Source organism: Solea senegalensis, linkage group LG21 (genome assembly GCF_019176455.1).
Source record: "Solea senegalensis isolate Sse05_10M linkage group LG21, IFAPA_SoseM_1, whole genome shotgun sequence".
In the NCBI taxonomy this organism is placed as follows: domain Eukaryota; kingdom Metazoa; phylum Chordata; class Actinopteri; order Pleuronectiformes; family Soleidae; genus Solea; species Solea senegalensis.
The window spans coordinates 8,668,439-8,812,617 of record NC_058040.1 but is presented as its reverse complement, the minus strand read 5'-3'; the positions used below and the strand labels follow the sequence as shown (position 1 = coordinate 8,812,617).

At 40.8% G+C, this 144,179-nt stretch overlaps 6 protein-coding genes across 16 annotated transcripts in view; 5 read left to right on the top strand and 1 right to left on the bottom strand.

The window, feature by feature from the left end:
- The first annotated feature begins 4,581 nt into the window (after positions 1-4,581).
- Positions 4,582-14,507, top strand: lhx3 (LIM homeobox 3). 3 transcript variants are annotated; one of them, XM_044013066.1, is made up of 6 exons: positions 4,582-5,098; positions 9,070-9,241; positions 9,327-9,529; positions 11,031-11,182; positions 12,161-12,332; positions 13,176-14,507. In XM_044013066.1, the coding sequence occupies exons 1-6, from the start codon at positions 5,029-5,031 to the stop codon at positions 13,607-13,609; spliced, it is 1,203 nt and encodes a 400-aa protein (XP_043869001.1). In that variant the 5' UTR covers positions 4,582-5,028; the 3' UTR covers positions 13,610-14,507. The 3 variants fall into 3 exon arrangements, with proteins under 3 accessions (XP_043869001.1, XP_043869000.1, XP_043868999.1); XM_044013065.1 differs by lacking the exon at positions 4,582-5,098 and adding an exon at positions 6,492-7,431 and having other exon boundaries at positions 9,330-9,529; XM_044013064.1 differs by lacking the exon at positions 4,582-5,098 and adding an exon at positions 6,492-7,431.
- Positions 14,508-46,901: 32,394 nt separating this feature from the next.
- Positions 46,902-48,632, top strand: LOC122787092 (transmembrane protein 250). Of its 2 annotated transcripts, none has more exons than XM_044053667.1 (2): positions 46,902-47,134; positions 47,437-48,632. In XM_044053667.1, exon 2 carries the CDS (start codon positions 47,622-47,624, stop codon positions 48,039-48,041), a length of 420 nt encoding a protein of 139 aa, XP_043909602.1. In that variant the 5' UTR covers positions 46,902-47,134; positions 47,437-47,621; the 3' UTR covers positions 48,042-48,632. The 2 variants fall into 2 exon arrangements, with proteins under 2 accessions (XP_043909602.1, XP_043909601.1); XM_044053666.1 differs by having other exon boundaries at positions 47,418-48,632.
- A 4,190-nt stretch (positions 48,633-52,822) lies between these two features.
- Positions 52,823-81,023, top strand: LOC122758388 (nucleus accumbens-associated protein 2). Of its 2 annotated transcripts, none has more exons than XM_044012543.1 (7): positions 52,823-53,187; positions 71,343-71,523; positions 71,621-72,382; positions 73,750-73,926; positions 74,946-75,051; positions 75,192-75,289; positions 75,379-81,023. In XM_044012543.1, exons 2-7 carry the CDS (start codon positions 71,412-71,414, stop codon positions 75,915-75,917), a joined length of 1,794 nt encoding a protein of 597 aa, XP_043868478.1. In that variant the 5' UTR covers positions 52,823-53,187; positions 71,343-71,411; the 3' UTR covers positions 75,918-81,023. The 2 variants fall into 2 exon arrangements, with proteins under 2 accessions (XP_043868478.1, XP_043868479.1); XM_044012544.1 differs by lacking the exon at positions 52,823-53,187 and adding an exon at positions 69,820-70,247.
- A 619-nt stretch (positions 81,024-81,642) lies between these two features.
- LOC122758293 (inactive phospholipid phosphatase 7-like) lies at positions 81,643-136,888 on the top strand. Of its 6 annotated transcripts, none has more exons than XM_044012352.1 (36): positions 81,643-81,798; positions 82,963-83,158; positions 83,247-83,401; positions 83,996-84,194; positions 84,302-84,372; positions 84,482-84,551; positions 84,857-84,960; positions 85,374-85,480; positions 85,612-85,678; positions 85,931-86,054; positions 88,023-88,181; positions 88,786-89,221; positions 89,318-89,454; positions 89,594-89,682; positions 90,176-90,259; positions 90,653-90,802; positions 91,356-91,514; positions 91,638-91,741; positions 91,834-92,016; positions 92,441-92,529; positions 92,612-92,695; positions 92,875-93,180; positions 93,329-93,496; positions 93,818-93,929; positions 94,547-94,610; positions 95,099-95,168; positions 95,306-95,390; positions 95,590-95,642; positions 95,746-97,323; positions 97,994-98,061; positions 98,142-98,316; positions 99,394-99,546; positions 101,453-101,624; positions 102,602-102,747; positions 104,309-104,342; positions 135,310-135,648. In XM_044012352.1, exons 1-36 carry the CDS (start codon positions 81,757-81,759, stop codon positions 135,320-135,322), a joined length of 6,006 nt encoding a protein of 2,001 aa, XP_043868287.1. In that variant the 5' UTR covers positions 81,643-81,756; the 3' UTR covers positions 135,323-135,648. The 6 variants fall into 6 exon arrangements, with proteins under 6 accessions (XP_043868287.1, XP_043868288.1, XP_043868286.1 ...); XM_044012353.1 differs by lacking the exon at positions 135,310-135,648 and adding an exon at positions 106,245-106,623 and having other exon boundaries at positions 89,318-89,415; XM_044012351.1 differs by lacking the exon at positions 135,310-135,648 and adding an exon at positions 106,245-106,623 and having other exon boundaries at positions 93,821-93,929.
- On the bottom strand, positions 116,576-128,958 carry fam78ab (family with sequence similarity 78 member Ab). 2 transcript variants are annotated; one of them, XM_044012356.1, is made up of 3 exons: positions 128,498-128,958; positions 127,488-127,791; positions 116,576-120,695 (listed from the first exon to the last, which is right to left on the bottom strand). In XM_044012356.1, the coding sequence occupies exons 2-3, from the start codon at positions 127,748-127,750 to the stop codon at positions 120,170-120,172; spliced, it is 789 nt and encodes a 262-aa protein (XP_043868291.1). In that variant the 5' UTR covers positions 127,751-127,791; positions 128,498-128,958; the 3' UTR covers positions 116,576-120,169. The 2 variants fall into 2 exon arrangements, with proteins under 2 accessions (XP_043868291.1, XP_043868290.1); XM_044012355.1 differs by having other exon boundaries at positions 127,488-128,958.
- A 1,748-nt stretch (positions 136,889-138,636) lies between the features above and the next one.
- prrc2b (proline-rich coiled-coil 2B) overlaps positions 138,637-144,179 on the top strand; it is a 19,167-nt gene continuing 13,624 nt past the window's right edge. Inside the window, exons 1-7 of the mRNA XM_044011951.1 lie at positions 138,637-138,800; positions 142,208-142,385; positions 142,465-142,642; positions 142,744-142,846; positions 142,969-143,032; positions 143,172-143,315; positions 144,178-144,179. The exon at positions 144,178-144,179 is cut by the window's right edge and continues 312 nt beyond it. Coding sequence (XP_043867886.1) covers positions 142,271-142,385; positions 142,465-142,642; positions 142,744-142,846; positions 142,969-143,032; positions 143,172-143,315; positions 144,178-144,179 — 606 coding nt within the window. The 5' untranslated portion in view covers positions 138,637-138,800; positions 142,208-142,270. The remainder of the gene's footprint in view (positions 138,801-142,207; positions 142,386-142,464; positions 142,643-142,743; positions 142,847-142,968; positions 143,033-143,171; positions 143,316-144,177) is intronic.

Below are 144,179 nucleotides of genomic sequence, written 5' to 3'. Positions count from 1 at the left end.
CAGCACCCCCACCGTACAAGTAAATGGATGGACAGTTGTTGGCCTTCATTGTGTGAGCATGAAACTGGGGACACATGTTGGGTGGTAAAAGTGTCAAAGCCTGACTGAGGAGCTATTGTGCTCAATTCCAGTGGTAGCACTCAGGCTTTGTCTCCTGTGTTGTTCGTCATTAGCATATCAATATGCAAAAGGGCTGATGCCGGGCAGAGGTGGCAGGCTTTTGAGCCGAGAGTAGACCCTCATGCACAAATAATGAAACCTGCATTCAGCTCTTAAGGGCCAGCTGTTGACTTAAAGCCATAAGTGATAAGAAGTGCGATGAATCTAAAACTAAAAAGCGGCATTGCTTAATATTCTAGTGCGTAACTCTAGTGCGTAAAAAAAACTAATGTTTGGTACATTCAAACCCACGTCACATTATTTCACACAATGCAGATTTGTCAGTACAGCGGTGTGGATCACATTCCAGTGCTGCACACAGGAAGTCATTCACTTTATGTCAAGGCAGACGGAGGCAACAGCAACGTTATACTTGAAAGAAGCCGCATGACAAGATTCAGAAGTGAATTATACTGCTCCAAAAACCCTATTGTTTAACAGTTTAATAGGATAAATATGTCTTTCCCCCGCCCCCCGCACTGCTGCTATGTACATTATATATATATTCATATATTTAAATGTAATCTAATATTATTGCTTGATAACATTGTTTTTCAGAAAGAAAACAAAAGCTTTATTTAATTAAATTAAACACTGCAGCTTTAAGATTGACATTTGCTTTTAGATATCCAAAGATTTTAAATTTCGGACAGAATCAATTTTGACCCATTTGTCTATAGTCTATAGTATTTTGGAGAATGACAAAAGGCCTAAATGGTGCTTGTCCTTTTACTCAAGCCAGCTGACCTCAAGACAGTTAGCCTCAGTGTGTGTGTCTTGTGTGTGCGTGTGTGTGCATGTGTGTGTGTGTGTGTGTGTATTTTAGAGGCACAGCCACCACCAGAGTGTCGGTTACTCCGACGGCCATGCAGAAAAGCGGTTGGGCAGTTTAGCCAGCTGCTGAGGGAGCGGACTGCGGCAGGCCTGGTCAGTGAAACCTTGCCAGATGGAGCCATTTCAAAACAATGAGTGCTGCTCGCCATGGTTTGAAACTAGAGGCTGGTTGCTGGGAGCTGACCTTTACGTGTAGTAAATGGATTGTGGTGGCGATATCTAAGAAGATTCTTTCGACCAGGAACACAGTACAGCAGATTGTTTTTTTTTTAGTTTTCACAAAATACGGTTGTGTGTTGATTCAGACCTGAACAGGATCTAAACTCGCCATCTCATTCTCCTGCACGCTCACATTCAGAGTACTCCTGTCATCTTCAACCCCCTCTCACTAACTACTTCGTCTTTTTAACCCTCTTTCTCTCTTTCACACACATTTACTCTCTTCCTCTTTTCCCCTCAGACAAGCAACAGGCCGAGGTGTCTTGGGGCTACTTCGCTTAGGAGTAACCAAGCCTGGGTAATGAGGCATGTGATTGGTCCCCTCCCTCCTGGACAAGGCCAGTCTTTGGAGGACATGATTGATCATGACAGGAGCACAATGGCCGCCTGGTGTCAGAGGGGTGGCACGGCCGCACATGGACCCCCTGCAGTAAGACTCCGTGGTCCAGCTCAGCTGTGCCTCAGCAGTTGAACGAAAACATAACCAGTGCACATGCACATACATGAACACAGAGCCACTTGTGGATTTTCATTTTCTTTTGTTTCTTTTTTTTTTCATTTAACCTTTATTTAACCAGGCAAAAAAAATATTGATTCAGTTTAAAACAGCACATTTACAGCATAATTTACTTCCAAATAAAATAAAGACGTTGTTTTCAGAGAGACAAGGGGGATATAATTTAAGAGTGAAACTAAATTTAAAAATGCAGTGTGCCAGGACAACTTTAACACATGCTGGAACAGCAGATGAATTATAGCAGAGTAAAAACATAAATCAGTTTAAAAGAATATACAAAATACACATTTTAAATGCATATAAGGATGATGAACAGCCGTTTAATCACATCAGCAGTGATGGAGATGGTCGTGTTTAAAGCCAGTCGCATTCTTGTTATACTGAGAACATTAATACTATAAATATGTAAATATTTGATGATGGGATACATGAGAGTATACATTGAGTTGTGTGCAATAGAAATGGGGTATAGGAACATATAAGTTTATACTTCTGCCTACTCCTTTTCAGACATGTGACGACATGTAAATGTAAATGTGTTGTCATTGTAAATCTATCTATCTATCTATCTATCTATCTATCTATCTATCTATCTATCTGTCTATCTATTTATCTATCTATCTATCTATCTAAGAGGTCAGCAGATCCAGGAGACATGTTACAAACAATAATTTGGACAAAAACAGTAATGTAACAGTGTATAATGTTTATGTTTATTCATGTCAAATCCCACACGTTCTAGTATACAGGCATGTAAAAATGCACATATACAGCCGATACAATAACACGCAATTATGGTTTTGTAGATTTTGTTTAAAAATAATAATACATTTTTCACATTATTGTCTCATTTTTGTCAAACTGTGTAGCAGAAGCAACAAATAAAAAGGATATTTGCTCAAAGGGAAATGATTTTATTTTTTGTATTTTTGCAAAATACAAAGATATAGCAATATCATTTCCTGCTATACATGAACACAGCAGATCTGAGTAAAGATGTGCATTCATAAAACTGCTCTGTTCTCCTCTCAAGTCAAGGGCGCCCACTTGAGCGGAGGTTTCACACGCCAGGCACGCACGTTTGTTCTTCTGAAGCCAAACCCTTATCCACCGAGCACTTGTGACCCTGTTGAACCTGCTCATACTCAAGGTCAAACATCAAGTTGTAATAGGTGAAAACAGGCTGAGCCTTTATGGAGGACCATTACTGGCTGATTGCGGCTGCCTTTTCAAGTACAGGACCCAGGTGTATTAACACTTTAGCAATTTGCTGTGATGGTGCTCGACATTTCAAAGGTGACGCACACAAAAAACAAACAAACAAACAAACAGGATAAAAGCGCTGGCTGTGTTTTGAGGGTTTGGCTCATATGAAAGCCAAGGGAAAGGAGTTATTTCGAAAAGTGCTGGTGACATATTTCATACAGAGATGATATAAGATTTCATTTTATGATTGTAGAAAAAAAAAATCAACTGTTCATGTAATGCTACACTAGATTTAGGAACCCAGTTTCTGTCTACAGCTGCTTCCACATTTACAAACAGCCCTCCCTTAATCTTATTAATTCAAACAATCCTTTTGTTTTGGTTGCTTCCTTTATTATGAATGTGTGCTAGAATTGCTGGATGGATTTGAAAGACAGGGATCAGCAGGAGAAGTGTGTCGAGAAAAGGAAACTATTCATGTTTCTGGAGCAGCTAATTTGTCCTGAGCTCACTAATGAACAGCATAGGTATAATTGGCTTACTTGAGGGCTGGCGTGCTGGGCAAGTAAAATTGAATCAAAGCTGTAGGACAGACATGTCAGAATAGTTTTGTTTTGTGTGTGTGTGTGTGTGTGTGCTGGTAATTGGCGCTGTGTCAGAGGGATCGAGGGATGGGTACATGGCAACCAGCCAAAAATAACGATCCAGCTCTTTGCAAGGAAATGTTAATTGAGTGAAACAATTTTTTAAAGAAAATAAATGTATCTCTGTATTTTAAAAGCAAAAAATGTTGTTTTTTTTAATACAATCTTGTTATAACCTAATATTTCTCAATATGCTGAGAAAATTAGGAGACATTGAATACATTTTACTGAACATGTACATCATTTAAAAACATAATATCTCTCTATTTCCTCATGGCCTACTTACACGGCCTCTAACACTGACACTGACAGAACGGCGCGCATGCTCATATATATACGTTCACTCGTTTCATGAGTGCGATGCGGTTCTATTTTAATGCAAACAAAAGACAGACGCTGCGATGGAAACGCAGCGGGACAACAATGATGTCCCGAGCGATGCATGCGCAATTTGTCCCATTGTGGGCCTTGAAAGACAGACACGTGCACCACAACACAGATAAGAGGAGGAGGGAGGGATGCGTGTGTGTGTGTGTGTGTGTGTGTGTGTGTGTCTTTATTGGGCTAACTTTAGCTGAAATCCATTGTTGTGAGGACATTTCCCCTCGTTAGCTGGTCCTCGCACCTTTAAACGGCTCTTTGAGGACTTAGGGGTACAATTAAGGATTTTTGATATTGTGCTACAGGGAATGCATATATGAATATCCTCAACTCAATAACTATAGAGAGACAAAAGTGTTATTTGTTACCTCATCAGGGCATTTTCTCGCACAAAATGCTGACCTTGTAGAGACCAAAACCTGGTCTAGCGGCAGAACCTCATTTCCGAGAAACTGTTTACGTTTTTTAGATTTTAATTGTGGTTAATGTAAGGAAATTACTTCTTATAGTTAAGTTTTGTTGGTTTTTTTTTTAAATCTGTCCAAATAAATGTATGTCAGTGTCCTTAAAATGATGATACTGCCTCAGTGTGTGTGTGTGTGTTGTGTTGTGTTTAAGGATACAAGGATATACAGGGGATACTATGAGAGCAGCATACACGCCTCCCTGCCTCCCTCCCTCCTCCCTCCCTCTCTTCCTCTCTTCAGCACCCTGGACAGCGGCAGTATTGGCCGCCTGTTACTTGTAGATGTGAAGAAGTGAAGTCGCAGCAGCCGGACTCTCAGTCTGAGTCACACACTCCTTCCTCCACTGACACATATACCCTTTGTCTCCCACACCTCATCTCGAGCTGATCGCAACGGAATCGAAGAGCGACTTGATACAAAGTTTCTGTCCTCGGCGGTCGACGAAGGCGTTTTCCAAGCTGCCACAGATAGGACAGAGCTTTTACTCACTCTTGAAGGGATAACGCGCCTGGAAAAGTGTCTGCGTCTGCTTTGAATTCATCATCACAAGCTTAGGCTCAGTGGCGTCTTTTGGGGCGCTGGTACCGGACCATCTCCAAACATGTTGCTCGAACACCCGGGGTCAAGTTGTCAAAACACGGGGAATTTCCCTCGATACAGTTCCAGTCAAGGTAAGAGAGCCCTTTGTCTATTTTCAATAATTTTACTGTGCATTTTAATTTGCGTCAATCAAACAGAAAAGGCGCTGACCTTTAATTGAAGGCCTATTGTCCGTGAATGGGTTACAATTAGGTGTGAAATCAACGCAGCGTGCGTGACAGGAGCTTCTTATTGTTTTGCTCTGTGACGCGTGAGAACTGCCGCTGTGATGTGTTTGTATTTTATGATAGTTGCTGTTTGCGCAAATTCACATGGGATATATTAATCACTTGAAGTTGAGGACTGGACCTCATGTTGTTGACAGCAGCTTATATAGAGGCGCTTCTTTTTGGGCTGCGTGTTAGACGTTATGAATCCGTAATGAGGCTTTATTGTCGGAGAGTCACTCGAACAGATGTTACGCTCGTGCTGTCACGGGAGCTCGTGCGTGCAGTGCGGACGTGGAGAGAGAAAGAGAGGGAGAGCACTGGAGCCTCTGCGGCTGGTCGACAGACTGACAGCGGGTCGCGGAGCTGGTTCCCATCCGCAACAGGTGTCACATTCCTGCCGTGACAGGTGGGACACCTGAGGTAAATGTGCTGGTGCCATTACAAGCCTTTTATCAGCACGCGAATTATTGATTTGTATAAATATTTAGTGCCATACAAAGAAAAGAGAATTTAATTTTTAATCTCAATGTTCGACCTGCAACTGGAGTATGCTTCATTACATTACATTTTAAATAACGAAAAAAACGAGAAGAAAAAAAAAAAAAAAACGAATTCGAAAGTTACACAAACGAAAAATCATGAATTTCTTAAATCATCTCCGCAGCGACTGTATCGAACTGACTGACCATTACTCTGATGGTCATTTTATCGCTTTGTTGTCGCATTACTGTCGGCCTCTCCCCCTCAAAAGTAAGCGATCGATGGCGACATAAAAATTATTACAAAGCTGAAAAGTAAGAGGGGCACCCGCGTGGACCTCGCAGCTTTCTCCAAAACGCCTTTCATATACTCTTGAAATACAGGCAAATAGGACATTGATTTTAGATTCATCAGCGGCGCGCGCGCGTGTGCCTGTGGCTCTACCGGTGATTTCCCCAGGCGCTCTTTTGTGCCAAAGATCAGTGTCAATAAAATTCATTGGGGTGTTGGCCCGATCAACATGTTATTGAACAGCCAATCTCTCCCCTAAATAAACACTTGTCTTTGAGCACTCAACACACACACATACACACACGTGAGCGTGCGTGTGTGTGATGTTTAGAATCACAATCTGCTCAGTATCAGATGCAAAGTTTACAGAAACTACAATATTCTTCTAAATTGATAGAAATGTAATGTATACAATATGATATATATAAAATAACAATAATAATAATAATAATAGTGAATGTATACACTTAAAATACATATTTTTACTAAATAAATGAGATTATAAAAGAACAAAAAGCCTTAGATAAAGGTCTAATTGCAGAGTTTACGCACGACGCTCCTTATCTGAATTGAAAATAGATTGTAAACAAATAAACCAACAACATCAGAGTGTTTTGTTTCATCTAAATATCTACAGTTTTTTTTCCATCATATGTCATTTTTTTATATCTACAAGTTAATGTTGTCCCTATAGGCGCGTGAGCAATTTAAGTCAGATGCGTAATTCTGTACCCTCTACCCCATTTTTAAAAGCAATATCCCATAAGAAAAAGCAGGAAAATTCTATCTTCTTTCATTTTATGATGATGATGACACCGTGACAATATAATATTACGTGATTTCGCAGCTGGATAAACTACAACATTGCTATTATTTACAATATTTCGAAATGAAAAGTAGAGGTAAGCACAATGAAGCCTTTTTTATGTGTTTGTTTGTTTGTTTGTTTTTGATGTTCTTAAATAATGTAATGCGTCTCAGAGAAACACTGACGCTCTTGGCCTTCCCCTCCTATCCTCTCTCTCTCGCTCTCTCGCTCTCTCTTTTTTTATTCTCCTTCCGGGTAAGACAGACTCTGGGTGATGTTAATCTATCTCCCTGTCGCCCAGGAAACGGCGTAGCGTATAATCCAGCACAGGCTGCAACACAGTGAAGCTTCAGTCCAAACTCTACAGCGCTTCGACCTCGCTCTTTTTTGGGGGGTGGGTGGGTATAATCAAATCTGACGAAGTGTGAGTGTGTGGGTTACTGTGTGTAAGTGTGTGTGTATGTGCGTGGAGAACAGGACAGGAGACATTTGCATTAATGTGAGCGTAAATCATGAGCTATGGATGGACGTGGTGAGTGCAACTCTCCAAAAGAGGCACAGAATAACGCGGAGATGCTCCTCGCTCTGCTGTCACACAGTGAGGAGCTACGGAAAGGTAAACCACGAGGCTACATGTGATCCATTTATTTGTTTTTGCACTGTATATATTACATTATTATTTTATATAACACGGGACCTATAGGCCTTCTGAGTGTCGTATTGTTGGCTGATTATGTTTCCACTGTGCGCATCATAACTGGTGTTTGGATTATGGATGTCACACATGTGTATGCGTGATTTAAATGGAGGTGAATTGTTATGTCAGAGGACACGTGTTATTTCCGTTGTTCCAAATGACGGCAATTGCATTTTGTTTATTTAATATATGATTGTATTGATTCGGAAGAATAAACCGATTGACCGATAAACTCGCCATTTTACGCACGTATTTTATTATATTGTGTTCGTAAATGCAGGGCACTGACGGCATCAAAATACGTGAAATTGCAGTGCAATCGTGCCTCCACCTTTATTTTAACAACACAGAATATCGGAGGGTTAGGGTTAGGGTTCGCCAGGTAATTGTGGGCACCCAGAGTGGGTCCTGCAGGGTGAGCAGGTTGCCTGCGTGGACAGTGGACACCTCACAGGGGTCTGAGCCTTGGAGGCTGGAGGCCGTAGCTTTCTAGTTTTACACAGCGCGTTGAATAAATGATGAGCTGGATACACCTGTTCTTGACGTGGCTCCCGCCGCACTTGTGCAGGGTTTGGCCGGTGATTCCAGAAGAAAAGCCTCGTTCATATTTTATGAACTGTCCACAGCAGGACAATGGGGACGCGAGTGCTCGCACGGATGGAATATGAAGAGGCTTGGTCACGTCTTTTGTCGTCATTTCAGATGTCCTATTTATTTATTTTTTTTTTTGGGTGTTCCGTTTTTATTATGACATTCATCACTGCATTCTTAGACTGTCTCACGCTGCTCATAATTCGAATTAGAGATTTATGCAGAAAAAAATTACATTCATATATATATAATTCTAATATTGTCTGAATAATAAAATGTTTTTATTTATACTGCGATGTTAATAGTTATTTCTAAATAATTCTCTAACACGTTTTTAATCGCGTTAATGCTCTAATAAGACTTATATTTGACACAAGTGTATATAAACCAGTATAGCTGCAAGTTAAATACAGTCGTCAAATGTATGTATGTATTTATTTATTTATTTATTTATTTATTTTTAAAGCACCCTGAAAAACAAAATGTAGCTAACTTAAATAGTCAGTTACTTCAATGTTCTTTAGGATTAGGTAAGACACCCTTGACTCTTTTTTTTCCCTGTAGTGGCCAAATGCAGGATGCATTTGTTTGTTTGTTTTTTAAGAAAGCAATTTAAGTTTTTCATTTTCAAAAAATCATTCAAAATCATTAATGTGATACATTTTAACAGTTAAATGTAGGTTGTATATGGAAAACGAAAAGAGGAGAATATTGTCTTTAAGTCAATATTTAAGTAATTAAAAATCAAAATACAAAACGCTGTCAAAAAACTAAAACAGTTAAAAGGGCAGTTTTGGAGAATACACACAAAGCTTACTGAGAGTCGTGCATAATTTAACATGTACCATCAACAGATAGCATTTCACGTGTTTTAAGTGCACACATTAAGCACTATAGATGAGCAGGTTCAGGTGGCATCCCCCGCCACTGATCACATCTCACATGATTCCATGGTGTCTCCCGCAGAAATCCCAGTGTGCGCAGGCTGCAGTCAGCACATCGTGGACCGCTTTATCCTCAAAGTGCTGGATCGCCAGTGGCACAGCAAGTGCCTGAAATGCAGCGACTGCCAGGTCCAACTGGCGGAGAAGTGTTTCAGCAGAGGCGACAGTGTCTACTGCAAAGAGGATTTCTTCAAGTGAGTGTATAGATCTTTCTAATTGTGCAAGTTCTTTTTAAGAGTTTCTCCCTTTTTTGATGGTCATTGAATACTTTTCCCAAAGGAGATTCGGGACCAAATGCGCAGCCTGTCAGCAGGGGATACCGCCCACACAGGTGGTGAGGAGAGCGCAGGACTTCGTCTACCACCTGCACTGTTTTGCCTGCATCGTGTGCAAAAGGCAACTGGCCACAGGTGACGAGTATTATCTGATGGAGGACAGCAGGCTGGTGTGTAAGGCCGACTACGAGACCGCCAAACAGAGAGGTGAGCTGCGTTTCCACGCTCTGGTCGTGTGCGTAAAAATGCGTAAAACTGTTCCTGTTCCTGCCTCAAGTTATAGTTATATACATATATAAATGCATAACCTGTCCATAGGTTGTGACCCACCGGTTCTAATTGCATTGCCCGTAACCCAATCGACTGCGCAAAGCGGAGGCCCAGCGGCGCAGTCTCAATAACGCTTACTGTGGTTTTAGGGACACAAGGTGGAAAGTCTCTGCAGTGTCGGTGCTGATTATTAATAAAATGAGAGTAATTAAATAAACGGTGCATTAAATATTCGGCCATAATCATCTAAATGCGTAAAATAAAAAGTAAATGGAATTCAATGACAGGGCTATTACCTTGAAATGCGTGTAATAGCAGTCATTAAGTCTGGACATGTCAGTCAGGTGTGCAATAAAATGTAATCTCCAAGACACCGTGTTTACAGTAATACTCCTCTAGACTGTTAATTAATTGTTGTTCTTAATGAATACATCTTATTTATTTTATTTCAAATCAAATTAAAAACGACACAAATTATAAATTAAGGGTTATTTCTTATAAAGAACTGATTTTAAATATATTGCAGTTTGTAATATTTCATCAGAAATAATTCTGAAAAGGTTTTTATTCAGAAGATATTTTCACAATTAGACTATATGATTGCTATTGACACACACACATACACACACACACTGAATAATGCATGGGTAATGCGTTTGATGTGCAGTATAGTGACTTAAATCTGTGCTGACATGAAATAGTTAAAATATTTTGTTGGCACACACGTTTATAGACATAAAAAAAAAAACATTTTCATTAAACACCTCATTTAACACCAGGAGCTGCTCCTCATTAACTTAGCAGAAAATCCCAGCAGACTCGGCTCCTCACATGCAGGGACAGACTGGCCATGGTCAAGTTTTATCTCCCCATCTGTTTGTTTGAATTTACTGCTCACACAGAGTGTTGATTTACGCAGTGAGTTAACGTAAGTTTTCACCAAAAACACACACGTTTATTTTGCTAATGAGAGGGCACAATTACTTGGGCAGCATCCATTTGGATGATGGTTTTTTTTTTCTTTCTGTTTTTTGCTGTGCTGGCCAACAGATGTTCACACATGATGCAATTAAGCAGCACAGGATGCCAGATTTTAGTTTATAGGCAGAGGTGGATTTATCCATTTATGTTGAATTAGAATGTTGTATATTATAGAAGCTGCTGATATGGAGAAACCATTTTGTATTGGTATTGGTTTAATATACACCACACATAGAAGACTTAAGTATCAATTTATTAATTTATATTTGGTTTACCACAAATGACTTGTGTGTTAGACACAATAATGGGTTTAAACACAATGCATTGAAGTAAAATCAGATTTTACCATTACTTTTTACATTCATTAATGCAAAAAAAGTTTTAAAAAAAAATTGAGATCCAGAGACATAATCACAGCACTAACTCCTATTGTGTTTATTTATTTATATTTTTACAGAAGCAGACTCAACTGCAAAAAGGCCACGAACAACCATCACGGCCAAACAGCTGGAAACTCTGAAGAATGCTTACAATAACTCTCCCAAACCTGCACGCCATGTTCGAGAGCAGCTCTCCTCAGAGACAGGCCTGGACATGAGAGTTGTGCAGGTATGAGGAATATATATATATATTTTTTATCTATTATTAAAAGGCCTTTCCATTAGTGTCTGGACTTCATTATCAAAGCACAATTGTGGCCGAACTGGCACACGCTCACTGTATGATATAAAGTGTGTTGTGTGTGTGTGTGGGGGGGGGGATTTATGGCAAGATAGAGTAAAATGAAGTCCAAGTGAAAGTCAGCATGGTTTAAGTGCAAGCTCATTAACAATGCTAAGAGGGCCCCTCGCATATTGTCCACTGCTGAGGAGCCTCACGCTGGTTGCTAGGTGGCGGTCATATATATTGTTTTATTTGCAAGGACAAAAGTAGAGACGGAAGCCACTAAAATGCTCCTCATTATTCAGTAAAAGGGAAAGGGGTGGGGGGGGTGGCAGTGTAGTTCACTTAGGGCAGAATATCATTAAGAAGAATGTAAAACTGCTCTTTGTGCTAAAACTGATTAATTTGATGTGTAAAACGGATTTAAAAGAGAAATGGCACATACTATTACGCTTTATAACGTGAAAAATGCATGGGAAGGAAAGAGAAAATGGACTAATTTAAGTCTGTGGCACACTAACCTGTCCGCTCCCTGAGGTGATTACAACTTGTAGCTGTTGTGAAGTTAATTAAATGTGTGATAAATAGGGGACACGGTGCCAGGATTAGTGCTCAGTGTCACTGTTGTAGTCCCTCACAGGCTTGGACTCATCAGAGTGTGAAGTTGTGTCCAGATAGTCCTTGAAAATGAATTTGGTTTTAATGCCTTAAAGAATAAAATTGGGTAAAAAAAAAAAAAAGGAGATAGGATGTAAGAGAGTTTACTTTATGTCTCTGAGGGTGAGGCTAAGAAACATTTCTACTCTCAGAGTAGACAGGCTATACCTTTTAAACATAACAGTATTTATTTCCATAGAGAATATTTTACTCATTGTTCTAAATAGTTTGTTTTTAATGAGTTACTCTCTGGTTCCTCTCCTCCAGGTGTGGTTTCAGAACAGACGAGCTAAAGAGAAAAGGCTGAAGAAAGATGCAGGTCGGCAGAGGTGGGGCCAGTACTTCCGCAACATGAAGCGGTCACGGGGAAGCTCCAAGTCCGACAAGGACAGCATCCAGGAGGAGGGCATGGACAGTGATGCAGAGGTGTCCTTCACAGGTAGGGTTAAAGTCACGTTAGCGAATCACAGGTCACAATATTATTCAAGTGTTCCAGTAAAGGCAAACAGTAAAGCCACGGTGTGCAGAAAGCAGACGTAGAATTATCACGCGAACAATAACTGACTGTATTAACATGAATTACTCTCTGACAATGTTTATGAGAGACGGAACATTTACTGAGATTGGCTGAAGCTTCTATTTTGCTTTCCAGTCCCAGAGAAAACATATGTCTCTGCCATTTATGTTCTAACACATTTCTTCTCTGGTTGAGTCATTTTTGAGAGGGGTAGTGAGGGTTTTTATTTTTTAGGTTTGACATTCGTTTTGGCAGTCGTGTGAAAGTATCTAAAAGGAATACTTCAGTAAAAGTGTACCAGAAAATGACTGAAGTTAAAGTCACTTTTTGGCATAATTACTTGACATGAAGTAAAAGTATAAAAAAAAAGTGTGGAGTCAGGATTGAGCCATGGTAGCTCAGTGGTAGGGTGAGTTGTCTTTCAACTGGAAGGTTGTGGGTTCAATCCCGGCTCTGCTAGTCTATATGTGTCCTTGAGCCAGACACTTAACCCCATGTTGAAGTGTGTGAATGGCAAAACTGTAGTGTAAAGCAGCTCATCAAGACTAAGCTCTATATAAATCCAGTCCATTACCAACTCTTCTCATTGTATTTGCTAGTAACGAGTAACAAAGATAGTTAGAGGAAATGTAGTGGCGTAAAAGTAAGAGTTGCTAGAAATATAGATAACAAAGTAAAATGCAGATACATGTATTTTGTACTGAAGTACATTGCAACACTGGTTCTTGGTAAACACCAGTTTGTCTTCTTGACCTTGTTGCACAGATGAACCACCGATGTCAGACATTGGCCACAGTAACGGCATCTACAGCAGCCTCAGCGAGTCCTCTCCAGGCCTGGGGGGCCGCCAAGGGGGCAACAACCACAGCTCCTTCCCCCTGGAGCACGGTGTCCTGCCCTCCCAAGACCAGTTCCACGACATTCGCTCCAACAGCCCGTACGGCCTTCCTCAGTCTCCAGGGTCGCTGCAGGCACTACCCAGACACCAGCCTCTCATCTCCAGCCTGGTCTACCCCGACTCTGGCCTCTCCATCATGACACAGGGCAGCGGTGCCGGGATCAACCCTGCCGTGAGAGTCTCCATGGGGGGCGCCAACGGACCAAGCTCAGACCTCTCCACGGGCAGCAGTGGAGGATACCCAGACTTTCCCGCCAGTCCTGCCTCCTGGTTAGATGAAGTAGATCAAGGGCAGTTTTGATTGGTCATCAACAACAATTGGACGTTTTGGTTTCCTGTGTCTTCTGTTGGATTTATGGAACTGGACAGTGATCGTGTAAAAGGACTAAATTATCCTTGGCTCGGATCTCGCCCATGTCTAATGAGCAGATACTAACATTCGATATCCCTGATCTGGATGGAAGGAGGGGAATATGTGCCCTTCTTCAAAAGCACTTGGTCTAATAGTCTTTCATTAGTAGAACTATATGTAAAGCAAGGACTCTGTCAGTTCTCAGATACCACTGTAAGCTCATCAGAACAATGTACAGACTATCGACGGTCTCGGAAAGTTTAGACATCAATCAGGCTCCCAGTCGATTTTTCATCCTCCTCCTCCACTGCTATCTGTTTTCTACTGTCTGTTCAGAAGCAGAATTCATTTCAAAGATCAGAGTCTTTAAATGTCTGGTTGTTGCCAAATGTCTACATATATATATATAGATAGATATATATATATAATGGTTTATCATTGTGGAGACTTTATTTTTATACAACCCCTTCTTGGAGGACACAAGTAAGAACCCAGATGTGAGGACTTCTCTTTGTACACTGTTAAACAGGGATATAGGCAAAAAAATGTAGATGTCGTCTTAAACGGTACGTGGGGTCCAATTGACTTCTATGCATTTGTGTGTTTCTCAGATGTGTCCTGTCGGTTTTGTTCTACACTGAAAACTGAAAACACCCCCACCTCCCAAGAAAGAACTGCTAAAGCAACCCGGGTTCTGATGTATATGTTTGTTTATGTGGAAAATGTTTTATGTATTATTTATTCCTTTCTGGTGGTGATGATGATGATGATGATGATTATGATAATGATGATGATGATGACTCCTGATTAAATGACAGGACTTTAATAAATTTGTCACCTTAAGCAAGACGGAGTATACTGTATGCTTTTTGGCTGGACTACACAATTGTCCAATCATGGAAGACGATGTACGTAATGACTTTAAATGTCTTTGAAATATAATACACAACTCCTTACATGGACATCCTGGGAGTGTGTGTTTATAAGTCACATATTCAAGCTTTACAAAATCAGTTTCTTTCGTCGTGGTGGAGTCAAACGTATGATTCATTTTTTAGTAGTGGTTATATCAAGTAGCAATAATGGTGCAGAAGTCACAAAATAGAGTTGTTCATAAAAACGAGCCGAGCGAACTTTGAGCTGTGCCGTATTTCCAGATTTCACAAATTCAATTCAAATTTAAACATTTCGAGTACTTTATGCTCAGGTGTGTTTGTATAGTTGGTAACAATAAGAACACTCTATATTGCACATACTCTACGTTTTAACATAGTAATGGAAAAAGGGTTAAAGCAGGAAGATCATATGCAATTTTTTTCAGTTTGTAATTTTGGAAACGTGTCACAGACCTAGAATCATCCTTCATACATCGTATATACTTTATATATATATATATATATATATATAAATATAAAAGCATCTATCCCATGTATTTATCTGGTATAATGACAGCGCTGACAGTGAAACCAGAGTGCGCCTCCGTTCTAACTGCGTCTGCAAATTGAGTCTCTGGCTAACTACCAACACTGTATCACGGGTTCAACAGCTCTTTAGTGGAGAAATTTGATGCAGACAGAGTCAACTCATCAATTCAGAGATTACTGGGTCTTGTTTGCCCAAATGCCGCTATGGGAAAGGAATCTCCAATCCATTAGCCGAGGAAGGATCAAGTGCCCCTTGTGAATTTCCTCATTTGTTTAGTTAATTCAAAGTCGGGTTCAATTAAATAGATTAAACTGTAAATGGGTGTGAGTGTGTGTGCTTGTGTGTGTGTGTGTGTGTAAAACTGTTTATGTGGTGCACAGATGGCTTGTATAATCTCTTTTTCAGGGAACTCTTCACCATCTATCACAGTTTAGGCCTTCCGCAGTCATTAGCAACATGTATTCATTCATATATGCATTCATTCGTTCAATCATATTGTTGATGTGCTGTCTCAAAACGTCGCTCTGTTGTCACACTGCGTATTTAAATTTCAGCCGTTTCAAATCAATCAATCAAGTACTTTCATTAAGCGCACTTTTGATGTACTTGTATATGTTAATATTTAATATTACACATTTGATTGTAATTTTGAATTAGTGGCACATCAGTGTATAAACTATTATATTCTAATACTGTGATATTTTGCATAATAATCTCACAGATTTTATGGACGCATACATGCCAAAAATCTAAGGGCAAATTTAAGGGTTTTTTTTTTTTCACTTCATAAAGATAAAACCAGACAATACAGGAAATAATGACACTAAAATAACAAATAAAAGTGATACACAGCTTTTAAGTATAATGTGGTGGCAGTACTTTTAACACTAGTATTTGTTATATAATTTAAATAGAAATAATAACTATAGTCATTGTGATTGACGCTGTACTTCTTGAATACATTTGGGCACTAATGGATGCTTTTTGAACAACATTCTGTCTTAAACGAATCACTTAAAGCAAATATTGTTGCATGTTTGTTGTGTTTTCGTACACCGCATGACTGATTGTGCTTCTCTGTGAGGGCGTGTACGTGTGTGTATGTGTGTTTCTTCCAACAATAATGGATGCCCACTGTGCTCCTCGGTTTCCCTGAACAAGAAAAGAGACACCAGACAGGATATTCAGCTGAATCCTTGCAGCCGAGTGACAGGTATCACTGTCCCCCCCCCCACAAAAGCGACAGGTGTGTAACCTGAGCCAAAGTGTGTTTGGCAAAGACAGGAAGGGGGTGAGAGTGAAGTGTTGAAGGCTGTGTTAATCTTCTACACTATCCGCCTTGGTCAGTTTCCTTGTCTGTGTTGTATTTGGGGTCAGACGGGTTTCACGCAGACTCAGAGCAAACAGGAAATACTTAAAGGTCTAAGCTGTTAATTGTGGTTCTGGAAAAAAAAAAAACTTACACACACCTGGAGGTAAAAAGTCTCTAATTGTGTTGACTGTGTTGCATTTTTGGTCCAGTGAATGATCACTTATTCCCCCCCTCACATTCACTTTCTAATTGTGTCTCTTGCGGCAGGTGTGAGAACTCGGTGACCACGGGATGAACTCATCATTGCAAACACCTGGGATTATCCCACGCCACTCTTCCAGATTGAGTTTGAAAGCCACATGGTTTCAGTGAAAAGATGTTTGGTATTCAATTTGGGAAATGGCACTGGGGAAAAAGGTGAGTGTTCAGTGAGGTGTTAACTTTAACAATGCAAACGCAGGAAGCTTCACCGTAAGAGAATCAGGGAATGGTGGGAGAATGATGTGAGAAAAAGGGAAGTGGAGTGAGATGGGTTTGTGTGGTGACTGTTCTTTTTGGGCAAACAGGCTGTGTTAATGCTCTTAATTAAGGATGAGATGCTGATGATATGATAATGATTTTGCAGCCATAAGCCATTTAGCTTTTTTCTGCTGTCACATATTATGGCTCATAAAATGCTTTATATATGAGTGTACACTGACAATGTTTTAATGGCAAATGCATCAAAAAAAAACAAAAAAAACTTGTAGGTAGGTGTAAGAAAACAAATAACTCAAAAACATTATTTTTAGGCTTTCTGTTGCTGTGATGATCTTTTGTTAACTCTTGTTGTCAAATGTTATCATCATGTGCCATTTAATTTCAGACATGGACCTTTTTATATTTTAAATATTTGACCTAAATTATAAATATAGTTGTCTACATTTTACAAATGCATTTAAAACAAATTAATTACGTCCATAAAATGACTCATTAATTTACCTAAAAATAACATGTATGTTGGTTGAAAGAAATGATATCATTCTTTATTTTATTCAAGATTTCAAACTTAACATTTCATATTTTGTCGTTGTTTGCTTCTCAAAGTCATCAGTCCTCACAATGTAGCAATAATTGTTCTCGATAAGTTGTTACATTTTTGATATACAGTTTTGTATCCGAAAGACTGTTGACTATCACTTTAAAGTGACTGTTAAACTGTTGCTTTTAATTGTCCTTTCTGTAAAGGACTCTAAGCCTGGCAGCATGCCTGTTGTCTCTCTCTCTCCCTCTCTATCTCTTTCTCTCTGTGTCTCTCTTTCATAGTCACACACACACACACACACGCTCCCCAGTCCTGTGTCAGATGGTGCTGAGTAAATCAGCTCTGACAATAACACCTCCCTTGGGTCCTACACATCACAACTACAATTCAGACCTAATGGAGCAGCAACAGAGGGGAGGCCGCTTGGTGCGTGTGTGTGTGTGTGTGAGTGTGTGTGGGTGCCGGTTCAAATGTATGCAAGGATGCATGGTATGGTGGCGGCAGTGTGCGCATTTTCATTTTGGGACCTCTGGGGTAGAGGAAGGATGGGGGTGCATGGTGTTGGGAGCACAGAGGATGATCCATGTCACACGTATCAATCAATTAAGGCAACATGTTTATGAATAAGATCCTCCACTAGCTGAGGCTTTGAGGCAAAGATGGGATACAATTTAATGTTGCATGCTTCACTATGCACACAGTGTACAAATGTAAATAGAACTCAGCCAAGTCACCTTTGGACTGTTTATTTATATATATCTGTTGCACATGATGTCTTTGAAATGACTCGGCACAAATGTGGTCTAAAATGTCTATATTGGCCTAATATCGGTATTGGTAGATACTTGGAGTTTTTGATATCGGTAACAGTATCGGACACAAAAAAGATTTTTCCCACACAAACTGTAAAACTGTTTCATTCCAGTGCTTTACATTTCATATACTGCAGACAGGATGATGTATATTATTTCAAAAATGCAATATTTAGCACAAGAAGCTTTTAAACGTAATATGTAATGGTAGCATTAAAAAAAAGAAACACAGAGAAAATACAAAATGGAAGAATCTAGTGTAAGGTGTCTCTGTGATGCAGCAGACTGCAAACACGGCACTGGCCAACAACATACTTTTGTTTATGCTCTAGATTAATGGCGGCAGCATTAAAGCAATCTGACTAATCAACACGGTCATTAGCGTGTGTTTTCCCTGACAACTTTAATCACATCTATCACAGCTCCACCTCTCCATTACCCCGCAGCTGCATAATTATCTCTTCATTTCATTCTCTCTCAGATAGGACTGCGATATCCGCTGGAATGGAGTTTGGCTGCGATGCGTTCAGGAACGTCAGCAAATGTGTAGTGTTCACGCTTCAAATGTCTGGTCATGTTTTTAACTCTTTCATCAGGCATGAATACTTTGTTCCAGTGTCATTAGTGACTGGATGTTTCATGCAGTATCTCTTTCTTTTTCAAATGTGCTGCTGTCTTTTTATAATTAATGTACAATGGAGGAGATAGAAACAAAACAAAAAAAGAAAATTAAAATAGTAACTTCTGACAAACTTTTTTTTTTAAAGCATAGATTTTTCTTAAGATATAAACAAGGCGAAAAGCAGCTCTTTTTCACTTTGATAAATGACTAAAATGCCTGATTACTGAATCAGGCTTTAATTAATTTCCAGTGGATCAAGTGAGTAATTGAGTAATCATTCCAGCATTAATTGTTTTTTCACGCATTATAAATCTTCCGTCCTCCATTTTGTTTCAACTATTCTGCTTCCTTTTAAAAAAAAAAAAAACTACATGCGTTAAACCACTGGCCGACATTTTGATTGTTTTTAAATATTTACGCTTCGCCACGTTTCCCCTGTATTTTTGGCCCTTTTTATTACTGTTGTCAGGATTCATAACGGCACGTGCTTATAGTCCCCTCACAGTGGGATAATCATCCGTTTTCTCATTAGGAGCCGCGGCGCTGCAAAGGGCCATCGCGAGGCCTTTTGGCATCTATGAGGTGTTAACAGCTCCCCACGGGAGGCTGTCTGGCTCTCACATAACCCTCGACCTCCCCACCCACGAACACAACACTCACCAAACCACTCAGACTCACAGATGGCTGCTGCACCAGCAGCCAGCCATCATGCTTTTCAATTATGGGGAAGGCCATTGCTCAGCTGTCACCGCTAAAGGGACACAGGGGGGATATGAGAGGAGCCAGAGAGGGATGGGAGTCACTCGGAATTCCTACATCCAAAACTTGGGGAAAAACCTCCCGAACAGACTCCATGTTCGCCGCCTTCAACAGAAATCACCCGTAGCACACGCCACAACAGCAAAGCGGCTGTAATACATCTGCTTCCACCATTAAAGTGGCTGTTTTTGCTCTGATCTTTGGCTGAATACTCGATAAATCACTTAGTATAATTATTGTTTTTGAAGCCAGCAGTCCAAGTGGTAAAGGAAGGAGAGGAGAGCTGAAGAATCGAGGCTCATTTGTTACCCACCGTGAGGTAGGAGAGACAGGAAGGACAAGCCCTGCTATGGTTTGTTTGTTAGTGGTTTAATTTAAATATTGCCTCAAAGAAAGACAGATGGGATATTGGATGGTGTTGTGTGGCAATGTAGATGCTGTACAAAGGTCTCATAATACATTAGGGTGAATATAAAAAAGATTTATGGCTTTGTTACAGTAAAACACAATGATCTTACTTCCTGAACAAGTGCCTGTATGACACAAATTGGGGCCAGCTTCTCCTTACGCAAGTAAATAAATAAAAAGATATAATCTTCTGGGTCTCGCACTTTTGCCTTTACGGCAAGAAGACCCAGGTTTGCTCCGGTTTTCTTCAAAACATGTCCAAAAACATGCAGATTTGGGGATTAGGCAAATTGGACACTATAAATTGACTGTAGGTCTGTCCAGGGTGTGGGATCGGCACCAGTGCCCCCCTTGACCCTCATGTGGAGGATAAAGTGGTAGATGGGTGGATGGATCTTCTGGATCCCCTCTGGAGCCAACCAGGAAATGAGAATATAGTGAATACCCACTAGGGGGCAGCTCTGCTGGTTGTAAAAATAACTCAGTTTGCATGTAAGTTTGAGGGAAATTAGCTTTCCTCCTATAAGGTGAGTAACATGGTTCCTTGAAACAGAGGAAGCAGTGATACTGTAACTCGGCTCTCATTCATTTGAATATATTTACCTGTGGTTTTCCTACTGTGACTTGGCTGTGGGTGTCACACATTTTTATTTACTGCCTACGCCCATATTTATGTGCATAAAGACTTGAGCACAAGCTCTTTTTCCCATTTTCAAGGCGTGTGCCAAGCTAATTTGACTCCTGCTGCAATAATACATTAAATAAACAAACACAACAAGCAAATTACTCAAAATGGCAGACAAAAATTATATACGGAAATGGCATTAAATAACTCTATTATCACTTTAGGCGTAGCTCTCTTAATCCCCTCCTTATCCCTGTTGAATGCTGCCTCTGAGTGACGACAGATAATTAATGAGGCCAGAAGCTCGTGTCATGACCCACTTCTGCTCTCCTTATAAGCCTAACAAAAAGAGTTGGGGTGTTTTTAGTTTTTTTATTGTTCTTTTTTGGGGTAATTTTGAGTGTTTTTTGTGATCATACACTAAAACTACGTTCACTTCTTTCAATGATGACTTTTATTTAAAATAAGGCACATTCCGTGTATTCATCCTGAGCAAAACACCCATTTTCTATGTGACCGTTTCCAAGCAAAAGCATGCTATTTGTCTTTTCCCAGAGAGAAGTAATCCCGCTTCAGTCCGAGGGCACCCCAAGGTCACCGCCATCAGTTGCCAACACCTAATCCAGGTTGGAACATTTGTTTCCATCTCTCTCTCTCTCTTTCCCTCTCTCTCTTGTTGTCTCTTCACCCATGGTTATTGTTTTCTCTCCTTTTTTTCATATTTCATGTCAAACGATCTCTGGAGAGCTGAGTGAGGGTGGGTGTTGTGTTGTGTGTGTGGGGGGGGCGGGGTTCTGCTGGGGTAGAGGACAAGGGGGTGGAGAGGGCATACACTTAATCCCTGGGTCAAGATGTATTTATTGAAGATTAATAACCGAGCGGCAATCTCATCATGCTCTCGATGATTTTATAATTTGGTTTCTGGGGTAGGGGAGGGCGGGGAAGGAACCGGGGACAAAAACAAGAGGGAGCTGCTGAACTGTTAACACAGGAGCAGGAGCACACTTCACTTATGTCCATGATGTGTTTTCAAGCTTAGGGATTGTGTGCGCTTAATAGTTTGTGCTCCAACATGCAGAAACACAGACAAACACACTTGTCATTATACGACAAATGAATGTCGACGTAAAGAAACGTGACATGTGATGGTTCTCTTTTGTGTTTCTTTCATATTTATAATGACAGATACAGCGACATAGAGAACTACAAAGCAACGTTATGAGAACGCCACCCCCTGTTTGCTCTTGTCACTGTGATTTATCATGATACTTGCATATAAATTTCATAAAATCTGTATGATAATGCATCACAGCTGATCACAACCAGCCATAAATGTCTTCATCAGGCAGGTTGTTGGACATAAAGGTTCTGACTTTTAAATTGTAGTATTTCCACGTTGTTCAGATTCACCTGTAAATTAAATCTAATTCACAATCTTGAATCACAAGTGGTGCAACAAGTTTTTTTCACTTTTGAGTAAAGAAATAAATAAAAAATCATACAGTGTCTCAACACTGCATATGTAGATGTCTCAATCATCTCATTCACTTCATGGATTTGTTGCATATTCTTGGATCAAAGACTATAAAAGAAAGAGACTCATTTTGTCACCGACCATCAGGGAAAAACGGTAAAAAGATAAATTTCAGCACAGGGTAAAGGTTCAAAGTTCAAGGTGCAGTCCTCCACCCAAATTTATTTATACCCCTAATAATCATGAGTGGATTGAATAGATTGTCCGTCCCTGACCTTGGTGATCAGGCAAACCTGACGCCACTATATCAAAGCAGACAGGTAGACATGTCTGCACGGATGTGACGGCTGCCACAGTTGGTGCAGAGACGGAAGAAAAGGATGAAGGAAAAGGCAGTAAGGAGTGTGTGTGTGAGGGAGGGAGGGAGGGAGGGAAGGAGGGAGGTATGTAGAGCAGGAGCGCAGGGAGGTGAAGGGGTGACACGTTTGCATTTTCAATGGAATGAGGAGCATGCTCAAGGATGTGTGAAGGACACTGAGGGCAAATGTACACCGGCGCACAGTGTGTGTGTGTGTGTGTGTGTGTGTGTGTTCCTGGTATTACTCATGTTGTTGGGACCTAAATCTGTTTACTGTCTTCCTTATGAGACAAAGAGCAAGTCCCCATAACGTAACTATAGTTTTTTATTGGTATTATTGTTATTAGAATATTAATTATTATTGGTGAAGACATTGAGGTTAGGGTTAGACCAGGAGTAGTGTATGGTTAAGATAAGACTAAGTCTGAAAATTCATCTTAGTCAATGTGATGTCCTCTGAAGTCATGGAAACCAGACTCTCTGTGCATGTGTGTTCTTTTATTTGTGGCTTCGTTGGGACCAAAAAACATAATCATAATGTGAAAATACTGTATTTGTCAGTTTCAGATACCTGTGACTAAATGTGTTGTGACTATGCAGGTCCACCGTGATCTGAGAGTTGTAATGCACATGTGTGGTAAATGGTAAACTGTTACATAATATTGTTGAAATTGCACTTATCTCATTTTGGCTGCTCCTCACATCTTCAAATGGCTTTTTTGGGGGTTAAAACCTAGTTTTAGGGTTAGGGTTAGAACTGGATTTAGGTTTGGGTTAGTGTTAGACACTTGGTTGTGATGGTTAAGGTTAAGTAAGGGGCTCGAGAATGCATTATGTCGACGAGGGTCCTCTCTATGAATGAAGTTCAAATGTGTGTGTATACCTGGTGTCCCTTATGTTGTGGGGACCTAGTTACACAGTCACATTATGGGGAATTGTCTTCCTTACATGGATAAAAATCAAGTCCCCATTACGTAATTTACTACATTTTAAGATGAAGACGTGATTTAAAGTTAGGCTGAACAATGTCCTAAGAAAATATTAAACAGCCACCAGGGTTATGTGTAGGAAAATGACCTTATACCGCTCACTTGATTCAATAATTCAGTAAACATTTTCTTAAAGAGTTAATGCGTTCAATCTCTAGTTTAGGGTTTTCTATAGCAGATCAGTTTTGTGAATTATGTTCCCATTTAAAGGAAAATAGATCATTAAAAAAAGTAGTGTGACTGACCGCTGGTGTCGTCCAATAGGAGCCTGGTTGCAAGTCTGTGAACTTTCCGTTCGCAGAATGTCAACATGGTGTATATCTTGAGGCTTCAAAAGGAGAATTCAGATTCTTACGTGTGTGCCGTCACTACCAGTTGCCACTTGCACCTTCAGTCAGTCAAGTGCATCACCGTTAATTTAACAAATGGTGAATGTAAAAGAGCACAGAGTCTGGTTTTAGTCATTAAAAAGCTACATCATCCCCACTGATTACAACATCAAAACCCCGTTTGAACTTTCTCCACTCACCGCACAGCCCTCCCGAGACGAGACCGTCCCCTGAATCTGTGAGCATTAGCCATCAAACGACCATCCCCGGCTACATTAAATGTATTTAGATCTTACAAAGTGCTCCCCCTTGACTCTGTCACTTCTTTAAATGACTTAAGAAGCAAAAGGAAGAAAAAAAAAGGGGGGGGTGAGGAGGAGGAGGAGGAGGGAAAAGGGAGCTCTGGGATTTACGGTGACTAAATGCCGAGGTCAGGCAGGGTGCATGGCGGTGGTATTGATCAGTGAGGCATGCAGCGCACACGTGGCCCGAACCCTGACCCTTAAACAGGGAATGAATCTCAATCCAATAGACTGGAGTGTCTGGTACTGCCTGCACACACACACACACACACACACTACACAAATACATATGTACAAAAACACTCATGATCTTTCTGCCATTGCTACTAAACAGCACACTGCCCCGTCTATCCTCGATCAATATCTGCAGAGCATGATTTCCACATTATAGATCAGCAGTTCCTTAATAAAAGAAAAAGTGTGCAGTCTCTGAGTCGGGAGGAGTGATGTTTATGTGCGTGCAGTGTATACTTCTTTATTCTAAGCTATAGACAAGCGTGAAAAGGAAGGAAAGTGATATGATTATATTCTCTGCTGCATTTTCTCCCTGTCCACAAAACAGGCAAACACTGATTGGGTCTGTATTTTTCAATCTGCAGAAGCAATGACTCAATCCTAAAGCAGACCGGCACAATGGCCACTTCAAGTGCTGGGAGCTGCTTCACACACACGCACACACACACACACACACACACACACACATGCATGGAAAGGATTTAGGTTGAAGTGAAAAGGAAAAAGGTTAATGGGTAAAAAATAATGTAGGAAATGATAAAACACCCAGTCCCACTCCACCTCTAATTACACTAATTGAAATCCACACAAGGACACACATATGTGAGAATTATGGGCGTGAGCAGAGTTGTATAAAGAGACAAGGACGGACTCTGTTAAACACACACTTTTGGCGTGAACATTTGTTGTTGCACAAACAACAGAATTATTCATTTTAGCAATTTAAAAAAACGTATGGTGTGTATCACAATTTATAATACAGACATTTTGGTCTCAGGTCATTTTTCAAAAGTAACACATTTAATTGATTCATTATATTGAAAACCAATCATTTAACATTTTAATATTTAATATGTTTTACACTAGAAATTGTCACAGTGTCTATAAAATCATAAAGAAACATTTACACTATGTTCTCATGCAAAACATAAACAGTGCTTTTTATCCCACAATGTAATTACCATAACAAACTAAAGCATGTTTTTAATCTACTGGAGGTCTACTGGAGTTGAGATCAGCTTCTATTTCACGTTACTTTGAATATTTCAAATTATTTTCAACAGGGCCTTCATCAATTCAGCCCCATGTGCAGATTGCCTACCTAACATAAGTGCACACAGTAAAAAGTCTCACAAACAAAAAACCCTTGCCTGAATTATTCTAATGTCAATGAAAGGCTCTCCTCTTTATTTAATACCTTCTGTCCACTTTGCATTTCTGAGATCTTGACGCTGACACACATTCACCCCCCCCTCGACCCTGCACAGTCCCCACAGGCATGACACAAACATAAGGCTTTACTAATAATCACTTCTCCTATCTTCTTAACTCCCCACCCACCCCAACCAAACACTTGTGCTCACACACACACACACACACACACACACACACACACACACACACACCTCACTCTCCAACAAACACAAAACCCTTTTACATAATGAAATTACACAGAGTCATATGTTACGCCGTCCACGAGAGTTATGGGTACGTTTTACATAAAATTCACATCGGGGACAATGTCCGAGATGCATGTGTGCATACGGATTTACATTTTAGAGGGTATTAAAGAAATGAGCGGGGTGCAGTAAAATAGGCAGGAGGAGGGAAAAAAGAAAAAGAGGGGAAATAAAAGCGCCCCAATTTCCTGCTCTATCATCTCAAATCCTGGCAGTCATAAATAACCCAGACACACACCCACTTTCTCCCTCAATCACACTTATAGTCCTGCACATGGAGGGTACAAAAAAATCTGTATATGTGGTCATTTTATTATTCTCTTTTTTTTATTAATGGAATAAATATTATTTGTAAATAATAATATTTCTAAATGATGCCAGACTCTACTTAATATCATTTTCGTGAGTGAAGAGCTTCCCCAACTCATTTATTCAGAGTTATGATCGCCACCAAGCAGCAGAAACACAGGCCACCGCCTCTGGGCCAGGCTTCAGCCATTCTTAATCCAACATGGCCTCACCGAATCCCAGCAAGCAAATCTCATATTTCTAAACACTGGATTATGCTTTTCTTTTATTACTGCTGGAGCTGGAGGAGAGTTGTCGGCAGTGGCTAAGGCCTAACTGATAGGATTACCAGAGAAGCCTGTGGACTTAAACATGAAGGCATGAATAATAATAATAAGTTGAAAGAAAAAAAATAATACATGCAGTACACTGTAAGTATATGTCCATTAACCCTTAGAACACAGAGCGTTTAGGCAGCTTTTTTTACATTATATACAGAGGGTATAAGAATGTGCAATATAGAGTGTTTTGTATCCTGTTTTTCAGCCCAACCTTGACAGCTTATAAACACACCTGAGCAAAAAAATACTTTAAAATGTTTAAAATCCTATTGAATTTGTGAAATTTGGAAATACGTCACATTTTATGATCAAAAACGAAAGAAAAAAAACGTTACATTTTGTGACTTCTGCACAATTATAACTACTTAACATCACTACTAAGAATTGTATATGAAATACTCCTAACTTTGATTCTACAACACAGAGAAAAAAAAAATTTAAAGCCTGAATGACCTATAAGCACACACACCCAGGAGTTGTATATTATTCCCACATCAGTTAACCAAGGGTGCACCTGCGGCACAGATTTGTGCCCACTAAGGGTTAAGATGAATGAAAAATCTAAAGAGATGGAAGATTATGATTCAAGGTTGAAGTGTGCAGGATGATAATCCCAACATTTATACATATATCTCACTTAAAATCTCTATCAAAGAGATATGAAAACCGGTCTAGTTAAAGTAGAAAATACCCAGAAAAACACAAACATACAAACCATTTCCTTTTGTGGGACAGACACAATGAGACTAAAGATAACCTTGTCACGGTGATGACCTCGGCTCCTCCTACACGTGTGTACTTTCCAACATGTTCACACCTTTTATGAGTACAATAATAACACGAGCGGGTGTCACGTCATGCTAAGAACAGCGACGAGGCGAAGGCTGTGAGAGGAGAGACGGCGCGTGGCACAGACTGCGAGACGCAGGGGGAGGAAGCGGGGGTAAAAAATGACCTTGCTGGAAATAACAACAGCAACCCTTAATGTGTTGCATTACAAGATATGTGATAAAACACTTTTATGGGGAGGGCTGTAAATGCTGCCGTCTCATCCCCACACTGTGCCCACTCAGCGGCCCATTTTGTGTGTGTATGTGTGTGACTGTGAAGGCGAGTGGGGGCGGGGTTGTTGTGGTGTCCGGTGTCCAGAGCTCTCATGTGGGGTCAGCAGCAGCAGCAGCAGCAGCACTAACTGTCTTTGTTCACCTTGGTTTCCTTTGCTTTTACGAATGTGTCTTATTATGAAGACACGGACCGAAGTGAGGGCCTCGTGTTTTTGCTGACGTGACGATGAACACATGGATGGGTGTCTTCAGCTGGTGTCATTAATGTAATTCTTGGCTGTGTCTGTTAGAGGAGCGCCTATAGATTGAGGACTCAGCATTGCCCCCCAATGGCCACTTCTCATAATCACAGCAGCCTGTTAAATACACGGTGTTGTATAACAGGAACGGGGTAATGTACTGAATTATGACAAATCAGTGACCTGGAGGTGGTTTGTTAAAGTGGTGTTGTTAAAGTAACAACCAAAACCCCAAAGATGTTTAGTTGACTGCATTTGAGGGGAAAAAATAAAGCTTGAATTATGATTTCACCTCCATAAATTTCCTTGTCATTTCACTGATGAATGAAGCCCATTGAGTGTTTCAGCTCTAAAACACTGCTTTATTACTTTTAAGAACAGGGATTTGTGGAGGAAAGAAACACAGCAGTCGGCTCTTTGTTGACGAAAAACAAAATCCAGTTTAACAGATTACAGTTTCAATATTTATTGTCAAGACAATTGGAGTTATACAAATACTGTTTGTTTTAAATGCTGCTTAATTCATCTTAACTCTGTCGTCTTTTTATACACGTAATTCCTCCTGGTTCACTATGTACCTGTTCCTGAACGTTTCATACTGCTCTCACTGCACATCCGCTCCTCTCGTTCCTCTGTCTTTTTTTTTTTCCCGCCGTTCACCTTCTTACCCGTTTGTGGACCCTGACAGTCCTTCCAGCCCTCATACCCAGGCAGTATAGATGTTAGGCCAGGACTTATCGATCAGTCTATAAATTACCTATGCATCACCTCTCCTCCCCACACTGCGTGTCTCATAAGCAGTCGGTGGCCTTATAGAGAGGAGAGCAAGAGAATGGTGGGACGGGGGAGTGGAGCAGCGGGGAATGAGAGACAGTCACTGGCAAATTGTTAATTAAATACGAATCAATCCTCTGCCATTTATCAGGCCATGCATCCAGCTCACCTTTAAGAGGGTTGGGGGTGGGGAGGACGGGGAAAATCAATAAGGCAGACAGAGGGGAGGGATAAGTGTTTAATCCACCAATCAAACTATATCATGGCCATTATAGAGTGACAAGTGAACATTACGGGGTGAACAGGGTGGGTTCACGTTTTAGCATCTTTTAGCCGACTACAGTACACAGAAGTTACTAATGCTCGGGGCACAGCGGCGAGTACAAAACAAACACAAATAGGGCGGAAAGCACCATTCAGCATTTAAGAAACAGCCTTAATTGTTAGAGAAGTAAAGTGAAATATACAGTAATGGAATCCTCATTCAGTAAACGAGTCCTATAGAATCACAATAATGAGTCATTGTGATTGTAGAGTGGTCTCTAACAGCAAACCAGACTGAGTTTTACATATTCTTCTGCTGCAGAGCACAGACAAACCCACCCCTTCAGCACAGTACATGTGACACAGTGCTTATAGAATGCATAATGCAGTATTGCTGAAAACAAAGAATCCTGCACACTGTCTTCTGCTTGCATTGATACATTTATAGTGGTTCCAGGGCAGGACTTTGAAACCTGTTGCCTCCTGTTACTCACACCTGTGTTGCTGTGATTAAAATGTGCATGATGCTGCTATTGTTTTAGTTACACTTGCAAAACTCCACATGACACAGATACTCGTTACTGAGATTTATTATGATTATGGTTCTACCTTGTGTTTGTTGCCTCAGTCACTGGTCAGTGTTGGGCAAAAGTCTGTCACGTCTCTTTTTAAATGAAAACAATAGAGGTCATATTTTTTGTTCTTTAGTCATCTTGCAATTTGTTTTTCCTAAAGTTCAAACTGCATTGGAAAAGAATGCACCTAATATTTGGAATAATTTAAAGTCTCATCTTCAACATGACAACATGACGTGCATCAAATCTAAAAGTTACACAATATTAGCAACAGCTTAGTTTCTCTGAATTAAGAGATTTATCACATGTGACCCATGCATGGTCATGTGCTACTGTAGGAATATTTGAGGGACAGTGAAAAGTGGTTGTCTAGTTTTTCTAGTTTAGCACCACTTGTTGGGCCACTAAGTGGTTGCTTTTGGGCCACATGTAGCCCACGGGCCACCACTTGAATAGGCTGGATTTACAGTATGTGTTTCTGACTGTGCTGCTGCTGCTGCTTTCTTGGCCCGGTCTCCCCTTTAAAAGTCTCACTGGTACTAACCTGGTTGAATAAAGGCTAAATAATGTTTTGAGGGTTTTTTTTAAAACACATTAAAAGAGCATTAAAAAAGACTAAATTGATCAGATAATGAACATAAACTACATCCGGCAAACCAAATCATGCCCTTTCATGTTTGTGTTTGTGTTCAAATGTTTATGATATACGTTCCGTATACTGCACATGTGAATTTATCGTGAACATAAACTCAAATACGCGTTTGTGATTTGTGATAATTGTCAGTGTGTGTGTGTGTGTGTATCTGTTCTCAGTGATGTGTTAATTATTTCACTACCAGCTGACCAGAGAGAGAGAGAGAGAGAGAGAGACTCACCCAAAGTCTATAAATCTGCACAGTCTGAGAATAACAAGAGCTCTGACCTCCAGCTGTAAATCTGAGGAGCGTGCGAAAGTTAGCAGAGGCAGAAAAGCGATCCTGATAGGAGTTTTAGCACATTTACATTGACTGAAATGTCTTACACTGTAGGTCACTGTGGTTCGTAAACAGCCTGCTAATGTCAAGTGGGACGTGGTGATGAGGATGCAGCAGCGAAGGTCTCGACTACATGCTGAAATCATTTAATTCAAGATAAAAGAACGTAATATAGTAACATTTATCACGTTTGCTCGGTTCATACTAACATTTTCTCGTTAGAAATAGACACTCTGGGTTGGGGATGTGGTTATTTCTGCAGGGGTTTTTTGTTGTCGTGATGATGCTGAGTGTAATGTGGGAGTAGTGGCTAGTACTGTTGCCTCACAGCAAGAAGGTCACCGGATAGAATCCCAGTTCTGTGTGTGTGTGTGTGTGTGTGTGTGTGTTTCTTCCCACAGTACAAACACTTGCAGAGGTTAAGTGGACACTCTGATTTGACCGTAGATGGGAGCGGTTCTTTGTCTCAATTGGTCGAGTATGGTCTCTCACATGATCCTTTAGATCCTTTACTTTAGAGTAAAATTAAAGACTTTGCTCCAGAAGTTACAGGAGAGGGAAGTTCAGTGAATGACGTTATCAAATAGCGGCCAAAATGAAACTGTTTCTTTGATTTCAGATAAGAAGTCATGTGAGCACACTAATCAACAAAAATCGATAACATTAGTGTCATTATTATTTAATATTTTAATACAGAGATATGATATGTATATTATATTACACCTTTAAGTTGAGTGAGAGAATGTTAAATGTCACAAAATCCTATATAATCTTAAACTACTTTTTTTCCATCTTTAACTGCTTGAGAAACAGAGATCTCTTTCTTTTCTTTTTTTATACATAGCCACAGCTAAACCAGGGGCATCTCTCATGTCTCCTTCCTTAAGAACACCGGGAGCTTAACAATCCTCCAACATCTGTCTGAAGCCCAGAGAAAGGCAGAGGCCCAGATGTCGGAGAGATTGGTCTTATGGGAGTAAAGGATTCTTGGCCGCTTCACTGGGCAGCCCAGTTAGTGAATTAGGATTAAAGTATAACAACTGATCCTGGAGCCAAATCCTGACTGATTTAAACCCCATTTATTTCTGAAGTAACACAACACACTGATGCAGGTGGACTTTATATATTCTTCTTCCATCTCTGTGTTTTTGTGTCTTTTCATGTGTTTTCCTGGGTTTGGTGTTTGTATGGTTGTGGGTGGCAGAGCTCATTCCAGGCAGCTGGATTGTTCACTATTAGTATTGCTTCTGTTTCACAGCTGTAATCCTCTCCACTGGAGCCTGGCCTCACTCCTAATCTGAGGCACAATCTCTCCTGCAGATGGTTCTCTCCTTAAGCAGAGCAAAAAAAAAAAAGAGAATTGAGCCCATCCCTATCGCTCCTGTTATCCCACTGTTGTCTCTCAACTCTTTTCTGCCTTTCTCCCAACATTACTCTCTCATTTCTCATCCTGAGATTTGCCACAGAACCATAAGACATAGAAACATTTGCCATCAGTGTTGGTGCTTTCCTTTCATTTCTGGGGAGGACTGTCAATAACAGAGGACACACACATGAAACCTACATTAATGAGATAAGAAGAATTCTGGTTTGATTGCATTTTCGGTCTTATTTTTGTATCTTTTGCCGTTATTTCTTTCATGTACCACCAAAGCAGTTGCTGACATGTGAGAAAACACCCATAAGAAGAAGAAGATGAAGGAAATGCTAGAGTGAAATGAAGCCTACTGCTGATTTGAATTTGTAAATCACTCTCTTTAATTGTCTGCAAATGGGTTTTATACTGGAGAGCAAAGATTTGATGACCGTAAAGTTAGAGAGCAGCTCTAAAATTGTTTAAAAATGTACTTAATTGACTTTTTTTTCCTGTCCAGTGAACTAAAGTCCTTCTAAACTGTGTGGCTCTATTACTACTCAATTAGAGAACCAACCGAGCGCCGACTCCTCCCTGGAGGACTTTTACTTTTTCCACTTCACTCGCCAGTGGCTACAGTAATAGCCCACAATTGACAGTCCACACTGATAGGTAGTTTTCTCTAAATGCTGTTGCACGAGGGGCAAGGCAAAGACAGAGATGAAGGACGAGGGGGTAATGAACAATAAGCCAGGGCAGGGTCTCTATGGCAACAGGGAAATGAGAGCCAGGTATACATTGTGAGCAGGAGGCCCTAGTGCTGTGATCTGGTGTTATCGGAATAGTGGCGAGCGAGAAGTAAAAGCTTTTGGTGTTGGGAATGGATTGCAGAGTGTGATTCACTGCAGAGGAGAGAGGCCTGAAGGGGTTACAAGGAGGAGGAGGAGGAGGGAGGAGGAGGAGGTGGGCAGAGGAGATGAGAGTTGCGGCACCATTTTTCACAGCAGACAAAAACATTTGCTGGGATATCAATTTGGAGCTACGAAGCAGTCTTCCCCTCCTGCCCCATCATCCATCATCTTTTCGTACTAACCACCACTTGGGCACTCCACACCACCCCCACCCCAAACCCCCACCCAGCAGCCACCCACCCACACACATGCACACCCTCACAAAATCTGTCCTGCAACCTCGTGCAATCACAAACATTGCATGCGCTTCCATGCAATGCAACGCCGGCCACAGACAGGACATGAGAGAGTGACCCACGCTGAGCTGAGCTGTGTGTGGGAAGGAAATGCAAAGCAAAGCAGAGCTGATATGCAGCACCTCGCATGGCTCGGCCTGAAAAGGCGGGGCAGAGCGGGTTGCCACAGTCACCGGCTCCCCTAGTCTTCTCTCATTAGCGCCAGTCGGGGAGACCCCACCCTCTGGCTGCCCCCTTATTGGCACCTTTGCCTGCACCCCATCACTCATCTCCCAGCCATCATCCATCACCCATCGCGATCAATAGGAGGCCACGCATTCATCAGCCCCTGGGTGCTGATGGGAAAGAGGAGGGTCGGGGGAGGTATGGAGAGAAGAATCACATGGTATAGAGAGGGAGTAGAAAAAGTGAGAAAAACTGTGTAAAAAAAAGGAGGAATAAAGGAGGAGGAGTCATGCAGGGGGAATATTTGAGAATAAGAGCGTGATGAGACAAAGGTGTGCTGTTAAAACAGCACGACAGCAGGATTCTTTTACTTGTTTATTAGTCACCGTGTCACCGAGATGGAAATGATGCCAGCTGGGAAAATGTATAGGGGCACATTAAAACAAAACTATAGCAGTCTCGGAAATGAATGGATGCCATTAATGTGGCAATGAGCGACGGCGGCTCGTCTAATTTACCACAGTCACATTCCCCCCGATGATGACAGCGATGAAGCCATCATCGTGATAAGTGGTGATTCTGTGCATCTCAATGTTAACGTGGAGAGTGGCGTGGAAAAACAGGAAGATCCTTCAGGGCAAAGAGAGAAATAGAACTGGAGGGAGGTTTAATGTGCAGGATTATATACAACACACACACACACACTGAGGTAGAGAGACCATAATGGTGCAATGTCACTGTCAGTCATTCAGTGGTTGTCAGCTTCCGGCAAGGCTCTGCACTTTGTGCTGACAGCCCATAAGTTGTGCCCCCACACACACACACACACACGCTGGCTCAGGCCTTCCTTCCCCCCCTGACTGAAGGTGGACCGGAATAGATCGCACTTTAAGATGATGGATGCTCCCTCTGCCCAGAAAGGTTAGGGTTGGGGCAATAAGTTACTGAGCACCACATTCAAGGCGAGGTGTGGAGGTTGCCAACGATTGTGACTGCTTGACAGACATGAACCTGTGCACCAGCCGAACCACGACATGATGTACTTTTTCTGGGGGGGGGGTGGCGTTTAAAAAGGGTTGCATTTCTCAAACGTGCATTAAGATTTATCGCGTGTTTTTAGTTCATTTAATTTCCGAGGGGAAGTGTCATGAAGTCTTGCTGTCTTCAGTTTTCTGTCGTCACAGGATTAAAGCTGCATGTGGAACTTTTTGGTCATTACTGTTTGCGTCTGCGTAGAATCATGGTGCATTATTTGTGTGCTTTGCCGTCAGTTGAAAATGGGTTAAGCAGTACTGAGAGACCTGGCAGAGGGAGTGTTTGTGTGTATACAGCAGCAGCACAGGGTGGGCAGAAGCATTTACATCACCAAAGTGTGGAATGACTGGGGGTTTTTGAGCAGTAAAATTCATGTCTTTAACTTTGCATGGATACTTCTTAGACCTTGTTTGAATTTTGTAAGCATATCTGATCAGAATCTGATCTTCCTCACCAACTGTTCACATTATATATTGCAAGTGACCAGATCCGATCTGCGTGTGTCCATACTGACATAGTCTAGTCTAGTCTTCCATGTGGATTTCTATAGTTACAATGGACAACAGAAATCAGTTTTGTCCTAAATGATGACGCAGAGCCGTGGCACAAACATTCTTCCGGTTTTTAAACTCTTGTCTTCCACCGTGTTTTTGTATTGGTGTTTGACTTAATGTCCCGCTTCTGCTGAACTGAAGCATCGCGCAAAGTAGAACACTCGCATACTTTCTGCGGGAGCAACAGACTGACGGAACGATGACGGAGGCGGGTCGCAATCCAAAAGGAGTCGGTGGAAACTAAAGTGGATGCATATCATTTCGATTCTGTGGAATCCTGGGGAAAAACTCTTTGAAATGAGATTTAAACAGATCTGTAAAAATCCCATCAGTATTCAAAAGCACTTCTGTATGTGGTCGGAATCAGCTTTGGAAAAAATCGGAACTCATGTCCGGACTGCCAAATAAATCAAGCTAGATATAATCTGGGTATGCTTAAAATCTGATGTGTCTTTAGTCTTACTCGAACCTGTTTGCAGACTCTATCATAACATAACTTAACATAAAAGCAAGTCATTTCACACAAGATTTAAACACAGTGGGAGTCAAGCTTAATCAGCATTGAGTGGACTATTGTGTTGACATTTGCTTATATTATATAAAAGCTACACACTATACAGAGAAGAGAAAAACATGAACCATGACGTGATATCTAAATCACACTCTGCGGTGGAAACCAGACCTTTCAAGGCCAGGTGAGGGAGTGTTTATACCAACCACTCTGCCCCATTTAGCCATCACCAAGGGAGCAGAGCAAAAAGAGCAGCAGGTTAGGTGACATGTCCACAAGGTACACCACCAACAACTACCTGAAGTCATCCAGTCCTCAGGTCCCCTCTGTGTCAGATGTCGCTCTCAGGTTTCGAGGCGCAGGTCTCCATCTGCCGGATGCTCTCATTGGATTATTCAGGAGAGGCTAAATGCTCTTTGTAGTGAGCTGACTGGGACAAAACCCCACCTGGGCAGGATAAGCCACCACAAGCTCTCCAGCAAGTCTGCTCTTAGAGCATGTAAATGTTGTTACATGCTACCAAAAGTGGAGAAAGTAAGAAGGGTTTTATGTTTGGAAATGTGTTGATTACATTTTTAAATAAATTGATGTTTTTTATGTTAGTCTGAGGAAACAGGTGGCGCTGGTTTTCACAAGTTTGAGATTAAGAAGTTAAAATTGCGTTGTGCACGTCCTGATATACAGGTCGCGGGATATCAATTCTTCTCAGAGCTGGTTTTGTAAGTAAGTACATTTCATTTACAAAGCACCTGTCACAAAGTGCTTCACAATAAAAAATATAATAAAAGTACCAAACATAAAACACCACATAAAACATAAACACAGACAATCATTTGAAACCCTCGTTCAACTAAAAGTGGTAAAGCATTCAGATCAGCAATGTATGAAGGAGCCTGACCCTTTAAAGCTCTCAAAGTAGTCACAAGGACTTTAAAATGAATTCTAAAATGAACTGGTCGCCAGTGAAGGGACGCTGAAATAGGAGAGATATGTGCTCGTTAAAAGTCGATAGCTGCCGAATCCTGGACAGTCTGCTCCTTCTTATTACAACAAGGCAAAAGACTATGTTGTTATATGTTTGCGGATATCAGGTCAGTGCAGCTCTTTCTGCAGTGTTTTGAATTTGGAACAACACAGTTACTTCACTTTATAAATTGATTTGTCGTTTTCTTGTAAAAACCCCATCACAGCAGTCAAGAAACATAGCGAAATCAAGACTTTTAGGCATCACTTTAAATGTTTTTAACACCATAATGACACATGTAATTGTCTATTTCAGCTTGAACATGATGGAGGAAATATTAAGTGGCATGATGTGCTACCAGCAAACAGATACGTGCAGAGTTTGAGCTCTCATTTTCCTCCTGATGTAACCTTTCACGCCTTCCACTCTATGCGCGGCCCTGTTGCTGTTGTTGTTTTTTTGTAAATATTTCATCGTGAGGCCTATCCATTGTCCTCGGTTCACACACATGCCCATGGCTCAAGCAAACAAAACATGTGTGCAAATGCTTGTCTGTCTGTGTGTGTGTGTGTGCCTGTAAAGGGAGACCAGCCGCAGTTTACGTCTGTGTTTAATATTGGAGGAGTTTTAGGTAACCGCAGACCTGCAAACCTGGGGTCACCGTGTGTGAAGATGGACACCTGATCTCCAGCACTGCTGGACATGGCTATTGTTTAAAAAAAAGGCCCACGGGCACATCCTGATTTTTGTCCTGGCCTGTCTACTTACGAGTGTCGATGTTTTCCCCCGAACAGTTTAATTCTAGATTGTCTCTGTATATGTGGCTGTCATGCAGCTAATGAAGAAATATAAGGTACAAGAGAAAACACAATTCAGAGAAGGGGCGAAACAGAGGGGAAAGCAGGGAACGAAATTCTGCTGCCAGCTGGAGAGAGAGGGAAGTGAGGAGAATCAGGTGATTACTTAATAACGTGTGAGCAGCTGTAAATGAAACTGTGTTAAAAGTGAATGACAAGTAAGCGTCTATTAGGCTATAATGCATGAACAAATAAGGCACAGGGAGCTAAAGTCTTCATGTAACCAAACGCAGAGCATGTTTGTTATCCACATTCTGAGATTATACCTTCACCATTTCATTTTAAAGGCTGACACCTTTTGTTCTAACTTCAGGCATCTTTGCTAAGTGATTCCGTTTAATGGCAACACGAGATTTTACCTCTCCTTATTCACATTTTGTCTCAAGCAACAACAACAACAACAACAAACAACTCTGATAAACTCCACTTAACATTAACTGTGATTTAGTGATAAGCTACTGTATCACAGAACACAGCAGTGTGTGTGTGTGTCCTCTCCAGCAGCTCATGCAGGAGCCAGATTTCCCCCAGGAGTTAGGAGGCCAAACTAGAGCAGAGCTCTACGGGTCTGTGTGTGTGTGTGTGTGGGGGGCCTGAACATTAATCAGACTGACACAAACAGGACTATGTCCACTGGATGTGTAGATGAGCGACTGTTTTTTAACATGCTGCTCCCATTCATTTTCGATGGTGATACTATATATTTCAGTATTGTGTTTGCGTCGCCGTTTTCTCCTGATATCTCTGCACTAGTGTGAGAACGAACTCATGGGATCAGCGCCTATGTTTTGGATATAAACGATAAATATTTTACAGAAGGTAAAAGGGGATATGAAAATTTGAAAATAGAGCTGACCTTTCCTTTGATTTTCTTCTGCACTGAAAGTAGTAAGGAGTAGCAAAGGAGTAGGAATTCAGTGAAAGTTTTTATTATTAATATTTTACAGTAGAATATTTAGTAATCACTGATGTGGAGGCGAGCCATACAGTCCCAGTTTGACATATGCCTCTCTGTGCAGGCAGAAAATAAATAAACCTTTTCTATAGCCTGCTGTGTTGTTAGCAGTGATGCAATGAGGTTAGGTCACTTTTTCTTTTCCTGACCCTTAAACTTTTGACCCCTGACATCATGTCGCTTCAAGGGAAGTAGCATGCGGTGGTATTTCTTACGGCGGCTCGGGGCTGATCTCTTAGCTTGGCAGGTTAAAGGAAGAGTGGTATCCGAGGAGGGGAACTTTTGTACTTGCTGTATCTTTAATGGTGCTCCGATAAAGATACACAGATCTCAGCTGGCACTTTGCTGCACATTAGGAGGCGGGCCTTGAAAACCGATGCGTTTATCTTGTGTTTTCTATCTAGGCCACGTTTTGGTTCAACACACATGTAGGTCTTACTTGTTTTTTTTCCTTTTTAATTTATGTCCGTAACTGATACAATACCGTTGTGTGTGTGTGGGTGTGTGTGTGGGTGTGTGAGTGAGAGAGAGACTGTGTGTGTGTGTGTGTACGTGCAGTCTGACGGGTTTGAGAAATCCAACACAAACAAAGCGCCCAGACGTCAGATCTCATGCACTCGTAAATTTCACCTCTGTGAAGTAATTTGCGGCATAAATCTTCTTGCATTAAAAATGTTCTGTTGAGCTGGTCAAGAAGGTTGACGGGGCAGCGCGGTTCAAGCGTAAATCAGCATAAGTGATCGGATGGATTTTTCTGTGTTAATGTAACGTAGCCTTGGCATGCACAATAAGTCAAAGGCGGGGAGGGAGGGCGAGCGCGTCCAACGTCCAGCCTTGTATTTGCCAAACCGATGTGGTCGGGTCATCAAATCGACAATGTGATTGACCCATCAATTGACCCCTGCTGACCTCTCAGGCCAATCAGGCTAATGGTGGCTAGTCGCTCAAGCTTTAGCTCGCTTGCATCCTTGCTTTTGTACCATTTACTAGTACACACACACACACACACACTCTATACACAAATGAACGCGCAGTCCTATCTCACACCCTGGGTTACTAACTCATTTCTATTTTAACGGCCTGTATTGGCACGCCTTTCACTGAGGGCCTCCTGTTAGCATTGACCTTTCCCTCCATGCACGCCTGTTAAAATCAACAGCTTCACTTTATGACGCAACACGCACACAACAACAAAAAATAACACGGAAACGACTGATCTGCCAAAACCCCTTTTAGAATTATGGCTTACACTGTGACAACAGGACAGACTGTCACAATTTCATTTTATGCGTGGGTTTTCTCCAGGTTCTCTGGTTTTCCCCCTCAGTCAAAAAACATGCAGATCTGGGAATTGGGTAAATTGGACATTCTAAACTGACCGTGACAGTGGATAGTTGGATAGTTGGGGGAAACAATAACAGTCAGAACATGAAATCAAAGTTCCAAACGTGAATCATGACGCCACCCAATTCTCAGTCTTGTATGAAATAGTACATTTCATGTGAGGCCACTTGTTCATATTAATCATAAAAAATGCAGAATCACCATATTCACGCAATCAATATGTTTCTGCAGACTGAACCCTCATAGATCAATGCTGTGGTGCGTATGTGCATGTGTGTGTGTGTGTGTGTCCGCACACTGTGGGTGATATTATTCTATACCATTACATAGTCTAGTGTTTGGATAGTGTATGTCTTGTTTTTGTCTGAGCCTATTATTTTAAACTTCCCATGTGAGCCAAAGAAACAGTCACAGTGTTATGTGTTATTTGACTATATAGTCAAACACGGTGAGCAAATGAACCCAGCTTTACATTACCCTTACATTACCTTTACATTACCCTTACAATACCTTTACATTACCCTTACATTACCTTTACATTACCACAGCTTCTACAGAATTGCACTTCATAGCTTCAGCTTGTAAGTGACGAATACAAAGTGCTCTGTGCTTTTACTGCACTCTTTTGCAGTAATTCAGAAAATCTTCCATTTTCACCTGTTTTTCATTACAGTGAGTTGTGTTTATTGCTGCCTTTCCTTGCAACAATCATTCTCTTTCACTCTCTCTCTCTCTCTCTCTCTCTCTCTCCGTCTTTCTGTCCGTCTTCCTCGACAATGTCAAGTGAAATAAATTGCACATCTTTTCCAAACAATTTCTCTGCCATCTGTTCTCCAATGTAAATCAGGGCCTGTTGATGTAAACCTCCTCCTTCTTCAACCCCCCCCCCAGTGAGGACTGAAAGAGGCCTAATCCCCTAGTCTCTCCTGCCCTCTAAATCATCCCTGCATATTAATGGCTGTATATGCATCATGGCCAGATAGAAATATGCAAAATATGCAAAAAAAACAAACGCCTTGGTCTCATTGGGATCTTGTGATGAAAAAAAAGAGAATAGATATTTTTGAACACTTTTTGTGCCACAATAGTTATATTATCATCGTCTTTCACCGTCTGACTCTGCACACTTATCTTTCAGAGTTCATCCAAAACACCTCCTCTTTTATCAGAAGGTCCAAGATTCAGTCGTCCTGCTCGTACAGATGTTTCCACAGCAGTCAATAATCCAGCCTAGCCCCCTTTAGCCAAGGATTAACACTAGTAGCCAGGCCCAATCCAGACGCACGTAGACTGGAAAGACAGACCAAAAGAGGTCCGCATCAGTGACGCTCTCATTCCATTCTTTTGACCTTCTACAGGAGCAAAATAAAGGAAAATTTACCGAAGCGACTCCTGACGCGTGTGTTTGTGATGTGCCTTTCAACATATTTGGCCAAACTATTCAGCATCACAGAGGTCAACCTGTCAAACCTAAAGATACACAAGTTCAAAGTGACATGTGACCAGATTAATACTCAGGGAACAGAAGCAGGTTTTAATGACAACAGATGGTTCGACAGGATTATGACACACACTCACACACACTTGGCAAGAGATGATGCAAAGGACTTAAAGTGTTTAAACAGGCTTCCAGTTGTTTCCTGCATAATTCAACTTATATATCAAAGAAACTTGGAAGCCACCGTCTGACCCGGCTGCTTGCATCATGTTTTATTTTAATTAGTTTAATTGGGTACTTAATTTGCTCTCTGCAGCTTGGCACCCTCTGCACACCTAACTGCCTTGGAAGTGAATCAGTGTTAGGCCCTTTTTCACCATCTTTTAATTTTATTTATCTAACTTTTTTTTCCTTTTTTTCCCCCTGTTTTTTAATGAATTATTTGAGTCCTCAACAGAAAACACACTCAGACTGAGGGACAAGTTGGCAACGACATGCTCTACATTCCTCAGCAATAAATAAATAAATAAATAAAAGTATATGAAATTAATACATGAGCACATACACGCCGGGGCACACACAGATTATTTCCATATATGTGGCTCTGTGTATAGCCGAACACAGCTTTGATTAAAGTTCCACTAATTAAAGTCTTCCGCATGTTATTAGCCCGAATAATTGATTTCATTTGTCTCAGCTCAACTATTGGCTGTGACCTCCACTTAGTTAATGAATTAATTGATTTAGCCCAAGTGTGTTTGGACGAGTCGGAGGGGATTTTGACATGTTGCCCCTTTAATCTAGCTTACCCTGGACATTCTTTTGGGTCATGTATTGGCAACAGTTTTTGAGGGGGTGGGAAATAAGGCTCGAGCCGTGCACTGAAATTGCCTCTGCACCGGTGCAGAGCAGATTTGTCCTTCTGCAGTTTGTCAGTGAATGGGAAATAGCCTTGGCAATGACATTTTAAAAGTGCCATTCTTCAGACTCTTTCAAACTTGGAAAGAAACTTGAAACCTACAACAAATATACTTACTAATACTTTCCCTGGCCGAGCTCCACCTTTGGCGAGATGAGGCAATACTCTTAAGGTCTTCATGTTTTGGAGGAGAGAAATATGAGTCAATAATATTGCCATAATGCATGATTAGAACCAGTATACATCCTTTACAAGGGCACTTGGATGCCTAAATCACTGGCCCCCCACTTTACTGGCATCGTTTTTCTTGGTAATGGTACAAGACAGAGGAGCTTCCTCAGCGTGGATGTAGTTATTAACCAGATGTAGGGGAATGGCAACATCTAAAACTTGGCCCCATTTAGTGCCATTTACAGCCGTAATGGTGCTGTGTATGTCAATTTATCAAAGAGCGCAATAATGCAGGAGGTGGATTTTTAAAGGAGCCTGTGTAAGTAAAAAAAAGAAAAAGAAAGAGAGATAACATGGTGCCATGCCCTTGAGTGTATTGCTGTTCACTGGATTTCAAAGCACTGATGAAATGAAAGCTGGACAAACAGCGCCCTCCAGTGGTGGGAAATCTAAATGTTGTCTCTTGTTTGCTTTTCGAGACCAAGGATTCAAGGAGGAGGAGGAGGTTGCTCTGTTTTGATATTAAAAATCAACAGAATGGAATAAAGAATTAAGGAATAACACATTTTCTGTTTCTAATATAAATTATAAAGAATATAGGACATTTTTAGAATAAAAAAAAAACAAGTCCTGTAAATTGAAATTCCAAAGCTATTTAAATAAAAAAAAATTGTTTTTTTTTGGGATCTCATTCAGCAGATTCTAATGAAAATGCAACTAAATATTTCAGGAAATACAAACTAAAAGGTTTTTAGGTCCCGACTGTTTATTTGATTAATCCAAATGTAGGCCTGGGTTCCCTAGCTGATTACACCATTATGACACTGCATTCAAACAGTGCTTTGTTTAGAATTATCAGTGAAATTGGCCATGTCTAGTGATTAAAATGCAGATCATGTGTTGAGTAACAGCATATTACACACTCGTAATGTGCTGCACTCTAATTTTACTCAAGTAAATTCTAAGTAAATAGCAACTTATGTTTTATAATTTCTTCTGACCTTGGAATATTTGCATTTTTATTTGTAAAAATAAACATTTGGGTTAGTTTTATTGTATATTGATATGTATTTTATTATATGATTAAATAAATACAAAAAACAAGGTATAAGTGTCAACTCTCGTGGCTCATGTTGACACCATGACCTTTCTGCTGAGTCTCCAAGTGTCCTTTCGTTCTCGGCCAACATTATTTATATCTGAGAAAGTTTGGTTCTTCACTTCCTGACAGGCAAGGACAACCTTCGGGCTGTTTTTTTTCTCTTTGTAAATAACCACCATTAATCTTCAAACCGGAAAATAGTGCAACCCATTATAAGTACACACCTCAAGGGAGTTACAGAGGATGACAGATAGTAAAAGTTTCTTGCTAAACTGAATCAACTCAGCTGGGATGGGAAGCACCTGTGCTGCAGCCTCTAGTTCCAAAGTTATCCAAAGAAATTTACAGTGCAGGGAACCATCGGTTCACCAGTATCCTCAAATAATAACAGCAACCACTTTGTTTCATATTCCAAATATCACATTTAGGAGGAGAAATGTGGTTCCGTGAGCAAGTGACGATGAACAAAAGCAGCAGAGGAAAGTCTTTTAGTGAATTCATCAGTTGACTTGACCTTGTGCCTTGAACAACTCTTTATCAGCAGCAAGAGTTAAAAAATATCTCATAAAAACAAAACTATTTGGAGAAAAGGATAAACAATACCGTCTATGCACACTGAATAAAGATAAATGATTTAATGATTGCATCCGACCAATACATGATGTTTTAAATGACGTCCATATCAGATGTGTATTTCGTCAGTTTTAGAACCAAAATCTATACTAACAGGATTCATTAGAGGTCATTACTGCAGCTGATTCCTATGATATTGGGGCAAATGTTATGAGTGAGAACGGAGAGATGTTCAAACCGTGGCCTGCACCATTACAGTCCGACCAGACAGTCGGCAACAGCGAGTGCACTCATGTGGACTCGTTCTTATATTCATATTCAGCCACTTTAATTTGTATAACTTGAGCTGACCTCAGATTTTGGCTGCCACTCAAATTATTATGCTATGGATTTCATTACTAAACTTAATCATAAAGCGAGAGCGGAGTACACGCATGAATTATACACTCGGCCCCGGCGACAGCTTTATGTGTGTTTGATTAAATATCGTAAGGTTTGTTTTTCTAATTTCGCATAATACACCTTTAAATTTCCCAGCAACGTGATCGAGCACACTATAAACAGCCGTAATAAACCCTTTAAAAATAAATAAATAAATAAAAGCTGTATTTATTATGATTTACGGCCACCTGCTGCCATCTGGCTGGCTGACAGATAGCCGAGAGGTAATCATTCAGCCAAGCCATTAATCTGCCCAATCAGGACAACATGATATACAGTTTATGTGGTCTCTACTCTTGAGGACATGCCTGTGCAACTTTGTGATGTAGGTGTATGAACACTAATGCACCCATGACCTTTGCAGTGTCTGTCCCTTCTTTTTGTTCCACCAAACGACTGCGAAGACCGTACAGACAGGTCACGTGTTTGTGATTTTTTTGAAGGGGGAACGTTACCCAGCCTTCTACAAACATGTCCCTTAAACCTTGAGTTAAGGCCCTTAAATGCTACTTTGCCAATCACACCATGTACTGCCAGTGTTTGAACAATTTTGTGAACTGAGTGTGTCTCAATGAGTTCAGTGGGTGGGACTCTACGAGGAAACGTTGACATCATTTGTTGGTTCCATTCACTAATTCAAATTAAGTTGGTCAGTTGATCAGTTTTTTCCTCTTTTCAAACCTTTACTTCTTACACATGTAGTAATGTAACAGCAAAAATTGATTTACAGGGCTTTATAACTTAATTTAATAATGTCATGGTATTTAACAAAAACCTTTCTGGCTGGATATTTTGATCACTTTTTTTGATATCCAATTTTCTCAGCTTGTAATGCAATACTGTGTACTATTTGTAAATAAACATCTTTATGCTACATTTCCCCAAACAAGTCTATCAAACACACACACACACGGCAAAAGACAAGATGACAGCATACTGGCTGATTCTTAAAAAGATAATCATTGGAGCTAAGCTGTGGAAATTTAAAGCAGGCCTAATTTGCACACCACATTTGACCGTGGAGTCATATGAACATGAAGTCACAAACTGTGTTTGTTCACCAATACTGCGTAATACTGTGGCTCTTTATTTTGCTCATCCAAAAGTTTCAAATATGGGGCAAGAATCGACATAAACAACTAGTTCTTTGGGGTGTGCCCGTGCATCACAGTGACGCAGTGTCTCCTTTGGCAACGTTCTACATTTTAGGCAGTAAATGTAGCATCTGACTGTGCATTAAGAATTACGAAGAAAGGATCAGCCCGTTTTATTGCTGACGGTTGCAACTTAAAACAACATTTAGTAACTATACCTCATCCTGTCAGTAAGTTGACACAGCAGTTAATATAACATGAGTATGCATTCTGTCTCATGCGTGTTATTAAGACATGACACTGTGTTACACTAGTAGGATAGAGTAAAAGACAAGAAATTGTCACATGGTCCACTATATTGGTGACACACAATTTTTGATGTTTAAAATGACACGTACAAGTACAATATACCCACTTGTTAAATAAGCTGCTATACACAACTATATAAAGTAGAAATACTGTATGATACAGTTACCACATCACGCTCAGTAACCCCCAGTTGTATTTTCTACTAGCTCCATTAAGAGCTACATTAAGAGATGTCCCATCCATGTTCAATACATAGACTTTATGCACTTTGTTCTCTATGTTGTGAATAAATAGAAAAATCCTGCACTTTTAACTTTTCACTTTTCTTGTTTTCTTCAGTTTGATGGATATGTCTCTCTATATTATTGTCTTGCAGTGTATTGATTATCACAGAAACGTTGCATCGTGATATTATTGGTATCGTGGACCATGTATCGCCTATCGTATCATACCGTGAGATACCCTAGTGATTCCTTGTAGAAAACGATTGAGAACAACACAATATTGGATGGGACATGCGAAAATATAGGCCTGCACTGTTGCATTAAAATGGAGTGCAGGAGAGAGCCAAAATCACACTTGAAAACAGCTGTTTCTATATGCCTTCCTCTGCTGATTTTGATTGAAAGTAATTCAAGAATATAAAACAATATTCAATACTGACCATAACATGCCATCGGAGATTGAGTTAAAATGAAATGCTGGTTTCACAATTAAACAACAGAACGGTGCAGCCAATTTATTCACAAAATACATTTTTATTTGCACCCAATAACACAGCTAACAACAGCACTTCCACACACAGAAATGCTGAGCGATATTGATCTAAAAAAGCCTCAGTATCCCTCTCAGAAATGTCTCAAACTGAGGAGAAGAAAAACAATGATGAAACATATTTAGAGGAGTAGAAAATAGACATGCCAGTGTGAATACTTTTCTCCCGGACAAAGAAGTGAAATGTTTACTTCTTAATGTTTTCTCTTCCCTTCTCTCTTAAATAGGTTAATGTTTATGTAAATAAAACAGAGGGTAAAGTATGATGCCAGGTAAACGTGCAGCTTGTTGTCAAATCTGGCAACCACACTCATACAATGTTTTCAATTGGGATTGCAGTAACCATTTTAAATGTTAGAGGTCACTGTTGTACATACTTTACATTATATCACGTTTAACTTTGAGCAAAAGGGAGCAAAAATGTGACTTAGCCTTAAGTCTTAAGTAAATACCTTAATTTTTTGAAAAAGTCTTCCCCTCACAAATGTTTTACATGGACCCTGTTTTTTTCCTTACTTTAATCAAAGCTTCAGAATGGAGGTTCTGCCCCTTTAGGACCAGGCTTTGGTTCCCATGAGGACTATTGGTCCTTAAAAAGCCACTGTTTAAACAAGTAAAGGTCCTAAAAGGTAACAAAACATGTCCATACACACATTTGCTTACTGTGTGTTTAATGAAGGAACTGTTTCTCGTTACTCCATAGACATTACGCACTTGACCTTTTTTTTACAGTCTGAAATGTAAAGCTGGCATCCTTCTCCTCAGTCGCACTTCCCCTTTAACTCGGCGTGTGACGTCACGGCAGCGTGACTCGTCGGGTCTTGCGACAGTACGTACAGGCACGCGGCCCGGACGTCGCTGCCTCATCTCCGCTGGCGAGAAAAATCTTATCGCTGGGGAGGAGGGTGATAGCAAGAAAAACAAAGCCACTGCGTTAATGTTTGTGCCACGGCTAAGTGTGAATAATGTGATACAATGCACCAGTTGTCCCGAGAACCAAACACCCGTCGTGTTTTCTTCCTGACGACGAGGAGGAGGTCGTCGTAGTTTTGCATGTAAGATTACCGATTGCTACTGCACGATGATTTCTGCACTTGAATGTGGATGAAATATGCTTTTTGTGGGTAGAAGACTATGATTTATTAACGATGAGAGCCATCAGACATCTTCATAATGTACCTTTACACCCACACATGGGCTTTGAATGTCAGTGAAAGTGTATTAAAGTGGAGTGAAGTAAGCACAGGCCTGCATCTCCTGTGTTGGATATGCAGCATTGTGTGTATGTGCATGTATATGTTATAAAGAATGTACAGTAACACTGCAGTGTCTTAACAGCACCCTGTTGCACTTCCAGGAGAAACCATTGCTCCATGGACAGCACTTTACCAGCAGCCACATCCTCCTTCTGGGCTCCTGTAAGAGCCACTCTCAGCTCTACCACCAAATGAAGCGACCTGCCTCCACAGAATCTGCTCTCCACCTGGAATCTGCCTGTAACTGGGACTCCTGTGCACCGTCCTGGGCTCCAGTAGCCCACCCATGCCTGTGATCCCCATCCCACGGCGGGTGCGCAGCTTCCATGGCCCCCACACTACCTGCATGCACTCGGCCTGCGGGTCGACACACACTTCCAAGCTAGTGCGCACCAAGTACAATAACTTTGACCTCTACTTGCGCTCCCGCTGCATGTACAGCTTCCTCCGTTTTCTCCTATACTTTGGCTGCAGTCTGCTGACCTCCTTGCTCTGGGTGGCGCTCTCTGCGCTCTTCTTCCTGCAGTACATCAGTGTCCGCGTGCTTCTGCGGCTGCAGTACAAGCTGTCCATCATCCTGCTCTTGTTGGGCCACCGGCGCCTGGACTTTGGGGTGGTTAATGATCTGATCATCTACAGCATGCAGATCACCATGTTTCTAGTGGGGGGGCTTGGCTGGTGCTTTATGGTGTTTGTAGACATGTAGCTGTGATGTATGGGATGCGTGATATGTAGCGTGTGATGTGGGTGCTTCAGACGTTGCGTGGCTTTATGGAAACACACGCAGCTCTGGTATGTGCTATGGGACTGCTCTCTAAAGAAACCCTGTTGGTTCACAAAGGCTAGAGTTTGATGAGTACTGACATAATATCCAATGTAGTATCTTTAAGTCTGTGGCTTAAAGATTATTTATATTATATTTGTATTGTATTTTCATGCCATTTTTAACCTGTTTTCACTCATTTTGAAGTGCATCTTGACCAGAAACTGTTTTGTTTACAGAAATGGAAAATGTGAATGTTGTCGAAGTCAATGTTGCAAGAGAAAGTGACCTAATATGACTGATGTGCATCATGACTGTGTGATGCAAGGCAGGCATGAGTGCCAGAATATCAAGTCATCCCCAAGAGTTAAAGCTTAACATGTTTGTTTTGGGTGGGGTTGATATTATGGGATATATTGTGTGTAAACACAAAATCATGACGATACACATGTAGCCTACAGGGATGAAGCCGAAATGTGTGTCTTTAAACAACATTATGTTTCTTTTGTGGAAAGAATGGAGAAATTGTTCAAATATTGTTTGTTTGTTTTTTTATGTAAAGTCATAAAATAAATTTTCTGTTGATGAAGTCGTTCGGCTGGATGAAAATGTCTGCTGTGCTGTCGTAAACACCCATGACGGCAAGCCCCGAGCTGTGTCATAAGAGTGTGTGACAGTTCAAATCGAAAAGGGCTTTGGGTCAAGTGTTCCATCAGTTGCTCTTCACATGGTTTTAAAGCTGATCTGACAGACTTCTCTGTTTAGCTTCCCCCAGCACACAGAAACCAACCACCACACGACCCTGCTGTCACTGCCAAGTGCAGCTATGGAAATGGCTGTGACCCAGTCACCTTATTTGGCCTCATTGTCACATAGTGTGAAAATATGCTCAGGTCAGAAACTACCAGGAGGCAATCTTAAGTCACACAGTTTCGACATTGGCTGGTGGACTGACTGAGATGTGCTTTGAGAAGTGCTATGGCCTCGAGCTGCATAATGGATAATCAGGCGGCAACAATAAGCTTTTGCTCCGAGGATCAACACATCATATGCCCCGTACTGAGAGCTGGGCCAGTGTAACAGGCCCAGTTTCAGAGGAGAACATGAGTTGTCTCGTGGTGTCTGCTCTGTGTAGTGCTGTACTGTAAGTGAGCTCGATGATGAAGTCTTTGCCCTCTCATTTTCATTTCTTCTATTTGTTGCTTTGTCTTCTCGATTACTTACAAGGTTGTTTTTTTTACTATTATTATTCATCCCACGGTTACAGAACGATAAATGTGATTACACTTTACTGAAGCTGACAAAAGAAGCTGTCATTTAATTAGGATCGTGTTACAGCTATTAGTGATTCAGAAGAATGATGAGCCATAAACCCGGTCCGAACGAAGGGTCTGTCTGCATGGAGTTTGCATGTTCTCCCCCCGGTGTGTGCGTGGGTTTCCTCTCACAGTCCAAAAACGCGTGACGAAACGGTGTGAATGTGAGAGTGAATGGCTGTCTGTCTCAGTATGTTGGTCCTGCATTGGACTGGTGACGCCCTGTGTCAGCTGGGATTGGCTCCACCAACCTGCCATATTGATAATAATATTAATTATATTATAAAATATAATTATATTATAAAATAAAAAAAGTAAATTCTCTTGCAAACATGACTAGTATTACTACTAAAACTATATGCCTACGTACAATATTGTGATGTAAATTCCCTGTCTAATACAGACACAGGATAGTCCCCATAGTGCAAGAGGTACAATAAACACTGCAAACACACAGTCAGCTCATATAGAGTCATGTGCCATCGTAGTATTGATCCTGGAGCGAAAGTGTACGCTCACACACTGAGAAGACAGAGGCAACATGAGAAGTCACAAATGAAAGCTGTTTGTTGCAGGAGAGAAGAGATAAACCACAAGTGTAGGATGTGATAGTAATGAAGAGTGACGCAAACTGGGATGTGACTAACCTCAGTTTACGCAGGTGGTAAATCCCAGTAAAATTCTGGGTAATGGTCCTTTAATTCAACAAACACTCTTTCCATTCACAGTTGCTCCGGTTTATTCGATAGAGATGCACGTCATTGTTTAGAGAACACAGTTTAGGAGTTACAGATGTTTCAGGTTTTTTGGGGGTAAGAAAAAAGTGTGGAAACTAGTAAGCAATACAATTGTGTGCAGAAGTTTAAAGAAAAGAAATGACATCCAAAGATCAAAACCTACATCACGTCATATACTGTATATATACCCTAAATATGTTTTCCATTGTGGATACTGTATTCTGATAGTCATTTTTGACTAGTGCTTGGATTTTACTTAGTGCTTGGGGCCCTATTGTCAAGCTTTGTAGAGTTTATCAGGGTGTCCCATTTGACTTGTGACTAGTAATATACATATGTCCATATATTATACCATCTATCTGGGGCGGAAGGCAGAGCCACATAGAGATAAACCATTCACTCTCACACCTGCGGTCATTCAAAGAGTGTCCAGTTTGCCTAATCCCCATATTTGCATGTTTTTGGACTGTGGGAGGAAACCAGACAACCCAGAGAAAACCCACGCGCACATATGGGGAGAACATGCAAACTCCATGCAAGAAGGATTGAGAACCAGGGTCTTCTTGCTGCAAAGGCACAGTACAGTACAGCAACAGTGTGGTCCTAGGCTCAACATCTTCTCATCTTCTAGAGCTTTATTCTCCACACAAGCTGGTGCCAACCTCAGCTGACTTTGGGGCAAAAGGTGGAGTACACCCTGTCCTGGACAAACAACCATCCACTCTCACCCTCACAGTCAATTTAAAGTGTTCAATTTGCACGGAGAGATAGTAAAAAAAAGAGAGAACGTGCAATCTCCATGCAGAAAGGCTCTTCTCGCTACAATGGAAGAGTTCAAGGTTAGGCCGGATGGTTGATGTAAGATTTCACACTGTTACAATGTCATTTATTAACAGTTGCAGTAGTTAAAACTGTTGGCTTTAAGCCTTTGATTAAATTCAATATTCTCGCAAGGAAAGGACCGTGGCTTTGTGGCCTTTCTGATGTTATTTTGGACACTTTATTATGGACACTTTGACCTCTTTGACGGCTATGATAGATAAAAGGAATTGTGCTGATATGTACTGAAAAATATCTAACAGTTGGATTGATGTGTGCGTTAACAAGGTTTATGTTTTGGTTTAACAAGGTGACATTAGGTTGTGTTGTCTTACTGTTGGAATCTCTAGATCGTCATTCACAAACTGAACATCAAGGGAATATTTCTGTGTTGTTGATTCTTGAGAAGCTTGAATACATGTGGATAGAAATGTAACTTGGATGTACGGCAAGTGAAAAATAAATGTGTAAACCCTTCACACAACTCTCTCTCGCCTTCGTGATAGTTGAATTACAACAGTACCGAAGTGTACTTTCGCCACTACAACGAGTCAAAAAACCTCACATCATTTCGGATCTGGGAGCGGACACGATCCCCCAAAGGAGGACTATATTGCCACGGGGGACAACGACCCTGCGAGCAGAAAAGGCTTGAAGGGGCCAGCTGCTTAAGTCTGCATAACTTGGAACCAACCCACCAAGTTTAACTCCTCGGTAAGCATTACCTTGCTGTTACCGAAACTTTGAAGCCAACAATGACATATTCGCGAAGCAGTGTTGAGGGAGGCTCATCAGACCTGGGGCCACGTGCACTAACAGGAAAGGGCCCCAAAGAACGCTTGAAGCAATATATCACTGCAAGAAGATCAAAGCTAAGACAGCAAGACCAGATAGAACGTCTTATGGGAGATGACAACAATGTCATTCGTGTTAAGCAAGATGAGATGAAGAGTTACAGAAAACGCCATGAAGAATTCATTGAGCTAAATCAGGCTGTAAACCACTTCATGGGCGCAGATGAGTTTGAGGTAGACCAGACATCCTGGTTCGAGCCTAAAGCATCCTGCTGCCGAGAATTCATGGCAAGTGTGGAGGCCTGGGCTGATGGAGTAGAACTCCGTGAAGACTTGATAAAAGACGCAACTCCTATGGACAGTGTGTCAAATCCAGCAGGGTTTTCCAGTCGCAGCAGCCGAGCGAGTTCTCACATATCCTCCGCTGCTTCAATACAGAGGAAAGAGGAGGCCGATAGAGCAGCTCTCATTGCAAAGGCAGCCGCTACATGGGGGTCTTTAGTGTTGAGAGGCACAACTGTAAATACACTGTGCCTCTATGAGCTCAGCAAACTCCTGCCTTGATTTAATGCTGCTCCTTCTGCTGAGTAGTGATATTTCACGCCTGCAGCACAGAAAACTTGGGTAGGTCCCGCCACCAGTTTTTTTTTTTTGTTCATATGATTTAGCAAAGCCGTGCGCCTGCGCAGTTGCGCGCCATGTAGCCTGAGCTGTCATTGCATTGGGGACACGTGAGGTAACCACACATGTAGGTTGCGTCCGTGAACGCAACACTGTAACAGCGTAGCCTCAAATACCCTCCAGTGTACACACACTAGTAACACACTGACTGCACACTGGGCTCTGCCGCAGGCTTTGACGGTGGCTGCACCTCCTCACACATGTAAAGTAATGCCGTGTACGACTTTAATGCAGCAGAGTGCACCGGGTTCACGTGTCCCTAAAGCTGCACGTATGACTACACGCGCAGTCGCGCGCGCGCACACGCAGGGTGGCGCGCAGACTTGAGTGGGACAGTGAACACACACACACACACACCTACAGTAACCTGGCAGGCGCAGGTCCCACCAAAAAAAAAAAAAAATGTCTGTGTCTTTAAAAAGAAGTCTATAGCGAGTGGTGCATGATGTCAGGCTGTTCGCAGTCCGTATACTGTTCATGTGAGCGGCGTTCACTTCCTGTAAAGGGACAGAGGGAGAAAGAGAGAGTGGGATAGAGAGAGATGAGGAACGAGTGGACAAGACTGGAGAGACAGAGAGAGTGAGGGAGAGAGAGAGAGAGAGCGGACGAGAGAAAACCGGGGCCTGCTTTTTTTTTCCTTTAAAAAAAAAACACCCCGCAAACTTTGTAGGTTATCCGAGGAGAAAGCCTGTCTCATCTGCGCCAGCTGACAGCCGCGGTCCATGGAATCACCTCATATCTGGTAAATATATATCCACCGCTGTCTTTGCCTTTACTGTGCCTGATGTATGTGACGCATAGTCGTCTATTGGCATGCATTAATATTGTGTATTGTTGTTATTATTGTAATCATTTCTATCCCCTCGCTCCCGTTCCCTCCTCGGCTGCATGCGGCGATAATCCGCTGATATTGAGAGTTTATTCTGCAACTCAACTAAGTTAAACTTCAACGAAACGTGAGGGTTTTTTGTGTTTTTTGGGGTTTTTTTTTCGCGCGGGATGGCAGAAGTGTAGCCTACCTATATATCTACCACATGCCAGTGCATTAATCCAATGTGGCATGATGTCCTATAGCCCCTCTTTTAACCCCCACCCATTTGAAAAAAAAAGTGTAGTCTCACAATTTAGCTTTTTGGACTGCACACAAAAAAAAAACCACGCAGCCTGAGGAAATATTGCCATTAGTTTCAGCTGTGTGTGAGTGGAGAAAGAGGCACGATATTATCGTCCTTGCGTCACGGTGAAGTCAAAACAGCCAAATCTCCACCCATAATGCATCCATTGTGCTGCTATATGCTGCATGACTGCTGCAAGGAATACTTCACAGAGATCAGCCGAGGTCGCTGATGTGTCTGCTGTGCCTGCTGTGCTGGGGCTTTGTTATTCCAACAGCACTGCACTGTTCCCCATATATGATACAATTATCTGTCAGCATGCTTGCATCTTTGTGTTTAAAGAAAACAGACACTTAAAGACATGGTGATGGAATCAAAGTTGAAAAACAAGTTTCCTTTCTTCTCTTTGGTCTTGCCTGAAGTGACAGATCTGACAGTTGTGGCTCTGTTTACCTTAACTGAACCGTGCAGGATCTGACTATACATACACCACCTCCCTGTTCTCCTGTGTGTACATGGGTGCAATATGTGGCTCACCCACATGTAGCTTGTGGCACTTTTTCTTCATTTCCTGTCACTTTCCTGCCCTCTTGCACACATTCTTTGTCTCCTGTCACCCTGCTCTTATAGTTATTGTCTATAGATTGAGTCATAAGTTTGTTGTGAAGGAAAGAAAACATTCTGGTTAGTTGTGGGCTATATATTGTTGTTATGTGAGCGTGTTACTTATCGCATGGCAATAATCCTGGTCTTCTTGACAGATGTCACACAGGTTGGGTTACTGCACTTCAATCCTGCCTTTAACAAAAAAAAAAAAATCACATGAATCATTTAACTAGTGTAGTGTGAAGTTCACAGCTTGTATGAAAACACGTCCTTCACAATTTTGAATTCCACTTCGGAGTGTTGGGGTTTTTTTTTGGTGTTGTAGTGCCCATCTGTTTCTGCTCCTCTTATGTAAAAATATCATGGGCGATAATGAGATGTGATGTACCTCAGGACAACTTTTCATCAAGGTAGTTGATATGATATCTCCCCTCTCAATATGGAGAAAGCAGTTCAGGCGAACGTGGCTCGGTGCTGCCAAGTTTCTATCTTCAGTGTTGAACACAACATACATGGAAAGTGTGAGACTTTTTTTTCTCTTTCTCACTAAACAGAGGCTTGGACATCTGCCAAAGGGTTGTGATGGCTCTCAACAGCTGTATTTGTCTATGTGTGTGTTTGCGTGCCAGTAACTGTGTTAGCATATGTATGTGTGTGTGTGTGTGTGCTCTTGCTGTGTCCTGGGATGCCCTTCCTACATAGGCCTCACACCATACAGCATTCCACAAGGGGGCCCTGGGTTGTCTGCAAGTGGGGAGTGTCAAGGAGAGAGAACGGTAACACGGTTTCAAATATAACTGATGTGGGCATGGAGAGGAAAAGGTGAAGAGTGAGACTTAATGTGTCTTGCCTCAATGTGGTTCTTGTCCCGTCTCAGTTTTTATTAGATTAAAAAAAAAATTCTTTTAAAAACCTCTCTGAAATTTCTCCAGACCTTTTTCAATCACTATATGTATATACACTATACATATATATATATGTGTGTAGATGCCGAGAAAACCACCTATAGGTGATTTCTAGTGGTGTGTTTTTCGACTGCAAATGTATTGTACAAAAAAGATTAAAGTGGAATGCTGCTGATATTAAAAAACAAAATCCTAACCATGGATTTATTTTTTACCCCTGCTATTTTAAAATGCCGTATTGATTCGAACCACAACATTTGAAACCTGGAGACTGTGTTTGTCTCTGGTGCTGCTTCATTTGCTGTGTACGTGCGTGCCCCCTATGCTTGGTGCACTTCTCTCTGTATAGTGCCTGTGTGGGGAGTAGGTTTATGTGTGTGTGTGTGTGTGTGTGTGTATGATTTTCCTTCGTGATGAGTCACTGCTGATGGTATACGATACAGGGCACCAGTCATACATCATGGTCTTGTACTTTCTACATCTACACAGAGCCAGATTTTAAAGACATGCAGTTGCTGCTGCTGCTGCTGCTGCTGGTGTGTGTTGAGGCTTGTTGATCGCTGTTGAAATTCAAAGTTACAAAATGTTAAGCCAGAGAGAGATTAGCAAATATGTCCGCAAAGAAAGCACTTATTGATACAGGTGTTAGAAATGAAAGCCATATACTATTGAAGATGATATAAGCTAACTTTACCCACACTTTCTTGACAAATCAGTTGCACTGCACTGTAGCACACAGCACTGTAGTTTCCAATTGACTGTGAAGGCGTTAAACAGTTTTTTCCCATGAAGTGGCAACAACTGAAGTCTGCTTGCCAAATACAATTTAACTATTTCCAGGTCGGTATTGGATTAGTTGACTTTGGCCAATGTGCAAATGGACTGTTGAATCTAACGGAGGGACTTAAGGGGAAAGAGTTTGGTTCCATTTTGTGGTGGAAAAATCCAAACTTTATAAGTGAATCTGACAGTCGCAAGTGGCAACTCACTGTGTCCACTGTGTGTGTGTGTGTGTGTGTGTGTGTGTCATCCACTGCTTTGTGAACTACAAATCTTCAAGTCTTGAGTTTAGAATTTTGGCCAGCAGCATGTTGGTTTTGTGAAACTAGAATAAACTAGAGTATTCACTGCATGTCCATCTTCAAATGCAGCCATGCACCTGTTGGACGGTACTACCTATCAATCACTCACTGTCTATTTTACTGTAAGCAGGACCATTCTTTTACAAAATGGCAATCACGTTTTATTGAAGAAGACCAATGATTCTTCAGGAAAAGGTTAAATGACATTATAAATCAAGTGTGAACTCATTTTCTCATAGATTTGCATACAATTTGACTTTTTTTTGCAACCTCTGGAGTCACCACTCTCATGGCCATTCAAGAGATTGCAGGTTTTAGGCACTTCTGCATTGGCTTAACCTTGACCCTTTGGCAGTTGTTTTTAAGTATGGTCTATGGTGAGTAGTAGCTTATAATATGTTTGGTATTTTACTAAATCTGTAAAAACAGATTTAACTTCACAAAAACCTCAAGTCCACTCAAGGTTTATAGGAATAGTTTATAAGAAAGTATCACATCAAGTCAGATAGACTGCCAAATCTCTGCCAAATTTGATTCATTGAAATAAATGACCAAATGACCAATTCTCCACTACTGGATAGTTTCATACTTCCCACCTGAATACAGTTATACCGATGTGGAGAATGTATTAGCCCTGCTGCAAGAGGAGTTCTTCACTTATATTTTGCAGTCAAGCTACATGCATCCTGTGTGTGTCTGAGGTGTAAATGTTGTTTTATAAAAGCCACAAAACAGCGCTGTGCAGTTCCTCGAATACGATTCTCATTCAATATGCAACGTGGCTTTTTTTATTCTTGAAATTGAGTGTGTGTGTGTATGTTTTTTTTATTCCCTCTGTAGTTTGAATTACATGCAAAAAATAATGGAGGAAAAAAAAAAGCATGGTATCTGAGTCTTGTACATAAATACAGTACATACACAGTCCTTCCATGTATACACTAAATAGAAAAGTGGAAAATCATTAGGGTGTGAATGAGGGAAAGGATCAGCAAAGGCCATTAGGAGTCTGCCCTGGCCCGCTACGTGCTTTTCAGGAAGCATTCCAAGAGCCGAGACAATGAACAGTAAACATGGCATGTTCCTCAGAACAATTCCACATAAGATCTCAAACATCACGTGTCTCCGTTTTTTCTTCTCCTTCTTCTCAGAATCAGCTGCCCCCACACCATTGCAGATAACTGTAGCAGTTACATTTCATGTTCCCAGTGTATGCACTGTACTCACACTTCACAAACTGACAAATGTGCAAAATCTCTCCCCTCTCCCCCTCTCTCTTTCTCTCTCTGTCTCACTCTCTCTCTCTCTCTCTCTCTCTCTCTCTCTTTCTCTGTTTCAGAGATTTCTGGTAAGTGACATGTCTGGCTGTTGGCGTAATGCCTAGGAAGATCACATGGCATGAATGTTGTGTCGGTTTTGTGAGTGTGTGCGTGCCTGTGTGTTTGATTGTACATGTCTGTGTGTTTTTGCTTGTGTAGGAAAGAAAAGAAAAGAAAGGAATGAAAGGGACCATGTGCACATTTGATTGTTTCAATCAGTTTTCAGCACAAGTAGGAGTAGGTAGCCATAGCAAGAATTACAGATTGCGGAGAATTATTAGGTATACATGTTTCTGATGAAGTCATGTGATCTGATGTGATGGTAAATTAAATTTTGCACTTCACAGACAAGTCCATTATGCTTAATTTGATAGTATTTATATCATTTGGGACATGAAGAGCACTTCTGAAAGCTGAAAACGTTTTTCAAGTGGTTTCTACATAAGTTGTGTAATAATTCTGACTATTGCCTGACCCTTGACGTCCAGTTCTGACAAAAGCCTTGGATAAACTCGCTCTCTGTTTAATCTGTATGTCAGGACTTATAATCATAAGGTCACCAGCATTCACCTGCATTTGTCTGTGCAAAGGCTTCATTGTAAGGGCAACAGACCTTTAGAACACATTTTCCAGATCCTTAGATTTCCAGTGTGTGTTTGCCCCAAACATGTCATTTGGGGCAAGATTGACACCTGTAGACATTCACAAACATGTATAGATTCAGTCAGACACACAAACACAAACCCCGCAGTATCATGCAAATGCATACTCACAATTAAGTAGTCAGAGACAGAGGGAGGGAGGGAGAGAGACCACCATGCATGGTATTTATCCTTGCAGCCCACCTCAATTTTCCATGCTCTTTGTGCCGTGTGCTGTACATAATTCATTGCTGCAAACCTCAAGTCTCTCTTAAGACTCCTGGCACTAAACAACTCTGCTAATTAGTACTTAAAGTAATAAGTGAGGAAAGCTAATGGTCTGACCCCTTCTCTGTGTGGATGACCTGGCCTGCATGTTGCTTCTCATGTCCTAACAGCCTGGCAGAATGCTGGTGAGAGCCAGTGGAAAAAAGAAAAGAGTGGAATCTGAGGAGGCTACTTTTCACCACATAAATGCCCCCCAACTCCAGTAGCTTTAGCCATCTTGTGCTTTATTTTAAAAGAAAATGTGTTTCTGAAAGAATGTTAAAGCCGCTGTGACGGAAAATGTTTGTCCTGATGGACATCTTCCATCCTTTTCCATCGTTTTCTTCCTGAAAATGACATTTGTGCTAGATAGTAACAATAGTTTCAACTTTTCAAAAAAAAAAGTTGCTTATTATACAGGGAGTCCATTCAATGTGAAGTAAAGGCCAGCGTAGCATAGCTAAGCATACACACAGGAAACTACTAGCCTTTCACTGTTCAAATGTAACAAAACACAATTAACACATGTCATAGTCACTCCATTTGTCAATATTTATTTATTTATTATAGAAATTATATTTTAATGAGTGAGCATTCTGATATTATTTTCTCTACCCTAAAACAGAGCTAAGCTAGCCGTCTCCAGCCTTTGCTAGACTAAGCTAACTAAATGCTGGCATTTACTTTACTTTACCCAATGTTCTCATGCAAATATCAGCAAGAACCTAAAAAAAGTATACAAAATGTTTTGTTTTATTGATGAGAAGACTCTTAGTGTCTAAAGTAATAATGAAGCAACTTTCTAAACCCGTTTTGCACTTCAAAATAAGTTGATCAGTATTAGGGGTAGGTCAAAATAACGATTTAGTCGTCCGTACTCGCGCAATACGATAATCAATAGGTGTATGAAATATCAATACTTTAATGAATAAATTAAGATGCTCTAATGTGAACAGTTCCTGCCAGTTTTACTCGCAGGCCGTCGCTATACTTCATGTTTCCTCATGTTGGCGCTGCTAAAAAGAAGAAATTTGGGCGGGAGTTACCTGGCTGAAGGAGAGTGAGTTTACGGCGGGATAATGGCGGAAAAGGCTACGTTAAGAGATGCCCTATCCACGTTAAAAACATAGACTTTATGCACTTTGTTCTCTATGTTGTGAATAAATAGAGAAATCCTGCACCATTTAACTTTTCACGGATGTTTCGTTTTCTTCAGTTAGACAGATATCGTGATGTATTGCTATATGATTCTCTTGCAATATTGATTATCGCAAAATCATTGTATCGTGATGTTAGTGGGGCTGTATCAGAAGAACCCCTCATCAGTAGTATTTGTAATTGTACTTATATTACTTTCTAAACACTAGTAAGAAAAAACAAAAATGACATACTTTTCCTCTTTATCATCACCAATATTGATGCATAGCTAATATAAATTCAAAAAACGTACTCTGAAATTGAAAAGAAACGCTTATTTCATACATCACAATTTAATTTAATCACAGACGAGTATTCTTCTTCCCTCTCCCGCATATTTAGCATTACTTTGTACACTGAAGAACATACACATGACTACAAAAATTAGTGGATTTTTTTCCCGTTCTGCTGTGTGTGGGCTGCTGTCTCTGTCCATGTTGTTTAATGAATTCTGACACGAGAGAGACACCGAAACAAGCTCTGTTGTAGGTCAGCGAGAGCCCTTTTCAGTACGTTACCAGTGTGATGAGGTTATCCAAGGTGACATGTTATTTGAGCACATGTGTGCTAGCTTAGTGTGGTGCTGACTGCAAGATTCTTAGGTCAGTGAAGTGTGTGTGTGTGTGTGTGTGTGTGTGTGTGCATGCGGGTGGGAGTTGCTAGAGGGGGGGGTGGGCGGCGTATGCACTCAAAATAAAAGTGTATGTAATGCCGTGCACTTGAACAAACTGTCTTTTATGATACAGTTTAAGAGTAGACACCACTGTGATTTCTAATCGTGGGGAATCTTTGTTCGCTGGTGATGAGACGTTCTTTTTATTCACGTACCCAGTACATGATACCAGCATTTATTTCCCCTGTGGGTTTTTTTTTTGTGCATGCACGAAAGCGAATCAAAGCATTCTGTCTGCTCTAATTGAAAAACTTACACAGGGCACTCAGTCAGTGTCAGCACAGCTCTCTGTATGTGCTTGTCTGTGTGGGTGTATGTGTTTGTGTATGCCTGTCTGTAGACAGTGGGGCACTGATGCTGAAAGATGTGTCCTCATTTTTGCATTGCATTGGGCTCCTCTGGTAGCCATGTTGGGCTGCTCTGATATTACGCATGTGTCACTGTAGAGCATTCAGCCCAGGAACGACAGAGCGCAGGGTGATTAAAATGGCATGTTTATTCTCTCCATATCTGCACCCCCTTCACTCTCTCACTACTTGTGTGTCACTCTCTGCCGGTGTTATGTTCACTGGGAACCCTTACATCCAAGTCTTTCTTCCTTTTCATACAAACAAAAAAGCTTTCACACTTACAACCTCATTTATTTTTGTTTAATCGTTTTCAATCCCTCTCAACTTACAAGACCCCTGCAAATGTTATCCAACATTTCGGAATGTAAATCTGTCACATGCCTCCAACATTTGAATACAGCACAGACCTTTTGAGTTTGTTCTGCAACACGTCACGTGTTTCCAACAGGTAAAAACACGGCAAAAGGAACTAAACCTTTGACACATTTAGACATGTTCGTATTTGAAGTGCTCCGTGGAGTGGGCCATGTGTGACAGATGGTATTGAAACTGTGTTGAAACTCAAGTCTGCACTGTTGTTTTTCAGCATATATAAGAGAAAGCCAAGCTTGCAAAGGCAAAGATATAAAAATTGAAGCAGCCCTTTGGTTCAAAACAGAGAATGAGACGTTAGATGTCCCTAAAAGTGGACATTTAACATTGTTAACGCAGTTGACTTTATTTGTCATAATTTTCCCTGAACTCACAGTAGCTGTGAGTTCAAACAAATGCATTAGCAAAACCCTTAGCAAAAACAAAACTGTCTGAGGTTGAAACGTGAGGGAACTCCCCACCAGTCAGTGCAACCGACGAGGTGCCACAACAGCAAATGCAGCTTTGACCTCTAAATAGACCTGACTTGGCGTGTCTGACTAACTGAAAGTGTTGAGTTGAAGGATGTGAGGTATGGCAAACACCTAAATCACCTGAAGACGGTTTCATAGTCATATCACCTCTGAAGTGGCGCTGTCGTTTGTGACCACTAGTAGTGCTATGAAGCAGCTTTTTTTCCTTTTTTTTTTTTTCCACAAGTGAGGCCTTGATCTGTTGGCAGTTCGTACACCAGCATGAAGATGTGCTCAGATTCACAAGAATTCATGCCAACGAAGGCCTTGAGTGGAAGACTGCAATCTGGTAAATATGGTAAAGTAAATCATTTTATTTTTCAGAACTGTTAGTGGGTTTATTAGTCCTCGAGTGGTTTTGGTGCACTGAACGTGGAATGACTGATGCTATCGATAAATGAAGACATATCATTTTTATTATTGTCTGCCTGCAGATCAACAGTAAATGGTGGCAGTATACAAATTAGAAAAGAAACGTGTCCTTCCTGTGTATTCTCACACCAGTGCCATCAATTTGGTGCGCGTCTCTTCTACAGCACGCGTGTGTATGTGTGTGTGTGATCATCCCTCATAAGCTTTAATTTCATGCTGATTCATTCTGATTTCCTCCATGCTCTGCTGTCTCAAGCACTGTGAAAATCAAATCGTGTTTGGTACAAATGCATAGGGTGTGTCGCCACTCTTACACATACGCTCGCATACCTAGGGACCTCCAGTGGAATATAACGCAATTATAGTCCCTGTGTGACACTCAGCAGATCATCTCGTGGCTGTTCCCCGATAAAGGTCAAGTTAAAGAGGAAATCGCTGTCGTTTTTTTGGGGCCATGTGCTCGTGAATCAAAGTGCGAGCGACTGCACAAACACACTGCGCTTTTGCAGACTTGAGTATCAGATGACTTGTGGCCAGGAGTGCTGGTGCTGCAGCAGCACACCTGCTTTGTAATTGTACTTGCTAGAATAAATTATCAAGGTGCTCTTAAGGATAGGCAAAATCTACAGCTAATTAGCTCCTTCTTAAATCAGTACACTCCCTGCTAAGACACGATCACAGTTCGAAAATGAGGGAGTGCGTTCAAGCCGCTACAAATGCTTCTCTCGAGACTAAGCCGGTGTCCCTGTCAAAGCAGAGTCACAAGGCAGGGGAACAACACATCTACTGTGATGCCAAAGGCAAATAATGTTTGTTTCAAGTTGTTTTTTTTTGTTTGTTTTTTTTTATGGAGTCGTCACAAACAACCATGGTACAAAATTACACACTTGTGCAGTGTCGACTTTTGCTTTGTTTGGATAAGGCGTTTTGTCTGTTTGTCTATTGATCGCATATCTGTCAATGTGTGCAGCGCCGATGTTGTTATTGTTATACTAGCACCACAATGAACGCATAGTAATTTTACTTGCTGCTTTAAGGTGTGCATTCGATAATTAAGAGAGAGGGGAACCACATAACCTTTCTCTGGAAAATATTTCTCTGTCACTTTACACAAAGAACGCTAAAAATCTTCAACATTATCCAGATTTTTACACCACACATTACATCTACTTAGATGTTAGTGATCTTTGTTTGTTTTTCCATAATGATTGCAGCATTCTAAGAGAATTTCTGTATCCACAAGTATGTGATCTTCCCTGTGTCCCATCCTAACTCTCTGCGAAACTTCGAGGAAACTGGTTCTGTCGGGCTTTCTTTTTAGTAATCCTGCAAACACACAAGCATGCAGCAATGAAAACCTAACCTTCTTCGATAATTGTCAGATATGCTCTCTGTCCTCGCGGTCGCTCCAATCACAAAACGGGCAAATGGTGACTTTTCTGGCTGATGAGTGCGTGCTAACATGTAATCGTTGCCCCGAGGTTCATGGAAAGTGCATAGTTATGTGCTTTATATTTTTTGAAACCCGCCAGTCACATGGCAGCTGCAGCCAACGTTAAGGATTTACTGGTTAGAAACTGTCCCAAAAGAGGAAATATCACATGGCAGTCATGGCGCCGTAAAAGTGTGTCCTTGCTTACACACGCAAATGTTGCCGCTGTCAATTACTTTTTTACACAAGTCAGTCCCCTGATGCCTCCTGAATCATTGTGTGTGTTACTGCTCTCTGCGTGCTGCTTACGTTGCTTCCTTATACACTGAAATCAGGGAGTTTTTGGTCTTGTGTCAGTGCGTGTTCAAAATAGTTCAGTCTTGTGTGAGCGCCGGGGCTGAGTTTCCTCGCTGCCGCTTTAACGTCACACTTATGTGTTGCTATAAACTGGAACGACCTGCAGGCTCCCTTGGTTCTGCAATATGAGCTTAGTATTACCCAAAAAAATCCAACTGTCTTTTGCCTTTTAATGCTCTCCACTGACGTCCTCGTGTCACGTTGCATTATTTTATCCTTTTTTTCCCCTCTGTCTCATGGCAGGGTTTTTATTTCAAAGAAATGGCCGTCTTGGAGGCCTGCTCTGTGATGCTGACAGGCTGGAGTCATTAATGTGGAGGTGGAATCTCTTATGATTAGAACAAAGTGTTCGTTTGTTGCTATCATCTTGGCTTTGTCGCCCAAAAAAATAAAGGAACAGTTTGAAATGAAATCACACTAGTTGTCGAGGCCATACTGGTTAGATTTTGGCGGGGGAGCATGATCAGGAAGACCAATACATGGCACTTTTTTATTTGTCCTTTTGACTCTTAAACTTCTCTCTCTCAGAACTCCTCTTAAGCTCAACCTTTCCCTATCACTCTGCCTCATTTCCCTACGCCTCCCTTACTCTTTTCTCCCTGTGACTGCACTTTGTCAAGTTCTCCCTTGTTCTTTTCTATTTGCATCTTTCACGCACACACACACACCCTCCCTCTTTTCGCTCTCTCTTTTTGTTTGTCTATCTCCTCTCCTCCGCTCCTTCTTTTCACTTCTCTCGAGCTAATCTCCTGCCGTGTACCTTTCGATTGGTCTGCCTCTAATGTGTGTGTGTGTGTGTGTGTCACTGGAGTTTGGCGTGATGTAGTAGCCGCTGCTGTTTGTTTGTTTACCTCCTTCAGCCACTTGGAGTCCATTAGCGATGCCTTTGCCTCAGGAGGATCACTCTCTCTTTCTCACACACACACACACACACACACATGCTCTTCCTCTGTATTTCCCTCTGTCTGGTTTTCTCTAAAGCACTTCACTGCTACTGCAAGCCAAACTGACTGGTACCAAGAACTGTTACAGGAGTTTTCTGCATTTGATTAAAACTCCAACCACTGTGTGATGTCAGAGCTTTTGGTGCAACAAGAGTCGGTCGTCGCTTTCGTGCTTCAGCGCTTCAGCTACTGCACATTATTACGTGCATTCATGTTGCTCACTGTCCCCCGAGTAGGCTTGAGCATTTAAACTTGCAATATGACACAAACAAAACTGGCAAATTGCAGAGGCTTAATTTTTATCATTCTATTTTTGATTGCTCCATGTTTGGTGCCAATTAAAAGAAATAGTACTTGGGACTTGGCAGCAAATGAACATCATTGCATTACAGCACAAGTTAATGTCATGTGTTAATAACTGCAATTAGATATTTTCTAAATCGTTTAGCCCTTTGCAGGCATTTAAAAATAAATAAATAAATAAATGGATGGATGAATGTTATTGTTCATTTTGCACAAATGACAATTAGGCTTCAGTTTTGATTTTAGAGGTCGACCCTGACCTCTAATTACAGTAGCAGCGGGGAATGTAGTTTTTTTGATGGGGCTGGGCAATAAACCAAATTACCGAAATTACGAGTCTCTCACCCATCCAAGTCTCAAATTGAAATTTCTAAAATATGTAATTTCCTAAATTACATCTTATTTTATAGGCAACAGCTGCAACAGCTGATAGAACTGCCACTATCCCAGATATACAGTATATCAAGTGAACAATGGGAAAACTATCACAAAATAAATTTGCACACAAACCACACACCCCACTCTAAACTTACCTTGTCCAAATGACATTGTCCACGTCATGCGTGACACGGCCTCTGCTTCGGTGACACAGAGGAACTGTTATTTTTTTTGTTTTTCTTGTTAATTGGAACGGGGGGAATTGTTAACACAACGATGACATAAGATTTTTTTATTGGGTATTGTGCACTTGTCAGTATGCAGCGTGCTCATTTGCACCTCTGACAGATTTGGAATAACATTAGAATTGTTTCAGTCGCCACCTGGCGCAATAATTAGTTTTGGTAGATTCGGTCTCCACATAAGCCCTTGGAAGAAAATTCCATCGCACGTTTTTCGGCTCTTCCACTTGATGCTAAGCAGGTAGGTCACAATAGATTCATCTGATATCATTCACTGAAAGCAGCTGTCTGTTCAAAACAACATCGAGTGAATGGCAAGAGTGAATAAAAACAAACAATTAGCGAAAAGATGGTATAAAAGGCACCGTAGAGCAGACTGGAAGTGCACAGATTATTGGTTTGATGCTATAAATGACTCACAACAGACATTTGATCCATTGTTGTTCTGAAAATATTGATCATAGCCGCATTAAATGCTAAGGTCACTTCAGATTAAAGTTCAAAATTACAATTTACACACTCCATTATGAGGACAAACAAATCAGAAGTAAGGCAGCTTAAGACATTAATCAGGTACTAATTAATAAAATAAACGATTGTTCATTTTACTGCTGTCGAACCGATTCTGATAATTGATGATGATGCAGTTTTTAATTGAGCAGCTGTATGTGATTCTCCATACGGCTCCATTTCCACATTGGCATTATTCTATTGCTGCAGACAGCATTGTGCCACTGGATAAATCTAAAATTCTTTTTTTCTGTCGTAGTTGGAGAACGACTGGAGTGATTAGAGTGCGTATCGAGTGAATACAAGTGGAAAGATACCAGACAATATTTCAGCCCACAACAAATCATTTCAGAGTTGTCTCTTTGTTACATAACTGTGTGAATTTTTTTTTTCTTTCTTTTTTTTTTTTTTTTTTTTTTTTTTTCTTCTCAGGAAAGACGATTTTGATCCTGAGTCTGACTATGTGCAGACCACGTCACCCAATGGGGTCTGTATACAGGGAGTGATGTAGCATTGTAAGCAGTGATAAGCAGTCTCTCTCTCTCTCTCTCTCTCTCTCTCTCTCTCACATCCCATAATGATACTCAGACAGACTCAGGCAGACACTGTCTCTGTCCCGATTGGTAGAACTGTTGCCAGGGAGCGTTGCCGTCTCAACGTGGATAGAATCTGTTGTCTGGTACACTTTAGACATGAGAACAACTGCAGGATCTGAATATTTATAACGAGGGGACTGTTCATATTGAGACTGTATAGAGGCAACATAAGCGAGAGGGAAGGATCTGCTCCTGCTCCTCAGCTAACTTTCAAATGTTCCTTCACTCTGCCTTTGTCGTGCTGTTGCTGATACTCTCAGTGACGTGTTTGTCAATGCCAGTACTTTTCTGGACATTTGTCTTCTTAACATACCGCGTGTTTATCGTTGCGCTGACATTGTGTGACACCGACTTTACTCCAAGACTGAACTTGTTTGAACCGCCCTATAAACAGTGAACGGCAGAGACATGAATCCTAATTGTGTATGTCTTTTATGGCATTGTGTTTGAACGCGACCCCGTTGTTGTTCTGTAGGTAGCTACAGTGTAACAAGCAATTAAAATCACTGTGTGTGTGTGTGTGTGTGTGTGTGTGTGCGCGCGCACCATCTGGCGAATCGTCTCATTTCCTCATATTATTCAAATATGCCTGGACCTGCTGCTACAGTTAATAACACTGTGCGTAGGTATGAATTCTTGATTAAAATGGAAGTAACACATTCCAACAAAGCAGACAACGGCAATCAGAGCAGCATTCAAAACTCATATCTCGTAACACGCACGCGCGCACACACACACACACACTTGACATACTGTGCCAAAAGTCACAGCCTACTATATAACGATGATTATAAAAACACACCTTGGTATGTGAGTAACTTTGACATGGAAATGCAAACAGAAAAACACACGGGAGGGAAATGAGGACACACACGGCGGAGAGGCACGCATATATACAGCCATCACTCATCAGACAAAGAAGTTGAGGGAGTTCATGTCTTATATTTTTTTATCACGGATGTGCAAAGTCTATATTTAATGCAGGCAGGAGCAGAATGCAATTTGCGTGCACACGCGTCTATGCGTACACGCATGCTATTATGCGTGTGCGAATGTGTGGTGTGTGTGTGTGTGTGTGTGTCTACTCTCATAATACACACGAGCGTGCATCTCCGTCTCATGGCCATTCATGCATACATGTGCATGTGTGTGTGTGTGTGTGTGTGTGTGTGTATATATGTGCGGTGTGGCACACTGCCATTCCGTCTGCCTGACTCAACATATTCTCCTTTCACTCGTCTTTGCTCCTTCTCTCTCCCTCTCTCTCACTCCCTTTTTTCCCTCTCCTCAACCCCCTCCCTCTTGCGCTGCCCGGCTGGCACGTACATGCATGTCTGTAGACTCTGTACTGTGCTTGCTGCTGTGGCACGCGCCAACCTCACTGCAATGCAGCCCTGTGTGCATTAATTGGCAGAGAGACAGTGGGTACGTGGTATGCAGGGCGGAAAGGATTAGAGAACAGGGAGAGAGGAGATGCAGGAGGCGATGTAAGGACACAATAGGAACAATGACTGATGGACGGACCTGTGGACAAACAGTGTGGCAGGTTCACAGAGGGACAGACAAACAGAATGTGTGTGTTGCTAAGTGTGCATAGGGAGAATACTGCCTGTGGTATGTGTGGAACAGTGCAGGGAATGTCTGTTTGCGTTAGTGTTGCGTTGCTTGAGTTCGACCGTGCCTTTTTGTGGGTGCTCACTCATGTGTACCTATATGTGCCGTGCAGATATCACGCTGCTGGGGCAAAGCTCTCTAAACCAAACTCTGACTCACTCGGGATTGAAAACTTTGTGATACCCTGCCTTTCGTATTTGCCACCATGAGTGAAGAGTAAAAGTTTGCTCGGTTTAGCACAACTTCCTCAACTTGAGGTTTTTCTGGCAAAAAAAAAAAGTGCTGTGTCTGGGTGCTGACTGAGAACAAACTTGTGACTGATAATAATAATAATAATAATAATAACAATAATAATAATAATAATTCCATGCATTGAATTTTTCATAGGTGAAAATCGTTCACCTAAATATTTACCGTCTTCATGTCACATGATCCACTGAACACACTGTATATGGGCTCATACTTACTTAGTTTTGTAATCGTATCCTCCCACACGCATCTTTCTGGAAATGATCCTCTCTGGTTGCTGTTTTCTTTTGTCTTCACTTCCCTGTCACAGGTTGTGACATCTGGCTGCCGTCGTCCTCCCTTAATCTACACCGAGCGAACGTTTTCAGGAGGCCTTCCATGCATTGGTCCTCACAAACACAGAGCAGCAGCATAAAAAAAAACACACACACACACACACACACAGGCGATAGCTCCCAAATAAGCCGAGCCACCAAAGCAGAGGCGTAAATTAATCATTCAATTTATCAATTCATGTAGAAGTACGAAAAACGGTCTTCCGTGAAGACTGTACTTCTCTCTGCTTGTGTGTAGGTGTTTGGCAGTGAGGTCCTTGCATGATTCAGAGAAAACACACAACACTTGCTCAAGAGTAAAACCTCTTCAAAAAAGGGAGAAAAAAAGGAAAAAGTATTGTCTGTAATGCAACAAAATGGGAAATACTTTAAAACGACAGATTGTGTTTTTGATTAACCGCATGAATTCTCAATTCAGAGGGATTAGAGGATCACTGCATTGTATATATTAAGACTTCCAAGTTAGTAAAACTTTGCTTTGCAAAGAGGACCGGGTGACGCATTCTCTCCAGGCTTGCGTCAAACAGGGATTTCAGAAGTTTCACTATTCAGCGTCTAATTAATTAATGGCGACTATGACCTCTGTAAGTTGCTCTCATTTCTCTATTGTCTTAGTCATGCTGCTCTTTGTGTGCGACCGTATAGGCAACTGTGTCCAGGGGCAAGTGGCAGAAGTTGCTTCAACCTAATTGTCTTTCTCAGCTCGTACTGTCCTCAAATGACTTTCTCTCTGTCTCAACTCTCCCCTCCCTCCCTTGCTCTGTAGCTCTGCCCAGTCTCTGTCTCCGTCTGTAACTGTAGCCTGTGTTTTTCTCTCCCTCCCACTCCCTGCGACGTATAGATACTGCATTGATCAGACACACGCACGCAGACACATGCACACACACGCACACACTGAGCCTCCCACTCCTTTTATCATTGATTCGCTCTGCTCTCTCTTTCTCTCCCCTCATTCTCTTTATCCCTCTCTCGCTCTCTCTCTCTCTCTCTCTCTCTGTGTGTGTCTCTCACTCGCACTCTTCCTTGCTCTCTCTTTCCCTCTTTCTCTACAGTGGCACTTGTTGAATTCAACCCTTGGAGAATAGAGAGAGGGGAGAGAAACAGAGGGAGAGATAATGACAGGGAGGTAGAGGGAGGCTTTTGAGAACAGAGACAGTGAGCAGAGAGAATGGGGATTTGGAGGGTAGACCGATAGAGGAAAGGCTGGGTGAGGAGAGACACAGAAAAGTCAGTCAGACAGCGGAGAGAATCATCTCTGAAGCAGCGGGGATGACATTTTAAGTGAAAGAGAGAGTCAGCCAGACGGAGCACATCAGAGTGCTCCCCCCTCCATCTCTAACTGCACTTCGGCTGTCCTGCTCCTGACTGCTGCTGGTGTGTTTGTGCGTTTCAAGGCTCCATGGTGCTTCTTAACCCGAGGACTGCCTTACACAGGTCAGAACTGTCTGGCAAAGCAGTGAGCACTTTTTTTTTGGTACATTTGAGCATGTGTATGTGTGTGTGTGTGTGTGTGTGTGTGTGTGTGTGTCAGAGCAGGGGTGGGAGACGTGTGCTGGTTTCTCCAGGTGAGTGCTTGCATGCCAGAGTACACAGTCATTTCCCTCTGCAGCCTGTGCTGTATGAGTCCATGCATGCATGCGTATTCATAAGTGAGCCACTAATCTGTCTGTCCATGAAGTGGGAGTGAGAGTGTGTGTGCGTGTGTGTGTGTGTGTGTGTGAGAAGAGAGAGAGAGTGCGCCGGTGACTTTTTTTCAGTTTGTATTCCTGGAAACTGTTCTGCAGCATTTCTCAATAGTGAAACTCGTGTGTATATGTATATGTGTGTCGAGGCGGGTGGGGGTGGGGGGAATGAGACAATGACACAAGGTTCAGGGCAGGACAGAAGGTGGAAATATGTTACTGAGAAATAGAGAGTAAAGGGCGCTACTGCAGTAAATATCAGATTGCCTGTTGTGTTCTCGCACAAATGTTGACAAAGGTATCGAGTTCATGAAAAAAGCCAAGCGGAATAACTGTGACAGTGAGAGGCCGATTGCGGTGTGGTTTCCTCGCTGCGAGAAAGGGAGAAAGTTGTTGCGATGGCTGACTTAAAGGTCATCTAAGTCTGCAGGAGAGAGCTGTTGTTGATGCATGTACAGCCCCTGGAATGACTCCTGGAAAGGTTCCTGGAATTTAAACCATGTAAAACAACACAGCATTTAGATATTTCACAACACCCTCATGCACATACAGTAGAAACGGCATTGTATTAAGTCCCCTTCATTGACTTGACTCCTCCTTTCTCTCTCCTGCCTCTAATCTCTCACCCACCATCTCCGCATACATAGCCATCTCTCTTCCCCCACACCTCTCACTTCTCCCTCAGCTATATTCATTTTCTCACTTCACATCAACTCCTTTTTGCTCTTTGCTCCCTTTAAGGATCTCACTTTCTCCTTCTCACCTCCCCACTTCTTGACATCTTTTGCACACTCCTTTATCACTGTGTTTCTCTCCTACAATATGCTTTCCATGCCTTTTTTAACAGATGCCTCTCTCAGCGGCAGAGTCTGCATTGAATATCTGAAGCCTCATCTTCCTCTTTCTCTCGGCCAACATGTCCCAGCTGCTCCATGTGGAGATACCGAACTTTGGAGCCACAGTTCTGGGCTCCCTTAATGAGCAGCGCCTGCTGGGACATTACTGCGATGTATCCATTCTGGTCAAAGGTGGGTGAGGAGGAAATGTTGAATTTCTTTCCCTTTTTTGGAAGTAGAATATCTCATTGTTCAACTTCTTCTCGTCTCTGTTATTTCTAACAACCAGGTCAGGCATTCAAAGCCCACCGGGCCGTCTTGGCTGCCAGCAGCCTTTACTTTCGTGACCTCTTCAGCAGCTCCACCAAGACAGAGTTTGAGTTGCCCTCCTCAGTCACACCTGCTTGCTTTGAGCAGATCCTCAGTTTCTGCTATACAGGGAAGCTAACAATGGCAGCTAGCGAACAGCTGGTGGTCATGTACACAGCTGGCTACCTCCAAATTCAGCATATAGTTGAAAGAGGCATGGACCTAATGTTCAAAGCCAACTCACCTCACTGTGACTCACAAACAGCAGGGTCTTTAGAGGAAACAGGATCCGAACCGCAGAGTCCCTCCAATAACGGTAATGGCCTCGCAGTGGCCGCCCTTCTGGGAACCCAAGGCTGGTCTCCATCTCTACTCCTGCCCCAACGCAAGATTAAACTTGAAGGGGGTGAACCAACACCCTTGACGATACCCTCGACACAAAGCAAGTTTTCATCTTCGGAATTGGGTAGTCGGCTGGCCAGGGCCAGTTCACTGTTCTACACGACGGCTGGAGGGACCCCAGTTCCTGGTCTGCCTCCTTACCACCTTCAAGGGCCTGTCGGAGGTGGAGCAGGAGGAGCAGGAGTGGAAAGGTCCAGTCCTGGAGCATCCAGCCTGCCCACCACTGACAGCCCGACATCCTACCAGAATGAGGATGAGGAGTTTGAGGAAGAGCCATATGATGGGATCACAGAGGATGCCTATAGTCATCTCTATGGGCGTGCAGCTAACCCCTATGGGAGTGAGTATTACGTCATATTGATGCATGTCTCGAGTGACTTTCAAAGGAGTTTTTCCCTCATTTGAACATTTGTCAAAAACTAATTTTCAATATTTTTCCTACCTCATCACAAACTCAAGGATATTTCATTCAACTGCACCTTTTATCTCTGAAGTCTGGCAAAATAAAGTTGTTCTGAATAAAACTGGCGAAATGAACATATTCTAGCGAGACTTCCCTGCGCCGTGTTTATCCTTGTAGTTCTGTTAGATCTGGTTAAGTGTGTTATTTTCTAAATTGCCCTTGGCACAGACAGACAAAATTCATTTCAGACTAATCTAAAAGTAAAACTTGGCATGACACTGCACAAATATACAAGCATAAATGTGGGGGTCTTTTTTTTTTTTTGTCCAGACTTCTTATATATTGCAAAAAAGAAAAGAGACCCAATGCACACTAATTTCATCCCAGTTACATTATTTAATCTTTCATAAATCATGTATTCTGCACATCTTGAATAAGCAGGATGTTGTGCCTCCAGTGTGTGTGTGGGCTCTCTCAGCATAAAGATAGCTTTATGGAGTTATGATTGGAGTGCATCGTGACCAACAACACACTCTTTATCACAGTTACAACAGCTGGTCTGTACTGTTGTTGTTTTTTTGTTTTTTTTTTTATGTAATTGTTTTTATGTGCTTAAACACATGCAGGCAGAGATGTTCCATGCACATTTCTTTGCTTTAAGCGTTACTTGCATTGCACATACAAACCCACGCACTCACACACACACACATGTTCCTTTATTCTTAGCACCCTGCAGCTCTAAGGCATCATGCAGTTTTGTCAAATTCTAGAGTTTCAGACATTTATGAAATCCACTCTATCTGCAATCATTCAGAACACCCCAGGGTGACATTGTGGGATATTTGAGAACCATTCACGTCGGCATGTACAGTGTGTGTGTGTGTGTGTGTGTGCATACACTCTCAAATACTCTCAGAGGTTAGGGGAAGCAATTTTGTGAACATGAACCCAGCCTTGGATCTGTCTCCCCCTCCAAAACTCAAGTTGCTGATGCAGCATCATGGCTTATCTGGGATGCATCTGCAATGCTCTTAAACATTTATGAAAAACAACAATCTTGTATGAGATTGCTCCGACCTGCTTTGCTAATTTAATGTCGCAGCCTCTCTCTTCATAGGAGATGTGGATGATTGATAGTATAGCCTTTGCGTTTGTAGTTCACACTCTGAGAAATTGATGCATGCACGCACATTCATCTGTTCCTGTTTTGCTGTGTACCCCATAACCCCTTTGTTTGTTTGTTTGTTTGTTTGTTTTTTTCAAGCCATTTCTGAACCTCTTATATTCTTCCTTGCTTTCCTCAGTCCAGGACAAAACCGATATGGCAGCGTTGCCCTTGGCCTTGGAGAACCGCAACTGTGTGCTGATCCGCCGGGACCTGGTGGCACTGCCTGCAAGCCTCATCAGCCAGATAGGCTACCGCTGCCACCCTAAGCTCTACACAGAGGGAGACCCCGGAGAGAAGCTGGAACTCGTAGCCGGTAGGCACGCACATACCTCACATTAAGATCATTTAAAACCCATTGGCTCGTCAAATCAAATTGAAGTGATTATATTAATTTCAACCAATGGGTTTAGGAAGTGAAATAATTCAATCAACATGGAAAAAGAAACATTTTAGACTGGCTGTCCACCCAAAATCAGTAACCGAACAAAGAGACCATTGATTGTAGAGGTGACCCACATTCCAGTGTCATGTTGAATATCCCTTTATGTCCGGCAAACATGTGCTTTACCCGTAAAAGGCTTATATGTGACAAGTGAATCCATGTCATTGTGTCATTGTGGGTGGGATTACACAAAAATAAATGCACAGATATTGTAAAAGAAGGGCCTTTATGACAAAGTGACTCGAAAGAAGTCACTTTGGAGACAAAAGCATATGACAGCCAGGAGTTTGCCAATTGGCCCTCAGAGAGAGACCATGAAGAAAAAGATTGTTTGGTATGAATCGCGAAAACTGAGTCTTTGGTCCAACTGCCAGATATTGCTCTTGGCTGTCAGACCACAGCTTTTCAAGGCACTGCTCAACATGAAGTAATATAATTCTTTCAGTGGAGCATGGCAAAAAAATTTGAATCAATTTAATGTCAAATCTTTTCAGGCAAAATAATGGAGTGGGGTTTTTTTTGTTTTTTTTTTTACAGGCATAATATGTGGCACATGTACGCTTCAATCAGATCAAAATGTAATTGATTTAGAAGCGGAATTGAATAGAATGGAAATGTGTTTTTCAGATGTGTAGGCCGCAGTGGAGTGATTTAGCAGTGTTCTGCGTACAGTACATGGCCTTCAGTGTCTGATTCTGCTCTGGATAACTAAAGATTTGTTAGCTCGATCAATGGTCTCTTCGAACCTGAGCTGCGGATGAAGCGTGAGACTAAAAGTGGAGAGTGGGGCAAAGAGGGAAAACACAAAGCTCTTGAGGCTACAAAGAAGAAGACATGGGTTGAAGTTTTCTCAGCAAATGCTTCTTCTTTTTTTTTTTCTAACAACACAGGTACACAGGTATTCATGACTCGAGGCCAGTTGATGAACTGCCATCTATGTGCCGGTATCAAACACAAAGTGTTGCTCCGCCGTCTGCTAGCTACATTCTTTGATAGGTGAGTGCACAAACTACAGTTTTTGTCTGCTTTAAGAACCCACTGTGAGGATCAGAGTTCTGTATATGACTCCCAACGCCAACACAGTTGTCACAAACCAGCTTACATTGCCTCCTGGTGTTCACTCTGTATCCTTGCAGAAACACTTTAGCCAATAGCTGTGGGACAGGTATCCGGTCCTCTACTAGTGACCCCAGTCGGAAACCCCTGGACAGCAGGGTCCTCAACGCTGTAAAACGTAGGTTTGTTGTCCTCATCATTTCATAAATGTGACACATAAGAACCCTACTGGAATTTGCTGTCTCCTCTCTCTCGTTTTTTTTACAGTCTACTGTCAAAATTTCAACCCTAACTTCAAGGAGAGTGAAATGAATGTGATTGCCGCCGACATGTGCACAAATGCAAGGCGTGTCCGCAAGCGATGGTTACCCAAGATCAAATCCATGCTGCCTGACGGCATGGAGGTGTACCGCGCAGGAATGGGCATGGGTGCTGCTGTGGGTCTGGGTCTGGCACTGGGAGCCCCTCAAGCAGGGGTACCCCTCCCCTTCGAGCCAGACTTCAAGACCCTGGAGCAAAGGTTGTATCCAGATCGCAAAGATCCTCTCAGGACTCGAGCACCGCTGACAGAGGGCAGTCCCGGCTCTGGGGCGCCTGGAGCAGAGGCTGAAGGCGAAGGTGAAGGAGTCATACAGGAAGAGCAGGAGGAAGATGAGGATGAAGCTGGGCTAGAAGGTGTAGAAGGATCACTGGGGGCACCAGCTCTGATTCCAGGTGCTGAGGCGGGCAACTGTGGTGACACGCACATGCCACACGAGCAACAAGTGGAGAGTTTTGATCAAGGTCTGAGGGTGACTGGACAGTGAATGCCTCTCACACAGTAAAAATCTAACACCACATTTTCTTTGGCATGCATCTCCTCCAGCACCCTTTCTTCTCGTCTGTGCTTCCTCATCAGGAAATATCGGCACAAAACGCTGCGCTCAAAGATTTCACTAACAAGAGATTCGTCACACATGCATGTGCATTTGTGTGCTTGTGTACACACATACTTACTGATAGGGGAAGTGGACACAGGCATGGCGTTGGCACACGGAGACATTTACTGATTTCCACCATTTTCTTTCGTAAACGCAAATGTGTGCACTCTGTATTTTAGCTCTCGCGGCAACATAAGCAAGGCCTGGTTTCAGTGTAACAGAGAAGCATCAGACGTGTGCTGCCGGTGCATAGAATGTAATATAATGGCATGTAAAACAATTCACTTTTCCTTTGAAGTTGCATTTGCAAAAGTTGGGGGGGGGGATACAAATTGGACAAAACACAGCTTTCATTAAAAGTGAAGGTCAACTACTGTATTCACACACAAATAAAATGAGCATTTTTGCTTCCTGATGAATCAGGACAGCCGTTCATGATGAAGACGAGAAAAGATTTTCTGGGAAGCCTAAAGACCTCACCAAAATCTAACAAATAGTCTGTCACATGGACTTGTTTTTTCATGCATACTTTCCCATGACACATTGGATTAGATTGTCAATGTGATGCCTGTGTCTGCTCCAGAAGGCCCCTCCCAGTCACACACACACACACACACACAAACACAAACACACATGTCCTCACATTTCTTACCTTATGATACCAGTCTCTCAGAAAAAAGAAAAGAAAGTGACGCTTGTGTTTACGCGAACGACTCCTTTTCGATGACCCGTTCCCGTCTTACCGTCACAGTGAGAGACACGGACAAGAACAAGCACTAACATCCAAGCTTGCATGCATAAAAACAAACAGTGGATACAGAAAACAGCGACAAAAGCAACAAGCCTGCATCCTGATAAATAAGAATACAGCTAGTGTTGCCTCAAGATCTACCATTAATGCGCAAAAAGAACTGTCTTTTCATCCCTCACATGGACATTGTTCACAGACCTCAGTCTGACACATGTTAGAACTGACATGGGTGTTTCCCAGAATTGACTGTGTTTGTCACCGTATTGATTGGATTTTTTTCTTTTTTCATGCAACTACAGAGTGTCCTGTCACAGCAGGAAGAGGAGACTATATTATATGGGATAGTAAGAGAAGTTCACTATAACAATGTAGTAGAAGAAAAGATGCCAGAGAGAAGCGCTGTTTCACATTGATGTGGTGGTGTGATTGGCACCAATACTACATAGTCCTGCTTCCATCCTGTTTGTTTTTTTTCTTTTGGGAGGGCGGGGTTTGTTGGGGGGTAAATTATTGAATAAAATGTATACGAGCAATTTTTGCTGGCTAACTGCATTTGCACAAAAAAAAAGTTTAAAGGTGGGTGACAAAGGAGTTTGGCAAAATATGATCGTACTAAAGGACGAAATTTTCCTCCACATCTCCCCAATTATTTATTTTATTTGGATATTTTGGGTTTGGTAAGAAAGAAATGTTTTTTTTTTCTGACAACGACTGTTTCTAAAAAAAGATTCGGATGGGAATGCCATGAAGCAACGTCGAACTGCAACTTAAGCCTGAATTATTTTCACAGCTATTTTCTTTTTTCATACATATATACATATATTCACACACATATATTTTTATGCTTTCTGCCACGTGCAAGGACACAGTCCAAACATCAGTTTTTCTTTCCCCCTTTGTTTTGTGAAAGTGATTTTAAGTGCTATACTGTTGTGTATCTTTTTTTCGGTTTACTGGATTTTCTGCTCGGCGGAACAAGATCATTTATCAAATCTAGACAACACCACCCCCCTAAATTTATTTTAAATCATCGCCAATGTTTTAGAAAGTACAACAGATTATGAAGTGGTTGAAAAATTGTATTACTCAGCTCTTTTCCCCCCACAGAATCTCATTATACTATGTGAACAACTGAGCAGAAAGTACAGTATATGCCCTTAATATACAGTATTTGATCTAGATCTCACTTCGAAGGTTGGGCCAGGTTATTCTCTGTCTGTGCTCTTCATATCTTTGGGGGAAAGCTTTACGATGACCCTGCACAAGAAACACAGGGTTAAAAAAATGCACTAGGTAATAATGATGACGTTTACAGGTTTCCTGTTTTTTTTCTTTTTCTTTTTTCTTTTTGGAAGAAATGTGATCTGCCATCGATGAAACAGAGCTGTGACCGAGTGGCTGATGATGATGGATGAATGTAAACTGTAGCACTGCGTTAGTGAGGGCTCCAAGCCTTGACTGAATATGGTTAAATACTGAATCTTCTTTTTTTTATATCCCTTACTTCTTTCCTTAATTGTACTCTTGAAATTGGCCATAGTATAAAATATTTCTGACTGGCATGAAGATGATGGAGTTTGTGATTTTTATTTAAAAAAACAAAACAAAAAACAACAAAAAAAACTAACAAAACCCCCCCAAAAACAAGGTCTTCCAAAGTGACTTGACAGAGACACCAAGGAGCATTTCTCTAATACGTAGACAGCTGAGTGAGTTCAAGCACAGGCTTTTATTACTCCACTGTTTATACTATCATCATCCCAACAGTTGTACACTATGTCCCTAATGTTGAACTGAAAGTTTTCTGTATTCATCTCACCATTCAGTAAATGAATTCTTACGTCATTTTTAATTTATTAAGATACAGTTACAAAGTTGCTCTTGTAAAACGATATAATAATAAATGCATTCAGTTGTTTGTTGGAGCCACTGCCTTAATGCGCTTGTGATTTTGTCCCTCAAGGTAACAATCTTTCCAAACTATTTTACATATACTCCAATTCTTGGATTACTGCCATAGCCCCGAAAGTAAACCCCCTTAACTTCATTGGTAAATGTGTATTTTTAATCATATTGTCATACACATTTGATTAATCTATTCTTTAGGCTTTATGAAGATCTCCTTTTTTAAAAACAGGTTATTTTTTTTCTTTCAGGAGTTTGAAATGACGTACCCCGCAGAGTAGAAATAAAGAGGTGAGGAGCAGTGCCTTAGATTGTGAGTGTGTGTGTGTGCGTGGATGTTACGATGTGAAACTTTATGACAAGAGAGTAATAGGTGACAAGACAGGATTAGTAGTCTTTCCAGAACTGCAATATTATGCATGCAATAATAATAATAATGATCTTTTAATAGGGTCACTTTACGGGAGCAAGTGTGCAAGTTCACCAGCCAGATTAACCGTTAATCCACAGCAAAGTAGATCTCAGAGACTTGCGCCAAAAACAGCCAAATCTTATGTCACGTATGATATGAACGAGTCAGACTTGCTTTTGCACGCACATGTCATTTTTAAATAGTCTTTACGTACAAAACAATAACGCATACGTACATATTTTTCATTGTGTATTGATATTGCAGATGTTTTGCATTCACTTCGTCCACTGTTTTTCAGCTTAACTGCAAAAATATGTCTGACTCAGTCCCAGCCAACAAAAAAATACCTACCTTTTTTAGACTATTTTCTTGCTTCTCTTCTGCTTGGGTTGCTTCTTGTGCAGGGTAAATTTGAACGGGAATAAGGTTGCACTAAAAAAAAAACTGAGAGATTCTCAGAGAATGTCATGGCTGACCCTTTGGGACGATGAGCTCTATTTAATGTGGCTGAGTGATAAAGTCCTGTAAAATGTACAGTATATAATGTATGTTTTTTTGTTTTTGTTTTTTTCTTTTTGATTGAAAGCAGAGTTTCTTTCATGGCAAACGGAGAGGAGTTTTTAACCACACCATCACAACACCTGCATGGCCACACCATATAAAAGGATTGGAAATGGGTCGCATTGGATACTGTAAAACCAATGGGCATAGTTGTTTTTTTGTCACTCTTAATGGTTGATTTTGAAAACAATACATTTATATGCAAAGAGACACTTGTATCATAAAATGCATGCCATCCAGAAACTCGCTCTAACCCGATGAAACCTCTGATCTTTATGCACCATGTATTTTATGCTGAGAACCTGTTGTCACTGTTAGCAAACTAAGACTGTGGACTCTTGCAATGAGTAGGGTTGTATTTTTACCACACAACCTGGCCTTTTATTGAATGTTCACCTCTTGTGATGATAACAGAAATGTAGTGTCAAAGAGTGGGATACACGCAGACTAACTACCCAGTTGAGTGTGCATTTGAACCTTCAACAGACTCAGAGAACGTGCACTAAAAGTTTATACAGTATGTATATGTTTGTGTCCTTGATAAAGCCAGCACTTTAGAACTACTAAATGAAACTAAACTAAATGAAAGAAAAGAAAAAAATCGTAGAGTGACCAAGGGTTAGGTAAATATGGGGGGAAATGCAACTTATAAAGCCATGTGTTCAGAGCGCTGACAATCAGAATAGGGATGAGACAAAGTGCACTAAGGGAGATCTGACATGACTTGCTGTGCTCCTGCTATTTGCTTCGTCTTTCTCCAGCTTGCTTTGGTCTCTGCTAGCTTACTCTCCAGAGCGGAGGCTTATTATGATGTTAACGCCAGCCTTCTATAGTCATAAGCATTTGTCTCTGCAACAAGGACTGACATATATGTGACTGATACCTTGGTGCTTTTGGGAACAGAGCTGTTCCATGTTGACATGGGCCATATCTGCAATGCTCTGGTAAGCATGGGCTGAACTTGGTCCTAAGTCTGGGCTCATTGGTGAACTCTTGACGGATAAGAGTTCAAGTAGACGACTAAAGAGGACCTTATCATGCAACTCTACACTTTGATCATGGCAAGGTTCTTCGCTATCAACAACAAGGCCTGCACCAGGCACACTGGGGTTGGACAATTACAGTGTCGATGCTGCTTTATGTTGAAAATGAAAAAAAAAAAATGTTTATGCTCCTTCTGAATCAAGCATCAATAATATATAAAAACAAAAATGCAAGTTGCCACTTTTGATGTTGCAAAAGTTTCATTCCCATCATGGTATTTGCCACCACCAGTTTCAGTTGTGTAGTCTAAGAGTAACTGGTTTCTTTAAATGCAATACAGAAAAATCTGCTTTCTAATAAAAGTCCTTACTTCACCATACACTGTCCTCTCATTTCCTTTGTCTGTATGTTATTTCTTTAATATGTGTTCTCAGGTGGTACTTGATATAGAACGTTTTGGAACCACTGGCTTAAGGAGTATTTCAATTTAATGTCTGATCCTGCTATTTTTAAAAATGTATATGAAGGTTGTTTTTTTCATAATCCAGAGATTTCTGACCACATCAAATCAAAGTCAGTGCAGTACAACAATACAACAGTATGTGCATTTTTAGGATTGTAATACCTCGCTATTATCATCTACTTTAATTCAAATTGTCACATTAAAACATTTGAATTCACATAAAACATGGTTGTACATAGCCAAGATGGGCAATCATTCTTTATGTTTAAATATATGCTTTTTAACATATGCTTTTTAGTGTTTTGTTTCATAATGAAATTCCTAAACTCACTGAGTGTACACCGGTCTGTGTTGGCTGGTGTGGTTGCAAACACTGGTTGTTAAGAAATGCATATATGGCTTTTTGTATTTTTACCCCATTGTAATGAATGGAGACAGCTGCCAGTCTTAGATGTATGAGCGCTCTGCGATCTGGACGATCGCTCTGTTATCTACTTATCCTCCTACGTAGAGAGGACGTTATTTACTTCTCCAAACTCGCGCCGGCGTGTACACTTCGGTGCCTACCGACAAAAGTGGCTCACCACAAATAAAGACATAAACTAAAACAACTGGCCGTCTGGAAAAGTAACAGCTGTTGTGCTCCACAATGAGCGACGACACAGACTCCCCTCCTGAGAGGGAAATGAAGGTAGGCTCCGTTATCCACACAGTATGTTGACAGGCTAGCATGTGTGAGCTAATGTTTGCTAACACCCTGCCAGTTCGTTTGCTATGGTCCGGGTTAGCTTAGCCTTAGCTGGTGAGCTATCTGGCTTTATTTTTTACTTTGTAAACCAATCAACAAATATTCACAGAGCTGCGTTTATAAACAGAAGCTAAAGAGAATTGAGTAACGGTTAAAACTATCAAAAGACATTTTAACTTTCACTTTCGAATGCTAGTTTGTTAGCTTGTAGTGTTAGTGACGTGCTCTTTGACATTTGAGCACGAACTTATTCTAGGAGGATTTTACACCAGCCTGTAAAATAATATGCGAAATGCTTGTGGATTTTCGGTATCGCAGCACTCACACATGACGCATTCCCTGCGTAGCTCTTCCACTTATTTCTGGGCGTAATGCTTTGAGCACCTGTAATGTCAGAACACTTTTATCGACCTGAAAGTATTCATATACTCGTGTAGACGAGCCATCATTAAAATGACAGCACTTATCCTATGTTCATGTCAGTAAAGCAATAATAAAAAAAATATATATATATCACATTGCATGAAACTATTTAGAGTCCCACATACTATACTATGTATAAAATCTCTCCAAATACGTTTTAATGTTTTTTTCCCCATTGGTTCTTTTGCATTTGTCATGATGTGCATTATAACCCTCACTTTTTTCTTCTTATTTGTGACTCAATTGATTGAAAATCTCCAGGATTTGCAATATGCTGACATGAATACAGTTGCTGCTGAATGTTTGACAGTAACTTTATGCTATTATCTCTGCACTGGATTTTTACTTTTGTTTTGTCATAAAGTTTTTTAGTGAAATGTGTTTTGTAACTTCTAAACAGAGGGATTACAACACATTTTAATCAAAGTAATATTTGTCAAATGTGAGTCAAAACATTCATAGCTATTATGGGTTATGTCTCAAAGTGGGGTTGCATAAAACACAAAAAGGATATTGATTATTAAACCTTTGTTATATGATATTCAAGACATTTGTATTGAATTATTGCTTAGGCCAGGCCTGCGTTTCCTAATTATCAATTTAGGTTTGTAGATATTGAACTGAAGCTTTGTTTACCAGCTGGTCGCTCAGAAGTAACAAACTTTGTTTGTCTTTGTGTTTTAGGATTTTCAGTTTCGACATATGAAGAAAGCCAGAGTTTTTGATGCCCCGGAGGACTTGCCAAAAGAAAGATCTAGTCTGCTTACCATCTCGAACAAATTTGGTTTAACTTTTGTTGGGCTCAACAATACATTCAAAGTTTACCAAACTCGAGATATACTTGCTGCTGATAGAGCTGATGGAAACCCAAATGAAATAGGTATGAACTTGACTTTACAGGTTTAAATTTTTACATGTTCCTGTTCTGCTCGACTCACAATTCACTCCAATGTTCTTCTTTGTTCTAGTCAATGGGATAACAGCCTTGGCAGAGGTGACTGTGGAACTGGCTTTGCACAACTTGGCTCTCAGTTGTGATGATCTTACCTTGTCAGTATGTGGAATGTCTGAGGGGGCGGGCTTATCCCTCACTTTCTATGATGTCCGAACCTTTATGAACAAGGTGACTTTACTTGTGTTTACGTCACGCTTATTTCATGTTCTCGTTTTTTTGTTTTGCTTTTAGTATGCCCAAAAGTATTTCTCTAGACTGAATCATGACAGTCCTCTAGTAAATAGCTGCCCACTGTTGATGACTGGTGGAAATTAACTGACCATTGGGAAATCACTGGGCTGTTCTCAGAAAAATGTTCACACTGTACACATAGGAATACAGTCTTATTCCAGACAGGAAGTGTCTGATGGAAAATAGGTGTAAAAATTAGTTGCAGGCTCATCTGTGGTACAAGTGATACTGCAATTAATGTTTTGCGAAGCTTACTTTATTTTTCCATGTGACAGAGTTAGCATTTGCAGATTCTGCTAATACCTGGGAATGCATTTATGCATGCATGGTCATTTTTAATAGTTTTTATTCACCATAAAGTATCCAAATTCATCTTACTTTTTTGTATTTTTATTTTTGTATGTACATAATACTTTCGAAATCTCATAATTTTCTTTGACCAGGTACTTGACCACATTTTCTAGTACTGCCTGTGTGTAGTTTCTTTTGGATTTTGGTTTTGATTGCTGTTTTCTTTCTTTTTTTTCCCAGGAGAGACTACATAAGTTACCCTTTGCATCACTGCAGGCAGCTGTACCCTCTGGCACTGTGGTGCAGGACCTGAAGTGGAATCCCGCACAGGCAACTACTTTGGCCGTCTGTCTGTCTGATGGCAGTATGATGATTTTGGATGTTACAGACAATGTCAGAGTGCAAGCACAGCTACCTGCTTCAAGTGCCATCACCTGTAGTGAGTGAGACTAAGCATAATAGTTAGTTTTACCTCAGCCTATCTCTTGTGGAGAGACTGTGGTTCAAATGTGCCTCAAATCAATTAATGGACTTTCTTTCACACAGTTTGCTGGAGTCCAAAAGGAAAACAAGTTGCTGCTGGAAAAATGAATGCCACCGTCAGTCAGTATACTCCAGTGAGTGAATCAAATTTGTTATAATCAGAAGTAAAACACGTTTTGCTCAGTGAGAGCTGCAGCTCCAGCACCTAGTGAGATGAATAACTTTTTTTCCCTCTTTCCAAAGACATTAGAAGAGAAGAAAGTTATCCCTTGTCCACACTTCTATGCCTCTACATCTGATGAACCTGTCAAAGGTAAGATGGATGCTCCCCATCTGTAAAAATAAATAATACTACATACAATGATCTGCATTCATAATTACATGTAAAGACAGAGCTTGTCTAAGGGGCACAATCGTCTTCATGTGGATGAAGACATTTCTTGAAATGATTTTTGCTGAAAGGTTTTCAAACAAAAACATTGTATTGGGCAATTTCTTTTTTTATGTGGATATGGCCTAATACTAGAATATGCATATGCAATACTTGCATTTCACTGTCATTGCTGTGCGTCAGGCAGATCTTTGACTCATGTTTTACTTTCCTGTTACCTCTCACAGCTCTGGATGTGCTGTGGCTGAAAACCTATGTGTTTGCTGTGGTATATGCTGCTGCAGATGGATCCCTCGAGACCCCTCCTGAGCTCGTGTTGATCTCCCTCCCTGTAAGTGCAGCCTACATAAATCACCTCATCATGTTTGGCTTTTTGTCAGGTTGCACTCCTGCAGTCTTCATCGCTCACCTAATTATTGCCACGGCGGGTCGTATTTGTTTTTAAAATTCCCATCAAGTTTACCTGAAAGCTAAAAGCTCACCAATGCTTTTGTTCATATCAAGTGTGTCACAGATTATGAGACTGTAATTGGATTTCAGTGGGCCTCATGGGAATAGATGTCTATTATTCTCAGTATTTGTAGATACATGCTTTTTAATGATAATAAAAATATAAAACAACTCAGATATGTGCTTCCACTGTATAGAAACATAAACATTTGTTCCATCATGTCAGTATTCCTTCATTAAATGTATTATAAAAAAGTTAATTCAGTTTAATTTTGTTTCACTTTGTTTTTACAGAAAAAGGATGAGAAGGTGGAGACAAAGTATCTGAATTTCAGTGACACGGTTTACGGCAGCTGCACTGAGCGACTACACCACTACTTCCTTAGCCACATCGAGGACTGGTAGGAAGGTTTCACACTTTGCATACAGGCATTTACATTACAGGGCCTGATCACTTTGTGATGTGTTTTAATTCCTACAGACATTGGTGTTAAGGCATGTCTTGTTTTGTTTAATTGTGAATTTCTTTCAGGGACCTTGTGTTTGCAGCATCAGCGGCTTCCATTGAGGTCAGCGTCATAGCCCGACAAGACGATAAGGTACATTAAAATTTGGAGCCAAAGATTTTAAAGAAATTCCTCTTGTGATTGCTCCTTCTGCTAATCCCAATTTCATTTCAGAGATTGAGTTATCTTCTTTTTTTTTTTCCTTTTTTTTTTAAATTAGATTTGTGTTAACAACACTGATTGCCATTTCTGTGTTTTATGTATTGTATTTTCGTTTCTTCATGAAGTTTGGAAAACACACCAAGTATCTGAAAACCTATGACCACAAATTATTGTCCTTTTTAGATTTGGGAACTTTGGATCCTGGAAGATGCAAGTAGAGCTGAGCTGCCAGTGACAGAGACAAATGACGACACTCTTCCCCTTGGCTTTGCCTTAGACTTCACCAGCCAGCAGGAGATCCACATCAGTAAGGACATATAATTGTATTTTCCTTTTTCACCTGTTTGATGTACTCTTTTACTTGTTGGAAGGTTGTATCTCTTGAGTAAACGCCTGCTTGCAGCAATAATGAAACTGAAATCACAGTAGAAGATTAGGCAGATATTGAAACAGAGCTCTCCTTCTTACATTTGCCATCTATGTGTTTGAGTAGTCTCCCTAATTATTAGCAGTGTCTGTCGTGTGACTGTATTCACTGTTTTTCACAAAGTACTTATTTGATCCGTTCTGATATGCTTGTTTTAATGAACACATGCCAAGTCATGTTTTGCAGGTTTTAGAGCACAGTGGCCTTCTGAGTTTGCCATTTCTAATTTCTATAAATTAAATAGTTGCTGTGGTTTAAAGTTGTTGTTTTTTTTTCATTCTTAGAAGCGTTTAAGATCTCCACGATTGGAGGGGGAGTCGAGGGATTGAATTTAACTTTCAGTTTCAGGTTTCTCAGTGCATACAGCATCCACTGCAGTGTTCTGTTGCAGCATGTGTAAAGAATAGTGATAAGCTCCCGTCTCAGTACGCTGCTTAATCTTAAATGGCCCAGTCTGTTAGACATTCACGTAGATCTGCCGTTGCTGTCTAGTCACATCTCTCTGCGCACATTCCAAGAACTCCTTTACCATTGAGAACCCCCCCCCGCAATTTGAGCAACATTGTGACATGATTGTGGTAGATCAAACCTTTATCCAGAGTGAGACATTGGATGGGGAAAGCGAAGGGAGGTTAACAAGAGTGTTATCTGTAGAGGAAAAAAAATGCTCTCATTAAAATGGCTCAGACAAGCTAGAGGACCACAACAAACAACAAAGCACAGACACTCCTGTTACAGAATGCTGATGAGGTTTACTGTGTGCCTCTCCCTTCTGTTTGCAATCTCTTTCACCCACCATCTATGTTTTTTACACCATCTTTCAAACTACAGTTTCATAACCTAGCTGAAACTATTCATTAGATGCATTTTTTTGTTTATTTTTATTTTAGAAAGAATATTTTTTTACATTTTGTTTTGGGATTTGTCTGTATGTTAAATATGCAAGTGTGTGTATATAGTATGTATGAAGACAATAAAACTTATATAGTGTCATAAGGAGAGGCATATGCAAATGCATGATTAAATATACAATTGTTTTGTCCACAAACAGTGGAATGATACAGTTTTTTTTTTTCTTTTAGCAAAGAACTTGTTTTAATTATTTAAAAAATTCTAAGAAATTAATATATCATAAATTCAGTTGACAATTCAGTAATTAACTAATAGTCGATTAATCATTTCAGACCTAGATAATAGTCAGAGAGAGTTGAGTCATTGGTAATTAATGAAACCCTGATATGTTATGAAATGCTGCTGTAAGGCACATACGTTGCTGATGTATCTGAAATAACTTTTATTTGATATATGAATGTTAAATGTTGGCTTACACTGGATTTTCCGTATTTGTTTGAAGTCACCACACACTGCATGATTGTTTTGGAAAGTGCAAGAAAGCGGGTGTGAAGAGCAAGGAGGAATTTGGGGGTCTGGCATCCAGTGATGAAATCATCATAAACAGAGAATCCATAGTGAGCAGTCCAGCACTTAACAATTTCCCCTGTGCTCTGGTGTAAAGTGAAAGCTGTGAAGAGATCACATTTTCTTGCCAAAAGTCTGTTTCTGTTCAAAGTCAGTTGTTCTCAGATATGGCTCTCAGTTTTTAATCAAATATGCTTGTTTCCCACCAGTGAATGTTAGAGATTTCCCCTGATTCTTTGCTCTGTGGAAAACGTGTCAGAGATGTGTGTTGGGGTGTTAACGCCAGAGAGAATTGTCTTAAGAGTTATGATTGATATGTTTTGTGACATTATGGTAAACATGTCATTTTGCTATACACCATGGTGACAAGGTTCTCTCTAAATGTCTTTTAACTCTGTTTTTATATCCCATCTTCCCACCCTCTCAAAGCTGATGAGAAGACCTTACCCCCAGCACCCACCCTGCTAATGCTGTCCACAGAAGGATTACTCTGTCCATTTGCTCTGCTCAACCTCAATCCTGGGGTTAAGCAACTGGTCTCAGCTCCTGGCCTGCTCCCTCTGCAAGGCGAGAGACTGCCCAAGCCAGGTAAGAAAGCCAGTGAATCAGACATGAATTTGGTATACATGTTTCACTATTATTTATAACTGTAACACCTCACAATATGTTTCCTCAACTAATAATTATGTAAAATAGTGTTTGCCAGATTTTCCATTTCCTGGTCTTGTGCCATCATAGGCTCTTAGTGAATTTGGAAATGCCATACAGTTGTTTCTAAAAGGACTGTTTTTGTTTGAACTTCAGTATCACCCTCATGTCCTGTGAAGTTCCATGGCTCAGTTTAACAGCCAGAGACTAGTTAACGATAACACATCTAGATATATCTTATATCCTAGATATATGATTTAAAGGATGATTATTTTTCTTCCAACTATAGGTTTAGCTTTTTAACTACATATAAACATTTGACTTGTGAGGTCTTATGTTATCAGACGATAAATTAGTTCTCATTTTATTTTCATTAATTGCCTCGAATGAGACGTTTGTGCATATTTCATATTCTTCGATGATGTAAGAAGAGACTCCTTCAGAAATGTGGCTGCGGTTATCCGAGCTACTTCAGTTGCTTCTAAAATTAGACAAAACTGGCCGAACGTGATGAGATCAAATGACATTTATTTTCTGTTTACAGGTTCATTATCAACTCAACCACCAAAAATTACTGCCTCCATCCCTTCTCTGCCTTCCACATTCCCAAACCTTGGTCTTATGCCAGCAGCTGCTTCCACTCCTCCAGCCCCTGCAGCCGCTTCCCCTGCTGCTCCATTCAGTTTTGCTTCTACAGCTCCTTATCCAGTGTCATCATCTTCATCAAGTTTCACTTTCTCAGTCCCAACTACCTGCTCCACTTCAGTGCTTCCAGCTTTCTCCCTGGGGGGAACCACACCCTTTGGCTCAGGATCCTCTGGCTTTTCCTTTACCTCCAAACCTCCGTCAGACACTCCCTCAGCACCTTCAGCATTTTCCATCAGCACCCCTTCCATCAAACCATCAGCAATGGCAGCCCCAACACCGCAAAATATTGCCACTGCTTCCCCACAAACCGTAAAACTGAATCTAAATGAGAGGTAATGACCTATTATTTACTTTTGAGTTTGAATGAATCATTCAGGATTGTATACATATGTGCAAATATATACAAATAATGTGTGCTCTTTCCTAAGGTTTACAGCAGTGGATACATCAGCACAAGCCCCACAGTCTTTTGCCTTCAATCCTCCACTACCCAAACCAGTTGTCTCCAGTTCCAGTAGTTTGACAGGTCCTGCACTCTCATCCAATAAGCAACCAGCTGTATTAAGTATGAAAATTCTGCTACACTTACTTTAATATTGGACTGTGCATGCATTCATGTTATTACTATTTTTTTCAAAGAGTAATGTAGCTCCTAAATTATTATGATTGTGAATCTAATTCCCATATTGCTGGTTGTGCCTCAGCTCCAGTGTGTCCAGTTCAAACAAGCACGCCAGTCACAGTCGTCCAGAAACCGACTCCTGCCGCCCAGGGGCGTGTACAAGCTCCACAGGTTCTTTCTGTTAAATATAAAGTATTCTTATTCATGTTCACATATTAAATAGAGTTTATAATTGTTTTATTATGCTTACCAAAGTAGTCACAGCAAACACTGAACTGTTAACCTTAAGGATTTTGATGGAAGTAACTTAATTAATCAATTAGGTTTTTGGTCTGTAATATGTCAAAACTTATTACTCAGCACATATGAACTTAGGTGATGATCAGTGTTTCTCAAAATTCAAAATGATGGAAGCCAGAAAATGTTTTGTTTCAGCCATAAGCCTAGATAAATCACTCAAATTGATTAATCAATCAATAAAATAGTTGTTGAATTGTTGCAGCACTAAACTGATAAAAAAAACCCACTTGTGATAAATGTACCAATTGGATAAAACATGGAACATTTTGTAATAAATGTTTTTGAAATAGAAGTTTTAAGTGTGTGTACATGTGTGTCAACTGTTAGCGGTATGTTTTGATGTACTTTTACTTCTACTTTGCAGGCAACTGTTAGTGCAAAGGTGGTGGAGAAGCAGCCACAGCAAAAGAAAGAATCGGATCATATTATGGCTGGTATACTGGAAGAGGTGAGAGTTAACTCTGGGGTAATGAGTGCTATTTTCAGTTGACGAAAAAGTATGAGCCTCATTGCCCAAACCATTAAATACTTTTAGTTCTCTCTACACCAGGAGTATGTAAGATTAAAGGTGACACATTGGTGGTTATTTAGTGGACGTTTACAGTGCTCATCCATTCTCTAGTGTTTATCCTCCAAATAGCAGACAAAGAGCAGACAAAGAGCCAATCCCAGCTTACATAGTATACATAATCATCTTTATTATCTAATACATTTCATAGAAAGGACTTTGCTTTAAATTAAAGACTGATAAGTCGCTCACCCAACTTAGTTCTGGTCATTATGAAGAGTCTGGAGTTTTTCCTCATATGGTTCTGTGACGATGTCTTTGACCTGTCACTAGATTGCACACTTCCAAAAGGAGTTGGATGACCTTAAGGCAAGAAGTGCAAAAGCGGACTTCAAGGTCGGCAGCAATGACGAGATGAAGGAGTTGAGGAAGGAGTCGGAGGATCTCCATATTTTCACCCTGGAGATTAAAGAAACTACAGAGGTGAGACAAAAACATGTTCAGATATTGTTTATACAGAGTTTCCCCTATATGATTTAGCATTTATTTTGTATGAACTCATCCTATTTGTAGGTGAAATTGTGAAATTATCATTCTGTGAACATATTACACAATTGGTCTTATTCATTGTTTGTGCACACAAAACAAACATCTGCTACTTCATTAATTTTCACAGTTGATTATCTAACATATTATGCTCATAAATTTGGACTCAGTGAAGCAAAAATGTTTTGCAAATAAGTCACAGCTTCAAAGTTTGTTTTGTTTTTTACATTTATTTTCTCAGAAATTGTGCTTGCACCATTTTTGTTTGGAAAAACAAGCACAAACTGATGAAAAATACTTTAAACAAAATCTGTTTTAATCAGTTGTTTGTATCTAGATTTGTTTGTCTCTCAGTACAATTGTAAAGCAAGATTTGTCCAAAACTGCACTGTCATCCAGTGCATGTTTATTTATTTTACGGAGTTGATTTAATAGTTTTCATCCCCTATTAAATCAAGCTTTGAACATTTTTTTTTTGTCTGGCTCTCAGTCTCTCCATGGGGATGTTGGTACTCTGAAGACCACCTTACTGGAAGGCTTTGCTGGGGCAGAAGAAGCCGTTGCCCAGAGTGAGCTGAGCAAAGACAAAAATTACAGACAGCTGTTGTACAAAAAACCTCTCGACCCACGCAGTGAAGAGCAGCTCAAGGTGACGCACAGAAAGACAAATGTCTCGAATGTCTCTGCTAATGGATACTCAAAGAGTATGTTGAATGTTTACTTGTATGACGTTCATTTTGTCTGTTTAATTATATATTTTTTGTGAAATCAGGAGATCCGCAAATTGTACCAGTATGTGACGTTTGCTGTGGAAGATGTTAATGATGTATTGAATGTGGAATGGGAAAAACATTTGGAGAAGAAGAAAAAGCCAAAGTGAGTTCAAAAGACCTATTATTGGAGTATTTAATACTGAGAAGATTTTGGGTTTAGTGTAATTTGTTATGAAATAACTCTCCTCTTTACAGACACATGGTTGTTCCAGGTCGTGAGAGCCTGTTCAATACACTGGCCAATAACTTGTACATCATCAACCAGCAAAAGAACAGACTGGACCAGTTGGTTAAGGAGCTCACTTCAATGCTGCTCTACAACAATACCACTACTCCAGCTACAATAAATGATTCTGCTGCTGCAGCAGCAACTGCTGGGTAGGTACAAGCAAAGAACAAGGACTAGGAGTGAAGGAGTATAAAAGAAACAACAACTCATTGATAAATGAGCATTAAACTTTACATTTTGAGATGTGAGGAGAACCTATAGAACCAGTTTCTTCATACATCAAGTTAACTGTGACGTAAATGAGCTACAAATTGAACCAAGAGCAGTTTTTGAATAATTGAAACTGGAAAGTTGAAATAAGCAGGTTTTCATAACTGGCAGGCAGCACAATTACCATCAATATAATCACTATAGTTCATGAATAACTTAGAAGGTTGCACTCATTTCTTTCGGTACAGGATGTGTGCATTCATTCTAAGTATATGCATCGGGACATTTTGAATAGCTCTGAGAAAGGAGTTTTATTGTTTGGAATCAAAACATTGTGGTTTTTTTTGTGTTTAATGGTGGTAGTTTGGAAAGCGAGCTTGAGAGTTTAAGGGATGCTCTTCTGAAAGCCAGACTGGATACGACCCCTCAGAAGGCCAAATCCAAATCTACAGGTAATTAGCTTAATAATTGTTTATGTACAAAAAAACAACAGTAAGACAAACAAATATTAACATGGACGTTTTTCTCTATCAGTCAAGATTTCACCAGTCAAACAGTCCCAGTTGCGCAACTTCCTCTCAAAGGGGCAGATGCCTCCTGTCCGCTCAACTGCACCAGGTACACATCTCTTACTCAAACTCATTTAACAATGATTACACTAATGTCCAAAAGTTGGGGAGTTGGAAGTTGTATGAATGTACATTTATATTTAACTTGAAGGGACTTCTTATGTCATCAAAATTTGGTTCACAAAATTGTTTTGTTCATTTAAATCTTCTTTACGTATTCTCTTTTAGCCAACCTGTCTCGATCAGCCTTCCTTTCACCTAAATACTATGAGGACTTGGATGATGTGAGCTCTACGTCTTCACTGTCCCAGTCCCTGGACCCCGATCCATCTCATTTGGAGCCAGAGGAGGAACTGCAGCCAGAACCTCTCCCCATGACTGTCTTAGCCCCAGTACTGTCAACCTCTCGCCACCCAACTGTTGTGAGGACCCCGTCTATTCAGCCAGGCTTTGGCGCAATCCAGTCTACTCCTTTAAATAAAATTCACTCACTGCAGGCTATGGGCTTTGGGCTCAGCCCGATTGCCAGCCCCGGTAAGCAATTCAAACAACCTCCTGTTCTGTCATTCAGTCATTTGACATTCAAAGCCATGAGATATATGTTTAAAATGTCACACGTCCCATGGATATGGCAGTTTGCATGTTTTGTTTCATAAAGGTTCTTACTGTATCAATGTTTCAGTTCCAACCAATAAAATCAACCTCAGTGGAGCCGAGAGCACTGCTCTTGCCACAAAGACGGTGAAACACGGAGCCCCGCCAACCGAGAAGGCCGTGCCTGTCACCGTCTCTGCCCAGCAGGCTGCAGCTACTGCTGCTTTACGCAGGCAGATGGCCAATCAGAAAATAGGTGAGAAAAACATGCAGCAGTCAGCAATGAGTTGTCCATCTTTAAATGTTTAAAAAAAAAAACATGAGGCAATTCTGAGGCCTTTTAATATCACATTGCTATGCCCACATTATTTCACCAGGGGGAGACACAGACAAAACAAAATATGTGAACCTGACAGGTTTATTTATACCTACATATATATATGTATTTGTGTATGTATATATATATATATATATATATCTGTATGTATATATATATATATTTTTTATAATAGAAACATTTATTACGTATTTATTACGTCTATTTTTTGACTCGCCTATGCTTTTATGTGTGTTCCAGCAGTTGGTGGGACTTCACTGACAGAGTCCACATTGAAGACTGTTCCTCAGGTGGTCAATGTTCAAGAACTCAAGGAGAAAGTGCCAGTTGTGTCGATCTCTAAAATAATCGGGTAAAACTGTTGTTTTTTTTAACCTCATGAAAGGTGTTCTGCCATAAATGTTGATAAAGTTAACATTGTGTGCTATGGACGCATTTCATATATCACTCATATCGGGTTGGATTTTGAAAAACCCACAGGCAGTTTTTTATTATTTATTTTCTTATTTCAATTTCAAATAAGAATTATTCTCTCTGGGTACTTTTAGTCTTATGCATGCAATGCTATTAAGAATGTTCCCTTTTATGGTCTTAAATCACGTTTGTATCCACTTCTATTTTACATACAGAGAGTAGACCGTCTTTCACTTTAAGTCATCAAGGCTCCAGTGTTTGTTTTTGGTGTCTGTTGGTTATAGATTTATTTGATCAATGACTCCACCTATTCTTAGTATGCACATGACTAGCAGAGGCTGGTAGTCTTTTGAGGATGTCGTACGTATTGATCATACAGTATTACATTTATTCCAAATTCACGTTTTATGTTATTGTTTGATAGATACCTTCATAGTCAATATACAGAACCAACAATGCCACCATTTATTTTCTACCCCAAACTTTGTACCTCTCACCAGCTTTTCCATTTTCCAATTATTTTTTTGATCAACTGAACTCTGCTTTCTTTCCTAGCTCGTCAGTTCCAGATTCAGCAGCCCAGGTCTTTGCTACAGTTTCTTCCTCTCAGGCTAAACGAGTAAGTATTACATTTCACTCACATCTGTCATTCCTCTTTTCCACATGCTCATGTCCCACCGTTGTCGTGTCACTGTATATGCTCAAAATCGTGCAGATTTTGTGTTGTATCCCTCTCCACTCAACTTTCACCTTGCATATATTCACAGATTACTGACAGTTGTGCATGTGTAGACGGACTATTAACTGCATGGGTGTGAAATGGTTCACTGCCCTCCCATGCAGATGTTACAAATTGCAGTTTGATGATAGGGGAATTCCTCACACAAATGTTTGCGCTTGTAAATGTTCATGTTTAGTCTAATAAGGGCAAACTAAAACATGCTGATCTCCAGCCACGGGAGTGTGTTTTTCACTTGTGGGGGGGAGTTGCATGACAGTTCCATAATAGTTGTGTATTGGCTTGATTGATTTATTGAATGATGTATTTTTATGATCTATCATAATTAGCATACAATAATCTGTGCCTTTTCACAACTGTGCCATCAGACTCCTATCCAAGGTACCCAGACAATTTCCACCGAAAGGGCAGCCACCCCACAAACGAACTTTGTGTTTGGTAAGCACTGTTTTTATATGTATGCTTAATAATGTATGACTTTTAGTTTTTCGTTTGGATTAACATAAAATAAGGTGGTATTTGTCATTCCAATTTGTCATTGAATTATTTGACTTCATCTACTTTCTCTATATCAGGTCCACCGTCCAAAGCGGATGTTTCTGTGGCTCCTGCTTCAACAGTGGATCAAAGCTCTAGCAAAAGTTTCTCCTTCACGTCAGGGTGAGTTGTAATGAAAACTTAGAGAAGCATAAAGAAGCATATTAAAATAAACTCATATAATAGCTGTTGTCTGAATTAATATTCAATAGTTTTTTTTTGTCAAATAGAATTGTATCATATTCATTTCATTTGATCATTTAGTAAACTGTGGCCATCAGAGCAATATCATTGGTCAGAAATGTAGCTTTTTCTATTGCAGGTCCTCAGGCTTCAGTTTTGCTTCAGTTGCACAAGGAGGTGGAATATCACAAGGTAATAAATAAAGAGAGCACATTGGTATCAAGTAGTTATAGATGTTGTAAGACGAAGGTGCCCTCATTATTTTTGTCGGTTGTTTTTCCTTATATCTCTTCAGTAAAGGATGCAAGTAAATTTTCCTTGACTGGAAATGGCAAGATGGCTTTTGGACAGACTGGTGAGGAGGCATTCTCCTTCATCTCTAAATCCACATCCCCTGCACTACGTATTGCATCCCCCACTATTCCTCCAACCCCAGCAGGAGAGGTAAACAAACCTGCCACTACCACTGCCCTCAGGATAGAGCCACAGCCCCCAAAGACAATTGGAGGTGAGACATTGGGCAGTTTCTCCGGACTACGTGTAGGCCAAGGAGAGGAAGCTAAAGACACCACAAAAACTACACCTGCCTCATTTTCCTTTGGGGAAAGTGGATTTGGAATGGGCAAGGGAGCAGCACAATTTAGCTTTGGTACAGTTGTCCAGAAGTCTGCAGAAGATTGTACAGGGGCTGATTTGTCCAAGGGGGCATCACGTAGTTTATTTAGACCACCTGAACCAAATACAAAGCCTGCCTTCTCTGTTCCCCAGTCCAGCTCGACTGCTTCAGCTTTACCTACATCTTTCAGTAGTCTTCTTGCAGCACCTTCAGACTCCTCAGAGGAACCAAAAGGTCTTTCACAGCCTTCAGAACTCACACCATCCTCTGTAAAAGAATCTGCTTCTGAATCTCGCGCTGTAGAGAGTGCCAGTGCCCCAGTTGTACCTGACCCCGCAACAGTCACAGAAACAACAGTCACCAAACCAGCACCCATAGCAGCAGAACCATCACCTGCTCTGCCTTTGGCAACACCTGCTCCTATCCCAGAACCTTCCTCCTCCATTACTGCACCTGCCGAAGTATCCGCTCCAGCATCAGTCAGTGCTGCACCCTCAATACAAGTCACCATAGACACCACCACCACCACCACTACTTTTTCCTCCACTGCTCCTGTGCCCACTTCAGCCGCTGCCACCTTTGGTGTGGCACCTGTCTCCCAGGTAGCACCAGCTGCATTCCAGGTTCCTAATTCTGACAACCCAGGTGCCATTTTTACCCAGCCTACTCTTGTGAAAACAGACAGCAGCTCCATTGGAGTCACATCAGTTATCAGTACAGTTGCCAGTGCAACCACCACTCCCACCATCACTGCAACAGCTACTACTGCAAGCACTGTATTTGGGCAATCTGATGCACCCCCAGCTTCCTCTGCCCTCTCTGCCCCCTCAGCCCCTACAGCCCCCACAGCCCCCACAGCTCCTGCAATCACAGGATTTGGTTCATCTGGGTTTGGTTCTTCAACTGGAACTACTTTTGGCAAAACAGTATTTGGCCAGGTGAGTGGCTTTGGACAGCCTGCTCATAACACTGGAACAGCAAGTGGCTTTTCTTTTGGACAGCCAGCCTTTGGAGCAAACACTAGTGGTGCAACTACTGGAGGAGGAAATCTTTTTGGGGCACCTACTGCCAGCAATGCAAGTTCTTTCTCTTTTGGCACAAGCAATGCCAACACAGCCAGCAGCACTGGCTCTGGGCTTTTTGGAGCAAGCTCCACCCCTGCATTTGGCCAAAGCTCTGGATTTGGCCAAGGGTCTGTGTTTGGGAGCAACACCACCACGTCATCATCTACAGGATTCAGCTTTGGACAGCCTTTGGGTGAGTGTTTGTCTCTCTCTCTCTACCTGATCTCTCATGACTCATGAGAGATCAGGTAGAGTGTTACATAGTGTTATACTTTAAAGAGGCATAATGATAACATCAAAAATAAAAAATCAATGTTGTTAATGATAAATGCATTAAGTTTTATCTGGAGGTACAGATAACAGTTCTGTTTCTCAGCCATTTGTTTTTTTAATCTTGAGAATGTGCAACATCAAGGTTAGCAGTGAGAGGGAGGCTGTGTGAAGATATCAATTTAGCTGATCTGTACATACTGTGGCAATAGAAGTCAAATGTGACATTTGACACCTTATTTTGTCTGTAGTGTCCTGGCAGCCCATGTGGGACAGGGTTGTGAAATTTGGGAAGGTGGCATGATGGGAGTTGTCCCATTCCCAAAAAATTTCTAAATTCCCAGTACAGTGTGGGAATGCCTGTCTATTCATTGACACCAGTTGTGGACAGCTGATGTCAATGGATCAGCTCAGCAAATTGAAAACTGCTCCTGTCTAAAGAATCCGTGGAGGAGTCCTAAGTTCCCAGTCAGCTCATTCGGTTGAGAAAAAAAAAAAAAAGGTTAATGGCATCACCAGCTCCTGTGCACAGCATTTAGATTCAACAAAGAATATGTCAACCTAGACTAAATTTGTTTTCCTTTTTATTTCAGCTTTCGGTTGCTCTTCTGCCACCCCTGTGTTTGGCCAACAACAGAGCAGTGGTAGTGTGTTTGGACAGGTATTATCCATCACTCTCATCTTTTAGCATCATCTTAACATTCAGGACATGCTGTATGACTCTTATTTCCTTCCCTGCAGCAGCCATCATCTGGTGGGAGTGTGTTTGGTTCAGGTTCAGCCAATACAGCAGGCTCATCGGCAGGTGGAGGATTCTTCAGTGGCCTGGGAGGCAAACCGACTGAGGAGGCTGCCAACAAGAATCCGTTTGGCACCACTGCCTCCACTGGAGGGTTTGGGCAGCCTGCTCAGACAGGTATAGACAGTACAAAACAGTTTTTATTTCCTCAGTGTTGGCAACTATGGCATCTCTACACTTTCCATGCTCTGTGTTTGCTACAAATTTCCAGTTTGCAGGTATAGGTACAGGTGGATCTCCTTAAATAACACCTCTTAGTTGTTCTCGCCAGCTTTAACTAAAACAATAGCGCAGCGCCAAATGTACTGGGCATTGTTGTTTGCCCATGCGCAACTGCAGATGCATACTTTGCGCTTAAGGTCTGCATGGTCATTTTGGAATTCTTAAATCATGACTAAATTACACTGACCAAAACTGAATTCTGCTTGACTTGAGTTCCCAAAAAATATAAATCCACCCTCATCAGTACCACACTGGAAACCACTGAGCCTGAAAAGGCCGAAAAGTGTAAGGGTACGTACAAGGTACGTGTGCCATCTGCACTAACGCGCACTAACAAGTGAGAGCTAGTCAGAATTATGAATTATTACAAATTATGACAGAAAATCCTCGAGTGACAGCGTTACCGAAGAAGACATCTGAAGCGTGCCATCCCCCCACAATACAAGACCTTACAATCTGAGACTCATGTCCTTGCCGGTGATTCTCCCTTTAAAGCTAATGTTATGTCTGTACCACAACAGCAGACTATAGTGTCTTCTCCGTCTAGCGGCCTGCCATACAAGAATACACCATCGCCTACTTTACTACTTAATTACTTTCAAAAAGAACACAATTTAAGTGACTAATAAAAAATAATTGACCCTCAAACAACTCCCTGGCTGTAAATATTTCTCTCAGACAGTTCTTCCCCTACTAAATACAGACTAGCTGTGAAGATTGGATTGGTCAAGTCGTGTGGGTTTTTTTTGGTGTTTTTTTTTTGCCAACAATTTAACCTGTTTTAAGCTTTACAAAGAAAGACACAGCATGAAGGTAGTTCCTGATATTTAACTTTATGTTGTTCTCCTGTAAAACCTGAAGCTTATAAGCGTATATAAATAACTATATCGTGGTAAGATATTTTTTTCCACACCACCCATACGTTATTGTTCTCCTCTTAAAGTAAATCGTAAATCATCATTTCTTCTCTAGGTGCCAACAGTCTGTTTGGGAATAGTGGTGCCAAGGCCTTTGGCTTTGGACAGTCCTCGTTTGGTGAGCAGAAATCTAGTGGGACCTTCACCACTGGTGCAGGGAGTGTCGCATCCCAGGGCTTTGGCTCCTTCTCTTCTCCGGCAAAACCAGGTACAACTTTCCCCCAACTTTGTTTTTTGTATTCATAGGATACTGTTTTTGTTTTTTTGAGGTTGAGCCAACTTCTACTTTCAACGCTTATCAGATAGTTAAAACAACACAGCAGCCAACTTTTGACATTTATTTCTTCTTTATCGTCTGAGTTACTGCAAGTGTCTTATCTCCTCACCTGAGTGGGAAGATCATTACCTGCCAGTATTGCTGATGCAATGTTCAACTCTCAGAGCTCTTAAGTACAGTGGCATGAGTCAGAGTACGTTGCAGGATTTGATGAATATTTTTGCATATGAATTTAAAAAATATTTAAACTCTTAATTTAAATAATGTCATCTTGAAAATCATCATTCGTTATAGCCACAGGGTCATGGACATGGAAAGTAGATTTAAATATGTAAACACAATATACAAGACCTTGAACACTAATTCCACTACTGTAGTTTATATTTTCTAATAAAGGGAGAAAATTAGATAAAGACCGTACAGTATATTTATTCCTGAATCACCTAATTGGACACCTAATTGGAACACATTCAAAAATGTGGGAAACATTTATGTCATTTTATTGGTAAAACCTGTTTGTCCTACTATTCCATGTCAAAAAATATCTGCTATTTTGCCAGGTTTATTCAAGACATTCTCACATGTTGTTAAACTCATTGACAGCTTCTAAATATTTCTTATATCATCATTCCAATTCAAATGCCAATGATCACAGAATTTGACAGACATAAAAACAACAAAACTAGTGGTGCCCTGAGGCTTTTGCACAGTCTTGTTTGGGCTGTGGGCTCTCTCTGCATTGCCGTTTCCTCTGTCATGTTATGTCTCAGCTATTTGTTTACAGTTTGTATTTATGTCAGTTTGACCGTTTCTCTCACTAGTTATCGTCAAACTGTTCAAACTCTCAAAATAAGACATTATGTATCTTGTCATAGGCATTGTTAGGTGCTGGTAAAGGAAGATGGAGAAATTCCAATTCCAAAATGTTTGCTCCCATATACCCAAGCGCATTGTATGCCACATTAAATATGAAATGTTGTGTCTAAAAAAAAAATTTAGTTAATTTAGTTTCTTCCTGTCACATTGTTTTTTTGGAAATAATAAACAGCTGCAGCAGCCATTCAAGCTAGCCCTACAGTCCACTGGGATATTGGTACCACTCAGCACACTAATGCCCTATCACTGGCCCACGTACAGGGAATGTAATCTTATTACATTAGCTCAATCAATTATTTACTGGAGCATGCTGGCCGTCAGGCTGTAATTTCAGTCTGCCCTTTTTCCCACCCACTGCTGCCTCCGAGGCTTTGAGCTAGTGTGAAGTATTCATCATCTCATTATTCTTCCTCAGCGTATTGTTCCAAAATGGCAATATACTGTACACAACAATACTCATTAGAAATGATGACAGAAAAATCCATTTAGTTTTATTGTTAACCATTAACATGTTATTATGCTGTAAATAGTGTCGGCTCTGTTTCATAGCACATGTGAAATGTATGTGTACTAATATTTACCCTGGAGCGTGTGCATATCTCTTCACGCGTTTGTCTTTCTCTCTGTCTGTAGCTCAGAAGGCTTCCCTTAACATTGATGAAAAATCTAATGTTAAAGAGCTAAATCTATTTGTAGAAGCAGCAATGAGGACCACATACCTCACTCTATACATGCCACTGCCTTCTGTTCCACAGCTTTTTATCTCTGCTAAAGATGTTGTGTTTTTGCTTATATTTGTTTGTTTGTGAGCAACATAGTTTTCTGGGGATACTGTACTGGTTCTGGCCCAATGAAGAGATTATTTTTTTGTTGGTGACACAAGACACAGAAAGCTGCATTGGGTGGAAGTTTGTCTCCTCCAATTACTTTCTCTAAAATATGTCTATTTTCCTCTCTGCAGGTGGATTTGGCAGCCCCCCAGTGTTTGGGAGCCCTCCCTCTTTCGGTGCTCCCCCAGCGTTTGGAGGTGCAGCAGCATTTGGGGCCAGCCCTTCCTTCTCTAACACCATGGGTTCCCCGGCTAATAAAGTGTTTGGTGAAGGAACAGCAGCTTCTAGCATGGGTGGATTTGGGTAAGACATTTTTGTTTATATATGTTCTTTTGTTTTTTCCAGGAATATGTTCACATAAGGAGCTTATAGGTTTAACTACTTCTCTTTTTCTGTCTCAATGACACTTTCACTGCACAATCACACATAATGTTACTGAACGGCAACATTCACCACATTTTTAAATCCACTTGTAACATTAGTGCTTACATGAAACCGGTTGAAAGCTTTGGCAGTGTAGAATAGTGACCACAAAATGTTCCTCATAGTAATTAGGTTCCAAATCATTGTTCATAATATTTAACCAGTTAGCCACACAATTAGGAATGGGTATCATTACAGTTTTTATATGACTTATCAATAATTTAAGATTGATTGCAGAACCTGGAATGGTTACGTTTGCGAGACACCAAAATTATGATGTCACTTCTTGATGTTTTAAGCGTTGTGCTGCTGTATGAAGTTCTTTAAACCCCACTGTATATAAAATAGATCACCCAGAATCCTTTATCAACCCTTCTGTGTGCATGTATTTCTATTCCAGTGAACATGGTTGTGAACCCAAAACTGCAGAGATTATTCCCCTTAGATAATCTCACTCTGAGGTCATGCTGCCTGCAGATTAAACTGGCCCACTCATTCTCTCTCTCTCTGTTTCTGTGCGTCTGTGTCTTGCTCTTCCTTTATTTTGCCAGTTGTCTCTTTTCAATGAGTGTGGGTCCTGTAGAAGGGATTTACTGCTTAAACCTCATTCTTTCATGTCACATTTGCATGTTTATTTGGATGGAACGAAAAAAATAAATTGATTGTGAATACAATTTATTTCTCTCATCTCTCCTCTCTCTTTGTTGGTGCAAAAATATGGCTGTTAAACAGTGTCCTGGGGCATCATTTAATAATTTATTTTGTGTCAACAGACCCAGTCAATGTCTCTGTTAAATGTTTTGTGCCTTTTGATTATACCATATGACTATGTCCTCTGTGTCTGTTTTTTTTTCCAGGTTTTCCTCACCTGCACCCGCTCCGTCTTTTGGTGCTCTAGCCAATCAGGGCGCTCCTTCATTTGGGAGCATGGCCCAGCAGAGCCCTGGGTTTGGAAATCAGCCCAGTGGTTTCTCAGGCTTTGGACAACAGCCACAGGCAGGAGGTGGGACTACTATTTTAGTAAACTAATGTTTGAATGCCTCTCTGCAAGTGGTTGGTCATTACATTTTCTTATCCAACACTTGCTTATCTTTCTTTCTCCCCATCTTTTTTGTTTGATCATGATGTCTCTGAAACACCAAAGGAAACATGTGACACAAACGTTCACTTGGACCCAAGAATGAAATGAATAGATTTTAGTAGGGATGCACGATATATCGGCATTAATATTGGTATCGGCCGATGTTCGTCATTTTTAACATATCGGCATCGGTTCAATGAGTAAAACTGCGCCGATTTTAACAACCGATGTTTATACCCGTCTAATTGCTGTTTGTGTATGTGTGTCGGGAAGGGGAGGCCATGCGGCATTTGTTTGGGCATATGACAGTGCATGGACAAGCGCAGCACAAGATGTGTGTGTGTGTGTGTGTGTGTTGAGGAGAGAGAATGTCAGCGGTGTGGCGATTTTTCAGGGTGTCAAGATACGAAGATACGCGAAAAGCATTATGCAACACTTGCAAAGTCGAGGTAATGAGAGGAGGGTTCCGGGTCAAGTCATTCAATACCACAAATTTGATTATGTCATTTGAAAAAACGCCACCCAGAAGTACACAAACAACGGCAGGAAGCTAACGCTAGTAACGTTAGGCAGCACACAAAATAAGAAAGCAGCGCAGCTGGGACTCGACCAAAGGAAGACATTGGCCAGGGCAATAACGATCAAGGTAATGGAAATGATTGCTCTTGACGACCAGCCGAGGGCTCCGATGGTTGATAGAGCATATTGAACCCCGCAACAACCTGCCAAGTTGGCGCTACTTTTCCGATGTTTTGCAATTTAATAAATATCTGGTTGCCATGAAGTATTTTAACATGTTTTTTTTTAATTATAGCAGCTCTTAGTAGAGCTTGTCAGGTATTGTTTCTCATATCTGTTGGGTAGTTTTATTGTTAAGGGAAGTGGCACGGTTGTTGTTGCCGGGAGGAAGGGTTGTTGACTTTATTTACGTACCCAGTATAGACGCCCTTATCTCGGTTACAGTAACTTTGGCAGGGTATTATTTTTATTTATGTTCATGTTTGTAATTTATGATCCAAACTTTCTCACAGGAGTTTAGTGAGTTGAGGGAGTTAAACTGTACTTTAATTTAGTTACACACTTGCTACAAGTGGTAAAGGTTTCTAAAAACCTTTACTTCTAGTTGGTTGCTTGTGTCTTATATGACCTTATTATTTGGAGGTAAACATGTTTTGAAAATAAAGGAAGACATTCAAAAATTCAGCTTGCATGATTTTCATTCTGTACAAACTTTTATCATCTCAGAAACTTTTTTTTTAAAACATGTATCGATATCGGTAGATATCGGTTATCGGCCATAGCAGCAATATTAATATCGGATATCGGTATCGGTGGAAATAGTCATATCGGTGCATCCCTAGATTTTAGACATCAGAAATATTAAAGGCAAAAAAAATACTTCTTTCATAAGATGTAGTTTTTCTGTTGCTTTACCTGTGAAATGTCAAACTAAACTAATTAATTATTTTGTTTTATTCTGTAGGATTCTCTGGAAACACCTTTGGGTCTTCAAACCAGTAAGTGTATTCCATACATTCAGTTTCAGTTCAAGTCATCTGTCTTTTCATGGTGTATGAACTGATGAGTAGGCAGAGACCCAGATTTCGCTGTTCCTCCCCTGCAGCACTGTGCTGTGCCTGTGGTGCTTGAACCCTGCTGTAGCTAACATCTTTTCTTCCACAACACTGCTCCTTATAGAACCTTTCCAGTTCAGTATCACCTCATATGCAACTCATTTACTTCCCATCCTTCATCTTGTCCTCTGCTCTTTATTCATTTGGATTCTGGTTCTGCTGTATTATGTTATTTTACTCATTAAAAATACATGAGAAAAGCGCTTGAAATTAATAAATCTGGTTAATATTGAAATAAATACAACACATCGTGTTAGCAGGTATTATTCATTATTCTGATCCTTGTGGGACGTTGCTGTCAATGGGATGAGTGGTGCTGAGTTGATGCTGTAGTATCACTCTCTGACTAATTGCCCCCTTGTGATAAGTTTTTCATATTCATCCTACCGTCTCTTCTTTTCATTCTTCAATCCCAGTTCTTACCTTTGCCTCTCCTGTGCTGCTTCTCCCCCCATTTGCTGTCGTTTGTCATTTGGCAGCCAGTGTTCCCAGGGTGTGTTCCAGTCAAATACACATTTTAATGTATACAGGAGAGTGTGGAGACACGACTTGCCATATGAGACACATTCTCTCAGTGCTAAAATGATTTATTCATTCACTCTTTCCTCCTTATTTTGTATTTCCGGTACTGAACTTGCTAACCTATACATATTCTATGGGTTTTCAAAAAAAACAAAAGTATCATATTGTGTCACAGTCACAAAAAAATCTTGCAAATCATTGTTTCCAGAAAGTGAAGCTTTATTAAAACCTTTGCAAAAATATTCCAATTAAAATAGCTGAACCAATTTCTGCATATTCCTACATGAAATAAATGTACACGCTGAAAAAAAGTCGGGCTAATAAGCAAAAAAATAATACTTGAATGGCAAAAAACATGCTCAGCCATGCATTTAAATTACTGCAGTGTAATTACAGGACTGGTCATCATATACACATGCCTGACTGCCCTCAAAAAATAGTCAAACCCAGAATACACACCAGTCAAATTTCAGTGTCCCGTGTAAAGCCACAGCAAGCGTATTTGTATGTATTTGTGTGTGTGTGTGTCTCTGTGTGTGCACGACACCATGAGAAGAGAGCCTGGCAGCTGTTTGAAGCCATGACACGGAGAACGTAGCGATTAGAAAGTTAAACAGATGGCTAATGAATCAAAAAGCAAATATTCATGTAGGCTCAGGGCGTGTAGCTACACACGCTCATCTTTTTTTTTTGTCAGCCAAGTCCTTCTCCTTCACATGAAAACCCAGTGGAAAGTGACTGCAGAGCATATGGGGCCTGCAGTGGCCTAAACAGTAACTCTATAGACAATATTTCTTCTTTATGTTGTGTTATGTGTGTACCTGCTCTGTTGAGAGGTTATGTGTCTGCCAAGTAGAGCTTCTGTGTGCCCGTCATCAGGGTTGCACATGAGTGACACATGCGTATCCTGGGACTGAGCTCACTGTAGTAATAACGGGCTCATGCAAACATAGCATGCCGCACGGTCAAAATGTAATCAACCCCCATGCACCAACGATCCAAACCAAATATCTGTTGTTTTTTTAAAAAATAACATTGTCAATATCAGTTGCAACTGTGGTGGTTCAAAACTTACGCATCATTAGTTATACAGGTGTATATATACACATCCTTTCAACATAATTTCAACATGAAATGTTTGGTATCGTGATATTTTTAATAGCTATAAGAGGTACTTTTAGTCTAACTTGTAGCACAGATTCACACATTGAAACTCTTTCATTAAATCTCCCTTTCTGCTTTGTTTGTTGTCTCTTCTTCCAGATCAAGTTCACAAACATTTGCCGGGTGGAGAAGCTAGTTTTATTAAACCTCCATGAGCCTACACTATTTTCTGCAATCAAGTCCTTTGTGCCACACAGTGAGAGGAAGGCAAGGGGAAGACTGTGTTACATTTTGGTTTAAGGGGGGTGGTAAATGAAAATAAATTACAAAATAGATTTACATGGATTTGCTTCTCATAAAACTCTTCTTTTTTTTAATGTTTTAGCTAAAAGGGACAAGTCTTCAGGTAGCTTGCAGAGTGCAGTTTCCATGGTTTTAATGTTCAAAGGACACAGGAAAACAATTGTACACCATACAAACAGAAGACTGGTCTATCTGTAGTACTGGGAAAAATAAAAATGATAAAATACCACCCATATATATTATGTTATGACTTATGTCAGAAAATGCAATGAAGTTAATGAACCTCAGTACCACGTAATTAGTCATAGTCCATAAAGATGTTGCCTTTTAAAATGTCCGCTTCTGTACTTAAAACATGACAGTGTGTAAAATGCCTACAGCTTTACTTTTTCATTGGATAATGGGAGACTGGTGTTGTCAGCATCAATCCATGTCTATCTTACTGTCTATATAGTAGTAAACGGAACATTGTTGATAATCGACACCTATGTGGAATGTACTAACAAATCTGACAAACGCAACATTGAACCTTGTAATATGGTCATTTTGATTTCAAATTAAAATGTTTTATTTTTCAAAAAAAAATGCAGCAAAAATCTATTTAATGTATTAATTTTTTTTAAACTGAAAACTGTAAATAAGCTAGAAAATACTCTAAATGCTAATTCTCAGCTTATTACTTTGAGTTGATGTTGCCTTTTCACAAAATTTCCAGCATTTGTTCTTCACAGAGCAAAAATCACAGAGCAATTCCAAAACCTTCATCCTCATTCTTGTGTCATTATCCACATCTCAACATGGCTTGTAGCGGGTGGTTGATGCAGGTTAAAAACACTGGAATGTCTTTGCTTCATACTAAAGGAGTATTTGCTTAAACAGTGTGCTTTTAGATAGCATGAAGAATAGCATAGCAACTCGCCCTGGGCTGTGTTTAGATGGTTGATTAATTAATGCTAAAATCCCTCTTGATATGCAGCTCACTTCTTCACTTAGGAATTCAACTGAACACACATGCGGAGCTAAACTGGGCTGTGGGAGAATGCTGATGGGGATCTATGGCTTGTATCAGCAATGTTGTGGCATGTGCCCGCCATCAACAGAGTTACATTTCCTGACTTCTGACTGTGTGGAGCATGTCGCTGTCACTCTGTTGGCCCTTATCTCGAGTCTCTCTCACCAAAGGGGAACGGTGGAGGTCCCGCTCGCTCTGAAGTGGCACGAGAATGTCAGGGTCATGGTGTGACCCGCTGTAGACACCTGCTGAAATGGTCCACTCCACATTCCCCCGCAGACTTTTATAGATATGAACAGTGGGACGGAGTCACTGGGTGACTTTTAAAATAAAGTAGTAGGGCAACAATTCAGTAGTAATATAAATATATCACCATACATATTCTATTTTATAAACAAAATATACTCTTAATTATTCTTTTTATTTTTACTTGTATAATATTTGATTAATATTGTCTGATGCTTTCAGATGAAAAGGATACAGTTATGAGGGTTCCAGTACTCTATAATTAAGTTTTTATTTTACTGCAAAAATGACAGTTTTGACAGGAGCACTTATTTTTCTCGCGTCACTCTTCCTGTGGATGGAAACTGCACGGAAGTCACGCTACTCTGGAGGACAACAGTTGTCTTCATGGAATCCGGATAAAAATAGCTCAGTCCAAATCACCCCCCCACCCCCCCACACTCCACACTCCTGTATTCTCTGCCCACTCCTCCCACAGTGAGTGATGATTAGCAGCTCTTGAGCACCCTTGCCTCTACTGACATCTCTTTGTGTGCCACACTGAACATCCCAGTGTGTGCGTCTTATTTCTGTGAACACTGTGCTGCTTCTGTGTGTGTTGTATGTGACGTCAGCCTCACATACAGAGCTACTGTGGACGCCGGCTCCTCCCAGAGAGCATGGTACAATTTTGCCTAATGGGGTAATTTTGTCCGCAAAGATAATCCAAATCCAATAATCCACTAACAGGCAGGGGAGACCTCGCTCCCTGTTTCCCTTCTCACTGCACTCTGCTGACTTGGTGGTGCACTGCAGATGGATCACTTCTCCCACCCCCCCCCGGCCTCCTCCCTTTTGGAGAATGCCATCCTATGGAGCTCACTGCTGTAAAACCCATCAAACAAGATTAATTTAAATTCTCACAAACGGTCACTACTCTTACTGTGCCAAGCAAAAACCTGCATTTATAAAATTATGATCAATCAATAACCAATCAATATGAATCATTATCCGTGAGACAAGGTGGTGCAGCACTCGGCCCCCACAGTGAAGTATATGATAAGTGACACATGGCATGCTCCAGCTTTAACTGCTGCTGCTGCACAGTCGTTTAGCAGCAGAATGATGTAGAAAGTATGATATTATTCATCCTAAAATGCCAAGCACATGCTTTGAGCATTGTAGTGGCACTGACCTAAGCATAATGCAAGATAAATGACATCAGAGCGACAATGAAGTCCACCCCGACCTTTAATTACCAACCTGCCTCCTCCTTTCGCTTTTGTTCCCTTGTCTTTAACTCACTCCCCGGGGATTATGGAGTTCATCAACTTTTGATTTCCACTAAGCTGCGTTTAGTCTTGTGAATTATACTCAAAATCAGTCTCCAGTTTACATGATGTCACAACATAAACAGGTGCAGTTTCAATAATTACTTTGTGTGTGAATGGATTACTGAGAATGGGCTTAAAGTCTTATCTAATAGACTTGATCATGGATGTCAGGAATTATGCCAGGAAGACGTTTTGAAGAAAGCAGCACTGGGAGGCCTCTAATAAAATCACAACACATCTGCAAAGACAACAACTACTTCTCTCTGGTCTTACCGTAAAAGTTTTTGAATGCGTTTTCTCAGTTACTCTAAACTTAAACATCAGGCAAGATCTAAAAAGAAACATCCAGAAAGAAGGCGAGCTGTTACCTTAGATCCAGATTGTCAGAGAAACCAGAAAATAATTTGCTTTTAAATGTTTTTATGGACAGAAAACGTGAAAAACAGAAACATTTCACACATCTAAGGTAAAACATTTGCACGTGTTATATCTGTATACCTATACCTCTGTTTATATAATGCATATACATATCCACATATCACTTTTGTTGCTATAAGTTATATTGCGATATTTGCCGTTATCAAATTATTGCCCAGCCCCACTTCAAGCATATTCATTTAGGTAACACCAGTTATGAAAATGAGGAGTAGACAGAATGTTTTATACTAATAATAAAATTATTATACATAAACACACATACACACAGGAGACGACTATTTTTCTCTCTGAATTTTGATTATTAATCCGTCTGCTCTTCACTGTTATAGTGAGAGCCCCTTAGGGCTGGCAGTATTTTTCTTTTTCAAGCTGCTTTCACCACTAAAGTGAGAGACTCTCATTTGTTTACACTGAAGTGCACTTGAGTTTAACCCCTTGCCCTCTTCCTTTTTTTTTTTTGAGCGTTAACGCTGAGCCACAGCTGATTTCCCAGTGTGCCCTCTGAATTTCCCACTCAGGTGAGCGTTTGGTGAGCGTTTTCTGACCCCAGTTTGAGCTCACGTTCCCCCCGTCATCACTCAGGCATCCTGTTTTGTCAGTAATGATCCAAAAAGTAACACCATTATGTTGTTAGCCAATCCATAATCTATTTGTCTATGCTTATCGATTAGTTAGGTCTGTTATTTTAACAGTATCCCGTTAAAAGGTATTGCTTTTTGCTGTTAAATGTCAATGATCACTAACTACAGCTAATTCTATTCTAGGCTGAATCCTATAACTTTGCACTTCCACAAAGCGAGCATGTTGAGTTTGAATGCATGTTAAACAGCGCTGGTGTCAGCAGATGTGTCGCACATGAATAATCTGACTCGTATGGTATCCCTAATTATTCCTTTCTTGTTTGTTTATTGACTTGTATATCTGTTGTGAGATGAGTGATTCAACGCAGACTGAACTTTTACTGTAGACATTGTCATGCTTGTCATGCAGGGCGCTAGTTTGTCATAGCTACGGTGTCAACAGCCTGTGTCATTGTTGCATGATTCACACACACACACCCACACCCATCTGCATGCTTTTATTTTGATAGACGTGAAGCCATATTGCCAGAAACTATTGGCACTTGTACACATGGATAAGCAGACGGCATCACTGCCATGTGCTCGCTATGCTTTTTACACCAGTTATTTCTGTTTTGTTGTATGTGCAGTCGGATTTGGTATGACAAAATTAATTGTTTACCATTTCATGAAGATGATATTTGTTCCTTAAATTGTTGAATAGAAGAAAGTGTAACAGATTAGTGGATAGAGGGAGTCCAGTTTATTTATGGTATGATTGTGGACCTGATGGATATTTGTCATTTTTATTATAATCTGCATTAGCCAATTATTAATACACTAGTCAGACGGCTATTACACATCAGTCACTCTTACGCAGAAACTTGAACTTAAATGCGGCTTTGTGACTAAATCTATATTTTTATTTAAGTCAAACTTCAGTTGAGTCAAGCAGTATCAGTTATTATTTTTACACCTATATTGTTTTATCAGATGGAGGGGAGAAAATCGAATTTGACACCCAAAAAAAATATTTTGACATCAACTGATTTGTAGAAATTTGGAGAAACAAAACCAAATGCTCATTAATAACCAGACGTGTTCGCTGACATCTGTAATATTCGCTTTTGAAAGTTCATTACATTCAGAAAATGTACAGTGATCAGCACAGCCGCTAAATTCTCCTTATCTATCGACTGTTTTCTTAGAGCTTAAAGATGTAGAACCAACGGCATATTTATTTATTTATGGAAATTAATTTGGGGCAGACGAGCACAGGTCACACGAGGTCTTCATTTTAACTTCTCATCCTCAAGTGCAACTTATAATTGTGTGAAGGCCTGTTATGCTTTCCCCTCAGGAGTTACCTGTGATCTCTGGCTTCATTACAAAGCCTTTGTCGGTGTGTGGGTGGTGTTGGGAGCCAACTACATCACACGATGCAATTACATTTATAGCAATTAATGGTTACCTATACTGAAGAACCTCTGCCCCAGCTTGTGGATTGTTCATTGTTTAATAGCTGTTATTAATTTAAATGGAAAATTGCACCATTCTTTGTAGTGAGCCGTTGTTGTCCTTAATTAAGTTTTAGTTGAACTGTCGGGATGGAATACTGATAAACATTTTTGTTTATCAATCTCTTATATCATTTTAGGGTCGCTGTGGTGTTAAAATGTAGTGTAATGACGGTTTATCTGCATTTCTGCTGTCGTATATTAAAATAAGTTGCATAACACACTGTCTGCAGATTTAAGTCTTAATGCTTTGTGTTCAATTCCCCTCAAAACATCAGCAGAATGTGTTAAAAAAGAAACGTCTTAATTGTTTTCTCTTACCTGCTGTCCTGACAGTTTTAAAATGTGATTACAGGCTGAGATATGACAGTCTCTTTACTTCACTTGATGTCATTTAAACATGTTAGTCCAATTACATTCGAGCTAGTCTTAGTCGGACTAACATACCTGGATAATGTGATTCATACTCCAATTACTCCTGCATGTATACGCTTAGTCGCACTGGAGTCGGACCTGGCGTTATGTGCATGCTTCAAAATTTCCTCCCCAGTCTTTGCTCCAAAAGTAGAAGGAGACGAGGTAAAAACTGCAGTACCGTTGCTGGAAATCATACGGAGAGATACAGCACCACCTACGGCATTTGTACTCGGACTCGCCACGTTGTCCGTTTGCCTGTCTTAGTCCTACTATGGCCTTAGCTCTCTGTGTCATTCATCAGATAATTGCATTGAGTGAAAGGTAATTTAAGTTAAAACTTTCTGGCATACTTTTGTACATTGGCTTTTGTTTTAAACTGCGTCCTATCTGCTATATAAAGATGCTTAAATTTGACTTGATACGTCCACAGGTTAGGCCTGGCAGAAAACCTGAGCCTGACTCTTACACAAGGGAATCAAATCTTCTGGCTGTAGGGAAATCTGTTGTTGTTTTTGTTCCTCCTTTAATTTATTTTGTATCCGTCGAGTAAGAATCCAACAGGTTCAACAGGATATTACATTCATGAAAGTGCACAGGGACTTGGTGTCAGCCACATCACACTTTCTCATTTCATGAACAGCATAGTGCCTCTACACAGTATACATCCCTGGACTCCACACTGCATTAAAAAATAATCATTGCAAAGGCGCAGCAACTTTCTTTCCATCTGGTTCGTTTAGACTGACCAACTTGGATGTAGGGCTGCAACTGACAATTATTTTCTCGATAAATCGAGTAATCTTTTGGTCCATAAAATGTCAGAAAATGTTGATCAGTGTTTGCCAAACCTGGAAAGGATGATGTTCACCAATGTCTTGTTTGGTCCAAAAAGCCCAAATTATTTAGTTGTAATGTTTTCTTTGTTGTATGGAGCAAAGAAACCAGAAGATATTCACATTTAAAGAAGCTGAAAAAATCTGCTTCTTTAAATTGCTTAAAAACACTCAAACCGATTAATCGATAATCAAAATAGTTGACGATTAAATGAATAATTGTTCCAGCCCTGCTTGAACGCATCCTCACAAATATCCATCTGTATTCAACACAGATCTAAAGGTTTTGTTTGAGATATTTATTAGCTCAAATCACACTGAGGTGATGGCATCTTTTACCTTGGACTTGGAGGGTTTGGTAATCTCCAAAATGCTTGGAATACATAAACAGAGTCTGAAAAACACACGAATTAGCCCAAACAATAACCATGTTTTCAAGGTTTTGAGCTGTGGAGTGGAAATACCTTGCAAGTTCATTCCCCTCCACCCTAACCTTCAGAATAAAACACTAAGCAGAGAGCATGACTGCACCTCCCTTCACGTTAGAGATACTCTGAATATCTGTTTTGCTAAACTCTGCCTCCAAATGAGGGGAAATTTAAAGGTTGCTCCCAAAGAATTGCATGTGTCTGCAAATTCTCAATGAAAATCGAGGAGGTGACATTGTGACAGAAAGTGTAAGCCAAGTCCTGCTCCAGTTTAAAAGGTCACGCAGAGATCAGTCTTATTGAGCCAGAAGAGGGGAGCTGGTAGATTTCTGTGGTTTAGTGGATAATAATAGCCCCTGGTATTGAGTGGTGTATATACCTGCTTCTTAATGAGTCGGGGTAAGAAACCAAGCGGAGAATCTGAACTCCCTTTTAGAAGCCTTCCGATAGAGATTCCCGATTTGACCGGTGCCATATATGAAGTGGAAGTTCACATACGTCGGTCACCTGCAGCCAAGCTCCTATTGGACGATACTTATCTGATCGTTATTTATTGTCTATTTTTGTCTAAAAGGGAACATAATATACAATATTGACATCATGTATTGACGAAGACCAAAGAATTAAAGGTTGACAAACAATTAATTCTTAGGAAAATGTTTAAAATCAAGTGAGAAGTAGGCTCATTTTCATATAGACTTCCATTCAGTCGCCCCCTAGTGGCTATATAATATATTCTTACTTCCTGTTTAGCTTCACCTGACAAACTAGAAGAATTCGATTAACCTTAAGGTTGGACGTAGTATTGCAAAGAATGTGACTGAGAGCTTTTGCGATTCTGAACAGCGGCACCGGTGGAATTTTAATGACGTCGGCGGCCAAAGATGCAGTCTTGCGGTGATTAGTCGGAATTACTAAAAGGGACAGGTGTGAGTGTGAGTGCAGCGAGACGCTGAGGACATACCCCTCGACTCTGAGCCATGTAAATATAGCTGTGAATCTGCAGAGCAGGAATGCGACCAGGATAGCATAGATTGACACTAGAGGTCTGGAACCGAATCCAGCCAGTAGACAAAGTGTATACACGGGCTTCTGGACTCAGCCATGCAATATGGGGGAAAATTGCAAGCCATTAAATCCAAGTATACTACCATATTTTTTCATCAGTCCCCATATCCCCTCCACCTCACTGTCAAACCGAGTTTACACACTTCTCATTAGAGAACACTCGGGGCTAAATCCCAAGCTTGTCTTAAAATGTATGCGTCAGTGTCCTCTGTCATTATATTCACTGAGTTGATACTGGGAGTGTGGGAATAGTAGCTCTCCTTCTTATCTTGTAGTGTGGAGATTAATTTTAAGCCCTTATTTACAAGCGTAATGTGACCATATTATATACAAAGTGATGAAGAGAAAATGAAGGAACCCAGTGGAGCACTTTGCGACGCTTGGAGAACTCCTCAGGGAGTTTTCAGAGGTGCAATGCAGGAGAGATGGAAAGAGACTCCTCTGCTATCGCTGCTGCTCAGCATACCTTCCCCACACCTCTTGCATTTCAATTCCTTCATTCAGATGCATGAACTTTGATTCTTCTGACCCAGTGAAAGTGCAACAAAAATAATTCCCTGAGCCACAGAGAGTCAGTCATTGTGCCAAATCTTAATATAAACCACTTAATTTTTCGGCGGTCTCTTTTATCCTCTTCCGTTGGATTATACAAATTTGACAGATCAGGGTGTAGCTCATTAACTGTCAATGTCGTCTTTAGAATGTATGAAGTGAAAATTTACAGCTGAGGGTATTTTTCCTTCCCATAAATAGACAAAAACCCACCAAAGATCCTGTCAGTGTGGATACACTTGCCAATCATATGTGTTATACAGCCTCACTGAACTATTGAAGCTGTATCAGAGCACTGGGCGGAGATGAGTCTTCATTACAAGCACTATGTGTACTCTATTTATTTTTCATCAATCCCCCCCAATAATTTCTCTCTAGCACAGTATATTAATATGCAGCTGAAATAAATTAGATTTTCCTGTTTTAAAGTAAAATATAGAAATATATATATGTGTATATATGTATGTATATACACATATATGTATATATATATCTATAGATATATATTTATATATTTATCCTGTTAAAACTAGAAAAAATGAGAATAAAAAAGTAGTATTGATGTAAAATACTAATCTAAACTAATTTGATTTAACTGATAATGTATGGGAAAGCCCTCTCTTTTCATAAAATAACCCTTTGCATAACACAGAATGTGTTTTCACTCATTCATGTATTGTGTCCAAACCTCTCCACTCAACAAAAGGACAAATGTATCGAAAAGTAGCATCCTTTCTGATGCCACAGCAATCCCATCACAGACTTCAGGCGCACAGAACATCGTGTGCCTCAGCCATTTATGTGCAGCCTCTGGTGTCTCTGTATAAGAGCGGGCTTTCACGACTTTTCAATTCAGCGCTTCTGCAGTGGCTCTTTATTCTGGGTCAGAGGGTATCTGGTTCCAGTAGGTTTGTGCAGATTGAATGAACATATGTCTGGTGAGGGGAAAAAAAACACCTTGAAGAAATGACACGTACAATTGATACTGGTGGACATGTACATTAAGAACGGAAATGTGGTGTGTATATAAGTACCGAACAATAAAGGAAAATCAGTGTTGGTTTCAGTTTGGATGAATAACGTTGTGAGATTTTCCCCCACTCTGGCATCTGTTTTTAAAAAAATATACAGTTTCAGGTCTCACAAAACGCCATTTTCATGTGGACAAAACACTAATACGATAAAAAAAACTGGTGTATTTACCTAGATCATGAACAGGCTAGTGATAAAAACATTACATTCATAAAAGGAAAAAAAGTATATTGCTATTATAGTGCTGAATACATCCGTTTTTTTAACTCATATGAAATTAAACTGAATAGAAAGACTTTTTATTTATTTATTTATTTATTTATTCATGAAAAAGACATTGTTTTGTATATTATTCTGGGGTTCTTGCCCCAATGTGCATCACAGTCTTAAATATTTGCCAGAACGTACCCATTTTTCAAGTATTGGAGTAAAAGGCAAAGCTGAACATAACACACACACACAAACACACACACACACACACACACACACACACACACACACACACACACACACACACACACACACACACACACTCTGCTTGAATTATTTCAGTGCTGTAATTCCACAAAGCAAACCAAACAAAATGAGGAACACACAAATCCGCTCAGAGTACATGTGCGTGTAATACACCGTGTTGTGTATTTTTCAAATGCTGATGTGTTGTTTAATTCCTGAAATAAGGTGTGATGTGAAGATAAACTGATGTGTGGGCCATTGAGGTTTTTCATTGGATGGAACTAAAAAAATAAAAGGCCAGGAAATTCACGCAGGTGAACCTGTGATCTTGGGAGGTTTTATTGGTTTAAATAAAGGGGTGTCACAGTGGTTTAAGAAAAAAAAAAAAATGCATAAAGAGCCGAAGCAAAGGTAGCAGCCCTCAGAAGAACTGTAATGGTGTGGGTTTAGGAGAGGAGGCTTTTGATCGCTTGTCACAGCCGCACGCGCAGAAAACTACAACACACAGTGTCTCGTTAATCTGGAAATACAATTATGCTAGGGAGCGGTTGCTGATTCGAGAAACAGCTTCAAATGGGCCTGTTATCCAGTGCAAAGAGGTTTCTGAATTCACAACTTACCAAAGACGTTAATAGTGCATAGTTTTGGCGCAATCCAATTTTGGCACTTCCTCTATACAGCAAACAATGCAGCGCTTTGTTTTTCTGTGGCTCACCTAAGGAAGCACATATACCTTCTATTGAAGTGTCTGAGGCATGAATAGAAAATCATTAAGCGACATTAATAGAGAAGACGATTAGTGCCCTTTTCCTAACATAAGACACCACTGATAGTTGTCTGGCAGCCACTCCATCCTCGCTATACCTCCATTTCTCTTTCATATAAAAATGTCCTCACTCTAGTTTATCAAAAAAGAAGAGATGCATATATCACCCCATTTTTCAGTAGACAGGTGTGCTTGTGCCTATGGCTTTGTAGCAAGTGCATGTATTCAGGCGCTCCACGTGCAAGACTGATAAATGACTTCACACTGCCAATGTGACACCTCTGTGACAATCACACGCTACGGCGGCCTCGTGCCTTTCCCTCTTGGGACATTTGTGTGCACATGTATGCATGTGTGTGTTTATGACGAGGAGAAATGCATCAGCGAAACTCATCCTCTCATCAGCCCTTCTTTATCGAATCCTAGTTTGTTTGCTCAAACGTCGGTCTCGGTTCGCTTCTAGCAAACCAAATGCAGGAAGTGGACTCCAATGCAGGGCATTGTGGGTACAGCTGCATGCTCCATGTTTTTGCTCTTATGTGGCAGAAACACAATAGATGAGCAAGTTTTCTTCTTCAGTAATTCTTGATGCAGTGAATACATTATTCATTTCACTAGAGTTCAGTGTGAAATCAAACTTGGACCGGCTGAATGTTGCAACACCCGAATTGAACCGAGTCCCAATCGTACCGAGTCTAGCGGACTATTAGGTGTGAAAACGTACATGCGTTGAGAATGCAATGTCGACGTTTAATTAAATTACATGTAGTCCAGCTTGAAGACTAGCTGCCGTCAACGATACAAACGTGTTTTCTAAAGTGACTCAGTTTGTCTTCACCCCCACATTCATTCTCCCGCAGCCTCTCGTCTCAATTCAGGTCAGTTTACGGCTGTTGCAACTTCAGATTTGTTGCCCCCTGACCTTTGCTATTTGACCTCACTTCAACCCTGACTTATGTTGCACAGCACAACTCGGCACCGTTTAGTTCATCGTGTAAGTGTTTCACTGCAGATTTAACTATGAGGAGTCCCCAACCAGCCTTTTGTGTCTTTTCTCCCACTCCCACCACCACCACCACGATGCAGCCACAGAGTGCAGGTCATCACGGCTACACATGCACAGTGTTTGATGGAGCCATGTACTGGCTGAAAATGTAATTATAAATAACAACAATGGCGTGAATGGATTTGACCTTTGAGCTACAGTTTGGACCAAAACTAATTTGACCTGTGTACATGTGTGGAGTGTTTGACTTATTAATAGAAAACGAGTCAGTTTGTTAGATTCTACACCATGCTATTTGTGGTTAAAGTATGAATTTCCATATTTCATATTTTGAAATGAATACATCGGTATTCAACAGTAGTTTGTGTAGTCGGTATTCTGAGTATATGCTGTTACATACAGAGCCTTTTCTAAAAAGAACACATAGGCTTTGTCCACTCACTGGAGAGGAATCGCTAATAAACTGAATGAGCAGCTCATACGTCTTTTTGAAATAAACAGACTGTGATTTAGTTGTTTTGAGTAGAGCCCCAAGGGAATTATAGCTTCTTTAGTAGTTTTTTGGGTCTCTTTTTCTGCAGCTGAAGCCATGTTCAAAGATTACGGTTTAAATATACATTCATTCAGTTAATATTAGTATTTAGCTGACCACAGCTCAGTTTAGTGGCCTCACGTCTTTTTTTTTCAGCCAGAGCTAAAGAAGCAGGACTGGGTCATCTATACACTGACCAAGCAGTTAGGAGCAGACTCGCATGACTCCTCCTCTATTTTTCATCCTCAACAACACACACAAAAGTGTAGAGTGAGAAGAGGGATATTGGTTTTTATGTTGTTGGAAAAGTGGTATCACTGATTCAACGACAATACAATCGTATATAAACGTGTATGATTGTCAAAGGACTTTTATATTGTGGTTGCTAAAAGTAAAGTCCCCCAGTCTGTGACTGCTAATCCATTCTTTCAGTATTAACAGTTTGGTGTAAGAGCGACATAAACTCACTATGGCAAGAAAGAGTAGTTATAAGACAAGATGGATGAAGAAGTGAAAATGGGCCCTGAGATGGAGCGATAGCGAGAACGGATGATGAACACTACAGCTGCTACGAAAGAGAATAAAGTGAAGTGAAATGAGCTTGAGTGTGCTTTTCATTGTCTTTTACTCAGGTTGTTATTGCGCGTGTAGTTCAATGTACTGAGTGACAGGAGTGGGCCTCTGCACAGAGCAGCGTCTCTGTTGCATAATGCACTTGGAAAACAACGAATTAGCCTGGTATTGTGACTGTGTGTGTGTGTGCGTGCGCGCGACGCTGGTTGTATGTAATGTGTGCTAGCTGTTAGGCGAAAATGTGTGAGGTAAATGCAGCTGCAACACAAAATCCCAAATTTCCAATCCGCTTCTCCTTCCGTGGTGTTAATCCCGTCCTAAACCCACACGTGCCAGCACCAACAGTCTGAACAAAATGCAACAAATGAGCAAAATACTGCGCTGCACTTTGTTTAAGGCGAAAATGTTTGCGGTGGAAAGTGATAACTTAATTAAGGCAGCATGGATTGAATGTCTTGCATGTTTTTCTTCTTTTTTTTAAGTACTGAAGTCTAGTCACTCAATGTAACTCGCCGTGTGACACACATGACGGCAACGACAACAAAAAAAGTTAGATGCACTCTCCCAACCATAAATAAAAATACAACTGGAATTTGAACACAGCATTTGTGCATATCCAGGTATGTAGCATGTAAATACTATGATCCACCCACACTCAGCAACCCTTCACTTGACCTGCACAGCCAAAAATATAAAATAAAATTAAAAAAAATACTTGTTTTTTCCTAATTTAGCACAGTGAGACCCGACCCAGTTTGAAGGTAGAATGGTTGCAGTTTTGTTCACTCCAGTTCGAAACGTTTTTTCAACTCGCTCCCACTCAGCAGGTCTTTTTTTTCCTCAGAGCTTTGTCTCTGCCTATTTTCTCTCTGTCACTTGATTTCAAACATAGGAGGCAAAAACAGAAGGAAATGAAAGTCAATGAAGGGCTAAAGCGGTGAGAGCTGGTGAAGAGCAGGAATACAAAAACTAAACAGAACAAATAACATGATACTGGTGAAGCATCCAAGGCCAGCCTGGTCAGTGAGCAGGTCAGTATTTTGGTGGGATGACCACCACCGGGTCACCATTCTTTGGCCGCCACATGAGCACCTGGGCGTCATTGGCGTTGGGCTTGACCATGGCATTAGAGGCGATGGACTCGTTCTTGCCGAGGATCTGGGGCTGTTCTTGGATCACAGGCTCGTTCAGAACAGCCCGCTGACCCAGAGGCTTGTCGGGGTCCACTTTGATGTGGAGCCGCATCCTCCAGCGGATTGTCTGCAGTACGAGAGTCTCTGAGGTGGCCTGGTTGATGGCCACCAACCAGGTCGTAAAGCTCTGGTCACGGTGGATGCTGCTAAGCTGAGGCACGTTGCTGTCACTGACTGGCACACTCCACGTCACGCTGGGGTAGAAATTGTCATTCATACTAACGGTGAATTTGCTGTCCCTCTTGGTGGGGCCCACAACAGTGCAGGTCTCCGTGGTGTTGCCATACCATGGGTAGTTAACGCCGTCTGAGTCGCTGATGGCCTGGATCTTGCCGTCACGCAGGTCCGGGAGCTCCCAACTCGACCTGGAAGTACAAAGGAATCGTTAATAACGGAGCTTACTTTTGCATTTATTGAGTTCAAAACGCTATCACAACCTGGATCTCCTAAATCGTTGTTTTGATGATAATTTCCATGAGTTATAAGATGATATTTTATTCATAATCACTGCTAAAGCAAAGTCTGATTGAGCATTAAAGACCTCTAAAGACCAATAAACCATACCAAATGATACCTTGTGTAAAACAATATGACCTCCCTGTTCCAACAACAAAGTGTTTATATCTCAGGGATCTCCATCTTCGTATTCAGTAACCGTCCATCGCTCAACACATGCAGGACGGATGCAAAAGGTTAATTGAAATCCTCACAGTCAGCACTTTCCAGCCATTTCCAGGCTGCTGCATAAAAAAAATACAACACAATAAAATAAATTACTGTGACACACACAGCAGGCAACACTGGACAGCTTAAGTGACCGGGTACTTCTCTGTCCAACTATTGATTTTCTGTCCACTCCAGCAGAAGGATTACCTTTCCTTGCCCAAAGCTGCAAGAGCAGCAGAGCAGGGGAGATAACGGTGTGATCACAGCCGAGTGACCTACAACCTGGGTGGCCAGGATTCATGTTGTGATTTTTTTTTGTACTCACCCAGAGGGCAGGAGTAGCAACGCAGACGTGATATGTGCATTTTTTTTTGTGTGTGGAAGATAATCACATAATCCTCTGAGCTAATGCCCCAGAATATGACTTTAATTTTAATATCCAGCTTTGTATTTGGACAAACACGGCATTCCAAGCACATAGTACATAAACACAGAAACTTTATTTGTATGCTGCGTCTCTCATGTGACTCGAGCAATAGCATGGGGATTGAGTGGATACAGCAGCAGTGCAGGGGCAGGCAGGGGTGAGAAGCATTTATCTTGTCATTCTGCTGACCGATGTTTTGAAGGAGTGGAGTTCACTTCTGAAACGTTTTTCGTGGGCTTTCCAGCCATATCGCTTTACTAGCCTAATGTTGAGGCAGCCTCTGTCTGTCTTGGCATGTCATAAATCATCTTCCTGTGACCATTTTGGAAATGTGGAAACCGAGAAACACAGATTTTGAATCTAAAGGACATTTGTTGATGTTTAAAAGCCTCATGCTGTTGATTGATGTGGTATAAATGGTAAATGGTACTTTCCATCAGATATTGAACAATACACCAGCTCACTACCATGACAAAAATGAATAAGGGTAAAATGTACATCAGTTGTGGGAATATGCTGTCAAGAGCGGAGGTTCCAAGAGATTGAACATTAAGCAGAGAGCACTGCGCACAGGTGCAATACACAGCATAAAATCATCTGCCCACTGAGAAACTTGACATTGCAGCAATCTGGCTCACTTCCTGTTTGTGTCTACATTGCCTTTGTGTGTGTGTTAGTGACAGAACCTCAGGGATTCACACACTTCTTCAAAGAAGAAATTACTCAACTGTGTTGCAATGTGACCCCTGAGCATGTCAGTTATTGCAAATGCCACCGGAGCTCTCAGCAGCGATTACCAGTGAGGGGCACTTGTACCCAGTATGAGGTTCTTGGATGAACAGTGGAGTAGCTCAACTCATTTGAAAAGTATAGCTTGTTTATTATAAGTATTATACATATTTGACATTGTTAGCTAAGAGATAAATAGTTGGCATCGTAGCTACAAGTCATGGATACACACACGACACAGATGGTGATGCAGCTAAAGCTAGCTAATGCCTGCCTCATAATAGAGGATTTTCAAATCGTACTTGGTTTTAAAATTGTGGGAAACCACGGACGCAACAAACTAACAAACTTTGTAACCAGTTTTCCGGTCAAGACACAGGACCACACACTTGGCATTTAATCAAACAATTTCAGGGAGGAGATTCCAGGGGATTGAGATGTCACAGAAGCTCGCATGATTTAGCGTGACTTCAGAATATAAACAGACATGCAGATTGGACTGTCGGCATCATCAGATAATAGCTGTGCGCGATGTTTTGTGCCGAGTAGGGATGGGTATCGGTTCGATACTGGTCAAAATCACTGGATCAGATATCGCACAGATAAAAATGTGAAATCCGAAACAATCCATATCGTATATGCTTCACTATGCATAGACTGTAATTCAGCATTTTAGCTGAGTCATGTTTGGGCTGTTTATTTCTTCTTTTTGGGAGAACAGTATTTGTTACACAGTTGGAGAATTATGTCTTTGAAATGACTATCAGACTGTATCAGACTATAACAGACGGTATCGGTAGATACCGATGATTAAATGCCAAGTGTGTGGTCCTGCGTCTTGACCGGAAAACTGGTTACAAAGTTTGTTAGTTTGTTGCGTCCGTGGTTTCCCACAATTTTAAAACCAAGTACGATTTGAAAATCCTCTATTATGAGGCAGGCATTAGCTAGCTTTAGCTGCATCACCATCTGTGTCGTGTGTGTAAAAAATAGCATCGTCTCATCCCTAGTGCTGAAAAACGCAGAAAACTGTGGATCAAGTCATGGCTGAGAGTATAAGTTATGGTTCTAAGCAAAAGTATGCAACATCCGTTTCCCGGTCAACTTGCTCTCATTGATTATTGTGGGGTTTTGCTAACACCCCAATCGCTGTTCAATGGTAAATATCAAATAAGTTTGAGACTTACGATTTGAAATATCCATTTACATCCGTTTTACATCTTCATCAGTTTGTGTTTGTCTACTTGCTCGAGGAACAAATTAGTATTATTTGACCTAACGGCTGAGCGCCTTAGTATTTCTGCATTGTTCAATATTGTGTATAGCTGTGAGATCCTCCTCCTCCTTCCTCCCTCTGCAAACAGCTGAGACTGTAAAGCGTCCAGCTTCTGCAACTGCATGGTGCAAACGGGACCAAATGAACCAATATTGAGATAACATGTGTTGCTTGTTCAATAGTGTGACTTGACACTAAAACATTAAAGTGCCCAACTGGAACATAATGAAACAGTTGGGACACACAGTACATGTTGATGTTGAACCTTAGTTTATGTAAGTAAAGCAGCCTGCGAGGCATTGCAGTGGTGTATGGAGGTTGCAACAGTTTCCTGTTTGACAAAAGTGAGAAGCCATGCGCTCTTCTCATGGAAACTAGGAGATGTGACTCAACTCAGACAAAAAGCAATTTGTGATATTTCTAATGTTGAGAGTGTAGGCCTGTTGATGGCACTGTGGGGTTACACAAATTTAGGAGAAAGGAGAAACTGTCTCTCTACCGAGAAAGTTCAATCATAGCGAAAGAAGCGATGTGAAAACAGCTAATTTCCTGTTTCTGCAGTTTTGTTGTGACACACCAGAAAATCACACGAGTATCAAAATGACAAAATGTCGACGATACTTTGAAATTAAGACTTGACCAGTGCTATTTAGCTTTTTTTTTTTACACAGCATACCTAATGTAATCACAACACACATCAGTACATGTATGAGCATGCGTTTGTGCCGGTCTATAAATACACACGTGCTGTCCAAACCTACTAGACTGCTCCTCAGTAAAAGTGCTCTGAGAGACGGTGACGGCAAGCAGCAGGAGAGGCGGTGAACGTGTCCGGAATCCAGAGCACATCATCCCCAAAGCCAAATGAGAAATCATCCAAATTACAATCCTCAGCTGTTGTATATAATCACGGCACAATGAAATCCCACTACCTTTTAAAGAAGCTAGTTAATGTGAGAGTGCGTCGGCGGTGAGCACAGGCTCCTCTCATGCATCCTAAGAGCGACTTAGAAATGAACATGGAGAATGAAGTGACCTTCGTAAGCCCCTTAAACTCTGTCAGCATCTGCTTTTTCGTTAGGAGGAAGGGTTGAATGACTCAGAAGTGAATAAGAGTACATGTAAAATTAAGCACACAAGCGACAAAGGCAAAGAGATTTACGGTGTACATGCAGTCCGTTAATTGCGTAGAGCGGAGATTTGTATATACTGTGTATATAAACAGTTTATACAGTTTTACTTTATTCACTCATGTATTTCAGGAAGTTATCTCTTCTTTTTGAGCTGGAGTTTCCTATCCATAGAGCTATGTGGTCTCATTCAGCTTAAAGCACATTCCCATATGTGAGTAAGCTGCTTATCTTTGCTGTCTATTAGTTGACCAATACCACTAAGTGGCTATTATTAATGGACTTCTGTGGCAGTGTGTGTATTATCAGAATTTAACTCTTTTCAAATGATGGAAGTAGTAAATGCTACCTTTTTTTTAAATATCTAGATCCTTTCTTAAAACTGAGATGTTGCTTTTCACATTTTACGGCCGTAGTAAAGTGAATATATTTGGATTTTGAACAACTGGTCAACTAAGACGAGGCATCTGAAGATGTAACTTGAGCTCTAGAACTTAAATAGTTTGGTGGTATTGACTAGATATAACACTTCCTGTGTCACCTAATACTGAGAATTTGTTGTCGTTGGATATCAAATTTCAGTACCTAATCTCACCATTGTCACTGAGCCAATAAGCGCACAGCGTGCTGTTTCAGTGAGATCTAACGGTGCTCTTGACTGGCTGTCTTGAGGCACACCGGACGTTTGCAACCAGAAATGGAGGTCATACTGCAAGAGGAGAGGAAGAGGGGACGATCACATGTGTGGGTGTGTGACTGTGTGTTGTGTTTTAAGGTGCTTGTGCTCGTTTAGCGAATGAAGTGACACAAGTGACGCAAGAAGCAAGTGATAAAGTTACTTTGCGACAGACGACTGGACGATCTGTGGTAAAGAATTTTACCATAATGTGTGACCTATTTTTTGTTGAAACTGATTTAATAAGCCTGGTTTTTAATTAAAATGGGGTGGGAATCACAGAGTACCATGCAATACATGGTCCACGATACCAATAATATCGCGATACAACAATTCTGTGATAATCAATATATTACAAGACAATCGTATAGCCGATTGAACGTGGATGGGGCATCTCTTAACGCAGCTTTCTCCGCCATAATCCCGCTGTAAACTCCCTCTTCTTCACCCAAGTTTCCCTCATTCATTTGAGCAGCGCCACCACGAGGATAAATGAAGTACCCGGCGAGTAAAACTTTACTTTAGAGCGCCTTTATTTGTTCATTTAAATATTGATATTTGCCCTGGAGTATCAAGGAAGGAAGTTGATATATCACCATCCTTTTAGAATACATATTCATGAATGTAAGACTAATCAAACATTTAAATAAATGTTACAGCACTAAATATTTTAACAAGATCGGACTAGTAAGAAATGTAATAATTGAAATGTAATTTTGAAAAAATCGCTTTGTTCCCACAGTCGCTGTCTATTTTTTTGATGATTGAAAAAAAAGACAAAAGAACTTGAATGACAACTAAACTTCAGCAAGATAAAAAAGTAAATAATTACAATACGCTTTCTTATTCTCTCACAATCTCTCTCATAGCGACTCTAACACTCATAGTCATGGGGCCCTGATGGGGTGCAGGTTCAAGGGAGGGGACTGGGTCTCTAATCTTAGACATGCAGCACTCAAACATCCTCTGCTGCAGCGTCTATAGATAAAGCATATTTTGGGTGCATGTCTACTTGTGGTTGCCCCACTGCTGCAAATAAGACCAGCACTTTGTGCGAGATTTGTATAAACACGCAAACACACTGACAAAAAGGAAATGGGGAGGAAAAGAAAAAGAACTTTCAGTGTCAACGGTGTATTTTAGAGCTGGTTCTGTTGGTGTTTGTCTTGTTAATAACCCCTGGTGCAAAATGACTGTATAGACAAACAGAGGCATCCGACAGGTCAGAGCAATTATTTTCCAGCACACTGTATACCGCACTTGTGTCTGTCGGGTTTTGAAGTACTTTGTTGTCTGCCAACGTGGAGCCACAAGCTCACATACAGTATACTGCTCACAGCTGAGCCACTAATTGAACAAGTCCATTCCTCTTCCCGTTTCTACCAATGCTATATCTTCCTGGAGGTATATGAAGTAGTGTTTATATACGCAGCACAGAGTGGTGATGGACATGGCAACTGGAGAATATTCCCCATTTTACCATGCAGTACAAAAACAGGAACTCAAACGCTCTCACAAAGCAAAAGAAGAAAAGTTTCTTTTTTTTGACTGTTGGAGTCACTAAACTGGTTTATATTTTAATACTAAAGCAACTGTGGTAGAATTTAATGCCCGTTCATCTTTGTTTTTCCTCTTTCTCCTAATCAGTATTCAGTGTTTAGTGTAAACTACAATCACTCAATCAACTCTAAATTAATGTGCAAATTGTTTGGTTATCAATTTGTCATTTAAATCGTTTTTTTTTTTTTATTTGTTTCTTTTTAAACAAAAAGGTTATGAAATAAAATGGAATTTGTTTCTCAAATGGCAGAGCTGACAGGAAACAGAAACCTTTGGTGTTGGTTAGTCAAAACAGGAGAAGGTGTCAGTCACTCTGACATCTGTGAAGTTTCACTTTTTCCACATTTTATAGTCATACATTATTCAGTGAGTAGTTGGTAATTATAATAACTGACAGTTGCAGCCCTACAAGTATGAGAAGACATCTTTTTAGTAAAGTTTCCAGGTATGTCAATACATATACTAAAATAGACAAGAATTTCAGAACTATCTAAATAGCAGCCACGTGTCTTTGTTGACATAGTAACTGTCTGAAACTACATTCTCAGTTAATTATCACATAATCTGACCGTCATCTCCCGCAAACTGACCAAGTGTCAGTGAGGTTCTGAATTCAAACATAATCCAAACACTGAGTCCAAACCAAACGCGCTCAGCAGACGAACTGTGTAAAAAGAGCCCCGTGATACTCACATCCCTTTGTTTCCATATGTATTGAAGAACTCCATGTGGTTGCACGCTTGAATCCACCCGATGGTCCACGTCTCCTGACAGGACACCGGCGGCACCAGGACTTGGGCATGAGCGCGGAAGTGCGGTGTCCGGTAACGCAGCACCACGCTGTTTGACTCGTCGATGCTGGTGGGGTTTGAATCGATGGAGGTGTTCACCTCCAGGACGATGACACTGTCTCGGAAACTCTTGGGTTTACACCTGATACTCTGGATGCAGCCCATTGCTTTAAACAGCAACACAATCCACAACGACGCCCAGAGGTCTGAAGGAGAAGACAGACGCATGGAAACAGCAGGGAAATCACCACAGGCGGTTCCTCGTCATATCAACCCCTCAAAAATGCTTATGGGTATCAAAAAAAAGAAGTGTCATAAAAAGCCATGCATCTGTGATTCAACAAAGGAGTAGAAGAAGTGGAGGCTTTCACTGTTTTCGGTGCGTAAAAAGCAACTTCAACAAACGAGCGCATTGGCAGTAACTCTCCTTATAACTCTCCTGCATTTCGTGTTTTCATGCAGCAGAGATACAAGTTACTGCCTCGTCAATGATCTCCAAGCAAAACAAAAAAATAGAAAATAGAATAGACTTCACCTTCTGGCAACATGCATCCAGTGGAGAGGTGTGCGTAAAAGGTTCAGGTTGATTATAAATAATGAACTAACGAAACACCTACTAATGTTACATGTTAGCGTCGCATTTCCCTTTGTGTAATTCTTTATTATATTAAAGGCTAATCCCTGGCCTGAAATATCATCATCATCATCATCCCTGAAAAATCTAACTTAAGCTGGACATTTAAAAACGACAAATGGCAGATCAAATGTGACGCTCAGAGCTGCTGTGTCCGTTTAATCCGCAATAGACTCGGTTCAATTATCAGATTGCGTGATTGGACATTAATGCATGTGCGGATTAAAGGTTCACGTGGTGCGACTGTCTAACGACATGCAAAAAAAAAAGAAGTGTACCTATAAAACAGTTCAGCAGAAAGTCTCCAATGTGTTGAGAGTGAGCGTCGGTTCCGCTCACAGTCTCCGGTCAGAGAGGTAATTATTCCCTTTATCTCCTCCACTCACACCCGCTCCCTATATCTGCTGCACATTATTTCACCGTCCCACACGGAGACGCAGCATTCCCGCACATCCACAGTCGAGTTTGACACGGAGCACCGCTACACCCAGAGGACACCGCCGTGTCTTCAGCGCCCACTTCACAGGATCCATTCTTCACATTAGTGTGGATTAAATAAATTTAAAAAAAATATATATATCTCAGGACGGACAAAATATCACATAGTTGTCCCGGTGCCGAGCGCCACCGTCTCCCTCTGCGACGGGATGCACAGTTTCAGCCTAGATTCCTGCACAGGCTGTCATTCCTCTGAGCTCGTCCCATCGCTGCTGCTGCTGCGACGGCAGGTTCACCCCGCGACGCATTGGTCTATTTCAGCAGCCGGGGAAGCAGCACTATAAGTATCTCCGAGACGACACTTCCGCCCTGAGCTGCGAGCATGCTGGGAAATGTAGGCAAGAAGGGCACTTTCTGTTGGGTGCGGCAAAATCACCAGAAAAGCTGCACCATGCAGGGCAATTTGGATCTATACATGTGCGCGTTTCATCAATGGGAGAGTGCTGGTGCTGCGCAAATGACAATGCGCAGACAAGATATACGCAGACACTGGGTTGGGAAACAATTTGCAGGCGATTTATTTTTACATGCCAAATACAGTACAGTTGTTGAATTTGTTCCATAAGATCTTTGTGTTGATGGTTCAAATAGCGTGCGTAAAATGGAGCTGTGGTTAATTTATCTAACTTATATCTCTTGGAAATGTCTTGAAAAGGTTGATAGATAGATGGATAGATAAGAATGTATTGTTGTCTCCAAAGGGCTGAGCAATAATCATGGTTGTGTGGTCTATATTTTTCTGGTTTTGTTGAGTTAGGAGCATTTCCGGGACAAAACAGGGAGATGCTTTTTGTATTGTTTGCTCTTCATGTTGTTGTTGTTGTTGTTGTTGCTGCATCACTGCAATCATGACTGTGCTCCCTTTTCCCGCTGTCTGTTTAAGCACCTTGGAGAACTCCGCTCTACAACACTATACGCACCGGCGTAGTTGAATCCGCTCTGTGCGTAAACTACGTCAAATACGTACGGGGGGAAACGAACGCTGTGCAGGCTGCGCTCCATTGTCTTCTCCTCCTTTCTTGTTGATTCTTGGCTCATTGTTATCGCCCTCGCGCTGCGTGGATTCTGTTCGCACGAGCGTCTCGTGTACTCGCTGCCAGTGTTTCAGAGACGTTGTTCGTGGCTACAGAGAGGATTTCAGAGTAATGCTGTTTGGTTCACATCGCTGCTCAGCCTTTGCCTGGTAAGATGACAACATTGTGCCTTGCGTATTCCTTGCACCTTCCCTTGCGTGCGCTTGTTTTGTAGCTCTGCTGTGGCGTAATACGCGCATGTTGTTATTTTGTCCCCATGCTGTATATCGTGTTTCTCTGGATTGGCCGAGCTAAATGCCATTCAATACACCCCCAGCCTGCCTGCATGGTATAAACAGCAAGGCATTCCAAAATGGTCTAAATATATCTCCGGGGGGAGGGAGTGGGTGAAGGGGTTTATCCTGGGGCATTTCTCCGCCGTGGTGAATCCGCACCACTTGAATTGATCGGAGATTGACAATCGCTTATTGCACCCACAGAGGCGAACTTGGTCCTAAATCCAGACATGCCATCCAGTTACAATGTGAGATCCAGGACGCGGGAGAGAAACAGCGTTCTGAGTAGACCCGAGTTCATGTCCTTGAACCAACCGCCCATCCGAGGCAGCGGCAACAGCAGCAGCAGCGGCGGCGGCGGCGGCGGAGGAGGAGGTCCCTCCGTGAACCGGGGCAGCGCGAGGCGACCGAGTCAGAGCAAGAACCAAACTCCAAACCCGCCGAGTGAAGAACCCGCCGACAATGGCAGCAAAGACCGGCGAGAGCCCGGCAAGATGCCAGAGGAGGACTGCATGCAGCTGAATCCTTCATTCAAGGGGATTGCAATGAACTCCCTCCTTGCCATTGACATCTGTCTATCCAAGCGCTTGGGGGTGTGCGCCTCCACGTCCGCCTCCTGGGGAGGCTGCCGCTCCATGGTCGGGCTGTTAGCGCTCACGGGCCACGGCATCACGTGGATCATTGGCACCATTGTGTGTCTCACAAGGAGTAACACTCTGGCTGGACAAGAGGTCCTGGTCAACCTGCTGCTTGGTAAATGGCACATCACACTCACCAGTCTGTCATGATGCAGGTCCTTCTCCTGCGCCAAGTTCACACCAAGAGCAAATCCACTAAAAAGACCTCCTCTCACAATATCATTCATACATTTTAAACACTTTTGTTCCCACCAGTATCAGTCTGATCAAGTCATTTGCACACACAGTCACAGAAATGAACATCCATCCATCTTCTAGTTTGAAAACTAGGATTTACAAAGTTTGTTTGGTGCTTAATGCCAAGTTATCAGAATCAGGTGTAGTGCCAGGTAAAGCTTTCACAAAACAAGAAATGTGGTCCTCAAAATGCAATTATTTACATTAGAAAAAAATAAGAACATAACTGAGACCAAAATAAAGGATGTAAACATAACTTTATGATGTGATTAAGGATGAGGACACGAGGATTAATAAGTGATATATTAGTTGGCTTTAGCTATAGAAACATCTCAAAATGTAAAAAAAAGTTCAAATATTTGTTTTCATACACACTGTCTTTCCACATAACAGTGGCCTAGTTAATCCTGTGACCTATTATATTTGTGCTGATTGTGCCTCATCAGCCTCGTAGACCAAAGATGCAAACTCAGAGTTTGCACGAGTAACAAGTGTCAGCCTTGTGCTGTAGAGTGAACACACATGTAGTCAAAGGAGGGGGTTTTCTTTCACAGCTTCTCTGTCTGTTCTCTTCTGTTTATTCCTCTTTTTGCAGCCACTTTTAATTGAGCTGCATCACACAAAGCACCGTGGTTCATCATGGCATCACAATGCAACATGGATTTAGTCGGATTAAAAGTTAGTTGGATTGAGTAAAAGGATTTACAAACATGTCAAGGTTGTGAATTCAGACATTAATCTTGTTCATAAATTTAATCTGATCAGGTTTTCTCCATGGGTCCACACATGAGAAGATCTTTGTTGTTGTGCATAAATTATTTCTCTTTCTCTCTTTCTCTCTTTCTCTCTCTGTGTTGCATTTTATTTCAACATATAACGGCAGCAAAAAGCATATGACATTTAAAAAAAAAATTAAATTCAATATGATTTGCAGACAAAGTGCACAGTCTTTATGGGCCCAAACACAGATTATTGACCAAAAATCTGTTCAAATCCTCTGGCTGCAGCGACTCTGAACTCTGATTGCACCCCCCTAAATCTCAGGATTTAGGACACTGTTATATTGTGTTTGGGACATTGTTTAATCACAACTGCTTGTTCATTATCTGTCAGTCCAGATTAATTCCAAGTCTAAATATGATAATATTAAACAGTTGGTGGGGAACATAGTATGTAATACTGACTCGTGCGGACTGGACTGTTTTGTATTGTTTTACTCAGCTCACTGTTGTCATTTTATAAACACTGCAGTGCTAAAAATATCTGTCATAGTGTTTTGAAAACAAGACAACTGCATGTGTTTCCAACAGCAGACCTTGAGACGATGTTCCCATCCATATCAACTGCAAGTGTGCAGTTCAGCCTGTTTCTGTGTGACCTTGTTCCTCCAATGACCTAATTACTCAATTTCTCAAGGAGTCAGGGTTTATTTAATATGATGCCACTCCATTTATTTATATATCGGCAGGATATACTGTGAATATTTTCAGTCATACAGGTTTTCCAGGCTTTTTTCGAGACAAAAAAGTTAGTCCGATTTATATACTATATAGTATAGTAAGTATTCTATCTAATAACGTAATAACAAAAAAATAAGCTTTCAAATGACTCAGGATAAATAAAAAACAGTGAGAGCACAGTGTCCATGAGGAAAAATGGTGTTCAGGTGGAAGATGTTTCTTCATTTGTGACTCACTAATGGGGTGATCCTTGTATTTAACTTCTATGTCAAATACAACAACGTTGTCATTGGAGTCACGTGAGACTGATTGTGAATGGTTGAAATATTGTTAGGTTGGAGATAAGCGTGTCATTGTCCTCCTCCTCTCTGGAAGGTTTCTCATAGATGGCCTCCAACCCATCTCTAAGATTTTAGTAGAAGTAGATGTCATTCTGGTGTAACACCTACCTTTACCCACCGAAGTCTTTCAGGTTAGTTTTGCATCCCTGTGTTTTCAAACCGTTCTGTTTGGTGTTCTCTGACTGTGTACTGTGGCGTAGACCTGCATCTGGGCCTCAGTAACTAACAGACAAATAGCCTTTAATTTGCTTTACCCTAAGCTTTGTGGAACAGCATTATATTTCAAATGTTTCAGCTCTTTATATATGTTTAATAATTCCGCAATACAGTAGCAGTACAGTAACTGCCGCAGCTCTTACCAGCCATGCTTTTGCTTCTCTCGGTAGTGGTCATGGAAAAATAGCTTTGCTCTATTCCCTCCACCTTCCCATTCCCTTCATGGCAAACAGTTGAAATTAGTTAGCCAACCCTTCCTTCCAACCATTATCACCTTAAAAGCCTGACCTTTGCTGTGTATTTCATCAGTCACCTCTCCCCCTGATATGTTAGTGGCATATTCTCATTAATCAATGCAATATTATTAGACAAGTCCATGCAGCGGAAACAGCGACAGACAAAAACACCCGCCCCATCCTTAATGCAGTGGAGAATGAAGAAACTGATTTGGCAAAAACATGAAAACATTCCCTCTTTCCTTAATTGAGCAGTTTTCCCTTGAACTGGCCATCTGAGGTCAGCGCCCATGAGCTATGTTACGGATGGAAAATGTTTCACTGCTCAAAACTAAAACACTTACAACTGTGTGATCAATAACTGGGCGCTGACTGACCGCCTGGGGGAGGGGGGTTGACTTCAATAGTGTTATCACACTGTGCTGACTGCAGCTGCCCTGCCTGTCCCCGTGATGTTTCAACACACAGAAAAAAAGAGTACATCTCAAACCTGTATTTTGCACATTTGTCATTCCCACATTCTTGAAGACTTTGGTCATTTTGTGGGACCATGATGTCAAACTCACTGAATCATCAGCTGTTATAGTCAGCTGAAGGGGCCCCACTGACAGGCTTGTGTTTACAGATGATATATGATGCACCATCTCATCCTCTTTGAGATGTTTGCTGCCACAATGCACCATGGGATAGCACCAGTCTCACTGTCTGCCTTGTTTTTTTTTCAACCCTCGACAAGTCTGGTCACCTCTCCATCCCTTCTTCATCTTCCCCCTTTAGGAAAATGACAGCACCACACCAGCAGCTTATAAAGAGCTGGAACAGGAGTTAAAATAATCGTCCCTTTGGGACAGTGTGTGGACGGGTGCAGAGAGAAGTAGGCCAGCCTAATGGACACCTGACAGTTATTTTGTGCATGGTTGGTTGGACGTGTGTGTGTGTGTGTGTGTGTGTGTGAAGATGGCGTTGGTTGGGGTATTTTTGGGGAGTGTCATGGAGCTATAAAAGGCATCTGTAAATGTGTGGTATGTGGACTCCAAACGAACTTGACTTTGACTTTTGAGTTGTCTTTGGTCACCGATATATCACTTTACATCTAAATGCAATAGTTCTTTTTGCCGTTTTAACTCCTATAAATGTGTTATCTGCATTTTGATCTTATCAGTGTCATATCTGGTGTTGCTAATACGAACTACAAAAGCAAGAGGTGACATCAGATGTTCACGTCATGAACATGTGCACCAAAGTCACGTCAAATCCATCCGTGAGTTGTTGAGAAAAAAAACACAAATGCGTGTGCATCACAGAGGATATCAAGACAAACAGACTATAAAAATGTAAAAAAAAAAAAAATAAGCATTTTAGCTGAGTCATGTTTGGGCTGTTTAATTACATCAATATTTGTGACACAACTAAGTGATTGGATCGTACTAATATCGGAATCGGTAGATAATTGAGTATGTGATTATCAGTATTGGAACGGACACAAAAAAGTGGTATTGTCCCATCCCTATGTCAAAGTGTAATTTGGCTACATCCTGAAGCAATCTGCCCAAGATAAGCTGAGTCGTAAAACTCAAGGATATGCAGTACAGAGGGAGACAGATGCGTCATCCCCCTATGAAAGTTAATATGGCAATAATGCTTAAAATAAAACAATGATTCTTTGCTTTTAACTGCCCACAACGTCCAATAACAATTACCTCCAACGAGGGGGTGGTTACAGGCAGACACATGCTTCATTTTTAAGGAGTCACAAACCAAAAACACTGCGACTTAACATTTTAATACACGTGATTATTGGGAAGAGCAGTTCCATTAAAAAAAAAGTTATTACCGTCATTTGTCCTACAGGTGTAGTTATGAGTTACTTTTCTCTGTTGTGCATTTTTATGGATTCAATCAGTGGCTCACACATTTTGTTAAGTAACACAAAAGTAGGCCCTACTCATGTGGATATAATGCTAAATAAGACATTTCACATTTGGCATTGAAATGCATCCTTCATGGGATTGTATTTAGCTTCCTTTGCTCTCCATTACACAAGAAGCAATAATATGTTTTTAATAAGTCTGGTTGTACAGATACGTCTGGTGTCGACACATTTGTCACTGGTTTAATTATAATCCAACGCCCCTTTTTTTTTTGTCTGTAACAGCCCTCATCCTTGATGTCATGACTGTGGCCGGAGTCCAGAGGCTTGTGAAGCGCAAAGGACCCTGGGAGATGACACCGGGCTTCTTGGACTCCGTCGCCATGGACATCTACTCCTTCCCCGCCGCTCACGCCAGCCGGGCCGCTATGGTCTCCAAGTTCCTGCTGTCCCACCTTGTCCTGGCTGTGCCGCTCCGCATACTCTTGGTGCTGTGGGCCTTTCTGGTGGGCATGTCGCGAGTGCTGCTGGGGAAACACCACCTCACTGACATGGTGTGTGGCTTTGCGCTGGGCATGTTCCACTTCAGCTTAATGGAGTCGGTGTGGCTGTCATCAAGCACCTGCCAGACAATTATTTCGATTGGCACTCTCAGCTGGAGCCCTCTTTTCTGAACTCTTCTTATAAGACTATACTAGCACGAAAGGCTCATTAGATAAACTTACCCAAAAATGCAAATTAAGGGCATTGGTAGATTTTGTAAGTTATTTTTCTAATGGTTTAAATTTGCAGGCTCATTAATATCCGGATGCACACACTGGCTTGCATGTCATGCCCAGGACAGGCATGTTTCACAGTGTTTCAGTCGGATGGATCACACACACACACACCTCTACTGCTCTTATATAGTAAAGGAAAAATTAGACGAGTTTGAAAACAAACAAACATGTTGAGTTGATTTCTCTTTTTTTTATATACACATATTTTCAATTCTCATAAATCCAGTACCATGAAACCACAACTGATCCTCTTTCAATTCACCAAATTCCATCCGACGTCCGTGAGTCTCCTTCTCTTTTCCATCTTACTTCCTGTTATGTCCACGCTTTCATCTCTTCCTCTTTTCCTCATAAGAAAAAAAATTATGTTAGGTTTTGTGCTTTCTTTCTGGACTAGTGAAATACTTATACTATGATTAACAATGACTAGAGTTTTGTGTAAGGCTGTTATACTGGATGTGACACTCGAAGTGATTAGTATTTGGATATTCCACATGTTTCCTAATTGGCATGACTAATATACTTGTTTATTTCTGATGGGATGGTGATATTTTCTACTGTATTTTTAATTTTTTGTGAAAAACAAATGTGACACTTGGAATAGAATGTAATATTTTTCTTACAGGCTCAAATATGATTTTTTTTTCATGTGCCATTTACAGTTTTTTGTTGTTGTCATTCTCTGCAGGCTACCACATTAATTTAACAGATACTTATGATTCGAAAGAAGTAGATTCTGTGCCCCAGTGATCAAATTTAGGGTGTGACACAATGTTTGTAGGTTCAAAACAGTATGTTTGATGTAACAGTTTTCAAGAATGTACACCTTCAATTTCCTATTTGAAAGAGACCTGCATCTGTTCTTTGTTAGTGTATTTCAGTGCAGTGATTTGGTGTGTAAATACTGTACAATAGTTTGGCTTGTTCTATAAAGGGATATATATTTCATGTTTTTACTTTGTTTTTCCATCTTATTAATAAAATAAGCTGGACCGCCAGTAAAACATACATGCCTCATGAATTGAAACTTAAGTTTGGAAACTCTCTGAAATCCCTGAAATAAAATAAAAACTCTTTAACACACACTGAAGTGCAAAACACAACTCTTCATTGTATTTTTTTTTATCCTGAATTCAATTTTTAGTATTGAGTATTTTGAAAATCCACTACTAGATCACTTTCAGGTTGTATTCCACCAGTTCCACAGTGTGTTTCTTCAGCCTTTGACATTATTTTCCCATCACAATACTGGAAACCGCAAGCAATGTGACAGGAAACGGCACCAGTGCAACAGTGTGTGTGTTGCTGTAAAAGCAGGAACAGAAACTGACTTGAAACATGCAGAGAGAGTTGCAGCAGTCAGCCATTATATGTTCCCGGAACATGCACAGCTAGAAATCAGAACGTGTTGGCAATGAGCTCACAAACATTTTGACCTATTTCCTGTATTTTAAAAAGTTTAAATCAGGCAAAGCATAGTAACGGAGACACTGAAGGGTTAGGAAAAGTGTGATGCACGTCACATAAGAGGAACCATTTTTTTGCCAACAAAAGAACTAAGAACTAAAAGAGTGTACACACAGGTATTCATGGTCTGTCAAGATTTAATAAAAGCTGGTCATAATTACGTTCCTCATTCAAACATTTGTGCTTTTTTTATGCTGGCGTCACACAGGAGGATTTGCTCTCCAGCAAAACAGACGGCAACATCACGGTTGTTTGAGTTTTTAGCCCAGAATGCAGCCTCGACAACGTGCAAAACATGTACCCAAAATATCTGAGCAAGTGAGTTGTGATAGTGTTCGCAGGCCTGTTTCCACACACACACACACACACACACGAGTCAACAGACACCACAATTCCCATAGTTGTGTCTTCATGCTCTATTTGTTTCACGGTCTCTGTAACACAAAAAATAGACTTTCCGTGGCCAACAGGAAAGGAATTGGGCTTGTAACGTGAAGGTTCTGGGGCAAGGCACTCAATCCCCCATTGTTCCTCAGGCACAGGTAAGTGCTGCCCACTGCTACTGCCAAATTGAAATTCACTATCACTAATTGGAGTGTGTGTGTGCAAAACAACTACTTCTGTGGGTGTGGAGCTCTGTTCATGTTATAATATCAAAGAGCTGTTCTGCATATTAAAAAAATGTCTATTACATAAACATGTGCCCTTAAAGCACAGCAGATTTGAGATAATACACACAATTCCATCTGTGATATTTCCTGTTACTTTCAGTGTTAATTGGAAAGGTAATTTATTGTTTTTAACAATATTTACTGAAGTAACTGTTCTAATTATTCTTCTTATTACTATTTGTTAAGGTAAGGGGAACCAGTTGAAGAAAGAGTAGCCCTCTAAAAGAATGGAAGAATGGTTAAGGAAGGACAATTGCTCCCTCTAGAGGAGTTTGCTTGATTACACTAAGAACCAGTTTCAGTTGCTACTGGTCGATTGGTATGGGTGTTTTTATTTGTAAAGAAGGATACATTCTCTCATTACATGTTTTTAAATGTAAGTATTTTTCTTTGCTCCTCTACTAACTGAATAGCTATAAAACTGTATATGTATATTTAGTCATAAATGACCACAAGACTTTAGTTTGCTAAGCATGATAATAATTTAATTAATTGAAACATTAAAAGATAATAAAGATAACAAGGCTTAAATCAAATAAATATAAGTCTAAACCTCTTTTTTAAAAAATAAAAATCTATCAACAGTAGCTCTCAGTGTAATTCTGAAGTCAACCAGCAGGGGGAGTCATTGTGTTTTTGTTCACGTCGCTCTGTGACGTAAGACGCACTGAGCCGAGTGGATCCAGCCTACGCTGCCCTCCTCATTCTCAGGCCGGGTAGGACCCAAGCATCAACCCTGCGCTAGGTTCAGCCTACGAAGATTGGGCTTTTACAATCGCCATCCATCCTCCGTATCAACACATTTTCGTGGAAATATACCTCTGTCCTTAATCAGAATATACACAAAGTCGTTGAATCGGTGAGTTATGGACGCGACAGACGGAGCCAAGTCTCCGGTTTTGCGTTTTCTTTTCCGCTGTCCTGTTTTATTGTTGCTTTGTTCTGGGTAGCAGCCATTTTTAATCGCCTTGTCCTACATTTCCATCGCTGTGCTCAGACCGTGCAGAAACCCGAGCTAGGTTCAAATTGTTAGCCTGGGTGTGGGTAATCTGTGGAGGTTTCCACTAGGACAAAAGCAGTGTGTTTTGTTCCCACAGGGACGAGCATAAACGCACTGGAAACAGCGGCCTGTCGGGCTTGTTTTCACAAAACTAGACTGGGAGTTATGCTGTTTGGTTGGGCTCGAAAAAGCTGTGGCTGTAAAAGCTAGCTACATTTAAGTTAGAGCAAGTAAATTGCTGTATTTTTCTTAACCGTTTAGCACAAATAAACGACAAGTACAACAATTTGACTGCTTATACACAGTCCGTTAGATATGACATGTACCTCTGCGGGTCCTTGGCTGCTAGCACTTGATGTTTACATAGCCGTTTCCCTTGAACCACCAGCTAGCATGTACGATGAAAAGCAACTGCATCAGTTTGCGTGTGTGTAGTTAGGTTGCAATTTAATACCATAAAACATTATCAAACATACGTAACAATCAGACATAGAGCGGGTTTCTGTCTATGCTGTTTGCTAAATTAGTAGTTCATGTTTTCAAGCAGCGAACTGTCTGCTGCTAGCTTCTTGTCCTGCAATTAGCATTAGCTTTCACTGAGACAGCGGAGCCTGCACCTATAACGTTAATGTTAAAGAGGTCAAACATTATCTTAAAGGAAAAACTTGCTGTAGTATATTTAATTTTAACACTTTTGTCATGTTATTATAGTTTACTGAATATTGACTGGCCACTTCTTACATTTGGCTTCGTAAATGTACCCCAGTGTCAACTTAATTGTTTTCCATTGCCAGATTTTCGATCCTAATTATGTTTATTTGCATAGATTTATGCTTAAAATAACACAACCGACTTAATAGATGTTCAGGTGACTAGCATACATACTCAAAAACAGATTGCTCTTGGTGTCTTACATCTTATGCAAGTGTCTGATAAACAGTTTCTCTGAAAATATTATTTGTCTTCATCTCTCCATTATAGCAGGTGTTTCTTAGGCCAAACATACCTCATGATTTCAAACAGAATATGTAAAGAAAAACACAGCTTTCGAGTAACTGTACAAGCGGGCAGTTGACAATGGCTGCATCAGTGAAGTGTTTTTATTATTTTTCCATTATCTGTTTTTTGTGTAGGTTACATTTGAATTTTTGCCACCATTTTCAAGTGTCTAATACTGATGCTGTTTGATCTAACTGTGTTGTAAGCATAGAGCTTGTAGTTCACTGTAGCCAGGTTTTTGGTTGATGTGGTTACTTGTAAAGCCACATATCATTTCTGCAAACATAAAACCTCAGTTGCCCGTAGTGGCGTCTTGCCATATGGAGTTGGAGTCAGGGTTTTGAGGTATCCGCTACTGGGATTTTGTGACATTACCGCTGTTGTGATCAAAGCAACACCTACAACTAAAAAAACTCAAACAATACATATATTATTTTTTTTCTATTCCGTGCAGATAATCCACATACAAACATTTTAATGTGAACTAAGGAGTGAAGAAAGAAAGACGACTGTAATTCTCTTATTTATCTTTAATTAATGAGTGGAGGAAATATGCCCACAGAATCCTGAAATTATCTCAGAATATAAAATTTAACTTGCTCAAACAAGTCATTTACCTGTTTATTTATTAAATTTTGTCACCCACCATCTGATAAAATTGTTTAATTATAAAAAAATTGTGCCTCCAATGTCTAATCAATTTTTAGATTATTCTACAACCATTTTTGTAATCAATTAATTTGGATGAGTCTTTTAAAACCTACATCAAGCTGGGAATTTTTCATCTTCTTAAATGTGAAATTTTTTTTCTTTGCTACGTTGAATCATTAAAACTAAACAATTTTGGTTTATTGACAAAACAAGACATTTGAGAACATGATACTGAGTTTGGGAAACACAGACCAATCTTTTTCAACATTTTTGTTATGGAACAATAAAATGGTCTGTTTCACCAATCTATATGTGTCTTCACTGCACTGCAATTATTAAAAATGGCAGATATGGCCACTAATGTGGATTAAATTATACCTTTTGGATAGTTTAAAAAGTATTGACAGTAATTACTTCGAATTGTGTTTGAATTTCGTTTCTTAAACCCATTGTATAGCTGAACACATTAGTTATTCTCTAGATGCTTTATATACCTGTTCCAAGCCAGGCTGGAGGCCACAGAGATCAGAGCCGTCATACCACAGATTGTTTTCTGTACAGCTGTGACATTGCTGGGGTCACACTGAAAAGGCTTATGATTACCACATGTCCGTGAGCCATGACATACAAAAATACCAGTGGGTGCCATCGAGACATTTGATCACGTCACAGTGGCTCTCATCTTTCGTAAAAAGTTGCACTGGCAATCTACTGCAGAAAAATTCATAGCAGTCATCACTAGGCCCCCTTAAATGTAGGTGCATTGTGTTTTTTGTTTGCATTTTAAACCTATTGTGAACAATCATTCAGAAGAAACAATCCAACCATTTGTCTATAGCAGCTTTAACTCTCACTTACTTTCCTTGACCTACTTAGCTTCTTCATATTGTAATTTGCTTGTGAAAGAATTAAAAATAAATCGGTTAGATATGGATTCATTGGGTAAGAAAGAAAAGACACTCTCTTATCCTCTGCACAGCTGATATGCTTAAATTACCTCGCGAACTGCATTTTACCCAATACTCGGAAGATAAACTCCAGTTATGTATCAAATCTGCAACATTGTACTTGTGCACGACAAGCTATAGAACAATACTCATTCAATGCTTATTTTTGGCTGCTGGTCTTCATTTTCATGGGCAGTTTTTATCATTGATGGCCCAGCCTTGGTCTTGTGTTGCGCATAGCCTGGTAATTGATAAGACATACTGAATCTTTGTGTTGCATTGTGTTCCTGGCCTCCCAGAAAAATGTGTGACAATTTCTTGGTGATATTTTTAAGGTAGACAGATGCAGCCAAAGCATATTGTTGAGGGAAAATAGTCATTTTAATTGTAGTTCACTAAAATGTTAACGGGTATATTTTAAATATTAAACTTAAACTGCTGCATATAACGGCAACATCTGCCATTTGAGGTTCATGCCTGATAATTTATCAGCATATCTTAGTTTAATTTTGTGTTTTTCTTTTTCTGCTTTTCAAGGCTCAATACCGTATGTATGACAGAAATCAGAATATGATTAACTTTGTGAAAATCAAATGATTGCCTGCCTCACATTAATGTGCATGAGCATCACTTGACACTGAGATTATTTACCTTCCCCCCTTTTTGTAGAATCAGAAGGCACTGGGAAGAGGCGCAAAGAAAAATTTCCATACTCGATGACATTACATCGCAATGTCCGATCGTTTGGGGCAAATAACCAAGGCCAAGGATGGGAAAAGCAAGTATTCCTCGCTCAGCCTATTTGACAAGTACAAGGGAAAATCAATAGAAACTCAGAAAAACACAGGTACGTTTGATTCCCTCCTTTTACTGTCTTTATATAATGGCAGCCCCCTAAATTTATCAAGCTATGATTTTTCTCCCAGTAGTTCCGCGACATGGCTTGCAGAGTCTTGGCAAAGTGGCCACTGCCCGGCGCATGCCCCCACCAGCTCACCTACCGAGCTTGAAGTCTGAAAACAAAGGTAACGATCCCAACGTGATTATTGTGCCCAAAGACGGTACAGGATGGGCGAACAAGCAGGAACAACCCGATCAAAAGAGGTGAGTGGATCGTGTGTAACACATCACAAGTTCCATCATCACAGTTTTATCAGTGCAAGTTTGTTAATATAACTATTTGCCTTCTTTTTTTTTATTTGTAGTTCTATTGCATCAATAACACAGCTGCCGGAGTTGCAGCCACCGCTGGCTATACAGAAATCTGTCTCCAATCTTCAGAAGCCCTCACCGGTAGCCAGCCAGGAGGTGCAGTGATGTTCAACTTTTCTGTCTGCATCGAGACTGTATCTACATTTAATAGTTTTATTTGTTTGATCTTAGAGATGAACTAATTAATACAATATTTGAACCACTGCTTCCTTTCATAGAACACAAACACAGGTGGACCAAAGCAATGGGCCCAGCTAAATGGAAAGGCAGTAGAGCAAGATGGTGAGAAATCTAAAGTGTGTTGTGTTTAAAATGATTTAAACACAACATACAACACTGTTCAGAGTAAAATTCCTCCCAAGTGTCTTTTCCTATTATCACAGCTGTTGTCTATGTACTTCACTTCTTTTAATACAATCAGGTTCAAGGGCCTCAAACCGACTTCAGCCCTTCTCTCACGAGGAATTTCCCACCCTAAAGGCAGCTGGAGAACAGGACAGGGCTGGCAAGGAAAGAAGCGGCTTCGATCCGTCGTATGGGCCAGGACCAAGCCTCCGCCCCCAGAGTAAGTCACAACTCTCAGGATTTCCCTGGCACTGCAGGGGGTGGAAATATTAAATTGGTGACATTGATTTCAAGAGTCTCAAATCTAATGCCACTTTTATAACATGGGAGAGAATCGTTTTGTTTTCTGTAACCCACTGTGACATGTCTGTGAATGCCATGTATCTATATATATTTTAAAGTCCCTGTAAAGTGATAAAAATAGCTAGGAAAATGTGTTAGTAACCATCTTACTAAATTTGGATGATTAAAAAGGCTGATTAGTGAAATTACGTTTTAAATCATGTAAAGTTCAGCTTCATTCTCATAGCGTGGCCGCTACAGCAGTTGCACATACACACACTGTTCTGGTCCAGCTGTGGGGACCAGAGTCCGTGGACATTTAGGTGGTAGTTTAATGACATACTGCACATAAACAGAGCTAGTTTAGCAGCAGCCCCCCAACCCCTCTCTCTCCCTCTTTTTATGTCACTGCCATGATTGAGATGGAGTTATGCTAACTTTGGCTCCTGTGTATTATGAACTCATGTTATTTACACTTAAACATTTGTTAAATGACTAATGAAGAGAAACTATTTTCAGTGTTAATGCCATAATTCTTTACTCTACACTCGTAATTTTTTCACATGTTCTCACCCACCATTTTCTAACATATAAATGTGTGAAGATGAGAAATGCCGAATTTGCTTTACAGGATCTTTAAACATGTAAAACACAACATTTGACATTCCTCTTCCATCCAGTGGGATTTGGATGTCAGTAAATGTTATGCTGTTAATAAGCAGTAAAGTCTTTGATTAGATCAGTTAAATGCATAGTAGTTGTCGAGTGCTTTATCTGAAATCTCTCTCACCCACTTAAAGAT

Excerpts from the sequence above, each read along its gene's own strand:
- lhx3 (XM_044013064.1), top strand. The coding sequence starts at position 7,335 with ATGGATGGACGTGGTGAGTGCAACTCTCCAAAAGAGGCACAGAATAAC. Across the intron at positions 7,432-9,069 it reads CAGTGAGGAGCTACGGAAAG|AAATCCCAGTGTGCGCAGGC; the intron begins GTAAACCACGAG and ends TGTCTCCCGCAG. Across the intron at positions 9,242-9,326 it reads TGCAAAGAGGATTTCTTCAA|GAGATTCGGGACCAAATGCG; the intron begins GTGAGTGTATAG and ends CTTTTCCCAAAG.
- LOC122787092 (XM_044053667.1), top strand. The coding sequence starts at position 47,622 with ATGCCTGTGATCCCCATCCCACGGCGGGTGCGCAGCTTCCATGGCCCC.
- LOC122758388 (XM_044012543.1), top strand. The coding sequence starts at position 71,412 with ATGTCCCAGCTGCTCCATGTGGAGATACCGAACTTTGGAGCCACAGTT. Across the intron at positions 71,524-71,620 it reads TGTATCCATTCTGGTCAAAG|GTCAGGCATTCAAAGCCCAC; the intron begins GTGGGTGAGGAG and ends TCTAACAACCAG. Across the intron at positions 73,927-74,945 it reads GAAGCTGGAACTCGTAGCCG|GTACACAGGTATTCATGACT; the intron begins GTAGGCACGCAC and ends CTAACAACACAG.
- LOC122758293 (XM_044012349.1), top strand. The coding sequence starts at position 81,757 with ATGAGCGACGACACAGACTCCCCTCCTGAGAGGGAAATGAAG. Across the intron at positions 84,961-85,373 it reads TCGTGTTGATCTCCCTCCCT|AAAAAGGATGAGAAGGTGGA; the intron begins GTAAGTGCAGCC and ends TTGTTTTTACAG. Across the intron at positions 102,748-104,308 it reads ACAACAGCCACAGGCAGGAG|GATTCTCTGGAAACACCTTT; the intron begins GTGGGACTACTA and ends TTTATTCTGTAG.
- fam78ab (XM_044012355.1), bottom strand. The coding sequence starts at position 127,813 with ATGCGTCTGTCTTCTCCTTCAGACCTCTGGGCGTCGTTGTGGATTGTG. Across the intron at positions 120,696-127,487 it reads ACATATGGAAACAAAGGGAT|GTCGAGTTGGGAGCTCCCGG; the intron begins GTGAGTATCACG and ends TTGTACTTCCAG.